The sequence below is a fragment of the Ochotona princeps genome, chromosome 24 (genome assembly GCF_030435755.1).
Source record: "Ochotona princeps isolate mOchPri1 chromosome 24, mOchPri1.hap1, whole genome shotgun sequence".
Lineage (NCBI taxonomy): Eukaryota > Metazoa > Chordata > Mammalia > Lagomorpha > Ochotonidae > Ochotona > Ochotona princeps.
This window is the reverse complement of record NC_080855.1, coordinates 5,002,788-5,141,695: the sequence shown is the minus strand read 5'-3', so window position 1 is coordinate 5,141,695 and position 138,908 is coordinate 5,002,788. Positions and strand designations below refer to the sequence as shown.

Sequence of the window (138,908 nt, the reverse complement as noted above, 5' to 3'; positions counted from 1 at the left end):
TGGGTGTTTTATAAAAGCAAGAAAGGGAGAAGAAAGGAAAGGAAAGGCAAGGAAAGGTTACCTTTGACAGACTCGCAGGTGACTCTGTGCAGTGGTTTTCAGGCTGTCCCGGGGGTATTATTTCTGTCACTGCTGTGTTACGAGTCACAAAAGCAGGAGCAGGGAGCGAGAAACCAAGCCACTCAGAGACAGTAGGACTTGGGCTGCAGGGGACAGCAACAGCCAGCAGAACCAGGAGCATGGGGAGCAGCAGAGACGGTCCCCACCTTCGGGGAGCCCCAAGGAGCTGGGACGGCAGAGAGGGGATGTCCCACTTGCACAGGCGTAGACTGCGGGCGTTGCAGAACGCTGAGTCGAGCTGGGCGAACACTCTAGAATGTCGTCACCCCCAGCTAGAGAGCAGCACGGGCCTGGCTCCACGGGAAACGTTGGTCCCAGAGAAGAGTTCTCACTTCCCCTCCACAAAAGGACAAGAGGTAGTGCTAGATTCCAGCTTGTCCAGGAGGCCTCGGGACATCCCCGTGGGCGGGCGAGGGTCAGGCAAGGCAGGAGGAAGGTCTCAGGACCTCACTGGCCCTGGGCTCTGCTTACATGCTGAATGGAGCGGGCAGGACGCAATACCAGCCTTGGATACAAGGCCGAAAAGAAGAGACATTTGCTTCAGTGTACTGCCCAAGCGTGTGCACCTGCCACAAGCTGCCCACCTCTCTCGCCATCTCAGTCCGTCAGCCCTGCCACTGGCTTGCTCAGAGTCACAGTGAGTGTCAAACAGGGCCAACCCCACACACAGAAGGCTGGGTCGCTGCCCTCAGAGACCAAGCAAGCAGAGGCCCGGAAGAGAGTGAAACTGGGAAAGCAGGGTGCACTGAGCAAAAACATCCTTGGGACTTCATAAACACGGGTATCCCATTTGTCTCATTTCCCAAATGCTGATGACAGCCAGGACTCCATCCGGGTCTCTCACCTGGGTGGCAGGGATCCCAGCACTCAAACCAACCTCTGCCACCTCCCAGGAACCCATTAGCAGGGAGCCAGACTGAAAGCAGAGCTGGGACTCGAATCCAGGACCTCTGACATGGGATGTGGGCACCACACCCAATGCCAGTCCTCCTGTCATGCCACCAAGTCAGAAAACTCAGATCTGATTGTTCCATGCGAGTGTCTGCACCCACGATTCCCAGCCCAGATTTCTTTTTTTTTTAAAGATTTATTTATTGATTTTTACAAAGTCAGATATACAGAGAGGAGGAGAGATAGAGAGGAAGATCTTGCGTCCCATGATTCACTCCCCAAGTGACCGCAATGGCATGTGCTGTGCTGATCCGAAGCCGGGAACCAGGAACCTCTTCCGGGTCTCCCACACGGGTGCAGGGTCCCAAAGCTTTGGGCCGTCCTCGACTGCTTTCCCAGGCCACAAGCAGGGAGCTGGATGGGAAGTGGAGCTGCCAGGATTAGAACCGGCGCCCATATGGGATCCCGGGGCATTCAAGGCAAGGACTTTAGCCACTAGGCCACACCGCCGGGCCCTCAGCCCAGATTTCGTTGGGGCGGCCACAAGCTGCCATCCTAGGGACCTTCCTTGCTGCAGCCGGGCACTCCATCACTGCCACCTCCCAGGGTTTGCCTTGGCTGCAAGCGGGAGGCAGGAAGCCAGAGCCTGGACTCCAGGAAGGTCTTAACCACTGGGGCAGACACCTTCTGGACATGCCTGTGGATGGAAGGGCCATCGAGGCCTGCTGGGATTGGGAGTTAGGGATGCGGTCACACTACGGACATTCACGCACACAGGCCTCACCTACACCTCTTTGACAAGACAAGCGGAGAAGAGCCCTTGCCCAGCCAGGACACAGGATAGGTTCCTTGGGGGTTTACACCCAGGGAGACGCGAGCCTGACGCATCCAGCCGGGGAGTCTGAGTCAGCAGGCAGCACCCACAGTGCCCACCTCTCCCCAGCACTTGCCTTGAGGACTTGCAAACAAACAGAATTCCAACTGTTGAACAAAGACTATTTTCATGCCAAACATGCCCTAGGTTGAGCAGTCACATGGCCCTTGGCTGCTGGCTTTCCAGTCCCTCAGGGGTCTGTGTCTCCCATGAACTCAGGGACCTTGCAGCCAGCAGCCTCGGCTGTGAGCTGTGCCCTCAGGGGACAGGTGCCAGCTGCTTCCTGGGCACATGCTGCCCAGCTCCAGGCCAGGGCACTCTCCAGTCGGCCCTGAGTCCCGCAAACTCGGGCTTTGGCTGACTGAATCCAGATGGTTAGCAGGGGAGAAGGAGGAACTATCAGGGCTGCGGACACGGCCAGCTCTGTCCTCACGTGTGACCAAGCTGCCACCCCCGTCTCCTGCCCTCCAGTCTGCAAGGGACAGCTCACTATCCTTGGAGCTGTCCTCGGCACGCCCCAGACAGCGCTCACCCATGGTGCTTAATCTGTGTGTGCTCTGTGCGGTGAAGCTGTGTCTGATCACCAGCCATTTGGTGATGGCCCCCCGGGCTGCGCTTCTGGACAGCTCAGGCAGCGGCTCTGCCTCCTGGTTCAGATGGGTCGTGGTGAGAACAGCAGGCCAGCCCAGGCCACTGCAGCAGCTGAAGCCGGCGAGGAGCTGCAGCTCCTGTCTGTGTTTTCTGCTCGGTGCCCACCCTGCACTGCCATCTCCAGGGCGCTGGGCTCCTCTCCCAGTCAGCAAAGCCACCACAGCCTCCAGCAGGTTAGGCAGTGGCACCGTGGTGACGGCAGGGCTCCTGACCCGGGGCGGGGGTCCACACTGCTGGCAGCAGTGGGGAGGAGGGAGTAGGCGCTCGGTGCTCCAGGAACGGAAGGCCAGCCGGCAGAGGCACGGGGCCAGGACAGCGAGGACTCTGGCCCAGAGTGTAAGGCACAGTGAGGTGCCAGCAGGCATCTGGGTCCTGCACAATGCAGATCCCCAGGCAGCTCAAGAATCTGCATTTCCACCAAGTCCCAGATTCTATTGCTGGTTTTTCTTTTTTCAAAAAATATTCATTTGAAAAGCAGAATCACAAACAGAGGGAGACAAAGAGACTTGCCATGAGCTGGTACGTTTCTCAAAGGGCTGTACCAACCAGGGCTGCACCAGAGCAAGGCCAGGAGCCTGGCAGCCTATGCAGGGCTCCCTCGTGAGTGCACGGCCCCAGGACCGGGCCATCCAGGAGCTGGAACAGCCGAGACTCAAACGGGCTCCTGCATGGGATACGGGCATCACAGCAGGCAGCTTAGCCTGCTACGCCCCAGCGCCAGCCCCTTGCTGCTGTTCTGATGCCGAAGTCGCTCCTAGGCGGCTGGAATGCACAAGCAGCAGTAGCCGCCGTGTTGGCCTCAGGGTGGCCTGGGAGAGTGTGGCCACTAGACAAGCAGGCACCTCGCTTGGGTAACTTGGAAGTGGTGCCAACGTGGGGCTCCAGGCTCACTGAGCGAGCTGCTCTTGGTAAGACACAGGCATGGTGATGTCCAAGAAGCTCTGCACACACAACCCACCCACAGGGCTTTGCACAGTCGGGTGTGGGCGGAGTGCGATGCCACGGCTATGCTGCTGCTGGGATGCCCGCATTTCCATCGGGATTGCTATCTGGCTCCACTGCCGTGTCCAGCTGCCTGCTCAAGCTCACCGGGTGAGGCAGCAGGTACCGGCCCAGCTATGAAGCTCCCTGCTCCCCGCACTGGAGTTCTAAGCTCCTGGCTTTGGCCTGGCTGCTGTGAGCATTTGTGGCATGAACCAGTGGATGCGGGATCTCTTTCTCCTTTTAAGAAGTAGCATCAGGCGCAGCACGATGGCTCCGTGGCTAAATCCTTGTCTTGTACATGCCGGGATCCCATATGGGCGGTGGTTCATGTCCCAGCTGTTCCGCTGCTCATCCAGATTCCTGCTTGTGGCCTGGGAAAGCAGTCAAGGATGGCCCAAGTCCTCAGGACCCTGCACTCATGTGGGAGACCCAGAAGAAGCTCCTGGCTCCTGATCAGCTCAGCTCCGGCTGTTTAAGTCACTTGGGGAGTGAACCAGTGGATGGAAGACCTTTCTCCCTGTGTCTCCTTCTCTCTGTAAATCTATCTTTCCAATAAAAATAAATAAATTAAAAAAAAAAAAAAGAAATAAGATAAATCAGCAAAAATTTCAAAAGAAAACTGACATGGGCACCCCATGCCTTGGGCTTCACCTGCGCATGCGCCTTGGCATGCTGGGCTGTGGGACGCCAGGGTGGCTCTGACTGGAAGCAAAGCTTTCTGAAATGTGTTTAGATTTACTGTTTATCTGTTTGTTTTAAGATCTATTCATCTTTACTGGAAAGGCAGATCAGAATTACAGAGAGGAGAGACAGATCGTCCATCTGCTGGTTCATTCTCCAAACGGCTATGATGGCCAGAGCTGAGCCAATCTGAAGCCAAGAACCAGGAGCTTCTTCCAGGTCTCCCAAGCAGGTCAGGGCCCAAAGGCTCTGGGTCATCCTCTAGGACTTTCCCAGGCCCTCAGCAGTAAGCTGGACAGGATGTAGAGCCCCTGGGACAGGAACCTGAGCCCGTATGGGATCCTGGCACTTGCAAGGTAAGGATTTAGCCACTGAACCATCACATCAAGCCCTAAATATTTATTTTTATTTGAAAGATTTACAGAGTGGGAAGACAGAGGAAAAAAAAATCTTCTATTCAGTGGGACTCCCCCAGTGGTTGCAATGGCCGGAGCTGAGCTAATACAAAGCCAGGAGCCTTCCTCCTGGTCCCTCCTGGAGGCAGCTGGATCAGCAGTGGAACCATCCAGACTCGAAGACTCGAACTGGTGTCCACATGGATGCTGGCCCCGCCGTTGAAGAATTAGTTTGCTATGTGACCATGGGCCCTCTGAATTAATTCTTTATCTGCTTTGATGAGTTTCCTGATTAATATTTAATTTTTCTCCTAGGAATAAGTGCTAACAGCTGACAACATCTTGTCAGCAGTAGGAACATTCGAGAGCACCGCTGTGAGGAACAGCCTCTCACCTCCCAGATGGACACCGGAGATGAGACGTGCCAGGCGGGAGGTGGGGGCGCTGCCTGGGCCCTGGCTGGTGGGAACGCAGCAGGGGCACCTGCTGTGGGACAGCGTTTTTCGCTCAAAAGGTGAAGTACAGAGTTAGGGGATCTCGTCTCTACACCCCCACCCCGCCACATGTTTGTGAGCCACTCTCAGAGATGCATTAGGGGCCCCTGCTGTGGTGCAGCCTGTTAAGACACTGCCATCCCTTACCTGAGTACAGGTTCTAGTCCCAGCTGCTCCACTTCCAATCCAGCTCCCTGTTGGCGCACCTGGTTAGCAGTGGGTGATGGGCCTGGTGTCTGTGCCCCCACACCCAGCTGGAGTTCCTGGCTCCTGGCATGGGCCTGGCCCAGCCCTGGTTGCTCTGAGGGCCAATCAGCGGGTATGGGATCTCAGCCTGCCTCTGTCCTTCCCTTCTCTGTCTCTGTCTTTCAACTAAATAAACATACCTCCTGTCACACCCCGGCCCCAACATGTGCTATGGGTGCTGCACAGCAGGCCCTGGAGGAGCGCCCTGTGGGACCCCACCAGCAGCAGTGGAACGCAGCCATACGCAGCTCAGAGACTAGAGGGTGTCCCCGCTGCCTCCCTGCCATGAACTCTGTGTTCTAAAGCAATCACTGGCCCCGCGGAGAACGGGAGATGCTTTCATAGGGTGCGATCAGCCTCTCCCTACCCCCAGGACGTACTTGGCAGCACCCTAAGTGCCAGGCTCAGAGCTCCAACGCCAGGTAACATCACCATAACTGCCTCTGTCCCCTTACTGGCCCTACACAGCACCGGGCTAGGTGCCCCCCAGCTCAGATCCTGGGACCCGTACTAGCAGAGCCGGGCTTCCTGTCTGCATGGTCAGCTTCCTGGAGCATCCTTGCGTGGCGATAACTCCAAGCAGCAACAGTACTAACGACTGCATGAGTACTCACTCGTGTGGACTTTCCCACTTCCCCTCGTCACGGTTCCCCAGACGATACGCTGGCCCTGTTTACACGGCAGCCAGAGGGCAGGAGGGACAACAAGCCACCTAGAGATAGTTTCAGAGTGCAGGGAGATGTGTGTGGATTTTGTGCAAACCCCCAGTCCCACCCCACAAAGCACCTAGGCAGCCACACACCTCCCCAGCAGACAGGGCGGGACCTCAGGGGCGCCACCCGAAGCTGCTGTGGGAGCTGCCTGGACGGCTGTCCCTGCAGGTGTCCCAGACACAGGAGCCTCCTGGACGGCTGTCCCTGTGGGTGTCCCAGACACAGGAACCGCCTGGACGCCTGTCCCTGTGGGTGTCTCAGACACAATGAGAGGGAGACAGGCACAAGTCAACAAAGAGGCAACAATAAAATGAGATCATGAAACTCTTGGAGGTCCCTGCTACCTCAGAGGGAGCTGGCAGCACAGGGAGGCTAAACTGGGTCACCTGCGCCCACGTGGCATGGGGCAGAGCAGGGTGGGAGAGGTGGTGAGCAAAAGACCGACCCACTTGATGTCCCAAGCGCTAGTCCAGGCCTCGGTTGTCCTATGACCTTGGCCAAGACCTTCTACAGGAGACAGGGGCTTTTATTTTCCATCTATCTGCCAGATTAATTTAAAAATGTGGCTCTACTGGCAGGTGCCAACGACAGCCCCGTCCAGGTCCCAGGTGACAGGCAGAAGTGCATGCCTGCCACAGGAGCGAGTGTCCCACTCTGCCCAACCTACAGATGCCCACAGTCCCCTCCCGCTCCAATGCCAGCAGGAGCCACGCTGCCCAGCCCTAAAGCCCCACTCACAAGGCAGACACAGTCTGTCTCCCCCTGGTAAGCCTTGGGGGCAGCTGGTGACACAGCCTGAGGCATGGGTTGGCATTCCCTCTCTACCCTCCCATCCTACACCTCACAGGCTCCCCTCACCTGGTCGTCTTTCGGTTCCTCAAACTCCCGGAAACGGTCCTGGCTACTGAGACTCGGGGCACCTGCCTACCGTCCTCGTGCCCCTGCAAATTCCCCTTGTCCCACTCTCTCCTGACCACACAGGACTCAAGCCAAAGGGTCACCTTGGACAGTCCTCCCAGAATCAATGATCTGAGTGACCCCAAGCTCAGCGACCATGGGGTCCCCACCACCAACCCCCGTGTTTGGGTTGTGTTTACGCACTGTATACCTGAACCCTCATCTGGGTCACCGGTTCCTTGCACCTGGCGTCTAGGGAGCACGGACACGCGTTGCTACAACAAGCGGGCGCTGCTAGAGAGCCCTGAGATGGGAGGAGGGACGCCAGGGAGCAGCTGCTGGGTGCTGGGCAAGAAAGCTGCCGCTGCCATTACTGTGCTGGTCTGGACTCAAAGACAACATGAGCTAGGAAAAGACAGGAGCGCCGCTCCAGGGGTCACAGGAAGGACCTTGCACGACCCCGCCCCTCCGCCTTCCTCAGGCTGGGAGGGGCACCACTCCATCTTATCTGGGTTTTGTGTGGCAAAACGCACATGGAATTTCGTCTAAACCGTGCGGGGCACAACCCAGTGCACAGTGCTTCGCAAGCACCGGGACCCAGCCTCCTCTAAACCCCGTCATCCTCCCAAACACAACCACCCCAGCATGTGGCACCCCCAGCCCTGCTGCCTGCACGTCCTTGGGGGCCCCCAGCCCTAGCACTCCTGTACGGCTTCCGCGGGGCCCCATTATTCTGGGGGGTCCCCCTCCAGGACCGGAACCACCCAGGGAGTCTTGTGTGTCCCGCTCTGCCTCGGCCCCCTCACTTGCCCTACAAAGCACCTACTGGCCTACTGGTTCACCCCTGCCGCGGCAGCGACCAAAATTTCCTCATTGCTATCTTTCCTAAATCCCCGAGACGCTCCTCAGGCGCTCCGCGGGCGGGTGCCCTCCGCCCAGCCCGGGAAGCCGCGGCCCGCCGGCCCCGCCCAGTGCGCAGGCGCAGGCAGAGCCGCCCCGGCGCGGCCCAGGGCGCCTGCGCGGCCGAGTCCGCTCCCCCTGGCGTGGGAATCCGCCGGTCCGGGCTTTCGGCCCCGCCGGGAGTTCTGTTTATAAACACAGCGCGCGGCCGCCGGCGAGGGGAGCCCGAAAGGTCGGGGGGTGGGGGCCGGAGGTCAGGGGGCAGCGGGCGTGGGCAGCGCGGCCGAGCCGCCCCCTCGGAGCCGCGGGCCGCGCGGCGTGACCGGCCCGAACATTCCCCGCCGCGCCGCCCGCGGCCCGCCGGGCGCCACGTGGTGCGCACGTGGTGCGGCGCCGCCCCTCCCCCACGGCGCCGGCACGCCGCGCCTGCGCACTCCGCGGCGCGCGCCGCCTTCCGGTGCCCTGAGCGGCCGGCGTGGTCGGTTGGCGGCCGGGCGGCGGGCGGCGGCTCGGGGGTCGTTCGCGTGGCTCGGGGCTCCGGGCGGGGCCGGGCCGGGCTCGCGCCCTCCGTGCCGCCACCGCTGGCTGGCTCACCACCCTCGCCCCCTCCTCCCGGCGCCTCTGGGTCCCTGAGGAAGTGCCCCCGCCCCGCAACGAACGGCCTAGAAGTTTCCATCCCCAGGGGTCCTGTCACCTGATGCGATGCTGTGTGAAAAGCCCATCGGGGCTTTTCCAAAGCTGTTCATTGTGACGGGGAGGTTATGTTTTCTGTTCTCAAAACTAGACTTGAGGAAGCTCCAGAGATGTGAAAATGAAGCAGAGGGCTCCCTGGGGCACACCTGGGGAAGAGGAAAGTTCTAGAAGTGTTGTCCAGGAAGCCTTGATCCCTGAAGGTCAGGCTCTTGGCACCTGCTGAGGAAGGGGTGCCTCGGTGCACACGCCCTTCGATCGGTCATGCCAGACTGACGGCGCTGGCACAAGCCCCCAGCCCTGGGCCCGCTGTTTCCCCCAGCAAACTTGTGCCGGGAGCGCAATTCGTAATATGAAATTTGCTTGATATTTTCTTGGCAGGATAAGACAAAAGGGAAGCCACACACCACCTCAGGGATCAGAACTGAATGTGTTCTGCCGTGTGAGCAACTTCTTTCCCATCTTGGGTCAAAGTTTTTTTTTTTCCTGGACACATGTTTCCTCAGCAGTATAAGGGCAACACTTGCGACAGTGGTTTTCTGTGTAACCACATGTTTCTGTCTTCCGCTTTGCTTTCTCTAGCCCAATGTGAGAGTTTAGCTGCTGTGTGTGACCGCAGCGTCACGCGTTGGCAAGTTCTGGCTGCTCGGCCTCAGCTGGCCGGGAAGGCAGCCATGGTGGCCCAAGTGCTTCGGGCCTGCCACCCATCTGGGAGTCCTAGAGGGAGTTCCTGGCTTTGGCCTGGGCCAGCCTCGGGGCTGTTTATAGGAAGTGACCCAGTAAATGGAATATCATCTCGGTCACTCTGCCTTTCAAAAAAAGAAGCTTTTTTTTTAGAATGTAAACACCATCTGTAGCTCACGAGATGACCAGCGTGGCTTGCAAGCCCTGAAGTAGAAGGTTTTCAGATCTGCATGGTGGATAGTCCTGCCCTGGCTGACTTGGTGTTGGCAGGTGGAGTAGCGCCTGCAGTACCTGCACCTGGCAGTAGGGGTGCAGTTCTGGGGCAGAGTCAGTAGTGGGGAGAAACCTTGGGGACACAGGGACATGGGGAGGGGTAAAGTCAAGTGTTGTTTCTCAATGGTTGTGGCGTGTCCACTCCAGGAACCGCCCCGAGAGGGCTGCAGGCGCTCCAGCCCATCCTGCCTGCACGTGGAGACAGGCCTTACTGGAAGCAGTCCTGCGCCTAGCCGGCACCTCACTGCCACACACCCCACTATGGCTAGGCTCGTCTCCTGGTTGGAGGCTGTGAGGGCAGGTGTGCCATGTGGGATCAGCTCACGCCAGAGGCGAGGGTGAGGGGCCCTGTTCCCAGCTCACAACAGCATGGCACGGTGCAAAGCTGCAGGGGAGGACTCGAGGCCAGGAAGCCGTGCATGGCCGCCAGGGCCTCGGATGTGCGGTTACAGGAGGCGCTGCCCGCCCGCACCCTGAACAAGCTCTAAGGCAGCTCATTCCAGAATACCACCTGCCCAGCTCCTGGGTCGCGGCCTTGCAAGGCCCCAGGTGAGGACCCTGCTGAGCCAGCACTTACGTGTGTCAACAGAAGCATGTTGCTTTAAGAGGCTCAGTCTGTGGTCATTCAGTGTGCAACAATGTAGCACCACAGGTATGCAGGCGTCTGCTTACGGACACATTCCTTAGTCTGTAAAGGTTGGGAAGGAAATGAAAACATTTGGTGAGTTCAAGACTTAGTTTATGTGTTTGAAAGGCAGAGTCGCAAAGAATTTTCCAGCGGACTATCCAAATGACCACAGCAGCCAGGGCTGGGCCAGTCCAAAGCCAGGAGCTTCTTCCAGGTCTCCCCGTAGGCGCAGGAGCCCAAGCCCTTGGGCCCTGCTCCACTGCTTTCCCATACACGTTAGCAGGGAGCTGGGCTGGAACCAGCGTTCCTAAGGGGTACTACAGTCACAGGTGGAGGCTTTACTGGCTATGCTGCAACAGGATGTTCTGAAGGGGCCTGCCTGTGAGGTAGCGGCAGGAGGTGCTAGCCATCTGTTGCTCTCCTCACCCATGGTCCCAGTACACAGGGCACCAAAGCCCAGCAGCCATAGCTCCATCTCGGCTCCAGTGCTCCTGCCTTCCCCATGTGTCTGTCAGCTTTCAGAGGACACAGCCAGCGGTGCCTGCCTCGTGGGACAGCTGCCAGGATTTGGTGAGTGGACCGTGTTAAGCGGCCAGTGGTCCTCTTAGCGCACACACAGCACAAAGCCATATGCAGGGGTTCCGGGGGCTGGAGAGGACCCCAGCTCTGGGGTAGGCATGGGTGGCTCTACGCCGTGGATACCCACCCATGGCCAGGGTCCCTGAGTCTCTCACTTCCACCAGCCCCTGAGCCTCTCGGGGGACCTCAGGCAGCCAATTTACAGGTGCTCATCATGGAAGCTCTGGGAAATAGCTCCTGTTGTTGATGCAGGACCCTGAGCAAGTGATGGGCGGCTGAGCTGTGGCCTCAGAAAGGCCTCACCACAGGCTCCACTCGGGATTGAGTGTGCCCCCAAGAGTCCACGTGGTGGCTCAGCGGTGGGCTCAGGATGCGCGTCTGGCACAGTGGCTTTTTTTTTTTTTTTAAAGATTTACTTATTTTTGTTGGAAAGGCAGATATACAGAGAGGAGGAAAGACAGAGAGGAAGATTTTCTGTCCAATGGTTCACTGCCCAAGCAATGCCAGGAGTTTCTTTCGGGTTTCCCATGCGGGTGCAGGGTCCCAAGGCCTAGGGCCATACTCAACTGCTTTTCCAGGCCACAAGCAGGGAGCTGGATGGGAAGTGGGGCTGCTGGGATTAGAACCGGTGCCCATATGGGATCCCAGCGTGTTGGAGGCGAGGACTTTAACCACTAGTTTACTGTGCCGGGCCTTGGAACAGTGGCTTAGATACCACCTGGGTTGTTGTGAGCTATGTCACCATGCCTGGGTGTGAGTCCCGGTTTCCTGCCAGTGCACACCCAGAGTGGGGCTCCCATACTTGAGCCCCAGGTCAAGTGTAGGAGATGAGGATCTAGTCCCAGGCTTTGGCCTCGTCCCGTCCTGGACATTATGGACACTTGAAGGAGCGAGCCAGTAGGTGGGAGATACACTTATCTTTCCCCCAGAACAGTGCTTTTCAAATAAATAAATAAATGCCACCTTGGGGCCCTTGAGGAGGCAGTTGTGGTGGAAGGACAGGGATGGAACAGTGCCACCCGGTCCCAGGAAGGGGCCCCAGCTGACACCCATCTAGCCCTTCTCATTCTCTTGCTCACTTGCCCCTCTGTCTTCCGTGGGCTGACACGACCCCCAAGGTCGTGCCCATAGGGAGCCCTAGAATCGTGGACCACCCAGCCTCCAGAAACCTAGCCTTTCTTGCGTACCGTGGCAGGCGTTCTGTGCTAGCACGGGATGGACCAGGGCAGGCGCCTCGGCTGCCCCCGGAGAACAGGGCCAGCGTCATCACCCAGCAAAGGAACTGGACCTCGAAATTGTGCCCAGCACCTGCCAGTCAGCACGCAGGCGAAAAGGCTGGCCCCTGGGCCATAGGAGGCCCTCCACGTCGTGTCCAACCCTGCCAAGGCAGCCACACGCAGGGCGCCAAGCTTGGGGCTGGTTTTGTTTTTAAAGATGTATATATTCATCTTGAAGAAAGTTAAAAGAAGCCAAACTGTACCATAAAACAATAAAAAATTTTTAAATAATTTTAAAAAGAGGCCATGGAGTTCCAAAACGTGGTGCCCCTGATTAGGCTTGCCTCAAATTCCTTTTTCCCAAGAAATTACCTCCAGGCTGGGGTTCTTTCCAGGCCCTCCTGGCCCCAAAAGAATAGAAGAAAGGGACCTGAGCTCTTTAACAGCCACCGACGGCCATGCTCTCTGGACAGAAGCAGCAAGGATGCCTCAAGCCTATGACAGGGTTCCTCTGTCCCCGTCCCCTTGCGAAGGCTGGCAGCCCAGGTAGGGGAGAGGGGGTGCTGCTCAGCCTGGCTGGCCGCTCTGCACTGCGCACTCCCCCATGTCACCATTGTCCCGCTCTCAAGGCCCTGATGCCAGAAGCTGAGCCCAGACTGGCAGAGAATGAGGCCCCCTGCCCAAGCCTGCCTGCCAGGGCCTGGGAGCTGCACCGTCTCAGCAGCTTTCCCATGTTTGCCTGGGCCTGCCCTTGAACCTGTGCCCCTGTCTGCAGAGGACAAAGGAGGCCGCAGTCCCGGGGAATTTGGCAGGGAGGTGTGCAGGCAGAGGAGACTCCCCAGGACGTGTCAGGGTGTGAGGCTAGCCTGGCAAAGCCGCTGCAGTGGCAGCAAGGCCTCTGTGGCACACAGCCCCCGGCCGGTGGCCCCTGAGCTCGCGGCGGCTGCATTGAAAGCCAGGCGCAGGGGTTCACTATTCATCACGCCCCTCAGCGTAAAAGGAAGCCTCTCTTAGCAGCAGAAAGAGCTTGGCAGGGGCCCCTGACAGGGGATGTCACCATGGCACTGATAAGACCCCGCAGGCCGGGAGTGGGGGGCCCTCCCGTGTGTTCCTGAGGATCCTGGTAGGAGGCAGAGCAGGCAGGCGAGGGCCTCACTGCGCGCAGCCCCTACCTTGAGAAATGCAGTGGGGTTGGGTTTTCTTTTTTTTTTTTTTTAAAGATTTATTTATTTTATTACAAAGTCAGATATACAGAGAGGAGAGACAGAGAGGAAGATCTTCCATCCGATGATTCACTCCCCAAGTGAGCCGCAACGGGCCGGTGCGCCAATCCGAAGCTGGGAACCAGGAACCTCTTCCAGGTCTCCCACGTGGGTGCAGGGTCCCAAAGCCTTGGGCTGTCCTCGACTGCTTTCCCAGGCCACAAGCAGGGAGCTGGATGGGATTAGAACCGGCGCCCATATGGGATCCCGGGGCTTTCAAGGCGAGGACTTTAGCCGCTAGGCCACGCTGCCGGGACGGGGTTGGGTTTTCACTGCATGTGCACCAGGAGCGTGGGAAAGCCAGAGCCCAGGTCCCCGCCCCCTCCTCTGAGCAGAGCCTCTCCCCCTGGGCTGTCCTGCCCTGGCCTAGAACCGAGACTGCACCATTCACTGAGCAGCCTGCGGGAAGCTGGGGCGCACGTGCCAGGCAGGCCTGAGCGCAGGCAGGTGCCTAGTGGCCCCAGTGCGCAGGCCTCTTACCTGAGGTGCAAGTGTGGCCGAGCCCGCTTTTACCCATGAGGCCTCACAGTGACCACGACCCAGCTCTTTTTTTTTTTTTTTTTGAAAGGGAGAGTTAGAGGAGGAGAGACAAAGAGATCTTGCAGCCACTGGTTCACTCCCCGAGCGGCCACAATGACCAGAGCTTGGCCAGCGTGGGAGCCCAAGCACCCGGCTCACCCACCACAGCTGTCCCAGGTACAGGAGCAGAAGCTGCGTCGGAAGCTGAAGCAGCCAGGACCAAACAAGCACCCATGTGGGATGCCAGGACCAAACAAGCACCCATGTGGGATGCCGGAGCCACAGGCAGAGCCCGAACATGGTATGTTACGGGGCCAGCCCCTCATGTAATGATTTTTCTAAGGCGAAATGCTGGCTTTACACACATCAGCGTGGACATCCATCTGAACAGAAGGGTGTAAGATTAGCTTGGGATGGGCTGCACTGAGGCTCAGTGGGTTAAGCACCGCTTGCAGCGTCAGCATCCCTTAGTGCGTGTCTGCTCGAGTCCCAGCTGCTCCACTTCTGATCCAGCCCCCTGCTAATGTGCCGGGGAGGGCAGTGGAACATGGCCCAAGGGTTTGGGCCCTGCCACCCGTTGGGAGACCTGGATGGAGTTCCAGGTTCTTGGCTGCAGCCTGGCCCAGAGCTGTCTCTTGTCACACAGCACCCGCAGCCGTGGCCAACGAGGCCATCACCTACCCTTGGCCAACTGGGCAGAGGCATCTCCGACTTGGCTGTTTGTGCCCAGTCACTGTGGCACATAGCAGGCATTCACTTAAACTTGTTGAATAGGTAGAAACAAGTGACCTCACTTTTACCGGGAAAACTTTGCAGCCCCAGCTCAGGTGAGGAGGTTGGCTGGACAGTGGCTCCTGCCCCCATGGACAGATTGGGCAGTTAAAGAAGTCAGAGTCTCCAGCTCATGCACTCAAGCAGCAGAGAGAACACGTCTGACTCCTGGGAGACCCTCGCTGTGAGGTGTGGCCCTGCCTTGAACCTGTTTCACCTGCCGTGCTCTGCCTTACCGTGCCTGGGTCCCTTCAGCGACAAGGCACCTCTGGTGGGCTGAAGTGTGTTGCAGCTGGGCTCCCCAGAGCGCAAAGGAAGCCTGTGGTCACTACAGAGCCAGTGGGGCGTGCAAGCAAGGAGAGAGGGAACACTAATGACACAGAACTGGCTCTCGCAGTGGCCCCAAGGTTGCCAGCTGCCAGCTGCAGACCCAGGGCTGCCGGTGGGAGACTGCGCGGAAGAGCCAGGTGGGAGTTTCAGCTCCTGGACCAACACTGACAGGTGCATGCATTGAGGCGGTGGGGGGAGCCCGGGGGTGAAGCATGGGACAGAACATTTCTCCCCATCTGTTTGTGTCTGTATGTCTGCCATTCAAATAACATGGCCAAATACTTTTTTTTATATGTGTATTCTTTTTATTGGAAATGCGGAGTTACAGAGAGTAGAGACAGACAGATCCATCCTGTGGTCCACTCCCCAAATGACCACAACAGCCAGAGCCGAGCTGGTCCAAAGCCAGGAGCCTCATCGGGTCTCCCATGCGGGTACAGGGGACCAAGGCATTGGGCCGTCCTCAACTGCTTTCCCAGGCCATAAGCAGGGAGCTGGAAGGGAAGTGGAGCAGCTGGGACTCGGTTTTCTGGGATGCCAGCACTGTAGGTAGAAGATTATCCATTGCACTGGCCCTAAAAAGACACTGAAAAATGTTTTTTGGGTCCCTGGTGCAATAACTTAGTGTCTAAGTCCTCTCCTTGCATCTGCCATAATCCCATACGGAATTCCAGCTCAGGTACTGGCTGCTCCACTTCTCATGTTGCTCCGTGCTCCGGCCTGGGAGAGCAGCAGAGATGGCTCAAGGTCGTGGGACCTTGCACCCACCTGGGAGACCCAGGAGAATCTCCTGGCTCCTGGCTTCAAATCAGCTCAGCTCTGTCTGTTGCAGCAACTTGGGGAGTGAACTAGCAAACAGAAGATCTTTCGCTCTGTCTCCTTCTCTGTGTATCTGCCTTTCCGATAAAAAGAGATAAATCTTTTAAAAATAGTTTAGGGCCCAGCGGCGTGGCCTAGTGGCTAAAGTCCTCGCCTTGAAAGCCCCGGTATCCCATATGGGTGCCGGTTCTAATCCCGGCAGCTCCACTTCCCACCCAGCTCCCTGCTTGTGGCCTGGGAAAGCAGTTGAGGACGGCCCAATGCATTGGGACCCTGCACCCGCGTGGGAGACCCGGAAGAGGTTCCAGGTTCCCGGCTTCGGATCGGCGCGCATCGGCCCGTTGCGGCTCACTTGGGGAGTGAATCATCGGACGGAAGATCTTCCTCTCTGTCTCTCCTCTGTATATATCTGGCTGTAATAAAATGAATAAATCTTTAAAAAAAATAAATAAAAATAGTTTAATAAGTCACAAGATGTTTGTGCATCTTGGGGAGGGTAGATCTCTCCTTCGTCCACGGACTCCGATGCTGATGGCTCTGGAAACACCACAGGGACACACACCAGCCGTCCTCCTCTGGAAGCTCACTGAGCCGCTCCTGCCCGGTCTGACCAATGCGAGCAAGCGGCCAGCACAGTGCAAGGGCAGCCCAGCCAGGTCCCCGCCACGATCCTGCCACAGGAGTCAGTGGACGCCGTGCAGCATGAAGTGGTTTCTGTTGTATGTGTAGCTTCTCCCAATCTCCTGCAGTGAACAGGTGCCACAGTTGGAGAAGTGGAGTGTTAAAGTTGAAATTTAGCAGGAAATAACCCTCCAATATTCTTCTTCTCCCATGTGCTCCATCTGCTTGACAGTCAACTTTTATGGTGTATTGCAGTCCCAGCGATTGAAGTCCAGTCCGGCGACATCATAGAACAAGCTGTGTGATGTGACTGCAGGTTGGTATGATAACAGTGCCACCTGGCCTTCTGAAATTGGGTTCCCGAAACATGCAGTTGGATAAAGTACTAGAAAAAAATAACAGCTTTCAGCGGTTCTGGTCCCAGCTGTGGACCCTCCCGTTCCACAGCCCCTGGTGCCCTGTCAGGCACTGGAGAAAGCCTGTAAGGCTGGCAGGGGGAGGACCTCTCCTTCCAGCTTGTTCCTGTCCCTCTAGGCTTGGTCACAGCTCAGCTTCTCTCTTGGCCTCATCAGTTCCTCCCTGGAGCGGCTGCTGCAGCCCTCCCCTGTCTCCCTCAGCCCGGCGGTCAGCAGCCTGGCGGGCCCCCATCAGCTCCTGCAGGGGCCAGGTCACATGTCCCAGCCCCAGGGGCAGCGCCTTCCCCATCCAGTGGCCACTCCTGGGAGGCATTTCAAAGCCCTTGGATCTTCAGGTGTTTCACAATTCTGTACCCAGTTAACAGGTCTTTGTGATAATTGACTAATTTCTTTTTTTTAAAGCATTCATTGTTGCTGCTAGCGCGGTGGTGTCTTAAGCTAATCCTCTGCCTGTGGCACCAGCATTCCTTAGAGGTGCCAGTTCAAGTCCCAGCTGCTCCACTTCTGATCCATGCTTGTGGCCTGGGAAAACAGCGGAGAAAGATCCCTGCACCCATATGAGGAGACCTGGAGGAAGCTCCTGGCTCCTGGCTTCAGTTTCTTTGGGGCTGGCCATTGTGTGACCATTTGGAGAGTCAACCAGCAAGTGGACATGAAGATCTCCATCCGCTAGTTCACTTCCCAGCTGCCCACAATGGCTAGGGTGGGCCAGACTGAAGCCAGGCGCCAAGAGCCCCCCTGCCCCTTCCGACCCCCGTAGGTGGCAGGGGCCCAAGTATTTGAGTTGTCAGTCACTGCTTTCCAGACGCATTAGCAAGGAGCTGGATCAGACGTGGAGCAGCCACTGGGCCCTGAACTGCTGCCCATGTGGGATGCTGTGTCACAGACAACAGCTCAGCACGCCACCACAGCATCAGCCCCAGTCAGCTGATGTCAGGTGCCTCCTGTCCACAGGCAGCGCTTGGCTTCCCGCGCACTGCTTCGTGGTCTCCCAGAGCAGAAGAGAGACGGCCCTGGTTCCACACGCCCACCCCCCAGCTTGCAGTTAGTTCTCTGCCGTCTCTGAACGTGACGCAGATTTCAGCGACCAGAACCAGCAATGTCTGTGAGCTCAGCTGGGACACGTCCACCATGACTGTGCAAGGTGCCCTCGGCTGCAGGGAGGCCTGCAGCTTGGCCCTCCACCGCCCAGCCTGCCGGGAGCCCCATGGCAGCGCGAGGTGGAGGCAGAGAGCTGCCCGACAGGCATGGCAGGGCTCCCGCGGCCGCCCGGTGAAGCCAGGGCCTCCCTCCCGCACCAGCAGTCAGCCTGTGAACTGGGGCTTTCGGTGCTCCGTCCCAAGAGGCGGTCGGGGATCCTGTGTCTGAGTTGGGTGCTTTTCTGGGACATTGCTGTTTGCTTTTTCCTACAGTCCTCATGCCGGCTCTCCTCTGATCACCACGTTGCTCGCTATCCAGCGGGTAGGAAAATCCTGGAAGATTTCGGATGTGGTAAGCCTGCTGGAGGCTCACCTTCATCTTGGCAACTCGCTGCCCCAAATCACATTCACTGGGGAAGGGGCAAAGGAAGCTGGCAGAGAGGGGATGGAGAGATAAGCTTATTGGGATGCCAGGGAAGTTGGAGGTCTTTGCATAATTCTGTCATAATACATGTTTTCCCATGAGCTTTGAAAAAATCCCTTGTATGCATGGCTACTTTGTGATGAAATCCACCCTTCTTGGGGCTGGGCAGTGGCTTAGCTAGCTAATCCTCCACCTGCAGTGGATCCATGTAGGCACCTGTTCAAGTCCTGGCTGCGCTACTCCCAATCTAGCTCCCTGCCTGGGAAAGCAGAGGAGGATGTGAGAGACCCCAAAGGGACTCCTGGCTCCAGGCTTCAGATCAGCTCAGCTCCAGGAGTTGTGGCCATCTGAGAGTGAACCAGCAGATGGAAGATCTAGCTCTTTCTCTCTGTAAATCTGGCTCGTAGGTAGATAACCTTTTAAAAACCTCATTTCAACGCTAGATTTCCCTTGGATTTTTTTGAGATGCCTTGTACATAGAGGCAAAGTTGAGCCCGAAGGACACATGTGAGCCGGCTTGTCTCTTTCCCTCCACGCTGTGGAGGAGTGTGTGAGGAGCACCACTCAGCCACGGGCAGTCCACCGTCCTCAGCCCTCACCTCGGTCTGCCTTGGGCAGCGGTCACCTCAGGCTGTGCACCTGCAAGGCCTGCCCCCAGCAGCCAGCGGTGGGGCGTGGCCAGCGTACCCCTGGGTGCTCTTGGGAAGGCAGAGTGTCCTCAAAGTCGAAGCACCAGGTCGCGGGGCTCCACAAAGGTGGCCCAGGGTTCTTCACACGCGGTCCAGAGCTCCTCACACGCATCACGAAGTTACTCACGTGTGGTGGAGTTCTTCAGTAGGGCTCGGGGCTCCCCACACACATAGTGGTGTTCCACACACACACACGGCTCCTCGCACACAGTGCAGGGTTCCTCATGTGTGTGACAGAGCTCCTCACACATTGGGCAGAGCGCCTCAGGTGCACAGCGGGCTCCTCCCACATGTGGCGGGCTTCCTCACACACGTGGCGGGGCTGCTCATGCGCGTGGCAGGCTTCCTCACTCGTGGCGCACAACTCCTCAGCCTCGGCGAGGAAATGGTGGCCTCCGTGGAGGAGCTCCTTACACACAGCGCGGGCTCCCTCACACGCGTGGCACGGCTGCTCGCATGCCTCGCGGGCTTCCACACTCGTTGTGAAAGCTTCCTCACACGTAGTGCAGAGTTCTTCCCGGCAGTGGGGCGCAGCTCATAGCCGTGGGCCGCTGCCTTGGAGTTGTCCTGTTTGTTTTTTTCTTCTGTGGGTTCCCTGTTCCAAATGTCATGCATGCGTATGTGCCAGCGGCCCCAGGCCAAGTGGCTTCATCTGGGGCACCTGGGCCAGGAGATGAGAGGTCTTGAAGGGGCTGGCCTCCTGGAGGGGAATGCTCCCAAAGGGGTGATCCCAGCTCCAGGAGAGGCCGCCAGGACAGGCCTGCCATCTGGAACAGCCCCAAGGAGAGGACAGGGCCATGCAGGTCAGGGCTCCGGGTCTGGGCTCTCCAGCTTTGCCCTGTTGCCATGTTGCCTTGTTGACCGCATCCTGGAACACAGGGCAAGGGAGCCAGTGATGAGTGAAGCGGGTGGGCTGGGGTGGGGGTTGTGCACAACTCTCATAGTCAGATCAAGTTGATGTTAGAAAAAATGACACGGGTTTCCTCCAGCTGCAAACACACACTCAAGCATCTTTCCTGGAATCTGCCGAGTGCCAGGCTCCGACAAACTGCCCTGTTGTGGCCCGTGTGCTGAGGAATCCTTTGCACGTTTCACACTTCCAAGTTGCCCGACACACGGGTGATACTGCAGTCACTCAGTACCTGCTGGGCAGTCCGGCCCTGCAGCAGTGGCATGGTCTGGAGTGAGCGGGGACTCTGGGCACAGCTTGGCAGTTCCATCCACTGCAGAGCACAGCGAGAAAGACAGGTGCAGTAAGGAGTAAGGAAGAGATGACGACGTGCCGATGAACCCTCAGTTCAGAGGACATGGGTGTCCGGAAGCCGGGTGTGCAGGAAGCTCGCTCAGAGCCAGGCCACTGCGTTCCGGGGGAGATCCCGTCTTAGACCCGTGATAAGCTCATGGGATGTGGGCTCCAGGAGCAGGTAGGTGCGTAGCATGGACGCTGCGTGTCACCCCTGCTGGTACTGGCCTGGTCACCACTCTTGAGTGTCTCAAATGCCACAGCTGTCTGTCCCTTGAGAGTAGGAAGGGGATAGGCTGGGGTCTGTCATCTCCCTAGAAGCAGACTGCCCTTACTGCAACACTGCCTGAAACAGACACTGAAACTTGTCGAATTTTATGAAAATCTTTAGCTCAAAAGAAAATTGAAAGCCCTCAGTTTGTCTTAACTGACTTTAACAGAATTCTAGTTCATCTTTTTGTTTGGGAGGCAGACATGGAGCTCCCGCGTGCTTTGCCAACGCCCACGTGGCGAGGAGGCTGACACGAGAGGGAGCTCATTGCAGGTGTTCCACGATGGTGTCAGGAAGCAGCTCCCTGAGCCACCAACACTGCCCCCAGGAGCCAGGAGTCAAAGCTAGGTGCCCAGGGTGGAGTCATTGCGCTAATTGGCACCGTAACAGCTGGCCCAAACACTTGTCCACGGTTAACTTTTTAGTAACTCTTGTGTGCAGTTCACACTAATGACAAATGTCCTGTTTGGTGGCATGTAGTGTCTGCCAAGCTGAATGTCCATTGCTGCAGTATTTTGTTAGAACTTTACAGGGTACGAAAAACAGCCCTGCACCACTCCCAAACACCCCACCGCCCTTTCAACCCTAAGCAAACCAGGAGTCTACTCCCTGGCCCGATGTGTTAACCAAGCTTATCCCTTGCTCATTTACCCATCAGCAGTGGAGGCGTGGGTGGTCAGTATTGTAATTGCTGTTAGGGATAAAGTTGCTGCAAATCCTGTATAAAGGTTCAGTGGATATGCGTTTTTATTTCTGTGGAGCAACACAGTCTCTCTTGGGATAAAAATTTTTATGAGGATTTCTTTTATTTTTATTGGAAAGACAGATATACAGAGAGGAGGAGAGACAGAGAGGAAGATCTTCCATCTGATGATTCACTCCCCAGGTGACCACAACGGCCAGAGCTGTGCTGATCTGAAGCCAGGAGCCTCTTCCAGACTCCCACGTGGGTGCAGGGTCCCAAGGCTTTGGGCCGTCCTCCACTGCTTTCTCAGGCCACAAGCAGGGAGCTGGATGGGAAGCAGGGCTGCCAGGATTAGAACCAGTGCCCATATGGGATCCCACTACATGCAAGACAAGGACTTGAGCCTCTAGGCTACTGCCCCAGGCCCTGGGATAAAAATGTTTTTAAAATGACTCAATTAGGTGTTTGGTTTTTTATTTATCCATTTATGGAGAGGACTTTGTTGTAGCGGACCTGGGAGAGCAGACAGGGTTGTAGGGGCTCGGTTAGGAATCATCTCAGTGTTTCTGTTTTTACAGCTGCTCACTGGGTGATCATAACAAAGAAACATAAACCTCACCCAAGGGCCATATGAGTGCTGCAGCCAAAGCCGCCATCTTGGAGGTGAAACTGCAGTCTGCCTTCTGAGGTCCCAGGGGCGCGGCTTGTGCTGGGCTGTGTCAGCTCAGCTGGAGCTGCTGCTGCTGGCCCAAGAAGGCACTGGGAAGAAGGCTCGGTGGTTTGCTAGAAAACAACAACAAAACCGTTGGTTTCTGTGCTTTTCCAGAGCAAACGGCATTTTAAAAGGAAATGATTGATTTACTTATGAAAAGCAAAGGCACAGAGCGAGATCACCTGGAGGTTCGGTTTCCAAATTCCCGCAACAGCCAGGGCTAGGTCAGGGTGCTGCCCAGAGCCTGGAGCACCGTCTGTGCATTAGGGCCTCAGCTGCTCTCCCAGGAGCATCAGCAGGAAGCCAGGCAGCAAGTGGAGCTGCCAGAACTTGGACTGGGAGGTGCCAGCGCTGCTAGTGGTGCTTAGCCCCTTGTGCCACATGGCATCCCTGCCCCGCTCCACATACACACAGTGTTGTGCGGATAGTGAGTTCTGTAGCCACACACACCTTTTGCTGTCCTGTAGCTTGCGACTAAAGCCAGATCCTTTTCTGCCACCTTCTTTCGATGTGAGGGTTTGCGTTTTGTGTGCTGCCTGTCTCCAGGGCCTAATCCTGTCCAATCACTGTTTCTGTGTAGCCCGGCCTCCTCCTCAGTTCATCTGTGGCTGTTTCCATGGCTGTGTGTATCTGAGTGATCAGAAAAGCGCTTTTTCTCTTTTCCCCTCCTCGCCCCCTTGCAAGTTCAGACACTAAGCAACCACGATGCATCCAGCAAAAGTCAGGCTGTGGGAAACTCAAATGAACAAATGACCCAGTTTTGTTAGTGAATTGCCAGGGGGCAGGGAGGGGGAGAGGAAACGGAGGGGGAACACAGACTACAGGGACGGAGAGAACTTCGTCCATTGTTGGGGATGCTGACGTCGGTGGCCGCTTGGGGAAACAGTCTGGGAGCTGGTAGGACGGGAAACGTATACTTAGTGTGTAACCCCGCAGTTCCACCCACAGGAATGAAAACACACGGCAGAGGCAAGTCCGTGAGCGCTCCCAGCAGCTGCGTCACACAGCCAGACCCTGGCAGCCGTCCGCCCGTCGTCTGCCAGCGGGCTGACTTCCTTCAGAACTGGCTCATCAGCAATCACAAGAGAGAAGTCGGGGCCCGCGTGTGCGGCTTGGCAGGTCAAAGCCGCCCACACCACCAGTATTCCATGTGAACACTGGTTCGAGTCCCAGCTGCTCCACTTCTGGTCCAGTTTCCTGGTAATGCACCTGGAATGACGGCCCAAGTGCTGGGACCCTGCACCCACGTGGGAGACCTGGAAGCAGCTCCTGGTCCCTGATTTGGCTCAGCCCAGCCATTGGGACCGTTCAGGGAGTGAACCAGTGGATGGAAGATCTTTCTCACTCTGTCTGCCTTTGTTGTTACTTGTAACAACAGGCACAGATCCCAAAATCTTGTGCTGCATGGAAGAAGCCAGGCACAGGAGGCCATGGGCTGTCCAGTGCCCTGCTCTTGAAAGTGGCAGACGGGGAATTGGAGTGCCTTCGGAGGCCAAGAACTCTGAGGTCATCCACTACCGCTTGGATCCACCACACGGGATGAAAGAAGTCCAAATCCTTCCTCGCAGGATCCAAGGCCGTCAGAACAACAGCCAGGAGCCCTGAGCAGTGTGCAGAAACAGAAGAACAGTAAACCTCCTTGGGGACTAGGGAGGGGAGCTGTCTGGTCCTGCTTGGTTCCTACTTTGGGTCCCCACCCTGTTTGGCAATGACCATCAGGATCGCTCCGGAGACCCCTCAAAAGAAACAAACACACAAACAAAAACTCAAGAATAGACAGAGAACAACAAGGAAAGCTTAGAATTAGACAGGAAACGGCCAGTGTGGATTCACTTATACCTTACTAGGTAGGACACAAAGATTGGTTACTCCTCACTAGGGTATTGAAGATTTCTCTGCACACCCCTCCTAAAACTGTTCTGCACCTCAACTGTTGACATATGTCCTGTTAGAGTTATAAGCCAGTCTAGGCTACCCGAAAAAAAAGCCAGGTTCAGCAAAATTATGCTTCAATGCTATAAAATGCTAAATACCATAATAAAAATAGACACGAGACAGCTGAATAGCAATCTACAGCCATTTTAAGGTGTATAGAACCTGGTTGTATATAAACTAAAATTGAAATGTCAATGAAGGGGCCCGGCGGCATGGCCTAGCGGCTAAAGTCCTCGCCTTGAACGCCCTGGGATCCCATACGGGTGCCGGTTCTAATCCCGGCAGCTCCACTTCCCATCCAGCTCCCTGCTTGTGGCCTGGGAAAGCAGTGGAGGACGGCCCAAAGCTTTGGGACCCTGCACCCACGTGGGAGACCCGGAAGAGGTTCCTGGTTCCCGGCATCGGATTGGCGCGAACCAGCCCGTTGCGGCTCACTTGGGGAGTGAAACATCGGACAGAAGATCTTCCTCTCTGTCTCTGCTCCTCTCTGTATATCCGGCTTTCCAATAATAATAAAAATCTTAAAAAAAAAAAATGTCAATGAAGAAGTTACAGGATGTGTTAAAGAACTTGCATTTTTTTTTTCAACATGTTGGTTACTCAATACTATATCAATTCCATAACATTATAAATTGTTGCTGATGTTATGCTGGGGCTTTTAATTGATCGGGATGATACTCTGCCAGCTCTACCTTCAGACCAGAGATGGTCTCCCCAACAAGCCGTTGAACTTATCTGGACAATAAGATGCTGGACTCTATGCTTGGTATATGCTTGCAATGAAAGAATCTCATGTGAACTTGGACTGTGGTAATGCAAGAAGGTGGAGGAATCCATCATGGGGGGGGTTTGGGGAGGGATAGAGGGAATCCCAGTACCTATAAAACTGTGTCACATAATGCAATGTAGTTAATAATAATAATAATAAAAACAAATCCTATAACACACACACAAAAGAAAGTGGCAGGAAAAGAGGCATGTCTGGAGGAGAAAGACTTGGGCTCGCTGGATGCTGAAGACCTGAGTGAGGAGTGACTGACACTGGGAGGGAGACCTGGGGGTAAAAGAGTTATCCAGGAACAGCCGTTTCAGTCTGCCAAGAACTCCAGAACCTCAGCACGCCGGCAGTGTTGTGCCTCGCCACGTTTGAGCCATATCTGTATGAAAGGAAACGCTGGCCAGAAATCCAATCACATTGCTGCTGTTGTTGCAATTCTTTTAGAGACCATGGGGAACATGGGGCGGTTATGAACCAGTATCTTCCTGAGGGGTACCCTGAATTCTGCGAACTCACCCTGCCTGAGACGGCTCCAGAATGAAACCAGAGGGTGTGGGTGGGCAGGAGCTGGAGGCCGAGGGGCCTTCACCAGCAGGGCTTCCTTTGTGTGCATTTCGAATGCTTCCGCCATTGGTCTGGGCAGATGAATTTAAGCGTCCTCACGGGCCGTCAGGGAGTGCTGGGCTCTGCACAGGTCACTGACAACATCCACCTGGAATGAGGCAGTGGGCAGCCATCGTCTCCCCCGGCAGCCCTCCTCCCCCTCCTCCAGCTCAGCTTGCTGGAGGAACAGGACTCAGAGGACCCCAGCCTCAGTGCCTGGCCACTCCGGCAGACCCAGCCGGCTGCCTCTCCGGGGGTCCGGTGCAAGCAGGAAGAAATGGGATGAGGGCCAGCAGTGGCAGCCCACGGCAGCCCTGTCTGAACCCTGCACCTCGGCCAGCCTCAGATCCCAGAAGGGCCCGGTCTCTGGCTGGTAAACCCCTCCTGCCTGAGTCGGGTCAAGGTTGGTTTCTGTGGCTCCACAACTCCAGGTCCTGAGGCTAGTGCTACAATGAGCTCAGGACCACTGGGCAGTGAAACTGGCCACCCGGTGGCTGATGGGGGCACAGAACAAGAATGACACAGTCCAGGGCACACAGGAGTCCACACCTTGTCATGGAGGCGGTAGGAGAGGTCTCCAGGGTCCCGGCACAGGGGTGGGATGGAAAGACAGCTTGCCTCTCCACATAGGTCAGCCAAGGACTCCATCCCATGGCTGAACAGTCACCTTCACATGCTGCCCGACACATGCTACCCATTAGCCCATCCCGTGTACCACCCCCGATGGACACGGCACAGTGGGACCTTGAAGGCCCCGTGTGGCCCATCAGCCCATCCCACATACCATCCCCCGATGGACACGGCACAGTGGGACCTCGGAGGCCCCGTGTGGCCCATCAGCCCATCCCGTGTACCTCCCCATGGACCTTGGAGGCCCCTCTACTCCCTCTTGTACCCCTTGCCCAGGGGCTGTCAGCTGCCCTTCATACTGCAAGGATGCTTAGGCCATGCTGTGAGGCAGTCACATGACCTCCTGTGGAACACCGTACCAACTCCCAGCTGTGCAGGGGTGGCCCTCAGAGGCAGCCTTGAACCATGTCTTTCTTTTTATTTTAATTGTTTTTATTTATTTTCTATTTCACGTGAAAGACAAACAGACACACAAAGATTTTCCATGCACAGGCTCACTTCTGAATAACTTGCAGCAGCTGGGGCTGGGCTACAAAGCCAGGACCCTGGGACTCCTTCCAGGTGAACATCCCCCGTGTGAATTGCAAGAGCCAGTATCTTTGCCTGAAGCAGTGTTTTTAAAGTGTGTACAAGCTGGAGGAGGGCCAGCACGATGGCTCGGGCTAAAGCCTCACCTTGCATGCGCCAGGATCCCAAATGGGCACCAGTCCTGGCGGCCCCGCTTCCCATCCAGCTCCCTGCCTGTGGCCTGGGAAAGCAGTGGAGGACGGCCCAAGGCCTTGGGGCTCTCTGCACCTGTGTGAGACTGGGAAGAATCTTATGGATCCTGACTTCAAACCAACCTAGTTTTGGCCATTGTGGCCGTTTGTGAAGTCAACCAGCAGATAGAAGATCTCTCTCTCCCTTTTTTTTAAAAAAAGCCTTTCCAATAAAAATAAATACATACTTTTTAAGTCAGATTTATTTATTTGAAAGACAGATTTATAGAGAGACAGGTCTTTCGTGTGCTGGTTTTCTCCTAGGCGGCTGCAGTGGCTGGAGCTGAGCTGACGCAAAGCTGGGAGCCAGGAGCTTCTTCAGGTTTCCCATATGGGTGCAGGGGGCCAAGGACTTGGGGCTACCCTCCACTGCTGTCATTGGCTTTTTGAAGACCTCTGTATGCATGCCTTCCTTTTTTTGCACCAAAGTTCCATTTTGCATGAACTGAAAAAAATTATGTGAGAGGCAGTCCATCTGTGTGTTCACTCTCCAGTGGCTAGGACCAGGCCAGGCTCACACCAGGAGCTGGGGTGTCAGTTCAGGTCTTCCGTGTGGGTGGCAGATACCCTGCTACTTGAGCCATCCCTGCCGCCTCCCAGGGTGTGCCTTGCTTGGCAGGAAGCTGGGGTCAGGAGCAAAGCCAGAGGACGTCCCAGGCACCCCAGTGTGGCATACAGGTCCCCTAACCATAGGCTGAACACCCAGCCCCGCACACACGGGTGGCAAAGTGCACTCCTGTGTGTAGTGCCGACCCCACTGTGGCTTTAAGTCACTCCGTAATAACAAGCAGAGCCAAGCTCAGTGCAGCCCGCCTCTTCGTCACTGTCTCCGTCAGTGAAGCACCTGCCCATTTCCTTGGCCTAGTTTTTAAAATGGGTCATTTCTCTTGATTTTTTTTCTCCTGCCTCTTCAAGGTCACTGCCAATACAGGGGCACATTCTCACCGCTGGCTTAGTGCCCTGGAGTTAGCTCCACTCCTTTGTTGCTCTCTGCACCAGCGCGACGGGCTTGGAACAAGGGGAGAGCCCTGCTGTTGCAGGCCTTGAAAAGACTGGCTCCATCTTTAACCGACTGCAGGCTCGTTCCCTTATTTTATGTAAGAGAGAGAGATTGAGACAGAGACCCAACACTTTTGTGGAATAGCTTAAGCCTGCCCTCTAGGCACACAGGGAGTGAGAGAAAAAAATCATTTTCTCATTTTGTGATTGCTAAATGGTTTCTTTTTGCCCTCTTCTTGCCTTCCCTATGGGAGCTGTCAGTCTATCCGATGACTGACCTTTAGGAAAAAGCCGTTGGAAACAATTTACTCGGTGTCTAGACCTGCCAGGGTCACGGTGAGCTGGCCCCATAAGCCCCTGGCACTCTTGTCATGCGGCTCCTCACTCCTTTCACAGAATGCTCTGTCAACATGCTTGTAATACGTTTAATGCTAAAGTAGGCATGGAGCGCAGGCGGCCCTAGTCACCACTGCAGCTGGTCATCAGCCAGAATTGTCAGGAAAAAGGGAGATGTCTCCTCAGATGAGCTGGAAGAAGGAGCCTTGGAGGTGGTGGTTGAGGTGGTAGATGGGGCCAGCTTGGCAGCACAGGGAGGGGGTTAGGCCGTGATGCCAGCAGCCGCAGAGTGCAGGCTGGGGCCCTGGCTGCTCTGTTTCCCATCCAGCTCCCTGCTGAGGAACCTACGAACCCAGCAGATGGCGACCCAGGCGCTTGGGCCCCTGCCTCCCACATGAGCAACCTGCAAGGAGTTCCTGGCTCCTGGCTGCAGCCTGGCCCAGCCTCAGCAGTCAGGGCATTTGGCGAGCAAGTGAAGCAGCAGAATGAAGAGCTAGCTGGTGCACTGTCGTCTCTCTGCCTTCCAGATCAAGTCTCTAAACTGTGGTATATAACCAAAGCGTGCCATCTCCGCTCAGGCACGACACATCCAGTGGCTCCACAGCCATGCTTGCCACCATCTCCAGCTGAAACTGCCCCTCAGCCCCTGGCTCCCACCACCCCACTATTTGTGGGGTCCCTGGGGAAGTCAGTCACCCCACTTTGCTCCTTTGTGCCTGGCATTGCATACGACCCCCATGGCAGCAGCTGGCCCGATAGTGCACCCCTCAAGCCCCACCAGTTTTGGGCTGATGGAAGTTCTGGGGTGAACCAGCCTTGCCCCGTGCCACACCCCCTTTCTCTTCCTATCAGACCAATATTTTTATTATTTAAAACAAGATTATTGGAGCTGGTGTGGTGGTATAACAGATCAACCTTCTGCCTGCAGCGCCAGCATCCCATATGGGTAACAGTTCATGTCCTGGCTGCTCCACTTCTGATCCAGCTTCCTGTTAACGTACCTGGCCCGAGTCCCCAGGTCGGAGAAGAGAAGCTTCCGGCCTCCAGATTTGGCTGGACCTGCCCAGCACTGGCTGTGGTGGTCATTTGTGGACTGAACCAGCAGATGGCAATTCTCTTTTTCTGTCTCTTTATAACTCTGCCTTTTAAGTAAAAATAGATCAATGTTTAAACTTTTTTTTTAAAGATTATTTACTTACTTGGAAGGCAAAGTGACAGGGAGAGAGACACACACAGAGAGACAGAGAGATCTCTTCTGGCTCACTCCCCAAATGTGTACAGCAGCCACGAAGCCACGAACTGGGCCAGGGGCCAGGAGTCACTTCCACATGGGTGGCTGGGGGCCAAGGACACGGGCTGTCCTGTGCTGCTGTCCTGGGCACATTCCTAGGGACTGGGTGGGAAGCCCAGCCGCTTGGCGAGGGGATGCCTTGGTTGTAAGCAGTGGCGTGCCCACCGTGCCACGGGGCAGGCCTCAGAGGTCAGCAGTGGGTGCCATGCCCCGCTCCCCTTCCTCCCAGCTGCCCCCACCACGGGCAGTGGGTGGGTCCCTCCATGCCCCAGCCCTGCCCAGCTCCCTCTGTGGCGTCTCGGTCTTATGGTTCCGTCGGGAGCGGCCTTGGGTCCAGCCTGCAAGGCACCAGGTGTTTCTTCTCGGCACCTGCGGTTCCTGGCCGGATCGCAGTTCCTCCCAGCTCAGGGGTCCTCACCGAGGGAAGGAAGCATCCTTGCCCCAGCTTGTCTGTTCTGTCCTCCCAGCAAGGTCTCCGTCCGGCTTGTTACCCATCCACCGCCATGTCCTCTTACGTGTAACTGGGTTCTGGTCAGCTGCACCCTAGCCTGCAGGGTGGGTGGGTGGGCAGGTGCCCAGCTCCAAGGTCCTGGCAGCCACAGGCTCCCACCGAAGAGGTCTCCTGGTCTGTGCCACTCAACAATCACTAAACGGGGGGACTATGTCCCCCACCCCGCCCCGTTCCCCCTGGGGGGACTTGGATCAATCAACAAGGCACAGCCTTGGGCTAGGGACGGAGAGGGGCTCCGAGTCGCCCTTTCTACAAGCCTCCCTCATGGACAAGTGCGGCTCCGGGCCTTGCGCGTTCGCGCAGGGAATGAATGAATGCGGAAAGGCAGGGAGGGTGAAGGGGTCGGAGGTGCTGGGCGAGCATCTTGGGCCACCGACTTGGACATCTTGGCTGAAGCCCTCTGCCCCTGGCCGCCGGCGCGAGGCGCGGGCACAGGGAGGGACGGCCGGTCCCAGCGGGCCGGGCGCGCGCGCAAGGCCCCGGCCGGCTCGGCTCCGCTCCGCTCCGCTCGGCGCGATCCGGCCCGGGTTTCCGCGGCCGCCACGCCGGCCTCCCCGCCCCCCGCGCCTCCTCCCCGCCGCGGAGCCGCTGGCGCTGCGCGAACATGGCCGAAGTCGGCGAGGACAGCGGCGCCCGCGCCCTGCTGGCGCTGCGCTCGGCGCCCTGCAGCCCCGTGCTGTGCGCCGCGGCCGCCGCCGCCGCCTTCCCCGCGGCCGCCGCCGCCCCGCCGCCCGGGCCGCCCGCCGCGCCGCCGCCGCCGCCGCCCGGGCCGCCGCCCGCCGCGCCCCCGCCGCCCGGGCCGCCGCCGCCGCTGCCGCTGCCGCTGCCGCCGGGCGCGATCGCGGGCCCGGGCTCGGACGCGGGCGCGGGCGCGGGCGCGGCGCCGGCGCTGGTGGCCGCGGCGGCCGCGTCGGTGCGCCAGAGCCCGGGGCCGGCGCTGGCGCGGCTCGAGGGCCGCGAGTTCGAGTTCCTCATGCGGCAGCCGAGCGTCACCATCGGCCGCAACTCGTCGCAGGGCTCGGTGGACCTCAGCATGGGCCTGTCGAGCTTCATCTCGCGGCGCCACCTGCAGCTCACCTTCCAGGAGCCGCACTTCTACCTGCGCTGCCTGGGCAAGAACGGCGTCTTCGTGGACGGTGCCTTCCAGCGGCGCGGCGCGCCCGCCCTGCAGCTGCCCAAGCAGTGAGTGCCACCCCCGCCCCTTGCCCGTCACTCCCATCCCCGCTGGCGACGTCCGAGCGCGACTTCCGTCGCCCACCCCCGCCGGCCCAGACCCCGGGGTCACCGTGGTCCTGCCCTCCTGTGCCTCCTACCCTGCCCAGTCCTCAGCTCCCTCCGGGGACAGCCCTGACCCCCTTCCTCAACCAGCCTCAATCCCTGGGGTGGAACTCCAGGCCCTGCCTGCCTTAACCTACAGAACCGCCCCCAGCTGGGCCTGCCACCCTATGGGCTTGGACCCCTGACTCTGGGCACCCAGAAGGATGGCTGGGAAGCGTTAGGGTTCGAGTCCGATGAGGGTGTGGGGGCCCTGGGCGCAGGTCTGCCCACTCAGCAGGCGGGACCAGCTGCCCCAGGTGAGGGGATGACGAGCCCCTTCAGCCGGCTGGACCCTCCTGGACGGTCAGCCGTAGTTAGGCCTGCGAGGCATCGCAGCTGCCCCTGCCTTAGGCCCGGTTCGTACTGCAGGGCCCAGCCGGCCTACCGGGGGAGCAGCCCTGGCTTCGCTCACTTCCTCCGCGGCCGCACTTTCTTTTTCTGTTTCATCCTGCTGCCTCTCTGGGCGCGCTGTGGTGCCGTCCCGCGCCTGTCTAATCACTCTTTCCTGAGCTGGGCCAGCTGCAGGTGGCTCCCTGGCCTACCTGGTCATAAAACCCGTGGTGAACAGTTTTCAAGTGCGGCCTGGGCGTGACTCACTCCTCCTTGGGGTGTGCGAGGGAACACTACCCTTCATTTTCCAAACCCTAAAGGTGTGTGCCCTGCTGGTGAGTGAGGGCTTCCGAACACCTCGTGGCGGGGACAGCCTGCCCCTCTGTCCCTGCTGGGCAGGGGCCTGTCTCCTGCTGTGTCTTAGTCTGAGCGCTGCCTTGGAACATTTGGTTTCTGGGGCTTCCTGTGGCAGCCCTGGGACAGGTGCAGCAGGCAGTGGCTTCCGGAGCCATGCTGGTGAAGCTTAGGCAGCACCCTGAGTCCCCAGGCGGTGCCCGCTGACACTCCCAGGAGCTTAGTGGGCCCGGTGGGGTGCAGACACGCGTGCGCACACGCCTGCTAGCTCAGGGGAGAGCTGCTGTGTGAGCTGGCTGTGCCATCTGATTTTGTTGCTGCGTCTGAGCAGGACCCAGGTGGGCAGTGATGGGAGCTGTGAGGGACCAGGGCGGGCAGCAGAAGTGGCCCCCCTGGGGAACGCTGGGCTGCCTGGGCCTGGGCTGTCCTGTTCGTGTTTTGCTCAACGCCGTCTCAGAGCAAGATCAGGGGCTGTGAGCTTATCACCTTGCAGGTAGCCCAGAGCCCTCAGTGAGTCTGAGCCAAGGCTGTCTGGGCTGTACGTTTTCCTTACCCCCAAGTGGGAAACAGCCCCTGGCTTTATGAGAAGCAGCCGGCCGCCCTCCGACTGACCATTCGCGTCGGAAGCTGCACGTTGTCCTGTGGCCTCGAGTGTGCGCAGGTTCTGTGACACACAGTTGCCGGAGGCCTGGTGTGCTTACTCCCCAAAAACCTCATTCCGTCCTCGCCCACTGCCTTCCTCGCCCAAGACTGTCCCCTCCATCCCGACCCTGCAGGCGCTGGTACTGGCTGGCAGGTACCCTAGGCAGCCTCGGTCAGCCCCTGCCAGGAGAGGCCTGGATAGCCCTCCACTGCTCAGTGTTTTGTTTCTAAAACATTTGATCCAAGAAGTGCTGGTCATTCTTTGTTTTTGTTTTTGTTTAAATTTGTAAGGCCAGAGAGGGAGAGATTGACAGAGACCTCCACGTGCTGGTTCACTCCCCAGCTGACCACAGCGGCCAGGGCTGGAGCCTAGAACGCCACCTGAGTGGCCGCGTACGTGAGCTGTCCTCGGCTACTTTCTCAGCCGCATTAGCAGGGAGCCGGATCACAGGTGGAGCCGCCAGGACTTGAACCGTCGGTCTGACGCAGGGTGGGAGCCTGGCTTCAGCACCATGCAGCACGCCGGTCTGGGGGCTGACGCAGAGCTGAGACAGCCGCTGCCTGCTGCCTGCGCTGTCCTGCATGTGGGGAAGCTGAGGGCCCCTCTGAGGGTCTGTCTGCAGGCTGCCTGTGCTGGGTTGGTTGCGGGAACACGTCTTACCCAGCGAGTTTGCAGCTGCCCTGGGGGACCAGTGTATGATACAGCTTGGTTCCTGGGCCAGTGGCTGGCCTGTGCAGGTGTGCCTGCGCGTGTGTGTGTCCCCGAGCATGCGCTCTGGGGCCAGACACGGGCCTTAGGACACCTGCACCCAGACGACAGGACCCTCACAGCTCCTCGTCCCTCCCACCCCACAGTGCCTTGGCTGTGAGTGTGGACCCCCGCGTGAAGACAGCGCCTACGTGTGTCGGTGGCTTCGGGTGCTGAGATGGCGCGGGTGGCCGTTTTCTCCCGCCTGCTGTGGAGTGGGGCTCCTTTCTGTTATGGAGCATCTCCGTGGTGCGGGAGTGGAAACCCACGCCCGCGTACTTAGGAGGTTGTTCCAGCCCCCGTGAATATTTCAGTACAGGCTGCGAGATAAGACTTCCTTGTTGAAAACTTTAAACCGCAGTGTCATTATCATACCTAAAACACGGACAGAGATTTCTGGCCCTGGGCGTGGGCTTTGCCCTGTCTCACCCACTGGCTGCCAGACCCATGCAGTCCCTGCGAGGGGCTGGCCTCCCTGGCTCCACCCCGGCTCGCATGTCGCTGGAGGCACCAGGTGTCAGTCCTGTGTGGATTCTCTGTCCTGTCCCTCCTTTGTTTCCTGTAAACAGGTTGCTGTGTCCAGAGGTTTGATTTGTTGTGGGTGTTTTGCTTTTTTACTGAACCTGCCTGGGAGGTAGCGCCCCGTTCCCATCAGCGAGTAGAGCCCTCTAGCAGCCCGATCCCGTCCTGTGCTGCGTTCTGCTCTGGCTGCGGAGGGTCCCCTGGGACTGGTGGGGGCCCTGAGTCGCTGCCCCCACTGGCAGGAGCCCCCATTCACCCGCTGCCCACGTGGTCCTCAGACCTGGTCAAGTAGGGAGACCCGTGGTGTCAGTTATGAACCATTGTACCGACCAGGCTTAGTGAAGACAGCGGGCCTCGAGGGGTGGCCAGGGCCCCTTCTCCTGTACACTCTCTCCGTCCAAGGAAGCCACGGGGTCACGGCTTGTTGGTGGGCGGGGGATACCTGTGCTCTTCTGGGTTTGCCTTTGGGATGACAGAAGACCGGGTCCATTTGTTTCCAGTGTAGGAAAGACCCAAAGAGAGTTGTGCTGAAGCCTTGCCCCACCCAGGGGGGCTCCCCCTGCCCTGAGAGAGGGTAAGACTGAATTAGATCCAGTCAGTTAGGGACCCTCGCCTGTGCTACCCAGCAGGAGACAAGATGGTCATCCTGCCCTGGGCACCCGGGGGCAGGTGAAGGGCCTGTGCAGGGAGCTTTGAGGCATATGGAGAGCGGATGGGCAGGAGAGGATGCCCGGTGATGCCATGCCCATGGGCAGGTGGGACATGGAGCTCACCCTGCAAGGGAATGCTGTCCTGGCTTCCACCGCCTGGCAGGTTGCGCATCACAGCGTTGGTTCCAGCCCCGGCGGCGTCTTGTTGACTGTGGGAGCGCGGAGGGCTGGAAGCTATCCCTGGGTCTGTGTTAAACAGGAGCCATTGTGTCGTGAGGGTCTGTTCAGGCTGTTTGTGGGCCTCCAGCCCTACATGACGAAGAAAGTGGGCCAGGAGAAGGATTCCTCGTGGTGTCGTCGTGTTGTCCGGGGGCAGGGCTGTGCGTCACGCTGTCTTAGTGCTACTCCTGTTTAACACTTTGGAAAATGCCCCAGTTTTGTTTAAAGGGATTTGCTGAAACGAAGCAGCAGCATTTGCTGTGGAGACAGACTAATTTACTATTTGCTGTTTTTGCATCTTGTCAGGGGATAAACTTGCTAAATTAATGACAGCTCGGCATTGCAGTATGCCTCATTTCCATAATTACTCTACACTTAACACATCTCATATTAAAATGAGAGGACTCTATAAAAGGCTTGTGCTTTGATTTCCTGGAAATGGGCCTTATATTGTGACTCTCTGACAGTCTTGCAGTTAATGTTCACTGCACACTTCTCATGAGGTTCTCGTTTCCTGGTGAGATGTGGCTGGGAAGCCCGAGTGTGAGTGGACAGACAGCAGCTCGCACGTGGCTGGAAGCCCGAGTGTGAGTGGACAGACAGCAGCTCGCACGTGGCTGGGAAGCCCGAGTGTGAGTGGACAGACAGCAGCTCGCACGTGGCTGGGAAGCCCGAGTGTGAGTGGACAGACAGCAGCTCGCACGTGGCTGGGAAGCCCGAGTGTGAGTGGACAGACAGCAGCTCGCACGTGGCTGGGAAGCCCGAGTGTGAGTGGACAGACAGCAGCTCGCACGTGGCTGGGAGCCCGAGTGTGAGTGGACAGACAGCAGCTCGCACGTGGCTGGGAGCCCGAGTGTGAGTGGACAGACAGCAGCTCGCACGTGGCTGGGAGCCCGAGTGTGAGTGGACAGACAGCAGCTCGCACGTGGCTGGGAGCCCGAGTGTGAGTGGACAGACAGCAGCTCGCACGTGGCTGGGAGCCCGAGTGTGAGTGGACAGACAGCAGCTCGCACGTGGCTGGGAAGCCCGAGTGTGAGTGGACAGACAGCAGCTCGCACGTGGCTGGGAGCCCGAGTGTGAGTGGACAGACAGCAGCTCGCACGTGGCTGGGAGCCCGAGTGTGAGTGGACAGACAGCAGCTCGCACGTGGCTGGGAGCCCGAGTGTGAGTGGACAGACAGCAGCTCGCACGTGGCTGGGAAGCCCGAGTGTGAGTGGACAGACAGCAGCTCGCACGTGGCTGGGAGCCCGAGTGTGAGTGGACAGACAGCAGCTCGCACGTGGCTGGGAAGCCCGAGTGTGAGTGGACAGACAGCAGCTCGCACGTGGCTGGGAAGCCCGAGTGTGAGTGGACAGACAGCAGCTCGCACGTGGCTGGGAGCCCGAGTGTGAGTGGACAGACAGCAGCTCGCACGTGGCTGGGAAGCCCGAGTGTGAGTGGACAGACAGCAGCTCGCACGTGGCTGGGAAGCCCGAGTGTGAGTGGACAGACAGCAGCTCGCACGTGGCTGGGAGCCCGAGTGTGAGTGGACAGACAGCAGCTCGCACGTGGCTGGGAGCCCGAGTGTGAGTGGACAGACAGCAGCTCGCACGTGGCTGGGAGCCCGAGTGTGAGTGGACAGACAGCAGCTCGCACGTGGCTGGGAGCCCGAGTGTGAGTGGACAGACAGCAGCTCGCACGTGAATGGGAGCCCGAGTGTGAGTGGACAGACAGCAGCCCGAGTGTGAGTGGACAGACAGCAGCTCGCACGTTCGTGAAGGGAGACGGCAGGAAGACACCGGGAGACAGCGCAGCCCCTCATCCAAGCCGCAGACCGCCTGCAAATGGATGGCCTTTCTGCCTGGGAGTGACTCCCCACAGGAGCGTGGCTCAGTAGACACGCAGAGAGGAGGGGGTGTCTTATCTAAGACTTAAAAGAAAGAATGGTCTGCTTATCTGTTTGAGAGACAGAGTGACAGAGAGAGGTCTTTGATGTGCTGGGTGGCTCCCCAGATGGTCACAGCGGCTGGCCGGCCCAGGGGTCTGGAGCTGCATCTGGGTCTCTCACCTGGCTGCCAGGGACTCAAGCAGTTGGCCAGCTCTGTCACTCTCCCAGACACAGTAGCCGAGGGGTGGGTGGTGAGCAGCACCCGGATGTGGGCGTAACGCACTGTGCCGCGGTGCCCTCCTCTGTCTGTGACTGGACAAGCCATGGTGTCTCAGGCATCGTGTAGTCTCAGGCATTGTAGTGTCTCTTTTATGTTTTTGGGTGTTTTTTTGTTGTTGTTTTGTTTTTTGTAGCTCTTCTGTAGTGTTTCTTAGTTATCATGCACATCTTGGTCACCATGTGTGCATTGATCATCATGTGTGTCTTGGTCACTGTGTGTGCCTTGGTCACCATGCGTGTCTTGTCACCGTGTGTGCCTTGTCACCGTGTGTGCCTTGGTCACCATGCATGTCTTGGTCATTGTACATGTCTTGGTCACTGTGTGTGCCTTGTCACTGTGTGTGTCTTGTTCACCGTGTGTGTCTTGTTCATCATGTGTGTTTTCGTCATTATGTGTGTCTTGGTCACCGTGTGTGTTTTGGTCATCATGTGTGCCTTGGTCACTGTATGTGTCTTGGTCACTTGTGTGTGTTTTGGTCATCATGTGTGTCTTAATCATTTGTGTGTCTTGTTCATTTGTGTGTCTTGTTCACCGTGTGTGCCTTGGTCACCGTGTGTGCCTAAGTCATCATGTGTGCCTTGGTCACCATGTGTGTCTAGTTCACCGTGTGTGTCTTGGTCACTGTGTGTGTCTTGGTCACCGTGAGTGTCTTGTTCACCATGTGTGTCTTGGTCACTTGTGTGTGTTTTGGTTACTGTGTATGTCTTGGTCACTGTGTGTGTCTTGTTCATCATGTGTGTCTTGGTCACCATGTGTGTCTTGGTCACCATGTGTGTTTTGGTCACCGTGTGTGTCTTGTTCACCATGTGTGTCTTGGTCAACACACACATCTTGGTCACCATGTGTGTCTTGTTCACCGTGTGTGTCTTGGTCACGGTGTGTTTCTTGGTCACCGTGTGTGTCTTGGTCAACATGTGTGTCTTGGTCACTGTGTGTGCCTTGGTCACCATGTGTGTCTTGGTCATCGTTATGTCTTTTTTTTTTGTAATTAATGCTTTAATGATACTTAGTAGTATTTCTTCCCAGAGAACAGTACAACCTTCTAGTGCCTAGAAAACCTGGAGAGTGTTATGCTTAGATTTTACATGGCAAGATCAGAAACAGCATGAAACTGGAAAACCCAACATGGCATAGAACCCAAGAAGGATCGTTATGTCTTGATCATTATGTGTGTCTTGGTCACCGTGTGTGTCTTGGTCACTTGTGTGTGTTTTGGTTACTGTGTATATTTTGGTCATTTGTGTGTGTCTTGGTCACCACGTGTGCCTTGGTCACTGCGTGTGTCTTGTTCACCGTGTGTGTCTTGTTCACCATGTGTGTCTTGGTCACCGTGTGTGTTTTCATCATTCTGTGTGTCTTGGTCACAGTGTGTGTTTTCATCATTATGTGTGTCTTGTTCACCGTGTGTGTTTTGGTCACCGTGTGTGTTTTGGTCATCATGTGTGTCTTGGTCACTGTGTATGTCTTGGTCACCATGAGTGTCTTGTTCACCGTGTGTGTTTTCGTCATTATGTGTGTCTTGGTCACTGTGTGTGTCTTGGTCAGCACACACATCTTGGTCACCCTGTGTTTTGGTCACCATGTGTGTCTTGGTCATCATGCATGGCAGCTCTTGATGAGAAATGGGTGACGTGTCAGGCTCTGTGGATCCCGCTCCGTCCTGGTTCCGCCCCACCAGGAACCCTCTCTGTCTCCCCACCCTGCACCCCACCAGGCCCTTGGCTCCTGGGCTCCCCGGGAGCCATCCAGCCTGGTCTGCACACTCTCCCAAGGGCGGGCTCCTCTTGGGGCAGCACTGTGTCTGGGTCACCTGTGTCTACACTGGCAATCGGACCATCTCTGTCTATACTGGCAATCCTCCCATTTGTTTGGTTTTATGTGTCATATAGCTGTTGACTTATCACAGGAGAAGCAAAAACCAAGAAATATATGTATTTTTATATAAATATATATATACACCTTTTTATCAAAAAAAACCCCATACATATTTCAGAAATAATTGGCTTTTTATGAGAAAGAAAAAAAGATTTCCCACCACAAAAATAGCCTAGAATAAGACTATTGTCTGCATGGGCCATTCAGTTCTGTCTTCCGCTGCGGTGGTGGGCGCCTGAGGTGATGTCACAGGCCTGGACAGGGGGTGCTGTGGGACCCGGGACGACCGCAGGCCCTCTGCACTTGGTGGCACTGAAGCCCCTTGGCTCGGTCTTGCTCTGGAGTGACTCTGGCCCTGCTTGTGCTCCTGTGATATCCCACCTTGGTCTTGGGGGACACGGGCTCCGTGGCCATTGAACTGCAGCCCAGAGAGACATCTGTCACTAAAAACAGACTTTCTGATACTGTTTGATTTTTAAAACTTGTTTTAAAAGCTTTTTTAAAAAGTATGTTGTTTAGGGGCGATAGTGCAGTAGCCTGGTGGCTAAAATCCTCTGCTAGAACACGCCGGGATCCCGTGTGGGCACCAGTTCTAATCCCAGCAGCTCCACTTCCCATCCAGCTCCCTGCCTGTGGCCTGGGAAAGCAATCGAGGACGGCCCAAGGCCTTGGGACCCTGCACCCGCGTGGGAGAACCGTAAGAAGCTCCTGGCTCCGGATTGGCTCAGCTCCGGCCGTTGCAGCCACTTGGGGAGTGAATCAACAAACAGAAGATCTTCCTCTCTGTCTCTCCTCCTCTGTATATCTGCCTTTCCGAAAAAAGAAAAAGAAAGAAAGCAAAAGAAAAAGCATGTGTTTATTTGCCTAAAAGAAAGGAAGAGAGAGACCTGTCAGCTGGTTCACTCCCCTCGTGGCCACAGGACCGGAGCCGCACTGGGAGCAGGGCAGCTGGGAGGTTCACTCCCCGCGTGGCCACAGGGCCGGAGCCGCCCTGGGAGCAGGGCAGGGGAGGTTCACTCCCCACGTGGCCACAGGGCTGGGGCCGCACTGGGAGCAGGGCAGCTGGGAGGTTCACTCCCCCCGTGGCCATAGGGCCGGAGCCGCACTGGGAGCAGGGCAGCCGGGACTGGAACCTGACTTGGATTTGGGGACTGGTGTTGTCAGTGCGGCTCAGCTACCATGCCAGAGCACTGGCCCCTGGAATACTTTATACACAGCAAAAGCATATATATGTATTTTAAATATATACAGAGAGAAGGAGAGAAAGGTCTTTCCACCCCTGGTTCTCTCTCCAAATGATCCCAACAGCCAGAGCTGAGCCAATCTGAAGCCAGGAGCCAGGGGCTTCTTCTGGGTCTCCCACGTGGGTGCAGGGTCCCCAGGCCTTGGGCCGTCCTCGACTGTTTTTGCAGGCTCCCAGCAGGAAGCTGGGTGGGAAGTGGAGCAGCTGGGACACGAACCCGTGCACACATGGAACCCCTACACCCATAGAGTAAGGACTTAGCCACTGAGCCACTACCCTGAACCCAAGAGCTCAGAAGACTTGTTGTTCGAAAGGTCAGAGTGACAGAGTGGAAGACACACAGATCTTCCATTCTCTGCTTCACTGCCCCGATGGCCACAGCGGTCAGGAATGGGTCATTCTAAAGCCCGGAGCCCAGAGCCCGGCGCCCAAGTCTGTGAGCCTTGAGACTGAACAAGAGCAGGAAGCTACATCAGCAGTGGAGGCGAGACTGGCTCCCAAATACTCTGATAAGGATGCGATGTCCCAAGTGGCGGCTTCACCGGCGGTACCGCAATACCTGCTCCGTGGTGTTCAGACATTCAGAATTCATCTCACTGAGCGTTGGCCTTCTGAGCACCTTGGGATGTCATCTGGCCAGGCTTGGTGTTTGGGGCATGTGCAGTTCCATCCTGTTTCCCTGACTTCCGGTGACCAGGTTGAGTCCCGTGGGGCTGTTCCTGAGTGACAGCAGCAGGGACAGGCAGGTGCAGGCCCGCCTGGGGGAGATGGGGCTTAAGCAGGGTGAATGTCAGCTATAGCGCGTGTTTGTGGTTATGATGTATTCATTTTGTTTATCTGAAAGAGTGACCAAAAAAAGGGGGGGTGGGAGAAGGAGAGCGAGCGGGGTCTTGCTTCCAGTGAGTCAGTCGGCCAGGTGCGTGCAGCGGCCATTCTGGGCCAGGCCGAAGCCAGGAACTGGGAGCTTCTTCCAGCTCTCCCATGCAGGTCAGTGCCCCGAGGACTTGGTCCATCATTCACTGCTTTCCCAGAGACAGTTAGCAGGAAGGTCTTTCAGGAGTGGGGCAGCCAGGACTGGAGCTGGTACCCATCTGGGATGCAGGTACCTGAGGCGGAAGCTTTACCAGCTGTGCCACCGAGCTGGTCCCAGGCGGTCTTTCAGTGTGGAGATCTTAGAGGATTGCTTGAGTAATTTGAAGGAACAGGAGTAGGAGAGGAGATTGCGGAAGAAAACCGTGAGCATGAACACATATTCTTGGCGATGAAGGTTAGGAAGGAATTGTAGGCTTCGAAGTCTGCTCTCCTAAAAGCTGTGCCTGTGCTGATCAACACAGAAACGCTTTGCTCCCCACTCTTCTGCAAACCCTTGCAAGGCGTTGTCCTGTTGGCCTCCTCCGAGTCAGTCTGGGGGGCGTGCTGAGGCTGTGTGGGCGGGGTGTACCCCAGGCTCACGGACAGCCCTGCCAGGCTGGGAGGGGGTGGCCAGCCGGGGCCTGATGGAAAAGCGAGTCCACATGAAACATGACCATGTAGACCACTACCTGACCACGGGGACGGTCCCCACCAGGAGGACTGCAAGCTTGTGTTCCGTATCGGCCCAGCAGCTGCGCAGCGCGGGGGACCTGGGATCCGAGAACCGGCTGCTGCGGCTAGAGTCCTTGCTCTGAGGGACCCTCCGAGCCTGCCCAGCCCCCCTCTGCAGTGTCCCTCTCTGTACCCTGTGGTGTCGGCAGGTTTTCCCACACGGCCCACCTGCCCTTGCATTGCCCAAGCAAGGGTGTCCTACAGAGTCTAGAACTTCCCACCCGGAGGGCTTGCCCTGGGTCTCCATCGCTCTGTGCCGTGGCCTTGAGCTGCCAGTCATTGATGAGCACCATTGCACTAGCTTTTCAGTTCTGACAGGAAAGTCCTGTCACTTTGTCCAGGGGAAGTTACAGACCTGGGTGTCCCCAGGCTTTAGGAGAGAGGCGTGGCCTGGCTCAGTTTACGCACTCCTCCTACCCTGCTGTGGTCAGTTTCCACCTCTCGGCTTCAGGGATGAGCTGCAGTGGAGGCGCCGTTAGCCCGCCGCTGCCTCCAAGCAGAGCAGGGAAGCTGTGGAGAGCAGAGACAGCTGCTGCCTGGGAGCCCTGGAAGGTGTTGTGTGCGTGTGGGCCGCTGTCAGGGCCTGTTGCGTCCAACTCCGCTGCAGGTGTCAGAAGCCCTTATGAGCTCGTAGCACCACATGTCTGCCAGGCTGTCGCGGCCCGAGCCTGCAGCACGTGGTGGATGGGTGTCCCTAGCACCTGGCCCCAAGCCTGGGGGCGGGCACTTGGGCATGGTCCGGCAGCCCTGGGCGGCTTCCCACCAAGACCTCCCTGTGTCGGTCACAAGAGCAGCACGTTTTCTGCAAAGTCCAGCAGGTGCGTTCCTGACGAGTGGATGGGTCACCCCTCTGGTGATGCCGGCACCTTCCGGAGGCTACCTGGGCTCCACAGGCTGCGGGGACATGTGCGCTGTGACAGGAGGCCGTGCCCTGGGCGAGCCCGGCGTCTTCCTCCTTATCTTTTTACAGCATTGTTTGCATGCCATGTGACTTTGGTAGGAGTCTTAGAATGCCAGATTTTAAGCTGGGCATTTTGAAAGATGTCAGACTTCTGAAAGAGCTGCAAGTGCAGTCCAGGCCCCCGCCTTGATGTGTCTCTGCCAGGCCCCTCCCTGCTCGCCTCAGCCTCTGGCCGTCCAGCCGGCTGCACGTGACAGGGGCCCATTCATCCTCCGAGCTGCGGTTAGAGCGCCCATCATTGTATTGTGTCACGTTGGTGTGACACCAGGGCCTTGCCTCGCCAACGCAGGGTCCAGCCCAGGACACAGCCTCACCCTGTGTCACAGCCCTCCATCCCCTCTCCCTGGCTCCTGGTCTGCCCAACTTTGTCCTCATTGATGGTAATGTTTGTAGGCAAAAATGGTGTCATTTTATAGGAAATCTCACCACTTAGGTTTGCTAGCATCTTTAGCTGAAAGGCCAGGATGGGGATGTGTGCCCTCAGGGTCCCCCTGGAGCCGGGCATCCAGGGCCCGTGTCCTCGGGGTCGCCCTGGAGCCAGGCATCCGGGGCCGTGTCCTCGGGGTCCCCCTGGAGCCGGGCATCCGGGCCGTGTCCTCGGGGTCCCCCTCGAGCCGGGCATCAGGGGGCCCGTGTCCTCGGGGTCCCCCTGGAGCCAGGCATCCGGGGCCGTGTCCTCAGGGTCCCCCTGGAGCCGGGCATCCGGGGCCGTGTCCTCGGGGTCCCCCTGGAGCCGGGCATCCGGGCCCGTGTCCTCGGGGTCCCCCTCGAGCCGGGCATCAGGGGGCCCGTGTCCTCGGGGTCCCCCTCGAGCCTGGCATCCGGGCCCGTGTCCTCGGGGTCCCCCTGGAGCCGGGCATTGGGGCCCGTGTCCTGGGGTCCCCCTCGAGCCGGGCATCGGGGCCCGTGTCCTCGGGGTCCCCCTCGAGCCAGGCATCGGGGCCCTCTGTGTCCTCGGGGTCCCCCTCGAGCCAGGCATCCGGGGCCCTCTGTGTCCTCGGGGTCCCCCTCGAGCCGGGCATCGGGGCCCTCTGTGTCCCCTCACCTTCGTGTTCCTGGCAGTAGTGTTTGCATTGTGGCCTTGCGTCAGTCAGTCACTGTCTTTCTCTCACTACTGTGTATCTCCCTTGCTGTGTTGCTGGATTCCGCTGCACCCTACAAGACCCCAGTGGGCATCTCTGGCTCCGGGGAGGGGTGTTCCTGGAGTGTGCTGGGGACACGGTGCCTCTGCTGGCCACAAGCCTGGAGTGGGTGACTGCTGGCAGTTTTTGTCTTGTTTTTCTTACTCGCTGCTGTAACTGCTCGTGCCAGTGTGCTGGCCACATCATTGGCACCTGAGGCGTAATTGTTAGCAAATAAACAGGAGAGATCTGAGTATAGAAACTGGGCAGAGAAAGGGACCAGGCCTGGTGCAATGGCTTAGTGGAAACCTTACCTTGTAAATGCCAGCATCCCACATGGGTGCCAGTTCATGTCCCAGCTTCCATCCAGCTCCCTGCTTGGGCCTGGGAAAGCAGTGGGGACGGCCCAAAGCCTTGGGACCCTGCACCCGTGTGAGAGACCTGGAGGAAGCTCCTGGCTCCTAACTTCAGATTGGCTCAGCTCTGGCCATTGCAGCCAATTGGGGAGTGAACCAGCAGACAGAAGATCTTTCTCCTTTGTGTAAATCTGCCTTTTCCAATAAAGATAAATAAATCTAAAAGAAAAGGTCTGGAGACACAGCTGTCCCTGGGTTCTCCCGGTGGCTTTACCTGCTGGCTCTTGTCACAGGTGGCGGGGAGACTCGCAGAGGTTAGGGTCAGAAACAGCGACTCAAGGCCCAGAAGGCTCGGGCACCTTCCTTGTTAGTGTGGGCGTGCCCTGCTGGAAATGGGGTGCATTCCGGTGGGGGAAAGCGAGGTGCCCTGAGCCCTCACGATGGGGTGGCCTGGAGCTAACCCCTCACCAGCAGGGGCGTGTGTCCTTGTACTGCCGCGGGCAGGCGTGCGGGCTCCCAGCTCACTGCTGGCGCTACAGGGCGCGAGGTTGGAGCAAACAGGAGCACGGCTGCCTGCTGTTCTGGCTGCTTGCTCAGGGGACGGGGGCCAAAGTCTAGCAGGTTTGAAAAGACAAGATCGGATTTTTGCCTGGTGTAGGTAGGAGGTCGAGGGCAGGGGGCAGACGGGAAGGCTGGGAAGGCAGGGGCCGCCCCACAGAGGCCAGCTCGTCCCCCGCAGGAAGCAGGGTGCCTCATGAATCAAATGGAGCTGTGGAAGTGGTTAGCTAATTCACTTTTTGTAACACATTTTAGAAACGCTGCCAAGGGGTAGGGGTTGAGATGCCCATGTTTGACTTGATTGAGTTGCCGGGGTTTGTGGACTCTGTGAGGCGCAGAGGTGCCTCGAGTCACCGGAGGGAGGCCTGGCCCTGTTTTAGCCCCTGTGCGGTGTGGCCGGCAGCCGTTGCAGGCATTTGAGAAATGAAACAGAATAGGATAGCTCTTCCACGTCCTCTCCCTTCTTGCCTCTCAAAGTTTGTTTTTAAAACTTTTTTTTTTTTTTAAAGATTTTATTATTTTTGGAAAGCCGGATATACAGAGAGGAGGAGAGACAGAGAGGAAGATCTTCCATCCGATGATTCACTCCCCAAGTGAGCCGCAACGGGCTGGTACGCGCCGATCCGAAGCCGGGAACCAGGAACCTCTTCCGGGTCTCCCACGCAGGTGCAGTGTCCCAAAGCTTTGGGGCGACCTCCACTGCTTTCCCAGGCTACAAGCAGGGAGCTGGATGGGAAGTGGAGCTGCCGGGATTAGAACCGGCGCCCATATGGGATCCCGGGGCTTTCAAGGTGAGGACTTTAGCCGCTAGGCCACGCCGCCGGGCCCTGTTTTTAAAACTTTTACTAAAGTACAAAGCAAAACTGCTTGACAAGCCCTGTGGCCTGTTTATCCAGTCCCCTTTTAAATAAGGCAGCAGCAGCAGGCCTTTGTTGATGCTATTTGGGGTGCCTGTGCCCTGAGTTGGGGTGGCCTGGGTCCGAGACTCCCCACGCTGGGTTCCATGCATCCCGGGAGGCAGGGTGAAGGCCTGAGGGCTCGGGTCTGCCGCCCAGCCCTAGCTGTGAGGTGCCCAGAAACTCCATTGAGCTAAGCGAGGTCTGATGGGTGCCTCGTGCTGTGTGCGTTCTCTACCCCTCCTAAAAGGTGGAGCCCCTGGTGGCCTTGCTGCCCCTTGCTGGGGCTCAGCCTCCTGCAGCCAGGCAGCTGCCCGTGCCCTCCTCTGCTCCGCCAACCCCAGCTTTGGTGACCGCTCCTAGGCCGACCACCGGGCTGCGCCCCTGCCCCGCCGCATCCACGCAGGCCCTCTGCTCACCTCCCCTGAGCTCCTGGCCTGCCTGGGAGGAGGCGGAGCCCGGAAGAGCAACCTCGGCTGTACAGCTGCTCCTCCCTCTCCTGCTGGCTTGATTGGCAGGTGAGTGGCTGCCGGGCAGTGGCCAGGCCGGAAAGGCAGTGTGGCTCTTGGTGTGTCCCGGGCTATGGGGGTGGGGTGCTTCCTGAGCAAGTCCCTTGTGGGGGATGCCCACAGAGGTGAGGGAGCCCTCAGCGGGGGATGCCCAGCAAGGATACTGTGTGAAGATCTGGGGAGGCTCATCCAGGAAGGACAAGAACATGAGGACTGCCCAGGCCACTGTGGCGTGGAAGCCAGCCAGGCCATGGCAGGGGCCGGGCCTGTGACCTCAGTGGTGGTCCAGCTTCCAGGGCCAGAGTTCTGGAGCACTCCTGAGTGGCTGCAAGCACCTCCAGCGGGTCTGTCCTTGTATGCAGAAGTGAGGGAGAGTGTGTGAGAGTTACGGTGCCCAGCAGCTAGGTTGGGCCTTGCTCAGCTTAGAGCTGGGGACACAGTGTCACGAAGTCATTGTCATTGATGGCACACTTCAGTTCTTGAGCTTTAAGCCAGGGATGCTGCAGGCAGGGCACCTGCGCTCTGAACCGTACATGCCCAAGCTCCTGCCGCCTTGTGTGGACAAAGCCAGCTGAGCGTGGTCCTGACAACCCCGGGGAGGGGTAAGGCGTGCGCAGTCACTGAACCTGAGTGACTCCACCCCCAAGCTGTGGGGCCACTGCTGGCATGACTGGGACCCCCAGGGGTGCAGGCTTACTGCTGAGGCAGGGTGGGGGTAGCTGGTGGCAGTGTGGAAGGCATCTTGCGGGGAAGACTTGCAGAAAGTTGTTACCTGGTCAGAGGGTAGCGGCTGACACCCAGAGGCAGCAGATGCGAGTGGCCCAAGGGGGCTGCACAGAAATGCCTGGGATCCCAGGAGGACCCCTGCTGTGGCTGAGGTTACTGTGTGGTTGTCTCTCCACGGGATCCTGTTCCTGGATTATAAGATGAGAAAAGCTTCAGTGGTGCTCTTGAGTCCCCAGATGGTGCAGGCAGCCCGGGCTGTGTGACTGCATCCCCTGGGTCTCTGGCGGGGAGGTCAAGGGCGCATGGCCTGGGGTCGCAGGTACAGCAGTGGTACACCTGGAGTCCCTCTGCTCAGGTGCTGCTGTGTGGCCTGGGTGGGAAGCAAGAGCCTGGGGGCCGTCTCTCCTGCCCCCCCCCCGGGCCAGTCCCATCCTCTCCCCTAAGAGGCCCAAGAGCCCTTGGTGTCCCGTGGCAGCTGCCGCCAAAGCCTCCCTTGTCTTTGCCCTCGTCCCACACCGCCCTGCCTCCCCTCCCTGGTCCTGCCCTGCCGCCTTCAGCACAGCCCCCCCTCCTGTCCCCTCCCTGCTCCGCCCTCTGCCTCCAGGGAGATGCTGTTTTCAACACGTCCCTGTCTGGGGCACTGGTGGGAACCTCTGCCCAGCCCCCAGAGCTGTCCTGCTGCCTCCCTGGCACCATGCCCACCCCTACCAGGCCCAGCCCTCCCGCAGCACCCGCCCTGGGCCTCTGAGGGTGCTGAGGATACCATAGGAGGCGGTTTGTTTCACTGATTTTAAACAAGAGCTTCATTTGAAGGTTTTATTACTAGAGAGGCAGAGAGCTACAGGAATCTTCCACCCTCTGGCTTACAAATGCCCGCAACAGCCATGTCTGGGCCAGACGAATACAGGAACTCCAGCTAGGTCTCCCCTGTGGGTGGCAGCAGCCCATGTCCTTGAGCCCCAGGCTGCACCCAGGAGGGAGCTGGGCCAGAAGCTGGGACTCAGGCACGGCGCTCTGCTGGGGAGGTAGTGTCTCCGTGGCATGGTCGCCGTTGTACCCAGCAGCGCCCCAGCTGCGTGGGCAGGTAGTGTCCCCCCCACCGTGGCATGGTTGCCGTTGTACCCAGGAGCCCCCCAGCTGCGTGGGCAGGTAGTGTCCCCCCCCCACCGTGGCATGGTTGCCGTTGTACCCAGGAGCCCCGCAGCTGCGTGGGCAGGTAGTGTCCCCCACCACCGTGGCATGGTCGCCGTTGTACCCAGCAGCCCCCCAGCTGTGTGGGCAGGTAGTGTCCCCCCACCGTGGCATGGTTGCCGTTGTACCAGCAGCCCCCAGCTGCGTGGGCGTTTCCTGTGGTGCGCCTGTCTTCTGCCCCCTCCCCCCTCCGCCTCTGGCCCTGTTAATTGATTGGGAAGATTCTGTGGTACTTCTCAGGGCTTTTCTTCTTTGGAGATTTATTTACTTTTATTTGAAAGACAGTTACCGAGAGAGGAATCTGTCTGCGGGCTCGCTCCTCAAATGGCTGCTGGATCTGGCCATGTTGTAGGTCTCCCCCATGGGAGACCCAAGCCCTTGGCTCATCTTCGCTGTTTTCCCAGGTCAGTAGGAGCTGGATGGGAAGTAGAGCAGCTGAGATTTGAACCAGAGTCCATACAGGATGCAGTGCCGCAGGCAGAGGCTTTACGTGCTGTGCTGTCACTGGCTCCTCTTGGGGTTTTTGGGGTCCCCTTCGCTGCTGCCTGCGCAACAGAAGCAAGTAGGATGAGACCAGGACGCCATGAGCGGCCATACTTGCACCTGCTCCGTGTCAGAGCTGAGTTCACCCTGGGGCAGGCACTGCCCACAGAGCCCGTCCTCACGGCTACAGGCCACACTTGACATCGTGTGTGTCGCCTTTCTACCCTGGTCCTGTGACCACAGACACCCCGATTTTGACCTTGGCATCCCATGCCCATGTCTGTGCCTGCTGTTCTAGCCCGGGCTCCCTGACCGGGGATCTTAACGCTGTCTCCTCCCAAGGAAGCTCGCCCTTGCTTGCTGCTGTCATCTGGGCTGTGGAGGTCATTGTGTCCGTGGGTCCAAGTGCCCACAGTGGCCCCTGGAGAAGTCATCCTTGCCCCATGTCCCAGGTCCCTAACGTGGCAGAGGTCGCAGGGACGTCAGCCCGGTGGGTCGCATCCCCTGCTGCCCTGGATGTGGCCCCTGCTCTTTGGGCCTGGCCTCCCATGGGAGCTGTGCCAGAGTCGCAGGCTTCACAGGCTGCTGGCCCTAGCCTGTCCCTCTCCGTGTGGCAGTGGGGTTGACGCAGAGGCTGAAGATCTGTCTCTCTGCTGCTTGCCTTGCCTGCCCTGTTGGGGAGGGGCCCATGGGGTGCCGGCTCAGGAAGGCGGTGGCTTGAAGGCCGCTGGACCTGCTGGCAGGGGGCTTGGTTCCTGTGGCTCTTTCTCTCCCTGACCTTCCTGCTGGTGTGTCCACCCCACAGCCCCCTTTTGGGTGGAGGCTGGGGCAAGAGCACAGGGGCCTTGTCGCCTGAGTTTGGGGCAGGGATGCAGGTGGCTCAGACCCTGGCTTCGCACACCTTTTCTTGCTGGCCTGGAGCCCAGGGGGTTGTCCTGTGAGAACACAGGGCCTGGTGCAGCCCCCTGCCCACCAGCCCCCACGGGTTCTGCCTGAAGTGGTGAGGTTCTAGAAGGCTCTGACTTTGGCAACCTGTGAGCTGATTTTTGCCACAGTTGCGTTGACTTCACGAGACTTGAAAATGTTAGGGATAGGCACGGGGAGCAGTGGGTAGGAGGCTTGGCTGACTGCATGCCTGAGGACCTGGGTTCGGCTCTCCACAACAGTGGTGGCTCAACTCCTAGGGTCCCTGTCACCCACGTGGGGAACCCAGGCTGAGTTCCAGGCATCGGACTCCACCTGGGTAGGGAGCCAGCAGCTGGAAGTTCTCTCTGTGTGTCTTTTAAGTGCCCTGAACATTTGCTTGGTGGAAAAGCAGCCTGTAGCCCTAAGGGACACACAGTGTCCTGCCGGCTCCTCACTGTCCCTGTGACAGCTCCTCACCCGTGAAATGGGTCCGCCGGGGCTCCCTGCCCACAGGAGGGTGGCTGCCCAGGACGGAGTCCATGCCCGGGAACGGAGCAGGTCAAACCATCTGTGTGGTCTGTGAACTCAGCGGCACCCGTATGCCTTTCCTGTTTATTGTCAAAATAAAATAAAAACTAATGGAACTTAGTAGTTTACTCATCCAAGAAGTTGGATGGGCACGGCCTTTTGGTGCCTTGGTGTCTTCTTGTCAAGAACTTTAGCTTCTCTTCAGCGGGCAAGCCCCCCGCCTGAGCCCCCAGCATCCACGGGGAGCACAGCGCAGACTCACCCTTGGTCTGCCACGTGCTTGGGCCTGACGGGAGAGCAGTGAGGCCCGCTTGGAGCAGTGACGCTTGTGTTGGGGTGGTCTGTGGCCCCCAGGCTGCATCTACAGAAACCCAGCTCAGACCCAACAGTGCCCTCCAGGCAGACACGAGTGCTGAGCTGGCTCTGCTTCCAGCAGGGGTAAGGGGCGGTTAGGGACCATCCCTAGGGGCAGTGGTGGCCCTGGGTTCTGCCTGCCGCTGCCAGCCCTGGAGAGCTGTTGCTGCGTGGGGCTCTGCTGCTCAGCTCGCAGCCCAGCTTCTCTGCTCCGGGCGTGATGCTGGCTGCTTCTCTGTTTGCTTGCCAGTGCAGCCACAGCCATGGTCGCGGGGGAGGAGGGTTACACCCTGCTGGGACAGCCAGGCTGACGGGCGGGATGGGGCTGTTGAGTCACCTCTGCGCCGTTACCAGGTGACAAGAGATGGCTTTTATTTTTAAGTTGTGCTCAGAGCACTGTGACTTCTGCAGAACTACAAACAGGTGGGGGGGGCAGCCATGTGGTGCAGCATTGAAGGCGCTGCTTGGACTGCCCACGTGCTGTTTGAGCGCCAGGGTTCAGGGCCTGACCCTGCTTCCGGGAAGTGGCAGTGATGGCTCAGGGGCTGGAGTGGGGTTGAACTCTGGGTCCTGTCCTTGGCCTGGCCCAGTCCCAGCTCTCGTGGCCGCTGGGAGAGCGAATTTGCAGGTCAAAGAGCTTTGTCTTCCTCCATCGTTCAAGTGAGAAATGGAAGCAAGTGAATATGTGAGCCTGTGTGTGGTCAGGAGGGGCCCAGCCGTCCCAGCCCGGGCCGCTGAGGCTGGTGCCCGGGAGCCAGTGACTGGCCATCACGTCCCTGCCTCATCAGAGCGCGTGCTTGTCCCCACCCATGGTTTGATGCAGTCGTTTCAGCCCGGCCAGTCGTGTGCCGGGCCCAATCTTTGCCCTGGACAGGCCTGGCCAGGGAGGAGGACCCCACACAGCCACGCAGTGCTGTTTGTTAAGGAGGGCAGCTGCTGGGCAGGGGGCAGGGGTGGGGTGCCAGTACCACGGCCCTGCCTCAATGCCACTGGGCCGTGAGGGGCTTTGATGTGTCTATGAGTGTTGGGAGGACTGGCCCGCCTTTTCCTGCTGAGCTTATCCGCTCAGAGCCAGGAAGCTCAGGCCGGAGACCAGGCCTGGTTCTTCCTGCGCTGTTTGCACGGCGCCGCCTCAGCATCCTGATAGATGGGTCGGCCGACCGGTGGAACACTCCCGAGCTTCAAAATCCAGAAGTGTGCCCCCTCCCCCGAAGAGCCATCTCTGAGGCTTCCCTCCCGCTCTGGCTTGGGTTTCCGCAGCCAGGAGAGCCAGGGTGGTGGCCTGGCCTGCATTTCCGGGAGGTGTGGGTGGAGCCATACCCAGGTACCTGTGCTGGGGATCCAGGTCCACTCTGCCCAGGCCCACCAGGGGTGCACATGTTCATGGGCACAGGCCATGTCTGTGGTCGGGGCACTTCTTCTGCAGGTACCCACTGCCAGGAGAGGTGGTGTCTCCTGCTGGCACTCCACGCTGAGCAGCAGGGCCTCAGAGGGAAGCCCCTGCAGCTAGCTCTCGTGTCTGATTGTCCCCGTGGTGGTGGTGGTGTGGTGGTACGGTGCCAGCCCCTCCCTTACTCCAGCGGATTGACTAGGTCGTGGCCATGCCCGGGCCGACTGGAGCAGAGCCAGGGCTGGGATAAATGAGGCATGTTTGGGAAACAAGACACCCTGTAAGTTCTCGTGACGGCCCCGTTTCTCACAGCGCGCTGTCCTGTCGGGGTCGCTGCCAGGCACCTGAGGGTCTTGATGTCTGCCTGGCTAGCAGGATGAGGGACCAACAGGGAAATGAGGCCACTGGTGGTGGCTTCAGTGCCAGCCATGTGGTGCCTGGCTGTTGACCAGTAGCCTGCCCCTGCAGATTGCAAGAGGAGCCGTTAGGGTCCACAGCCCCGTGGAGCTGGAGAGCTGCTGGCTGCACCCGCCTGTGAACACTCCAGCTGGCAGGAGGACGAGGGCCCTGCTCTAATGTGTGCTGGTACGTGGGGGCACTGCATCCCACTTGGGGAAGTTTGTTCGGTGGTCAGGGCACCCAGGCTGGCAGCTCACAAGTAGGCATGGCTAACCAATGTCTCCAAGTTCCTATGGCCAACCTGGCCCTGCCCAGAGGTTGGCCGCCACCTTGGCCTCAAAAAACTAGACTCATGTGAAGTTGCACATACTGAGTGCCACCCGAAGTCCCCTCTGGTGCCCACAGAGCCATTAGCACCAGGAGGCTGGTGGTCACGGCAGGCCTGGGATTCCCCACCATTTCCTGGGGGGAGAGAGTGCCCTGCCCCGGGCAGGGTCTAGCAGCCTGCCGGCCACAGTGCGCTGTTTTGTGAGGGTCGTGGGCATGGACTTCTCGGCCTTTGAAGTGGGCCTCTCACAGGCTCCACAAGCAGACGGGTGCCATGTGTTGGCAGCCAGTGGAGGGTGTGTCCACCTCGTGTGGGTTTCCCCCTCAGCCACCGGGACAGGTGGGTGGCTGCCGCCCCTCACAGACACCCATGGGGTGTGCCCACTGCAGCGCGCCTCGTCCCTGCGCCCTGCGCGTGAGCGACCTTGTGCGTGCCTGGAACTTCTTGCTGGTGCTTCTTGCTGTGTTCTAAGTTCCCACGTGTCATTTTTTTTCCCCCTGGACTGCGTGGGCCTGAGAACTTGCCGCTTGCTGAGTCGAGAGCAGCTTCTCCCTCCAAGTTTTGTCTTTGCCTCGCAGAGCTGGGTACCCATCCCTTGGGTTGACCTCCATGAGTGACTCACTCCTCAATCTGTAGTTTTTCCTATTTGCCAGATTTGGATATTTTCCAGCCGTTACTTCCTAGAGCATTTCTCACTCCACACACTGCCCATCCCCTCCCCGGATTGTGGTAGTGGGAAGGCTGGGCCCCCTTCGCTGAGTCCCACCCCACTCCCCAGGCCCAGGCTTCTGGCCCCTCCCTCGCCGCTGGCTCCACCAGCTCCTGCCCTTAAGAGTTCACTTAGAGTGCAGCCTTGGTGGTGAGGGCAGGAGAAGGTGTGTGTGTGTGTGAGTGTGTGTGTGTGAGGTGGGTGTGGTGAGGGCAGGAGGAGCTCTGTGTGTGTGAGTGTGTGAGGTGGGTGTGGTTAGGGCAGGAGGAGCTCTGTGTGTGTGTGAGATGTGGGTGTGGTTAGGGCAGGAGGAGCTCTGTGTGTGTGTGTGTGTGTGTGAGTGTGTGAGGTGGGTGTGGTTAGGGCAGGAGGAGCTCTGTGTGTGTGTGTGTGTGAGTGTGTGAGTTGGGTGTGGTTAGGGCAGGAGGAGCTCTGTGTGTGAGTGTGTGTGAGGTGGGCATGGTTAGGGCAGGAGGAGCTCTGTGTGTGTGTGTGAGTGTGTGAGGTGGGTGTGGTTAGGGCAGGAGGAGCTCTGTGTGTGTGTGTGAGTGTGTGAGGTGGGTGTGGTTAGGGCAGGAGGAGCTCTGTGTGTGTGAGTGTGTGAGGTGGGTGTGGTTAGGGCAGGAGGAGCTGTGTGTGTGAGTGTGTGAGTTGGGTGTGGTTAGGGCAGGAGGAGCTCTGTGTGAGTGTGAGTGTGTGTGTGAGTGAGGTGGGTGTGGTTAGGACAGGAAGAGCCCCTGTGTGTGTGGGAGTGTGCACACATGAGCACGTGTGGAGGCGGAGGCTGGGCCTGTGTCTGTAATGATCCCGGCCAGACTGCAGCCGCCTCGGGCACCCTGGCCTGCGGTTCTCCCTGAGGTCTCCCTTATCCAGGTGCTTCGTGGCCTAGGCCAGTTGCGGATGCGCTGGTCCGCACACATCCCTTGAAGGCAGGAAGTGGGTGAGGGCTGACAGGCACTTGTCCTCTCCTCGTGGCTGGCTGGCCACCTCGTCCGAAGCTTGCCAAGGGCTGCCTGGCAGGTTCAGTTCACCTTCAGTGCGTCATCCCAGTCATGGGGAAGTGGGGAGGAAATCTTTCAGCTGGGTGGGGCCACCCAGGAAACCGAGGCAGGGCGGGGGGAGGGGGCAGGGCAGTCCGTCCTCCTGACCTTGGCCTGTGCCGCACCCCCGGGGGAGCCAGGTTGGCTACGTGCCACACCCTGCCCCTCTCCTGGAACAAGCGGACCTGCAGGGCGCCCCTTAGGGAGCCCACTGGGGCTGCCTGAGCCGGTGGCGCCCGGTATGGGCAGGCCAGGCCTCTGGGAGCTTGGGGACTGCTTTCTCTCACTTTCCTGGGCCTCTGTAGCAGCGGGAGTGGGGGCTTCCCCCATCAGCCCCGCCCCGACTGTGGGCTGCTTGCAAGTGTTTCTCAATCCCTGTGCCTTGGGCTGTGTCAGGGGGCTTCCTTCTGGGGAGCCCAACCCCTGAGCTGGGGAGACTCTGATACCGCACTCCAGCTCCGGCCCGCCCCCATGCCCAGGCCAGCCAGACTTTCCGCATCAGGAAGGGAGTGGTACTGTGGCCGCCCAGCGAGGAAGTGACGTGGGGGCTTGGCCGGCTGTGTGGGCTGCGCACAGATGGGCAGCTTCTGGAAACGCTGCCTGAGCCATGCTTGAGCTCTGTGTCCAACTGCTATCCCTGAGAGGCGGTCAGAGGATGCCAGGCCCCACCCCTGACGCACCTGAGGTCTTGCTGACTTCTCTCTGGGCAGCAATGCCCACCTGGCACCCCCGTCTCACACTCAGGGTCAGGAACCTGGAGTGGCATTCCTGCTGGTCTGTGGCAACTCTCTGGGGTTCTGTCCTGGAGGATGGCAGGGAGGTGGAGTGGGGAGCCTCTTCTGGAACTTTCCCCAGAAGGACAAGCAATGTGTGGTTCAGTAACACACTTACCTGCCTGACGTGTGGTGGTCGGCATTCACTCCTAACTGTCATCATGTCACTAGTGTAATTTCTTGAGTCCCGTGTCTGTGGCCGGGATGCCGGGATGGGTCAGCTTCCTGGGGACAGGTGGCTTGCAGCATCTGGGTCCCTCCCGCCCAGCCCGTGGACACCTGCAGAGGCCGGAATGGAGGTGACACCTCTGGGAGCTACCCTCCTCTCGGCCTTTCCCTGGGCCCGCTCCCCAGGTGGCCTGAGATGGAGGAGGCTTCAGCGTGTGGTTCCAGACCCAGGTCAGAGCAGAGCCCACGCCTGTGCTGGCAACCACTGTCATCTTGGCACTTACGGGACCTAGAGCTGCAAACGGGGGCCTGGATCAGGGCAGCCCCTGGGACGCGCCCCATCCAATAGGGTCTCTGAGCGTGCAGTGGCAGACATCATAGAGGTGGTATGGGCAGGACCCCTCTAGAGTTGACTTGGGGTCGGAGGGTGTCGGCATGGTGTCCCGAGTGTTGGCCTCTGCTCCTGCACACTGCCGTGATGAGGCTGTGCCGTGTGTGCGTTGGAAAACTGGCTTGTGGGCTCACCTGGCAGGCTTGGTTCCCAGAGGACTTCCTCCCTGCCAGCCCCTGGTGGGTGGACAGCTGCAGGTGTGAGGGTCCCGGAAGTCAGGGAAGCTGCCTGGGAAGGGAGTGCTTTTAGTAAGCAGGAGACCTGGGAGCAAAATCAGAGGGCGAGATGGGCCCTGCAAACCAGCGCTGACCCTGCCCGCCTGCCCTGTGCCTGGCCCAGGGCCACAGGCCAGTGCTGGCCTGCCTGAGCCTGCTCAGCCGCAGCTTGCAACGCCTGGAGCTGAACTCCAGGAAGCCGAGGAAGCCGGGGAAGCCGGGGCCGATCTGGGAGGAGTCTGCTTTCCACACACTGGCGACTTCCTGCCCAAATTGTCCAGTGTGGGAGCTCCACTTGGTGCTCTCTGGTTTGTCTGGAGGGTAGGGGCCTCCCTGGGGGACCTGCCTGTTGGCCTCCGCAGCCTCAGGGCCTGCACCAAGGCGGGGGTGGGTGATGCGGGGGCAGGGCCTGCTCCAGGACCTGCCCTTTGGGTTCGCTGGGATCCTGGGCAGGCTGTCAGCAGAAACCACAGTGCGGGGGAGCCTACGGGAGTGGCTGCCGCGGGCATCTGGAGTAGGGGCTGTGCCTTCGTGTCCCCCAACCCAAGGGAGCCACCTGGCCTCCCTGGCGTGCGCCCCTCTGCCTGCAGCTCTGACAGTAGCCTACAGCCAGTCACTCTTTTATCCAAGTTGGAGGAGCTTGTTTGCCTCATCCCAGAATGCACTCGATTTAAACAACGCTGTGGGAGTCCTTCTAAACAGACTAGCTTCTCCACAGCCTGGTCTCAGCCGCCCGGTGTCTCTAACCAGCTTTGCCCGGCCAGGCAGGGCTCAGCAGGACAGGCCTTGGAAGACTGCCCCGCCCCGCCCCGCTGCAGCCACGTGTGATCCGTGGATGAGGTGGATGAGTGGGGTGGGGTGTGCTAGCAAAATGCACAAATGGGGAGCTTGTCAGAAGCCCTTGCTTTGTGGCTTCTCCATACCGAGTTTCTTCTGTAGCTGTTTGCTGCGCAGACCTTCTGCGTCCAGGCCTCGGAGAGGAAGGCCTGCCTCTATAGGCCATTGCGTGTGCTTCCCAGGCTGCCCGTGCTGTGTGCTAGCTTGCCCTGCTCAGAGCCGACCTCCACAGCCTGGCCCGGCCCAATCCACAGAGCGAGGCCTCAGGTGCCACGTGCGATGGGGTTCCTGGGGGGGCGGGGGGGCAGTGCCATGCCAGGCCCCAGAGCCCCAAGCCTAGCTCATGGCTCCTGGGCGGCAAGTTCATTTACACCATACAGAGTGGCAGAGTGTGAGGGTGGGAGAATTTATTCCTAGCTGGTCTTTAAGAACATGGCAGGCGGTTGGCTGGGAAGGGGGTGGGGTTCGTGGCATGGGATGGAACAGATTAAGGACTTGGAGACCCGAACGGAGCCACCTACAGGTTTGTGTAAACAGAGCTGTGTGTGTGCAGCGTGGACAGAGCTGTGTGTATGTGTAGTGTGGACTTTGCTGTGTGTTTGCAGTGAGGACAGAGCTGTGTGTGTAGTGTGGATGAAGCCATGTGTGTGCAGTGTAGACAGAGCTGTGCGTCTTAGGGGTGTGTGGACAGAGCCGGTGCGTACATACCTCCTTAGCAGGGCTGTGGCCGGGCACAGCCAGCCCATGGATTTAAAATCTGGGTGATTTTCAGCATGTTCCCTGAGCCATGCAGCCGCCTCCACTGTAGGCTTTAGAGCGTTTTCATCCACACAGAGTCTGTCTTGTGGCACCCCTGCCTTCCGCAACCTGCCCTGCCCAACCCCAGGATCCAGTGCCTGGGCTCTGCTAGGGCAAGAGTCCTCCGCCCGGGCAGGTGGGCAGGGTGCCTACTCCCTGACACCCCCCTGGGAGCCCAGTGTCCCCACTCCCTGCTCCCCTGTGTCTCCTCCATGAGATACCTGCCTCAAAGTGGTTTGCAGTAGAGTGAGTCAGGAAATGCTTTTAAAATAACTGTTAAGCGAATGATAGATAAATGTTGATTGTGACAGTAGAACTGGAAAGGGCATTGCAGCCAGCCTCTGCCCTCCCCGCGCCTGGCTGAGTCCGCAGTGTGTGTGTGACTGGGACGCCTGTGCCATCCCCTCCCCTCCTGCATAGTGTCAGCATAGCAGAGGCAGGTGCAAAGTGGTGTCTCGCCCACCCCACTCTGCTGGAGCTGGGTTGCTTTCGCCCACGGCCGGGGGTCCAGCCAGGGTCTGCTTTCTGCTCCCCTGGTGCAGAGTCCTGGGGACCAAGCGTCCCTCCGCATCCTCGTGCCCCAGCCCTGGGGACCCTCAGGCCCAGCACGCCATCTTGTGACTCAGCACGGTGTGAGCCAAGGACTCACTCTGGCTCGGGCTGGTGGCTACAGGGGAGCTCGCCTTGGTCCCGGCCAGGCTCTGGGCCAGGCCACGGGTTCCGTGAACAAGCATCTTAGAGGAGCGGCCAGGACGGCGCCAGTGCGGGGACAGGGACAGGGCACTCACTGTGTGAGTGCAGAGAAGAGAATAGCCAAGTTTGAAAAGATGTATTATCTATTTGAAAAGCAGAGGGAGACACAGATCTTCGTCTGCTGGTTCACAACTCCCCAGATGACAACAATGAGGCCGGGCCAGACCGGAGCCAGGAGCTCCATCCTGGTCTCCCCTGTGGGTACAGAAGCCCAAGCACCTGGGCCACCCTCTGCTGCTGCCCTGGGGTGCATTGGCAGGGAGCTGGATGGGAAGTGAGGCAGCCAGGAGTTGAACCTAAGTACTGTGCAAGACCCAGGCATCCCAAGCAGTACCCTGACCACTGTGTCCCATGCCAAGCCCCGAGTACTGCACGTTACTGTAAGTCGGCTTGGGCGGACCTTTCATCAGGGCCTGAGTGGCATCTGCTAGGTGCTCCCACTTGGAGACGGATTCCAAGTCCCTGGTCCCAGTTTCTTGCTGGGGAGCGTCAACTTGTGTCTGTGGCCAGTAGACACGGTGCGCCCAGCCCTTCTGCTCTGGCTGTGTGTCCTCAGCTGCAGCTGCAGGGCAGCTCCCGGGCAGTCCCTGGGCCCAAGGCTCCAAGGTCCGTCTACTGGCAGGGCCTCCCCTCCTTCCCTGGTGCCGTGAGAGCCATTGCACTGAGAGCAGGAGGTGCTTCCAGTGAAGGGGTGTTGGCTGCCACTGCCGCAGGTGCCTCAGACCTGCGCAGTGACCCTGTGTCCCACTCCTCCAGGGCCGTGTGGGCACAGAGCTGTCTCCACGCCAAGGCTGCTGCTTCCCTGTGTTCTCGCAGTGACTGGCCAGTGTGAGGGGGCAGAGATGGTGTGCTGGCTTAACCATGCCTGGTGGAGAGCAGCGTGGCCTCGGGCTGTCACCCACCTGGTGCTACCCAGGAGGAAGCTGGAGCTGACCGTGGGGTCAGGCTGCTAGTGCTCCCTGCCCCACCCCGGTCATGGACCTCTCGGAGGTGGCTTTGTCAGTGTTTATCTGCGATATTTGTCTCTCTCTGTTCACACATACAAGCAGAGGATAACTCATGTCAGGGGTCATATGCAGACAGCCACAGTGGCCATGAGGGCTGCAGGATGGTTCAGGGAGGCATGGGGGCGCACACGGGTGTGGCTCCAGGGCCCCCGGCTGCTCCCCCTCCTGGCCGCTGCCTGACCCCTGCTCTGCCTCCTGCTGCAGGTGCACCTTCCGGTTCCCCAGCACAGCCATAAAGATCCAGTTCACGTCTCTGTACCACAAGGAAGAGGCCCCGGCATCACCCCTTCGGCCGCTGTACCCCCAGATCTCCCCGCTGAAGATCCAGATCCCGGAGCCGGATCTCCGGAACATGGCCAGCCCCATCCCCTCCCCGACCGGCACAATCAGGTGAGCCGCAGGCGTTATGTTTCAATCTCTTGAGACATTGAAGGTGTTTTGAAGTCATGTTTGCTTTTCAGGACCTGGTGAGGCTTGTTTTCCTAAACTACCTCTGAGCCTGGAAGCCGGGCGGCGTCCTGGGAGCTGCTGCAGGGGGTCAGGGCAGCTCAGCCTCGCACAGCCCTGAAGGGCCTGAAGTGCACAGAGTGTGGGATGCTGAGCCACCTGCTGACCCCGGGGTCACTCCATGGCGGTTAGGCTCACCTGTGAGCGCTGGCTTCTGTGCACAGAGCACTGGGGACGGGGTTCCCCTGCCCTGTGTGGGCCTCTTGTTGCGCAGCCTCAGCCTAGGGGCTGCCTGCTTTGGGAGCAGGGTCTGCCTGCGTGAGCATGGAGTACTCCAAGGGCAGCATGCATGTCTGGACCCTGCGCTGGACCTGTGGCTGGCTGGCGTCTGGGCTGGGTTGCTGCAGCTGCCCACTCTAGTGACTGGAGGGAAGGTGGATGTGTGCCCAGCCCTCAACACAGCGACTGCCCCTTCTGGCTTTAGATGTGAGGCAGTGACCTGGCTGCATGGCCAGGCAGGAGCCTGCGACCCGGCTGGGGTCCTGGACATCTGGCCTGAGGCTAATCCTACATGTGGCCCCCACGTAGCTCACTGCTGACTGCCCCTACCCCAGCTGATGGGGGCATTCCGGTGCACTCTGAGGTCCATGTGGGAAGTGACCCAGAAGGTTCAGCACCCACCCTAGGGCATCACTGACCACCCAGTGGTGCCCTGGTTCCTGGAGGCAGTCCAGAACCCAGCTACCTGTCGAGGGTTAACAGGTGTGGGTCACCACATGGTGGGAGACCCTGGCCCACAGGTGGCCTCAAGGATGACTGGACACCACGTGGGTAGTTGTCCCAGGGGCTGGCCATGAAGGGAGGGGTGAGTGATGAGAATGTACTGTGAGTGAAGTGTCTCAAGGAAGTAAAACCCTTACCCGTGCTTACATCTCTGAGCCCCAAGTCGCCCGGGCAGAGGTTCTGCTCACTGCAGGGCGCACAAGGCCTCACGCTGCTGGACACCAGGACAGGCCCCCGGCACGGGGCCAGGGCCGGCAATGGGCCTCAGGGCCCGGAGCCCAGCCTGCGGCTTACGGAAGGCGACCACGCGGCCCACCTGTAGGAGTGCCCCCTCATGCCCCGCGACAGGGACACACAGGGCTCAGCCCACAGGCCCGTCCTGCTGCCTGAGCAACGTGGTTTGCAGACTGTGTGACTTAGAGCCTTTAATTCAGTGTCTGTTTACATCCGCTTATCTGAGCTCTGTGGAATTCAGGCGAGCTTTGAGGTTTGGCCTCTCGGTTTGAGTTTCTGCGGCTGGGCGGGGTCCACGTGTTTACAAACACCATGGCCTCCAGGGCCAGCTCTGCCCCGCCTTGCAAGGCGGCCCCGCCTCCCGGGTCCTCCCGGGCCTGGCCCCGCCTCCCGGGTCCTCCCGGGCCTGGCCCCGCCTCCCGGGTCCTCCCGGGCCTGGCCCCGCCTCCCGGGTCCTCCCGGGCCTGGCCCCGCCCTCCCTCCCGGGCCTGGCCCCGCCCTCCCTCTGGCCCCGGCCCCGCCCCGTGTCATCCGGGGCCCGCCTTCCACGGCCGGCGCCTGCCTCATTGGGTGTGCCTGCCCTGTAAGCCGGCGCTGTGCTCCCGTGGGCCGGCGCTGTGCTCCCGTGGGCCGGCGCTGTGCTCCCGTGGGCCGGCGCTGTCCTCCCGTGGGCCGGCGCTGTCCTCCCGTGGGCCGGCCCGGAGGCCTCCCGGAGGGGCAGGGAGGCGCAGGAGCCGCGCCCCTGAGATGAATGAGCGCTGGCGGAAGTGCGCTCTGACCTTGTCTCCTTCACAAAGGAGTGTTCCAGGAAGGCGTAAACCGGTTCGTGCCTGAGTGGGGCTGAGACCGAGCCCTGCGAGCCCGCCGCGGTCTGGAAGCTTCTCCGGGAAGGCTTTTCCCGCCGGCGCCCCTCCGCTGCCCGGGGAACACTCGGTGTGCACCCCGGCCCCTCGGCTCTCCCTCGGCAGCTCCCGGGCTGTCGGGGAGGAAGGACGCCGCCTCGCTCTGCGCCCCCGCTGGCAGAATGCCTGCCAGGACCAGTTCACCTCAGTGAAGCTTGAATGATTTACTTTCTCTTGGAAAGGCAGTTAGAGAGGTCTTTCTTTCCTTCTTTGCTGGATTTCATTTTCTTGTCGTTTGAAAGACACAGAGACCCTCCACCCACTGGCTGCCTCCCTCAATGCCACATCAGCCAGGACTGCCAGGCAGGAGCACCCTCGGGTCCCCCACGAGGTGACAGGGGTGGCCCCGGCCGCCTCCCGGGTGCATGGCAGGCAGCTGGTGGGCAGTGGGTGGTGGAGGCCCAGGCATCGCCAACAGCAGCTCTCCCCACGGTGCCACATGCGCCCACCCCTTTTCCTGTTCCCCACACATGCTTTGACTCATCTGCACCGCCTTGCAGCTGGCGACCCCGTTGTCTTGGGGCCTCAGTGTGCCCCACGCTTGAGTACCCCTGCTGGGGGTCCTGAGCGCTGGCCCCCAGAGGTCTCCCTGGGTCCGTACTCCTGGAAGGCACGAGGCAGGAGCTGGGGCTGGCTGCGGCGGGGGACCTGAGAGCCCTGGGCAGGTCCGACTCTGTTTCTGTCTGCTGGCTGTGCACTCCTTCCCAGGGCCCTGGCCCCGTGGTCCCGGAGCCAGTGCTGGGCTGTGCAGTCCCCAGAGGCAGCCTGCCGGCCTGGCTGCAGATGTGACCAAGACTGTCCCGGGCTAGGCAGGTGGTCCTGTGCCACCAGGGACACCTGCCTGCTTGGAGCACCTGGCTTGGGACGCCTCTGTCCAGGGTGGGCGTAAGGGGCCAGTGCTACGCAAGTCCTCTCCCACGCACCCCTGTGTTCTGTGCTGGTTCCACGCGACACTCACAGGCCATATTGTTGCGCCTCCACTTCTTGGCCAGGCCCCAAATCCAGGACCCCACATAATGGGGACAGTGGGGTGCCCTTGGGTGCATCTGTGTGCCAGAGGGTGCAGCTCAGGCCCAGGGTGGACCTTGTATTGCTGGGGCAGTTTTCACATACGCTCCCTCCCCAGACACACACATGCTCCAGTGAGCCCCTTGAGCCCTGGGGCGTAGGGGGCCTATCTCCTGGCCCATACAGGGCATGGCCCTGGCTGCAGGCAACAGTGGGGGTGGCTGAATGGGCTCCCTGGGGAGCTGTGTGAGCAAAGCCATGATGCCCTGGGTTCCCAGCGCCCCGCGGGCGGGCCAGCACAGCTGTTGAGAGCTGGCCCTGGCTGCGCCTCTACCGTCCCTCCATGTGGCACTGTCACTGTGTGGGGATGGCGGCCTCTTCTCTTGGAGCGGCCTCCCCATGCCAGCATGCTGATGCACTCTCACTGGGCGCTAGCCATGAGCTCCGCCCAGCCTGACGCCAGGCGATGGCTGGGGCTCCGAGGGACACGTGGCGTGGCAGCTTAGGGTATGGTCAGGGTGAAGGGAGCCCCGTGCAGGGGCAGACTCAAAGCCATAGTACGCCCTCTGCTCCACTTAGTGCCCAAGTAGGTGTGTTTGGAAAGCCTGGTGCTGTTGAGGGGGCTCCCCGTGCCTGCCTGACCTCACCTAGTAAGTTTGGGCCTTATATTGGGGTACTGAGTGAGACCCAGGAAGGCTCTTGTGTCTGTGGCTCATCAGGCCGGAACAGTTGTGGGTCACAGTCTAGCCAGGTGGGGTCCTGCGGGGGACGGAGGCCGACGCCTGGCCCCTAGTCCCTGTGGTCAGCTGGGGCTGCCGGCTTCCTCCTAGTCAGGCCCTGGTGTCTCACTTGCTGCTTGCTCTGTGCCCAGGTGTTAGGACAGGGAAGGGTGCCTCGGGCCACCTGAGAAGCAAGCTTGAACCAGGGGAGTGAGTTCACACGCGTGCTGGCATGTGCCCACACAGCGGGGGACGCCTCCAGAGTGCTTTCCACCTGGACCCCTGCACTGATCTTCTATGGGTCTCTGGATTAGAAGCTCAGGGGAAAACTTGGATGTGGTTTGATAACCAAAGCCAGTCTCAAGGCCTAGGGCTTAGCAGCCAGCCACTGGAATGCAGCCCTAAGCCCCAGAGGCGTGGTGTGTGTTGGGGGCAGGAGCGGCAGCCCCTCTCAGCTCAAGGGCACGGGACCCGGCTGTGCGCCCCGGCTATGGACCCCAGCTATGGACCCCTGCAGGATAGGCGCAGGCTAGCATCGGGCTGTCTGCAGCAAGCAGCCCTGGATCTGAGCCTTATTCAGAGCACCCCCGTGTGGACGTCTGGGCACCAGCAGCCCAATGGGCGTCTCCCTGCTGCATGGCTGCCACGCTGCAAGAGCGGAACCCTCCTGTCAGTGACCATGAACTTACTCGTGTCCTTTTCCCTCAGTGTCCCCAACTCCTGCCCAGCCAGCCCGCGCGGAGCAGGGTCCTCTGGCTACCGCTTCGTCCAGAATGTTACCTCGGACCTGCAGCTGGCCGCTGAGTTTGCTGCGAAGGCCGCCTCGGAGCAGCAGGCAGACACGTCCGGAGGAGACAGCCCCAAGGTCTGACCGCGTCCAGGCACCGGGGGGAATCCGGGCACGGCCGCTCCTGACGGGGGTGGGAGGGCGAGGTTTCATGTTGGAATTGGAAGAGAACACATTTTCCTTGGAACCTCATGTCTGTCCATCTCCACCGGAAAACTCAAAAAGTTTACCTGCTAAGGAAGTGAGAAATGGCTGCCTTAAGTTGTGGTGACAATCTGGTTCTCGCCTCCCATGAGGCCACAGTGGCCGTTGCTGGCCTTGGCACGAGCCGCTGGCAGGCAGCTGCCTCTGGCGGGGGCTGCTGGCATGAGCCCCTGGGCCGGCCTGAGCCTGGTCCCCATGTCCGCAGGACGAGTCGAAGCCGCCCTACTCGTACGCACAGCTGATCGTGCAGGCCATCTCCTCAGCGCAGGACAGGCAGCTCACGCTGAGCGGCATCTATGCGCACATCACCAAACACTACCCGTACTACCGGACTGCCGACAAGGGCTGGCAGGTGAGCTCGCCCCTGGGCCGGCGGGGCAGGAGCCTGGCAGGAACGCCCCAGGCCGGGCTGGCTGACCCCTGTGTCCCCGCAGAATTCCATCCGCCACAACCTCTCGCTGAACCGCTACTTCATCAAGGTGCCCCGCTCCCAGGAGGAGCCAGGCAAGGGCTCTTTCTGGCGGATCGACCCGGCCTCCGAGGCCAAGCTGGTGGAGCAGGCGTTCCGGAAGCGGCGGCAGCGGGGCGTGTCCTGCTTCCGCACCCCCTTCGGGCCCCTGTCCTCCAGGTATGTGGTCCCCAGTGGAGGTCAGGGCAGGATGGGGCCTACGAATGTCAGTCTGTAGGCCAGCGCAGGGAGCAGGTGAGTGAGCTGCTGGCGGAGAAGTTCCAAGGGCACCCGTGATGTGCCCCCTGCCCTTCCTGCTCACCCAGGGCCCATGCTGGGGAGGGAGTGTGGAGAGGCGGCCCACAGCGCCCTCTGCTGGCAGTGGAGCTGCTGGGGTGATTGCCCAGGACTCCACCAGTACCTAGTCACAGCCACCTGCCTGCCTGGCCCACTTCCCAGTGCCGGGCGAGGCTGCATTTACAGGGGTCTGGATCATAAATCCAGGGGCTGGGCCATTGGTCCCATGACACGCTGGTGATGGCCACGGAGCAGGGCGCCTTGGGGACATGGCTGGCACTGTCCATCACTTCCCCGCATAACCCCGGTGGTCGAATGCTGGGCCGCTCATCGCTCAGCCTGGTGACTCACCTCACTCCCCTCTGCCTCCCTTCCTCTCCAGGAGTGCTCCGGCCTCGCCCACACACCCCGGGCTCATGTCCCCTCGTTCCAGTGGCCTGCAGACGCCAGAGTGCCTGTCTCGGGAGGGCTCACCCGTCCCGCACGACCCTGACCTTGGGTCGAAGTCAGCCTCCGTCCCTGAGTACCGCTATTCCCAGAGCGCACCCGGTAAGGGAGGCCGGGTCCTCCTGGGGTGGTGGCGGGGAGGGCCGGGGGCTGGCCTCACACTCACTCTCTGTCTCCCCCAGGATCCCCCGTCAGCGCCCAGCCAGTGGTCATGGCCGTGCCCCCCCGCCCGTCCAACCTGGTGGCCAAACCTGTGGCCTATATGCCAGCCTCCCTGGTGGCCTCGCAGCAGCCCTCGGGCCACGCAATCCACGTGGTGCAGCAGGCCCCCACGGTCACCATGGTCAGGGTGGTCACCACTGCCGCCAGCTCTGCCAATGGTTACATCCTGGCCAGCCAGGGCTCTACCAGCGGCCCCCACGACACGCCAGGCACCACCGTGCTGGACCTGGGCGGTGAAGCCAGAGGTAACTTGACACGCAGGAATGAAACCCAGGACCCGGCCGGCTGGCGGAAGAGGGGCGGGGGCCTCACCATTCTCCTCTCTGTCCTGCTGGCCCCTGGAGGACGCTGAACTGGGCTGGGGCGTCCTGTGTAAAATTGTTGTGGCCTCTCTGGGTGTGGAAAGATCTGGGGTTCCCCAGGGAGCCCTGAGCCTGGGATGGGCGGGCCCAGCAGCCCTGCCCCCTTGGGGAGGCCGGCACCTGGCCCTATAAGCTGTTGCCATGCTGCCACTGTCCTTGCCCGGTGTCTGGAGTGGCCCAGTCCTGAGGGTTTGTTTTTTTAATTTAGTTATTTGTTAGTTTCCAGAATGCTCTCTCACAGGGCCCTGCTCGCCGCTGTTTCCTCAGAACCCGTCTCCTGTGGGATTTTCCTTTTTCAAAAAGATGTATTCATTTGAAAGGCAGAGTTACAGAGAGAGAGAGAGATCTTCATCTGCTGGGTCACTCCCCACATCACCACAGTGGCTGGCTGGGCCGGCTCAAAGCCAGGAGCGGGCGACTCCGGGTGTCCCACCTGGGTGCAGGGCCCGGGGGCTCGGACCATCTTACACTGCAGAGAGCTGGAGCTGGTGTCGCAGGTGGTGGCTTTACCTGCTACACCACAGCCCAGGCCCCAGACTTCCCTTCTGAGAGCCCGTCTGCCCAGGCCAGGGCGATGGGTGCCCTGACGTGGGGCTCCACTGTGTGGTTCTGACGCACTGGGTCCCCACAGGCTTGGAAGAAAAACCCACCATTGCGTTTGCCACAATCCCTGCGGCTAGCCGGGTCATCCAGACGGTGGCCAGCCAGATGGCGCCCGGGGTTCCTGGACACACGGTCACCATCCTGCAGCCGGCCACCCCCGTGACCATCGGGCAGCACCACCTTCCTGTCCGCGCCGTCACTCAGAATGGGAAGCACGCCGTGCCCAGCAGCTTAGGCAGCAGCGCTTACGGTGAGCCCAGCCACTTCCTGCTGCGCCAGCCCCGCCGAGACTGCGGTCCTGCTGATACGCCTAGGCCAGGGGTGGGGACCACACGGAGGGGCTCAGGGTTGCCTCCCAGGGGCAACGTGTGAAAGGGTGGAAGGTGAGCCCCTGGGTGCCGGGTGGGGCTGCCTGGCAAGGGGTGCAGAGAGGGGGAAGACCCAGGCTGGAGCCAGCCCGCAGCTGGGCCTGGCAGGTGCCAGGCCCCCGGGCTCCTGTGTGGCCACATGGGCCCCTGGAATAACCTCTCCCATCTCCTTGCAGCCCTTACCAGCCCTCTGCAGCTGCTCGCGGCTCAGGCGAGTTCGTCCACGCCAGTGGTGGTGACCCGGGTGTGCGAGGTGGGGCCCGAGGAGCCGGCAGCAGCGGGCACGGCCGCCGGCACGGCCGCCGTCACGGCCACCAGCACCCCGGCCACCAGCACCAGCACCAGCACCTCTGCCTCTCCCACCGGGGAGCCTGAGGTCAAGAGGTCCCGGGTGGAGGAGCCCAGTGGAACTGTGGGCACCCAGGCAGGGGGCAGCACGGCCGCCAGCCCCTCGGGCCCCAGCACTGGCGAGTGACAGCACAGCCCGAGGAGTGGGACTCAGGCCAGCCCGACCCTACGAACGGCTGTACAGGGACGGAGGAGAAGGCTCGGCTGCTGCCCACCTGCGGCCCAGGCCACACCGACAGCTGGCCACCCGGCCCGGCACACCAGCCCTGCCCGCCCCCGCCCGTCCTCCCGTGGTTCCGACAAACACATAAACGCGTTCAGACCTTGACCGTGTGCCCTGGGATTCTTTGCTCTGTCTCCCTCTGCCCTGGCGCCACCTCACTCTGGGCCCGGGCCAGCTGTGGAGAGGGCGGCCGCCTGGACCCTGAGGACAGGATGGAACCGCGCTGTGATGTGGACGAGGAGGAAGACAAGGGGCGGCCCCAGAGGCCGGGACTGTCACACCGCAGGCGGCCCACGTCTCCCCAAGAGCAGCCGAGAAGGCATTGCGTTCGTTGGGGGTGGGGAGAGGTCTGGTTTGGCTTGGACGCGGAATACAGGCTCGATCTAAACCTTGAAGCGACGTCAGGGTCAGGTGTCTGAGGTTTCCTTCTGTAGACGGGTCGGCAGGTGCAGCCACTCGGAATCAACCCTGAGGACACGGGCGGCCTCCCACGTGGCAAGGGAGGTCGGGGCGGCTCCGTGCAGCGGGAAGTGTTGCTCCAGCCTCCAGCGCCAGGGCCCTGGGTTGGTCAGCGGGAAGGAAACCACCTCCGCCGGTGCCCAGCCGGCCGGGTCTGTGTGAAGACATGTGAGAACCGGAAGATGGGAGCTGAGACGTTTGCCCGTGGACAGCAGCTGGAAGGGACGCGGTCTCTGACCCGTGCTGGGAAAGCCGCAGAGATGCCTTGGGGGGCGCCATCCGCACAGCCCTCTCCGCGAGCAGGTGCAGGGAGCTGGGTGGACCGCCCACAGCCCCTGTCCCTGGCGCCTCCAGGACCCTCTTCTGTGTAGCGTGTAGGAATGCACTGTGCTGGCCCATGCAGCCGGGTTAGGCAAAGCCCCGCCTGCTCCCGTCCTTGAGGAGCTGTCCTGGCCGACGTCTAGGTCTTTCCTGGGCTTTGGGGGCGTCCTGGCCTCCACTCTGAGGCTGATGGGAGGGGCTCCCGCCAGGTGCAGGAGTGGAGCAGCAGGGGAACAGCGAGGCCTGGGGCTGCCCAGGGGTGGGGTACAGAGCAGCTTCTGCCCTGGGGCTCGGCTCAGGCTGCCCGCACCTCCCTGGGCAAATGGGCTTCTCGGGGCTTACAGTTCAGCCAGGTTGTGTCTGTCGCACGCCTGCTTGCGCAGGAGCTTGGCCTGGGACTAGCCAGGGGCCCAGCATCCACCAGGGCCCCTCTGGGCACACGGGCATTCAGGGTTGGCGGGCAGTGGGAGAAGAGTTAAGTGTCCGGTGCAGCAGCGTCTCTGCATGGCCTCCTGGGAACATGCCTCCCGGAGCCCTGGAAGGACTTGGCGTAGCCTGCAGGATTGTTTCGCATCCACGTAAACGGACCTTGCAGTTTCACTCTGCACTGCAGCACGAGGACCGAGCACTGCTGACCACCAGGGCGGTGGGGTCAGGTGCCCTGTGCCAGCCCGGGGCCTGGGAGCGCACTTCCTGCTCAGGGGAGGACCCAGCTTTGCAGGTACAGGAAGTGAGGCAGGGCACAACTCCCGCCACCCCTGGCATGTCCCGGGCCCCAGGCAGGACTTGGCATTTTCCTCCAGTACCAAAAGCTGCTACCCCCAGTGACCTGCCGGGCGCCTTGGGGCTGGGTGCATCCGGAGATGCCGTCCTGCCCCCAGCTGCTCGCTGCTCGCCCCCATCCCTGCAGGCCCAGCTGCTGTAAAGCACCAGTTCCTCTGCCGGGACTTACAGATAGACCCTTGCGCAGACTGCAGGGGGAAAGCCTGCGCCAGAAGTCACTGCTCCCTTCCTGAGGGGGCCGAGGGGGCACCGCCTTGGCTGCACTGCTGCACTCCTGGGCACACCTGCTGGGCGGGACAGTAGTCCCCTCTGCCTCCCCACGTGCTGGGCTGGGCGAGTGCTCAGCGTGCTTCCACATGGGGATCCTGCTGTGCCCAGCAGCAGCCTCGCTTTCAGCCACCTCCCCGGAGCCGGAGCCGTGGGAACCTCCAGGTCTTTCACCTCCTGCTGCCCGGCCCCAGTGACAGACTGACAGGTGAGCCTGCTGGCTCAGCAGCCACCGTGCGTGCTGATTCTTCAACCCAGACAGATACAGGCATCCAAAAGGAAACTTGTGTTTTTGGTTGGGTCTTACTCCTGTCCCTGCCGCCCGTGGGCAGCTGGCTTCACTGCGGACAGCCCACGCAGGCTGCAGGGTGGAGGATGGGGAGGGAGCGTTTTCCTTACCTGAGCATCGATTGTGTTGTAAAAATGAATCCCAGGTGTGTGTGGGTGTGTGTGCACACACAAGGAAGTGGGTGAGCATGTCTCTTCTACAGTGACTCAAGTATTTTCGCAATATGTCCAGTACCCAGCGCTTTACATGGTGGGCACCGTGCTGCCAGGCGGGCGCTTTAGTCTGGAGGCTGGCAGCCCGGGGCAGGGCCCACGTGGGCGCCTGAGGATGGGCCGGCCCTGGGGCCGAAGCCTTCTTGTATTCAGTGGGGTATAGTGTTCTGTTTTTATAAGGAGCCATACCTTTTTTTAAACATGTTTGAGATCTGAATATGATTTCTAATTGTATCAGACGTTAATGTTTTAAAGCTATTACAAAGAATTTCTGCCTTTTTGAGTTTTTTTTTTCATTTGTTGTAACTGTTTTATCTGTTGTTGGATGTGGATGGGGAAATTTTGTTTCTCCTCATAGCATTTTTCTCCATAACCAGAAATAAAATGATCTATGAAGTAGCCCCCCTCCCCCGAGGCTCCAGTGGTCCCTTTGGAGTGGGTGGACCTGGTGACCCAGGGCAGGCGACCACTCCTGCCTGCCCCTCCAACATGGCCTCCTGCCCCAAGGCAGCCTGGCCGCGCCAAATGGGTACTGCCTCGCATGGAGTCCCTGCTGTGTGTCTCAGCTTTGCTGCCCCATGGGTGTGCTGGGCGGGCCCTGCGCATGGCTCAGGGCTCCCACAGAGCCACCAACTGCCTGCCTCACCAACCTGGCGTCTGGGTCCTGCGGGTGTGCCCGGCGCTCAGACGTCTGCACCCAGAGCCTGGCTGTGGGCATGGGCAGCGGGACAGCCCATCAAGGCTGCGAGGGATGGAAGATCAGGCGGGCGCGGGCATTGTGGCACAGCAAGCCAATTAAACTTCCCGTGCAAGATTAAAGATTTACTTATTAATTGAAAGGCAAAGAGAAAGACGGTCTCCCATCCACTGGTTCACTCCCCTAATGACTGCCCCGGCCACAGCTGGGTCCTGTCTGAGGTCGGGCCCGCCCCAGACAGGGGTGCGGGGCCCTGGGCCTTGGGCCATGCACTGTTGCCTTCCCGGGCCTTAAGCAGGAGGTTGGATCAGACGTGGAGCAACCCGAGCACAGACCGGCGCTCGAATGGCACGCCTTTAACTGCTCCACCACAGCACCCATCCGGTATGGAACAAGTCGGACAGTGTCCTTGGTAGTACCGCGGGGTGGGGAGGTCTGGTGCCTGGAATTGCTGGCGGCCAGCTTGGCTCTAAGGGAATGTGAGCTATCAGTGAACCCTGGAGAGACAGAGCTGCGAGGGGCCACGCTTACATCCCGCGGAGTTCCTGCACCTGCTGCGTGTCAGGGTTCCGACAGGTGGCGGCCCGGCCGCCTGCCCGGTGGGCGGCCCTCCTCTGGCTGTCCCCGAGCGTGGGATGGCGGGGCCGGGGTTCCTGGAGGACCCTCCTCCGGCGACCAGGCGCACGACCGAGCGGGGCCGAAAACACGGCCACCGGGACGCCGCCGGTTCCCGCCGGAAGATCTGCAAACCCTCCCACCCGGGTCGCGTGCCCAAGGCCCCGCCCCGCGTCCTTGAGGCCACGCCCCGATCCACGCCCACGCCCCTAAGACCCGCCCCGAGCCCTGCCCAGCGTCCTTAAGGCTACGCCCCAGCGGCCACGCCCCCGTCCCTAAGACCCGCCCTAAGGGCACGCCCCGCGTCTCTAATGCCCGTCCCGCCCCCCCAAGACCCCGCCCCGCGTCCCTAAGGCCCGTCCCGCCCCAAGGCCACGCCCCATGTCCCTAAGACCCCGCCCTGCGCCGAAGTCCATTGGCCGGCGGTTCGGCCCGCCCTCCCCGCGTGACGGCGCCCGGGTAGCGGCCCGGAAGCCGCCGTCGGACCCCGGAGGGCCGCTCACGTGACACAGCCCGGAAGCGGCCGGGCGCCGGCGGAGGGATGCTCTCGGCGGCCGCGGAGGGTCTGCTGCAGCAAGCCAGGTGCGGGGAGCGCGGCCCCGCTGGGGAGGGCGAGCGGCTGCCGCACAGCCCGGTCACCGGCCACCGTGGGGGAAGCGGAGACCGGAGGCCAGGCGCGTGGGCCAGGCTGCGGGGCGGGCGCCGAGGTGGGGGCGGCACCAGCCTTCCGGGGCGGCACGGTCCCCACCGGGGCCTCACGGCTGCTTTGTTCCGCTCCGACCGGGGGCTGAGCCCGGGCAGAAGGCGGAGAGGTGGCCCGAGGGCTGGAGAGCAGCGAGGGGCCGTGGCTAGCGGCTGGGCTGCTTCCCGAGTCTGGGACAGGGTCTGCAGGATGGGAGCGTCCCCCAGAGGCTGCGGTGGGCTGGCCTCGTCCTGGGGGATTGGGTGCAGCCGTGGCCGGCTTCAGTGAAGAAGTGAAGGCCAGGGGGGTTTCCTGGGCTGTGCCCAGCGGCCTTTGAAGAAGTGGCAGGAGGCGCCCCCACCCTGGACCCTCCTTAGGCCCCGGGTCTCTGCGTCCAGAAGTCTGGCTCGGGGTTGCCACACTCCTGTGCCCCTTGCGCCCAGCAGAAGTGGGGCCTGGGGAGCTGCCCACTGTGGGTGCACTTGGGCTTTGGACGTGCCTGTGACAAGTGCGGGCAGTGAACTTGGGTTAGGGTGTGCACTGGCCATGGGCTCACGGCGCCAGCACCGGCTCAGCAGCGACTTCATCTTAGCAGAAACTGTGGCCGCCTAAAAGGGGCTGCTTCCCATTGCTTGCTGACACCCGCCCCCCGTGTTTTAGTAGTCCCGTTCCTGCTCTACGCCAGTAAGGATAGTTGACGTGTGTTCCTGGGATAACAGAGCCAGGGCGTGTGAAGTGGGGCAGGGTCACCCGGGGAGGGGAAGCCTAATTGGAGGCTTGCTGCGTGGTGTCAGCGCCCTCCTCTGTGCCCAGGGAGCTCGAGCACAAGGAGCTGGGCCGGTTCTGCTCCCGGGTCACCCAGCTGCTGCAGGCAGAGGACCCGGGGCCTGAGGCCACCGACGCACTGCAGAGGCTCTTTCTCATCACCTCGGCCACCAAGTATGACCGGAGGTGAGTGTGACGGCCCAAACCACGCCGGGGCCGGACTCTGTGTTGGTGACCGCAGAAATGTCACGGCAGCCTGGACCTTCCCTGCAGGCTGGACCAGTCGTGCATGGACCTGCTGCAGGGCACACTGTGCTCGCCCACGGGTCCCGAGCAGATCCAGGTCCTGTGCGCCGCCATCCTGCGCGAGATGTCGCCTTGCGCGAGCCTCAGCCTGTCCTGTGAGCGCGCCCAGAGTCCCCGGCAACTGAGCCTCATGGCTTCTGTCCTCCTGGCGCAGGTAACGTGCTGGGCCTGCGTGGGTGGCTGTCCTGCCCCCGTGCTGCTGGCCGTGCCCGCCCGGCCTCATTGTTGCACACTGCAGTACACCTGGAGTGGCAGAGCCCTGCCAGCCCTCCCCCTGCACCTGGGGGCCCGGGCTGCTTGCATGGTGCAATGACCATAACTGAGCAGCAGCCCTCTCCGTGGGCTTCAAGTGGACGTCCGAGTGGTCAGAGTGGGCTTCGTGCCCTGAGATGCCCGTGGTGCAGTGTGCATCCAGCGGGGACATCCATGATGCACTGTCCTGTCAATGGTGCTGCTCAGAACAGGACGGCCTTGCCATGGCAACCCACGGGGAGGCCTGGGACGCACGTGTCCAAGGCCCTGCCCTGACGCCATGGGCGCCTCACGTTACAACGCTGGGGTCAGAGTCCCAGCTGTGCACCCTGGCTTCCGGGCGTTAGCAGTGACGCCACCACATGAAACCCCAGCTGGAGTTGAGAGGCGTGTGTTTTTTTTTTTTTAATTGGAAAATCAGATATACAGAGAGGAGGAGACAGAAAGATCTTCCGTTCTTTGATTCATTCCCCAGGCGGCCACAGTCGCTGGAGCTGAGCCTGAGCCAGGAGCCAGGAACCTGTTTTGGTTCCACACAGGTGCAGGGTCCCAAGGCTTTGGGCCGTCCCCAACTGCTTTCCCAGGCCACAAGCAGGGAGCTAGAAGGAAAGTGGGGCTGCCGGGATTAGAACCGGTGCCCACATGGGATCCCGGCATGTGCAAGGTGAAGACTTTAGCCACTAGGCTGCCACGTCAGACCCTTAGAAGCCATTTAAGGAGTGAGCCAGCAGGGGGGAGCACTTGCTCTAACTACTGATATTTGCAAATAAAAATATTAGTTTAGGGATTTCTGTTGCTGTTTGTTGTAATATACATTTCCCCTGAACTTAAGTAACTTATTTTTATTGGAAAGGCAGATTTACAGAGAGGAGAGGTGAAGATCCTCCACTGGCTCACTTCCCCAAATGGCCGCGACAGTCAGCTGGGTCGCCCAGTCAGGACCTGCTTCTAAGGCTCCCATATGCTCGCAGTGCCCCAAGCGCTAGGGCCATTTCCTGCTGCTTTCCCAGGTGGGTAAGCAGCTGGTTTGGAAGTGGACAGCCAGGACTTGAACTGACACCCATATGGGATGCCTGAACAATGAGCTGAGGGTTAGCGTGCTACACCACAGCACCAATCCTGAGTTTGATTTTGAATGACAGGAGACCAGGATCTCCTCCACTCAGCCACTCTCCTCTTCGAATGGCTGCAACAGTGGGAGCGGGACCCCGGTCCCGGCTCCCGTGAGTGTCAGGGGCCCCAGTGCTTGAGTCACCACCCGCCACCCCCAGGCACCTTAGCAGGACCGTCAGGCCTGGACCTGGGGCTGGCTCAGGCTGCAGGGGGGTCTAGCCCCAGGCCACCGCTCTGATGTAAGTGCTGTACACACGTGTGGCCCCGTGGGGCTGGGCAGGCTATGCCAGCTCCGTGCTCGGCTGTGGTGTGTGCAGCCCAGGCTTGATGGGACCCTGGGAGCTAGGGGCTCAGGAAGGGCTCGCTGCAGCCCCGCTCCCTCCTGTGCTTGCAGAGGGACAAGGGCAGAATCAGCAGCGTGGGCCGGCACATCTGCGGAGTCCTTGAGAGCCGGCAGCCCGAGGGGCCCGGCCTGCGGCACCTCCTCCCAGTCCTAGCCAGGGCCATCAGCCTCAGCCCTGGCTCTCTCCAGGAAGGTAGGTGCCCACCGAACCAGGGGCTGTGGGGGCTGCCGCCCTCCCCTCCCCCCGGGGCCTGTGGGGCTGGCCTCTCTGCCCTGGCCTTCCTCTGGTCTCCCCCCTGCAGAGCACACCAGCCTGCTCAGCAAGAGGCTGCTCGAGTGGCTGCGCCACGCCAGCGTCCACCAAGGGTTGCCCCGCACCGGGGGCTTCTTCTCCGCGCCCCGGGCTCGGCAGGTGAGCCTGGGAAGCCTCCTGCACCCTGTTCCCCTGCACTGCCCTCACCTAGGCTCCCGGAGGCGGGGGGTCCCAAGCTCACAGCCCACGTTCCCCCTCCCACAGCCAGGCCCCATTACCGAAGTGGACGGGGCAGTGGCTGGAGACTTCTTCACGGTGCTGTCCACAGGCCAGCGCTACACGGAGGATCAGTGGCTGAACATGCAGGCATTTTCCATGCTGCGGGCCTGGCTGCTGCATGGCAGCCCCAGAGGCCGGGGCGGCGCCGACACAGGTGTGCAGCAGGGGCGGGCGGAGCAGCCCGTGGCCACGGTCAGCAATGCGCAGAGATGCAGACCGCATGCGTGCACTTAACGGTGTGCGCAGCCGCCAGGGCCCCGGGCTCCTTCACTCAGCATGCGTGCACGCACCGGGGCTGGGCCAGCTGTCCAGCAGGGCTGGTCTGGGGCCGAGCGCTCTCCCTCCTGCCTACCCGCCTCCCACAGATGACAAGTCGGAGCTGGAGGGCTCCACCCTATCCGTGCTGTCGGCTGCTTCCACGGCCAGCCACCTGCTGCCCCCCCGGGAGCGGCTGAGGGAAGTGGCCTTCGAGTACTGCCAGCGCCTCATCGAGCAGAGCAGCCGGCGTGAGTCCGCGGCCTCCCCTGGGCTGGACTCCTGGCTGTAGCAAGGGGTGGGCCAGGGCCCTGGGGCTCATCTCAGGTGACCCTGTCCCTCCCAGGAGCCCTGAGGAAGGCGGATGCGGAGCTGCAGAGAGCCGTGAGTGGCCGGTGGGGAGGGGATGGGGCCGGGCAGCGACGGCCAGGGCTGGGCTGACCGCCTCGCTGTCCCCGCAGTGCCTGGTGGAGGCTGTGCTGGTGCTGGACCTGCTGTGCCTCCAGGACCCCTCCTTCCTGTACCGCACGCTGGCCTGCCTGAAGACACTGCCTGCGCGCCTGAGCACGGACCCGACCTGCGTGCGGGCACTGCTGCCCCTGGCCCAGTTCTTCCTGAACCACGGTGAGCCCGTGGGTGCCAGAGGATGGCAGGTGGCCTCACTGGCCCCCGGCTCTGACGTGGGTGCTCCACAGGGGAGGCGGCCGCAGTGGACGCCGAGGCTGCCTACCAGCACCTGTTCACCCGTGTCCCTGCGGAGCTCTTCCACAGCCCTGTACTGGCCCTGGAGTTTGTCCAGTTCTGCCGGGACAACCTACACCTGCTGGCCGGCCCACTTGGCATCCTCCCTCGGGGCTTCCCCAACCTCCTCAAGGCAAGTTTGCTGGTCCCAGCCTGAGATGCAGCTTCAGGGGTAGGGGGTCTCCCAGGGCAGCCGCGTGCCATGCCACCCTCGTCCAGCCAGACTGCGGCCCTGTTGTGTGCGCCCCTTGGCATGTGCCCTTTGAAGCCAGGCTGGACACACTGTCCTTGTCCAGAGACGGGCAGGAGGTGGTGCTTTCTGGCTGCTTGGCATGCCAGTGGCTGCCAAAGCAGAATTGGGCCTCAGCCAGCGGCGCATGCAGGGGGCAGTGGGGAGGGACAAGGCAGACGTCACCCGAGGGGCCGGCCAGCCTGTGAGCCTGAGCCACCGTGCTTGTCCCTGCAGTTCCTGGCCTGGAACAGCCCAGCCCTCACCATGGACTTCGTGGCGCTGATCCCGGCACTGGTGGATGCTGGCTCGGCTGTGGAGCTGCTGCACGCACTGCTGGACCTGCCATGCCTCGCCGCAGCCCTGGACCTGCAGCTCCGGTGGGCCCCCTTGCCTCTCCTGCCCTGGCGTCCCTCCGGGCCAGCAGGGCCCGTCAGCGTGGACAGGCCTTGAGCCTCAGGCCTGTGCACAGGTCGCTGCCAGCCCCTCCTGAGAGACCGCCGTGGGACACTTCCTTCAGGAACCCCAGCTGCCTGGAGGCCTTCCAGGACCCACAGCTGCAGCCTCTCTTCCAGTACCTGCTGCGTGCCGAGGCCAGGGGCTCCGTGGAGAGGTAGGCACTTAGCCAGCTGGGCTGCCGTGTGGGTAGCAAGGGGCCGTGGGCAGGGCTTCATGACCAGCATCTGGGCTGTGGGGGTGGAGTGGTTGGAGGGTGGAGTAGATGGGTGGAGTGGGCAGATTTGTCAACTCCTATGGCACCCATGTGGGCAGTGGCTGGACATTTAGTGGCCATATTGCCCTTCCCAGGCTGAGCCCGCTGTACCAGCCACTGCAGCCCATGGCCAGCTGCGCCCGGGTGGTCCAGTGTGCCGAGGCCGTGCCCACCCTGCTTGAAGCCTTCTTCTCGGCTGTGACCCAGGTGAGCCGGTGGCAGTGCTGGGAGCACTACAGGGGCCCTGCTGGCCAGGCCTGAGCCTGTCCCTCCCGACCCCCAGTTCGCTGACGGGGCCCTGGCCAACCAGCTGGCACTGCTACTGCTGGACCGGAGCGACTCGCTGTTCCAGGTGCCAGGGTTTGAGGCCCGTGTGCACAGGTGGGTTCCCTGCCTGCTCTCTGGGGGTGAGGGTCCCTTGCGGGATTATCCCACTTCCTTGAGGGTCTCAGGAGAGCGTCGTGGCCTCACGGCAGGATACTGAGTGTCCAGTTCCTGGCGCTGTGCCGGCTGAAACCCTCCCTGGTGGTGGAGCTGGCCCGGGAACTCCTGGACTTGGTGGGCAGTGTGAGCAGCGTGAGCAGCAAGGCCAGCCTCTTCACCTGCGTGGTAAGGGCCCCCTGCCCCCTACCCGGGGCTGCCCAGATGGCACTGGCCTGGGCTCAGCCGCCTCACTGGCCCTAGGTATGGGCTGTTGGCGAGTACCTGTCGGTGGCCTGTGACCAGCGCTGCACCGTGGAACAGATCAACAGGTTCTTCGAGGCCCTGGAGGCGCTGCTATTCGAGGTCACACAGTTGCGGCCCTCGGCCAGCGACCCCACATGGCCGCCCCAGGTCATCACGTCGCTCATGACCACGCTCACCAAGCTGGCCTCCCGCAGCCAGGACCTGATCCCCAGGTACCACTTGGGAAGGGGAGAGGAAGAGACGTCGGGGTGGCACGCCCGGGCCACGGCTGACGGGGCTGCTGCGCTTTCCAGGGTGTCTCTGTTCCTGTCGAAGCTGAGGAGCTGGGCCCCTGGCCCCGCACACGGGAAGGAAGCGGAGGCAGTGCGCACGCGGGCCATGGAGCTGCTGAACCTGCTGAGGATGCCCAGTGTGGCCCAGTTCGTGCTCACACCCAGTGCAGAGGTGTGCCAGCCGCGCTACCACCGTGACACCCACATGGCCCTGCCTCTGGCCCTGCGCACTGCCAGCCGGCTGGTGGAAAAGCAGGCCAGCCTCCTGCCCGGGTGAGGGGTCCCGTGCCCCATCAGGATAGTCCTACTGGCTAGCCCCACTGCACCCATGGCAAGAGTAGGAAACATGGTTTATTTCCCGAACTTGTGCAATAAAGTCTTTATATATATCTGTGTAGCAGGTGTTGCCAGCCAGTGCTGTCTGCATATAAATACGGTACACACAGGGCGTGCTGTCCACCTGGGGAGGGGGCACTGGCCGAGATACACGATAGGAGTGCTGTCCATCTGGACTGGGGGGACCTCCCAGACCCCTAGGGAGGGGGTGTGCGGAAGCGGATTTTCCTGGCGGTTTCTGCATCTGACTTGGCAACCAGAAACCGCATCTTCTTTCCCCCACGGCGGATCAAGTCCACAGCTCTGAAATCGGTATGGGCGGAGAGGGGCCGGGGTGAGGCGGGCTCCCGGCTGGGCTGGTGAGGGCGGGGGTGGGGAGCCTGTACCTTAGGTAGCTGGGCTGGTGAGGGCAGGGGTGAGGCGGGCTCCCGGCTGGGCTGGTGAGGGCAGGGGTGGGGAGCCTGTACCTTAGGTAGCTGGGCTGGTGAGGGCAGGGGTGAGGCGGGCTCCCGGCTGGGCTGGTGAGGGCAGGGGTGGGGAGCCTGCACCTTAGGTAGCTGGGCTGGTGAGGGCAGGAGTGGGGAGCCTGTACCTTGGGTAGCTGGGCTGGTGAGGGCAGGGTTGAGGCGGGCTCCCGGCTGGGCTGGTGAGGAGCCTGTACCTTAGGTAGCTGGGCTGGTGAGGGCAGGGGTGGGGAGCCTGTACCTTAGGTAGCTGGGCTGGTGAGGGCAGGGGTGAGGCGGGCTCCCGGCTGGGCTGGTGAGGGCAGGGGTGGGGAGCCTGTACCTTAGGTAGCTGGGCTGGTGAGGGCAGGGGTGGGGAGCCTGTACCTTAGGTAGCTGGGCTGGTGAGGGCAGGGGTGGGGAGCCTGTACCTTAGGTAGCTGGGCTGGTGAGGGCAGGAGTGGGGAGCCTGTACCTTAGGTAGCTGGGCTGGTGAGGGCAGGAGTGGGGAGCCTGTACCTTAGGTAGCTGACACCCAGCAGGCTGCTGCCGTCCACCTCCAGGATGCGGTCTCCCAGCGACAGCCGCCCATCGGCCGCTGCGGCGCTGCCAGGGAGCAGCGTCTGGATGTAGAGCCCTGGGGAGCCCAGGGGCGTGTGCTGGGCAGAAGGGGAGGTGGCCTGCAGTAAGGCACTGGGCGCTTCCCGGAGGCCAGCAGGCCCCGGGTAGGAGGTTGCCTGGGAGGGACCCCCTCCCTTGCACCCAGCCTGCCCACTCACCAGGCCGTCGATCAGGCCCATGCCCAGCCCCAATGGGCCTCGCTCCAGCTCAACCGTGAAGAAGTCATCCATGCTAGAACTGCCACAGGAGGGTGCAGCAGGGGCCTCGTCCCCAGGGACCACTGAGCCTCCTGCGGGGCAGAGAGCTGCCGCTGGAGGCCCTATCCCTCTGCCTCCAAGTCCTCCCACTGGACAGGAAGTGCTCCTGGGGCTCCTCCTGTGTGGCCTCTCCTGTCCCCTTGCTCCTACAGCCGCAGTCCTGAGGGCCACTGCTGCTAAGCAGACCCTATGCGCAGTGACACTTGGGACAGGGCCTCAGGTCTTGGGCGGGACTGCAGCCGTGTCCTGGCCCTTCTCTAAGCGGCCGTCAGCACACAGGGAGGGGCCCCCGGCCCTCGGACACAGCTCCTGCCACCTCCCGCCCCCGAGCCACAGCCAAGCTGAGCCATACCTGCCCAGGGCAGCGCTCGCCTCACCTTCTGGAGCTGTTCCCCGGGGGCTGCCCGGTCCGTTCCTCTGTCCCGGCAGTGCTTGGCCACAGGGAAGGCCAGGCTCTGGCCACTCGGAGCCTCTGGGGTCAAGGCCCAGTGGGGTGGTGGGAGGCGTGAGCAGGCACGAGGAGTCCACCTGCAGAGTCCCAGTCTGGGAGCCCCCACGGCCTAGACGGCTAGGCTGCCTGCTCAGGGCACCCTGGGCCTTGACAGCCCCCGCAGAGGAGGAGCTCGTGGGCACAGCGTCCTGGGCTCCCTGGCCCTCGGGAATGGCATGGGACACTCCCTGAGAGAGAGGAGGGAGAGGCTGCCGGGACCAGCAGAGGACACCTCCAAGGCATCCGTCGGGCTTCTGCAGCCCCTGCAGGGCCCGTGGCGCTCTGAGCTGCACTGTCCACCCCACCCCACCCCACCCCACCCCACCCCACCCATGAGGACTGAGGGCAGCCACCTGGTACCTCGGTGTGCACTGGCCATGCAGGCCCACTGCTGGGGCTGGCCTGGCTGCGCAGGTTCCACAGGAAGTGGCGGATATAGAGCAGGTGCTGGTAAATGCCATCGTCCACGCAGTCAGCCTCCAGGTCCACCTGGAAGCCCTCACTGGGCAGCACAATGGGCGGGGGGTGCTCGTAGGACTCCAGGATGTCCTCTGGGGGGGAGGGCAGACAGCTGCGGCTCATGCCCACCAGCAACACAGCAGGTGGTGTCCCAGTCCCAGGTGCCCCGGCAGCTTCCCTAGGTGCCCAGGCCTGTGGGGTCGCTCTGCCCGCACTGCCTGCCCATGGCGTGTGCGTGGGGTGCGGACTCACATCTCCACCAGCTGGCGTGTGCACACGTGGCCACAGACCCCATGAGCAGGCATCCATGCACACGTGGTACACGCCTGGGCTGCACAGCCACCGCTCGCTCCCTGGTCGGCCACCAGAGGCCCCCCTCGAGACTGCCCCACAGACATCAGAGCCTGGATTGGGAACTTAGGTGTACACGGGGATCCTGCCCTGTCCTCCAAGATCACCAGTCCCTGAGGGAGACAAGGTGAGCCTGGCAGGAAGGTGTAGGAAGGGGGTTCCTCACCCACCTCAAGGAGGCCAAAGGAAGCAGGTGCTGGGCCCGGCCCCGAGCCTGCTCCTCACCTGGCTGGAAGGCTTCGGGGCTGTCCTGGGCGCCAGGTTCCCAGGCACTCAGGGGGCCCATGGCGGAGGCCAGTTGGTATTGTGTCAGTAGCCGGTGCAGCTGCGCTGGGCTCAGGGCGGGGAAGGCAGCCCGCAGGGTGGTCCAGTTCATCTGGCAAGCAGGAAGAGCTGAGGTCAAAGGCCTGCTGGTGCACAAGGGAGCCCAAGCCCAGCCCTGTGTGCAGTGAGACCCAGGCAGGGTTCCTGGCCCTGGGCACCAGAGCACCCCACCCACACACCACTGTAATCTGGGGTGGCCTCGGCATCTCATGGAGACCTGCTTCCACCTGTGGCGCTGCTGGGAGGGTGGCCTTCCTGTGTGTGGTCACCAGGGACAGCGGTCTGTGAAATCCACATTGAAGCACTCTACTGGGTAAGGGTCACACCAGAGCGCCCCATGCTGGCCTCCTCAACGTGAGCTGTCCCCATGTCAGCCACCTGGCGGCGCTGTCGGGTTCCCTCCAGCCTTGGTGCTGAGGGGGGCAGGGGGTTCAGGTCAGCTGGAGCCCCCTTTCTGCAGGCACCTGGGCCTTGATGGCGTTACTTTAGGATGAGTCACCGCCAAGTCCCTCTGGCCTTCGGTCTCCACGGGCAGGATTCTAGATGGCGCGCAGTCTCTGTAACCCGTGTGTGCTTCTTGGGTTTGGGGAGTCCCTCCTGTGTTAATTCCCGTGTCAGTGCTGACCCCTGCTGCTCCGGCGCCACCTTGGCTTCCGGCCTTGTCGCCGTGCCTGTCGGCTTTCCTCCCTTGGACTCACACCCTCATTGAGCCTTCGCTGCTCTCTAATTCAGGTTGAGTATGCCTCACCTGAAAATCTGAAATCCAGAAATTCCCCAAAGCCTAAACTTCGCGAGGGCCAACGTGAAGCAAGTGGAAAAAGCTCCATCGCCGCTAGGCGGATGGGTAGCGGTCAGCACACACGTGCATTAAAATAAAACGACCCTCCGCTCCTTGTACAAGGATATACACAGATGTGTTAGACTTGGGCCCCATCTCCAAGGCCCCGCCCTGTGTAGGGGCCGGTGCAGCCGTATGCATCAGGAGGCCAGGGCATGGGACCCAGCAGGGCGTGAACCCAGCAGCGGGCACCGCACAGACCAAGAGGTCAGTCAGCTGGCAGGACCAGGAGACAGGGATAAGCCAGCCAGAGTGCCCTGTCGGCGCAGGCGCTGTGCTGGCCAGGACCCCATAGATGCACGAGTTAGCATCTCAGGGCCCTGAAGTCCTGCAGCCTGCACGGCCCGGTGCCGCACCCAGGCGCAGGCCCCTCCCGCTGCTGCTTGCTTCCGGCACCAGGAGCTGAGCGGAGGCCCCCTCGGCCGCAGCGGTTGGCGGCGAGGCCACGCCACACTCCTACAGGGCATTCTGTCTGCAAGCAGAATGTCCACCCTCCCTTCCGAGGCTCAGAATGCTGGCCATTGTCCAGGGGAGCCAGCGGGGCCTCAGAGCCCCCCCCCCCCACAGCCTGCACCCCACAGCAGCAGGCAGAGCCATGGGGCTCCGGCCTCCAGACCCTCAGCTGCCTGCGAACAGACCTGGCACAGTCCCTGCCAGGGAGGCCTTCCCCAGGGATACGCAGGTCGCAAGCCCAGGCGCCAGTGTGCTCCAAGTGGCCGTCAGCCTCCCGTGCTCAGCCCCACGGGCTGTGGCTCCTGCCCTCTGCCCCGGGGCTTGGGCACTGCCCGCTGCTCCATCGCCACAGCTAGGCACACTTTCCTTGCCCCACCAGCCCTCAGTAAAGCACAGTTGTGAATGTATCGGCGTGTTTGCAGCACAACCAAGGGACACACAGAAGCCCGCCAGGCCTCAGTTCTCTGCCAGCAGGGGGAGCTGTTTGGACCTCAGGTAGTGAGTGGACTCCTCGCGTGATGCGACAGAGAAGGCCCTGGGGTGCTTGGCCCTACGCTGGAGCCTGCTCCACTGAGCATCACCTCCCAAGTCACACTGGCCGTCCCAGACAGCATCGAGGCCGCCAGTGCCACAGCAGCAGCCGAGCATGGCCAGGTTTCCCAGGCAGCAACTGACCCCAGCCACCAGCTCCCCTTCCGTGAACCACCCGCAGGGCAAGGAGGAGTGCGGAGGGTAGAGGGCGGGTGAACCCCGTGGAGCTGGGGGATGTGTGGTCACTCTGAGGGCCATGGCTGCACTGGGGTCAGGGTTTGGCTCTGCTGACCACTGGCTCACAGTTCTTCCCTGCTTCCACTCGTGTCTGAGCCACTCCCTGGACAGCCCAGGCCACTTCCCTTCCCCTCGCAGACGTCGTCATGGGGTCACAGGCCGGAACTTGGCGAGATATTAACAGAAATTTGAGTTTTCTGCATCCTGGACAGGTATGTCAGCTGTGACTCCAATACACTTGCCTCAACTCCCACAGCCACGCGCCCACCTACCTGGACGAGCTGGGCGCTGGGCGTGGCCAGCAGGTGGAGGGTGCAGGACAGCTTCTGGAAGAAGCGCTCCCCAGCTGCCCCGAGGCCAGCGCTCCTCGTCCACTCGAGCAGCTGCTGCAGGCGTGCGCAGGCCTGGACGCCACGAGGCCAGTGGAAGCAGCTCAGAGCCGGGCCTGGAGAGGGAACACGGGTGACCCCGGGCCTCCCAGCACCCACGGGTCCCAGAGCCCATCCTCCCACTCAGCTCAAATGCAAGTCCAGCATCCGTGTCCAAGGCAAGCGGTCCCTCTGGCCAACTTCTGGGACAGGGGACGGGCCATGCAGGTGGTGGGCCCAGGGCAGGGAGGAGAGGGTTTGATGGCCGCAGTAGCAGCAACTCCTGACAGCAGGCCCCAGCCGAGACCTCTGACTTCCACCCACCCCTGCCTACGGCCATGACCTGTCCCCGCTCTGGTCCTCACTGCCCACAGCAGACTCCCTGGCTGGAAGCAGCCAGCGTTGCTGCAGGTGGCCAGGCAGGGTGGAGGCTGGCAGCATCTGGGGGCACCTCGAGCCCGCCCCAGCCCTATGAGAGGGCGTGGCCCTGTGCCATCGGCTGGGGCGGGGCCAGGGACTGGGCACAGCGCTCACCCCGCTCCAGGATCTGGTTGAACAGCAGTGCCCCCGAGAAGAAGAAGAGGTAGGCGAGCATCTGGGAGGCGACCTCGGGATGCACCTGCAGCTGCCTCAGGAGGTCCAGGGCGGCCTGGTACACGGCCACAACGCGGCGCAGCTCCTCCGGCAGCACCGGGGCTGGGCTGTGGCTGTCTCGGGGCTCCGTCTGGAATGGAGGACACTCCAAGAGGGCCGGCAGGCAGACGTACAGGCACTGGGGATGGGGGACAGGAGTGGTAGCCACTGCTAGGCCACCTGTGGCCACAACCTAACAAGCCCCCACCAGGCACACTGCCTGCCCGGCAGGGACTGCTGGGAACACAACAGGTGCAGGGGCTCAGCCAGGGCCATCACAAGCTCCCCGCTGGCTCAGGGCCAAGCGTCCCATGCAGGATCATGGTGCATCACCCACCACAACCCACACAGGCACCAGGTGGCACCAGGCCCCGTGCAGTACCTTGGAGAGGTAGTACACACACTGCTGGAAGGAGTACAGCACCACTTCCTCCAGCACCGCCATGGCCTCCTCGCTGGCCGTCAGCGTGCAGGAGAACAGCGACTCCTTGGAACCTGCGGAAACACCACGGCCCTGACCTGCCGGCCGCACCGCCCGGGCCCTGCCCGCATCCGCCTGGGCTGGGATAAATCCACACCTGCCCACCACCTGGCCAGAGCAAGAAGGCTGGGCGGGCAGCAGAGTGCAGGTGCCCCACCCGGGGGCTGGCTGTGAGTCAGAGGCCCTGAGGCTGGCGTAGTGTGGCTAGGCACATTTTCACCTCTTGCTGTTGATGTTGCGTCTCCTGCAGCGGTCACAGCCAATGGCTCCCTCCCCACAGACCCTCAGGCCAGCAGAGCAGCAGCCTCCCTCATCCCCTGGGGTTCCTTGCTCCCTGGTGCTGGGCTTGGAGGCGGTCGGGGCCATGGGGTCTGTCAGCTCCAAAGCCCATTGCCAGCCTCCTTCTAGAAGGCTCCAAGTCACCATACAGAGGCCCAAGGCTGAGGAGGGCAGACCAAACACACACGCAGCCACAGGGCTGGGAGGTGGGGCTGCAGCCCAACCAACTGCAAGCACCCCTTGGCAAAACTACCATCCTCGCTGAGCCTGGAGGCAGCGGCCAGGGAAGTGGACCAGCACTTCCCAGGAGGCGGTCCCTGAGCAAGCCCCAACCACAGGCTCAACTGGGGGGTGCACAACGACAGCAGCCCAGAGGGCCTGACGGTGGGTTTGTCCCCCAGGCCAAGTGTTGCAGCCAGAACCAGGGGAGTTGCCCATCACCCTAACACACAGAGCCCATGAAGGACAGATGCTGTGACCCCCAGCCCCGTGGCCAGCAGCAGCTCCGGCCATCTCCTGGTCGCAGGCCAGGGTCCTGGAGAGACAACAAAGACTGGGTGCCAGGGCCCCTGCAGGACAGGCTGCCAGGAGGAGGCAACGCTGCTCCAGGGGCCAGGCAGATGCAGACCCTGGGCCCAGGGAGGCGGCCCCCTCTTTGCATCTAGCTGGCTGCCTCCCATGTCCACCGCAGGGACAGGGCCACAAGCCCCAGTCCAAGTGTTCCCAGGGACACAGAAGGCTCCCTGCTCCAGTACTAGGCCTTCTCAGGCGAGGCCCCACGGGTCAGCGAGAGGCAGCTCGGGCCCCTCACTGGGAAGCAGGCGGTGAGAGACAAAAAGCGCAGCTCAAGGCATTGTGTGGGCACGGCTCCCACAGGCTCGACCTCCCCCAGGCCCCTCACAGACGCCCGCACACACACGCACCTGGCCCACGCCCAGCCCGGACCCGCGTGGTCACTGTGTCTGTGCCACAGGCCTCCACGTGGGCCCAGGAAAGCCACCCAAGGCTCTGGGTGCTGCAGCAGAAGCCGGCCCACACCCAATGCCAGCCCTGCCTTCCTGGATTCTTTCTGATGAAGCCACAGCTACCGCTGGGGCACCTCACGGACCCTGGCCCATGGCCTCTCCCCCAGCCTATGCAGGAACTTCAGAGACCACCAAGCACGTCCCCTGGGCCTGCCACAGCTGGAACAGGGCTGAACAGCCCTAGTGCCCAGCACATGAGGGCGTGGGTGGGAAGCCTGAGCGTGCCCAGCAGACCTGAGCTGTGGGGGAAACGGGCAGGCCATCCATAGCCCTGGCCTGAGTCAGGGCAGGACAGTGCCATGAGGCCCTGGCTCCACTCTTGACCCCCCGCACTGTCTCCAGGTCCTGCCCAAACACTCCTATGTCCTGAAGCCCCTAGCCTGGTGAGAACCCCCTCACGTGATGCTGTCTGGGGACTTCCTGCCAGAGCTCCCGCACAACTCCCGCACTCTCCTGTGCGACTCTGCGACGGGCAAAGCTCTCTGTGCAGCTGCAGTGCTGTGAGGCCAGCACAGGAGGCTGTGCCCTGCTCAGGAGGGGCTGCGCCCCGCTCAGGAGGCTGCACCCTGATCAGGAGGGGCTGGGCCCTGCTCAGGAGGAGCTGTACCCTGCTGAGGAGGAGCTGGGCCCTGCTCAGGAGGGGCTGTACCCTGCTGAGGAGGAGCTGGGCCCTGCTCAGGAGGCTGCGCCCTGTTCAGGAGGGGCTGCGCCCTGCTCAGGAGGGGCTGCGCCCTGCTCAGGAGGCTGTACCCTGCTCAGGAGGGGCTGGGCCCTGCTCAGGAGGGGCTGCGCCCTGTCAGGAGGGGCTGGGCCCTGCTCAGGAGGAGGCTGGGCCGGCACTCCCACTCCTGCCCCTCCCCGAGTGGGGCTGCCTTAGTGACTCTCCCAGGAGGCAGCAGAGCACCCAACCAGCAACTCAGACCTCACGGACACCCCTGCACAACTGGCCCCCAGTAGGCCTGGACGCTGAGCAAGCTCCCACACGAGCCCATCCCCGCTCCCGTGGCCCCTCTGGCCCGGGGCCACTGAGGTGCCAGCACACTCGCCCTGTTTGCGACGGGGGCGCCAGCCCTACCTGTGACGTCCAGCTCCTCCTCCATGCTCTGCATGTAGAGTGGACAGTTCTGCTGGGTAAAGTACAGGAGCTCGATGGAGTTAGACATCCAGAACAGAATGTGCTGCAGGTCTGGAGCCAGGTCAGCCATGGGGAAGCTGGCCCAGGACACGGGTTCCTGGCTACCGAGACAGAAAGACTAAGTTACACTGGGTCCCATGACGCCTGTGGCCTCCACCTGCTGCTGGGCCTGCTTGCACCAGCCGTCCATTTTCATGGCAACAAAATTCACCAGTGCGAGCCAGCCGTGCTCCCGAGCCAGCGTGCCAGGTCATGTCCCAGCTGCTCCACTTCACATCCAGCTCCCTGCTGATGGCCTGGGAAAGCAGAGAGGACGGCCCAGATGTTTCGATCCCTGACACCCACGCTGGAGTCCTGGAAGAAGCTCCCGGCCTCTGGCTTTGGAGGAGCCCAGCCCTGGCCACCAAAGCCACCCGAATGAACCACTGCATAGAAGATCTCTTTGCCGCTCTCTCTTTTTCCCTCTAACTTCAATTCTCAAAAATAGACAAGCCTCAAAGAACAAAAAGCTCTCCACTTGGTTGAGCTGGCAGCATGAAGCTGGGAGGCCAGGAGGCAGACGTGCCTGACCCGACAGCCAGGACACCCTACACGCAGCAGGAAAGGGCCCCGGCAGAGAGCTGTTCCCACGGCTTTCTCCCCAAATCACAGAACGTGCAGGTGCACACGTGCGTGTCAGGAGTTGTCACAGGAGTTACACAGGTGACCACGGCACACCAGCCAAGCACATGGGCGAGGCTGGCCAACCCCAGGAGGTCCCAAGAGTCCGTGGGGAGCAGCAGAGTGCCTTCCCCAGCATCTGTGCGGAACCTGCCCTCAGCTGCCCGGCTTCGGGGCAGGGTCGGCTGAGGCATCCTTCCTGCCTCCTTTCCTGGACAGCACGGCTGTCAGGGCCCCTGGTCCCTCCCAGCAGCCTCTAGCATCCGGCTGGCTCCCCGCAAACTCAGAACTGCACACACCAGCACCAGCACCAGCCCGCCTCACCCACCCAGGGGCACGAGGTGTCTGTCCCGCCCGGGCTGAGGGACGGACGGAGACTAGAAGCACAGGTGCACCCCAGCTGCTGCCTCCTCTCTGCGTGCCTTCTCGCAGGAAACCCCATCCCAGTGCCCAGCTCAGCACCAGGCCCAGGAGCCCGGGTCCGAGCACTCAGGACCAGGCACATGACAAGTCCACCAGCGCCCAGGACCACGTCCATCCACGGATCACTCCCTAGATGCAGCTTGGGTTTGTCCAGGATGAGGAGGGCGTCCATGCTGCCTGAGGCCCGCCCAAGGCCCCCGGCTCCGTGCTCCTGACTGCTGGGCTCATTCTCAAGCCAAGCTGGGTGGCTGTGGCTGGTCCGGTCCCAGGCCTCCCAGCCCGCCTGCCCCTCCCAGCCCGCCCATCCGTCCTAGCCTTGCCTGTGCCCCCTTCCCCTTCCCCTGGGAGGAGCCAGGAGTGGCCGGTTCCTGATTCCTGCTCCTGGCCTCCAAGGCAGTTCCACCTCTCCCGCCTGGCCTGGCTTCTCAGCCTGGGCTGCTGTGTTAGAGGCTGTCACCTGCCAGGCGCCCTGACTTCAACTCAGCCTGAACCACCCACGCAGGGCTACGGGTGGGGCAGGCAGGAAGCATTTCAGGGCATTACAGAGGGGCTGATGTGGCTACTCTGATTCCAGTCTCACTGGGTTCCAGCTTTCAGTGCCCCTCCATACCACTCCAAACTCAGACTGAAAAACAGACAGGGGCTCTGCTGCCGGAGCCCGAAGGCCTAAAAAGCAGGCCCCCCGCCAGGTGCCAGCCCTGAGTGGGCAGCCAGGGAATGATGGCCACCCTGCCTGCCTGCGTGGTAGGGGAGGGTCAGGTCGTGCCAGGTCACCCTGACGGAACCCAAGGCTGAAGCGGTCACACAGTGAGCAAGGCCTGCAGGAAGGAGGGGCTGCAGCAGGTGGGCCCGTGCAGGCCACAGGGCACTGACCAGGCATGGCCTGGCGCAAGCCGTGGGCACAGGAACAGCAGACGGCAAGAGCCCAGGTGCTCGAGTCGAAGGAAGCCACGCAGGCACAGGGTCACAGGCCACACTGCACTTGTGTCGGCAGAGCCTGCAGCACGGGAGCGGAGACCGTGTGTCAAGTGGAAGCAGAACAGGTCCCTCACGGCCCTCACCCACGATGCGCACAGAACGGCTCACGCAGTGTGGCCTCAACCAGCCTAAGAGACACCAAGTGCTATGTGGGGGCAGGACAGCCCTTCCCGTAAGCACCTCCTGCAAGGATGGCACAGAGGACACCACAGCCCACAGAGGGGCCCAGCTGCGGAGCCGGGCCCCTGGTCTTCCCCTGCTGTAGGGTGGAGTGGAGATGCCCGGGGCACAGGCTGGATGGCCAGTGCCCAGGGAGTGGAGGGTGTGAGACCAGGACAAGATGCCTAGCCAAGTGCCCTCTGAGGGCTGGAGACAGTGTGGATAAGAGGACAGGCCGAGTCAGGCGAGAAGCACATAGGTCATTGCCAGGGAACAGGGCTCTGGAGGGACAAGGAATTCAGAACATGGGGTCGGTGACATAGGGCAGAGGCGTGATCGGGCCAGGAAGGGAGGCTGGGGGAGGCTGGGGCACGGGGGCAGCTAAGGACAGGTGCTGGGCCTTGCCCACTGCAGGCTCCATCCCACATTCCCAAACTCCGGGATACTTGGCCCCACGGGCCTGGAGTGAAGACAGCAGCCCTGGGGGCTTCACGGATGTAAGGGGACTCAGAACTCTGTCCCCACATGAGAGACACAGATGGAGATGTTGACTCCTGGCTCAGCATGGCTCTGGCCTGGCTCTGGTCTGGCCCAGCATTGGCCACTGGCTCAGCCTGGCCCAGCGCTGACCCCTGGCTCTGGTCTGGCCCAGCACTGGCCCCTGGCTCTGGCCTAGCCTTGGTTTGGCCTGAAGAACCCCAGTATCAAAATCCCAACCATTTGTTCATGGCTCATTGCTACTAAGAAACTGCGTGAGCTTGCAGGCCAAACAGCCTATGTGACCTTTGGCACTGATGGGCCCCAATTCTTCTGAATCAAGGCCCACCTAAGTCTGCTTATCTCACAGGTGGCTCCAAGTAATTCAGCGGGTGCGTCCCTTAGTTGCTGGAGGCATGGGCTGTCCGGCCGAGATAGGTAGGGGATGTGTGCTATTTGCCCTCTCCTTGCAGGCTGTTGGGAATGGCCCCTTTTCAAGCTATTGTGGATTGCCCCTATAAAAACCCTAGGAATGTGCTGTTCAGGGCCACACTCCGGTAAGGGGTGTTAGTCCCAGCTGGCCAGCTGGCCGGCTGGCCGGTTGGTCAGCCAGCTGCCTGCTCTCAACCAAGAACCCAGGCTCAGACGCGCTGAGCTTGAATAAACCATCCTTGTACACTTGGATCGACTTCAGACTCCTGGTGATTTCTGGAGATCTCAAAATCTGGGCACAACAGGCCCAGCACTGGCCCCTGGCTCTGGCCTGGCCTTGGTTTGGCCCAGCACTGTCCAATGCGGCCATTTGGGGAGTGAGTCAGCAGATGGACAAGCTCTAGGTCTCTCCCTCTCTCTTAATTCTTTCAAAATAAACAAAATCTTCTTAAAAATTAGATAAGAAAGTATACAAAAGGGCCCGGCAGCGTGGCCTAGTGGCTAAAGTCCTCACCTTCAATGTGCCAGGATCCCATATGGGCGCCGGTTCTAATTCCGGCAGCCCCGCTTCCCATCCAGCTTCCTGCTTGTGGCCTGGGAAAGCAGTCAAGGACGGCCCAAAGTCTTGGGACCCTGCACCCGTATGGGAGACCTGGAAGAGGCTCCTGGCTCCTGGCTTTGGTTGGGTACAGAACTGGCCGTTGTGGCCACTTTGGGAGTGAATCAGCAGATGGAAGATCTTCCTCTCTGTCTCTCCTCCTCTCTCTACATATCTGACTTTGCAATAAAAATAAATTTTTTAAAAAGTATGCAAAAAAAATCTACTCCAAATAGTGAAATTAAGTAAAAGGACATTGGGGCCCACAACAAACGTGCCTGTGTTAAACTCCTCCCGGAACAGACCTGCCAAGCAGGAGACTTGCAAATGGGAGCGTGGAGCGCTCAGCGGGCCGCCAGCTAGCAGAGGGGCACCCACGCCTGGCTTCCCACGAATCCACTTCGGACCCAGATCCTGCTAACCCACCCGAGAGGCAGCCCAAGAAGGCCCAAGCACCCCCGGCACCCAGCCAGAGACAGACTGCTCCTGGCTGCAGCCTGCCCCAGCCCCTGGGAAAGCAGTGGAGGATGGCCCAAGCGTTTAGACCCCTGCAACCCGGGTGGGAGACCCAGAAGCTACTGGCCGCTGCCTTTGGCCTGGCCTAGCCCCAGCCATAGTGGCCATCTGGGGAGGGCCCAGCGGATGGAAGCTCCATCTCTCTGTCCCCCCACGACCTCACCTCTGCACCGCACACCCCTCACTCTGTCCCTCCCACAGCCTCCATTTCCCTCTCTCTCCCTCCTCCCTGTCACTCTGCCTTTCCAAAAGTGAATAATAAAATCTTTTTAAGACAATAAACAAACTTGATCTAACAGACATGTGCTGAATGCTATGCCAAAAATAAATGAAATACTCTTTCAAGTGCAAATAGAAAGCTTGCAAAATTGACCATAGCTGGCCAGTAAGGGACGAACAGCAAGCAACTAGCCCTTACAGGTCAGACTCCAATCCCTAGGCAACAAACCCAACACGGCAGCACACGGAGACCCACCTCTGTGGGAACCAGGAGACTTCCAGAGCAACCCAGGCACCAAGGCAGAAATCATAACAGACGTTTCACAAGATCCAGGAATGAAGAGGTTAATGGCACACACATGCAAGAAATGACAAACAGGAAGAACAAAGCTGCTTCTCTGAAATTAACCAGGCCCTGGAGGACAGCTCAAGGGCAGGGGAGGGGTGAAGGGACAAGACAGGGGGACGGGAGGACGGAGGACAAAGACAGAGGACGGGAGATGGGAGGATGGGAGGACGGAGGATGGGAGGATGGAGGACAGAGGATGGGAGGATGGAGGGTGGAGGACGGGGCTGGGAGGACAGAGGATGGAGGACGGAGGACAAAGACAGAGGACGGAGGATAGAGGGTGGGAGGATGGGAGGATGGGAAGATGGAGGACGGAGAACGGGAGGATGGAGGACGGGGGATGGGAGGATGGAGGACAGAGGATGGGAGGACGGAGGGTGGAGGACGGGGATGGGAGGACAGAGGATGGAGGACGGAGGATGGGAGGGTGGAGGGTGGAGGACGGGGATGGGAGGACAGAGGATGGAGGACGGAGGATGGGAGGGTGGAGGGTGGGAGGATGGGAGGGTGGAGGATGGAGGACGTGGACAGAAGACGGATGATGGGAGGACAGGAGGGTGGGAGGACGGGGATGGGAGGATGGGAGGATGGAGGGTGGGAGGACTGAGGACGGAGGACGGGAGTGGGGGTTGGGAGCAAAGCTGTTTTACAGGATGAAAAACTCACAAGAGAATGTAATAAACAATTACACCCCAGTAAACTTGGAAAACACAGGTACTGGACAATTTCCTACAAAAGCAAAATGTGCAAAATTAACAAAGAAAATCTAGAGAAATAAACCAGAGTCGCTGAAGAAATGAAGGCAGCAGGGTCTCCGGCCACGGCGGGCACCACCCCAGGGCTGGCGCAGCCCACGTCGTAGATGCTCCGCTGTGCTGCCTGCCATCTGTGCCTCGGCCCTTGCATTCACCTCCAGTCCGCACAGGAAGCCCTGAGTGAATGATCCGCCCCCACCACCAATCACCAGCGAGACGCAGACCCCAACCACACAGGGTCCGGCTCCTGCAGCAGCACAGCTGTTCTGGGCCCAGGGAGCCCTCGCACCTGCTGAGAGGGTGGGCATGAGTCAGCATACCCACGGTGGGAAACAGGACAGGCAGTGGGTTAGAGCGCGGACACAGCTGTGCTCACAGAAACCCCACACACAGCAGCCAGGATGCAAACGGGCACGGAGTCGGAACCATTCATCACTGTGGACTACACACGACCACCTGCCTGTGCATCAGTGTGGGTGGGCCGGGAGGCCGCTGTCATTCAGGGGACAGGCCAGACAGACAGCAAGGAGCAAACCTGTCGGGGGGTGAAGGAAGCTGCAGTGACACGACCAGACAGAACGCAGCTCCCTCGGTCGGCCACCTGGGAGTCCACTGCACAGGAGGGGCTGGGGTCAGCAAGAACGCACCACTCCCAGCTCACAGCAATCTGGCCAAGCAAGGCCACGCACGCCTTCACCAGCTAGACAGGCTCATGCCACTGGTAGTCAACACACATCCGCAAACCCAGTATGCAGACAGCACGCACGTCTGTCAGTACAGCACCAAGAGCCTCGCAGAAGTTAGTCCCAGGAAGGCAAGAAAAGTTCTACAGGGGAAATGTAACAGCTCGCAGTAACAGATGGAAGAACAGATCTGATGCCCAGAGCTGCTCAGAGCAGCATCCGGAGAGGCCCACGGTCCTGCATGAGGAACAAGCAGCGCCAGCAGGGAAGCCTGGCCGCCAAGATACCAGCCAGTACCAGGCCGGTTCCCAACGCCAGCTTCGTACGCACACAGCCCCTGGTGGGCAGCACTGAAGCCCAGCACTCGGTAGCACACTGAGCAAGCTCCTGGCGACCCACTTCAGCCTGCCCTGCCCGGGCTGCTGCGGGCATCTGGGTAATGCCCAGCCCATGCGAGTGCTAGCTCTCTCCCCGTCTCCCAAATAGAAGCAGAATGCAAAGGACAGAAGCAAGCATGACAAGATGTTTAGGTTAAATCCAGGTGTGGATTCGAGGTGACTGACGCTGTGACCGCTCTCCGTCTTGGAAATCATTCACTGTTTTTAAAAGGAAAAAGGAAACAACAACCTCCCCGCCCCACCCAGCATGCAGCAGGGATGGAGACTGGGTGGTGTCTATAACAGCTCTGGAAAACATGACACGCGTGTCCAGCTGCTCAAGGCCAGGGGCGGGGGAGACCTTGGCTCTTCCGGTCCGTGGGCAGCCGCCAGGTGCACACACCAGCCCGGGAGCTGGGGCCTAGCCACCTCACGGGCTGCCCCTGGGAGATCCTGCCACCACACACCTCATCCCCAGCCCCGGAGCAACAGCTGTCCCACAGCCGAGCCGGAGGGGAGCAGCCGGTGTGAGGTCACCACACCCTGGGCCTCCCCCCGCACCAAAGCCACAAGCCCGCGTGCCACCTCTGTGCCACACTTTCTCCTGCTTGTGTTGCTCCCCACTGGAAGCCAGTGCTGCCTCTGAGGCTCCAAGCCAGGAGTCCCCAGCCAGGCCATGCAGCTCCCAGCCCAGGGGGCTGAGGCCACACTCAGCTCATGGCAGGCAGATCTCACAGCAACGGATCTGGGAGCACGGATCTGAGAGCGATCCGTGGCAGGCTTTTGAGGTTAACTGCACGGCCGGTGGCGGGGGAAGGCAACATCCCCAGCCCTAAAGTTCACCTGGGCTCGTCTCCATCCTTGGACAAGAGCATGGCAATAACTCCACTGACCTCCTGGGCGGGAACAGAGGCAGTGAGGCAAGTGCAAAGCAAGAGCGTGTGAGAGTGCTCCTTCTGACTGACAAGGCATGTGTGTGAGTGCTCCCGCTGACTGACAAGGCCTGAGTGTGAGTGCTCCTTCTCTGACAAGGCCTGCATGTGAGTGCTCCCCCTGACTGACAAGGCCTGTGTGTGAGTGCTCCTTCTCTGACTGACAAGGCCTGTGTGTGAGTGCTCCTTCTCTCACAAGGCCAGTGTGTGAGTGCTCCTTCTCTGACAAGGCCTGCGTGTGAGTGCTCCTTCTCTGACTGACAAGGCCTGCGTGTGAGTGCTCCTTCTCTGACAAGGCCTGCGTGTGAGTGCTCCTTCTCTGACTGACAAGGCCTGTGTGTGAGTGCTCCTTCTCCGACTGACAAGGCCTGTGTGTGAGTGCTCCTTCTCTGACTGACAAGGCCTGCGTGTGAGTGCTCCTTCTCTGACTGACAAGGCCTGCGTGTGAGTGCTCCTTCTCTGACTGACAAGGCCTGCGTGTGAGTGCTCCTTCTCTGACTGACAAGGCCTGCGTGTGAGTGCTCCCCCTGACTGACAAGGCCTGTGTGTGAGTGCTCCTTCTCTGACTGACAAGGCCTGTGTGTGAGTGCTCCCTCTGACTGACCAGGCCTGCGTGTAAGTGCTCCTTCTCTGACTGACAAGGCCTGTGTGTGAGTGCTCCTTCTCTGACTGACAAGGCCTGTGTATGAGTGCTCCCCCTGACTGACAAGGCCTGTGTGTGAGTGCTCCTTCTCTGACTGACAAGGCCTGTGTGTGAGTGCTCCTTCTCTGACAAGGCCTGCGTGTGAGTGCTCCATCTCTGACTGACAAGGCCTGTGTGTGAGTGCTCCTTCTCTGACAAGGCCTGCGTGTGAGTGCTCCCCCTGACTGACAAGGCCTGCGTGTGAGTGCTCCTTCTCTGACTGACAAGGCCTGCGTGCGAGTGCTCCTTCTCTGACAAGGCCTGCGTGTGAGTGCTCCTTCTCTGACTGACAAGGCCTGCGTGTGAGTGTTCCTTCTCTGACTGACAAGGCCTGCGTGTGAGTGCTCCTTCTCTGACAAGGCCTGTGTGTGAGTGCTCCTTCTCTGACTGACAAGGCCTGTGTGTGAGTGCTCCCTCTGACTGACAAGGCCTGTGTGTGAGTGCTCCTTCTCTGACAAGGCCTGCGTGTGAGTGCTCCTTCTCTGACTGACAAGGCCTGTGTATGAGTGCTCCTTCTCTGACTGACAAGGCCTGCGTGTGAGTGCTCCTTCTCTGACTGACAAGGCCTGTGTGTGAGTGCTCCTTCTCTGACTGACAAGGCCTGTGTATGAGTGCTCCTTCTCTGACTGACAAGGCCTGTGTGTGAGTGCTCCCTCTGACTGACAAGGCCTGCGTGTGAGTGCTCCTTCTCTGACTGACAAGGCCTGCGTGTGAGTGCTCCTTCTCTGACAAGGCCTGTGTGTGAGTGCTCCTTCTCTGACTCACAAGGCCTGCGTGTGAGTGCTCCCTCTGACTGACAAGGCCTGTGTGTGAGTGCTCCTTCTCTGACAAGGCCTGCGTGTGAGTGCTCCTTCTCTGACTGACAAGGCCTGTGTGTGAGTGCTCCCTCTGACTGACAAGGCCTGTGTGTGAGTGCTCCTTCTCTGACTGACAAGGCCTGTGTGTGAGTGCTCCTTCTCTGACTGACAAGGCCTGTGTGTGAGTGCTCCTTCTCTGACTGACAAGGCCTGCGTGTGAGTGCTCCCTCTGACTGACAAGGCCTGTGTGTGAGTGCTCCCTCTGACTGACAAGGCCTGCTGTGAGTGCTCCCTCTGACTGACAAGGCCTGCGTGTGAGTGCTCCATCTCTGACTGACAAGGCCTGTGTGTGAGTGCTCCTTCTCTGACAAGGCCTGCGTGTGAGTGCTCCCCCTGACTGACAAGGCCTGCGTGTGAGTGCTCCTTCTCTGACTGACAAGGCCTGCGTGCGAGTGCTCCTTCTCTCACAAGGCCTGAGTGTGAGTGCTCCTTCTCTGACTGACAAGGCCTGCGTGTGAGTGCTCCTTCTCTGACTGACAAGGCCTGCGTGTGAGTGCTCCTTCTCTGACTGACAAGGCCTGTGTATGAGTGCTCCTTCTCTGACTGACAAGGCCTGTGTGTGAGTGCTCCCTCTGACTGACAAGGCCTGTGTGTGAGTGCTCCTTCTCTGACAAGGCCTGCGTGTGAGTGCTCCTTCTCTGACTGACAAGGCCTGTGTGTGAGTGCTCCTTCTCTGACTGACAAGGCCTGTGTGTGAGTGCTCCTTCTCTGACTGACAAGGCCTGTGTGTGAGTGCTCCTTCTCTGACTGACAAGGCCTGTGTGTGAGTGCTCCTTCTCTGACTGACAAGGCCTGTGTGTGAGTGCTCCCTCTGACTGACAAGGCCTGTGTGTGAGTGCTCCTTCTCTGACTGACAAGGCCTGTGTGTGAGTGCTCCTTCTCTGACAAGGCCTGTGTGTGAGTGCTCCCTCTGACTGACAAGGCCTGTGTGTGAGTGCTCCTTCTCTCACAAGGCCTGCGTGTGAGTGCTCCTTCTCTGACTGACAAGGCCTGCGTGTGAGTGCTCCTTCTCTGACTGACAAGGCCTGTGTGTGAGTGCTCCGTCTCTGACTGACAAGGCCTGTGAGTGACGCATGAGTGGACCTCGGCGTGTCCTGCCCTCTTCAGGGAAGACACGCTGTCCGAGAAGTGCTCCATCTGATCCCTGTCACAGCCATTCCCTATGGCCCAGTCCTCCCCCAGCACAGACCCCTGTCATGGGTCTGTCCAGCACTGTTTAGATCCGCAGAGCGCTCACAGCCTCAGCCCGCCCACCCTCACCACTGCAGCCTGCATGAGGCTGCCACCAGGGCGGCCCCCAGCACAGACCACTGTACTCTGGCATGGTTGGAGCTGAGGGTACACATCTTCTTGCCAGGCCAAGCACCCACCAGGGAAGTGAGGGGACTCAGCCCGCAAGATTTTCTGGGACACGTGCCCCACAGTGCTGAGGCAGTCGGAGCAGCTGCCCTGTCGAGAACACAGCCAAGAGCCCCAGGGCTGACCCCACGTGGCAGGGAGCCCCCGTGGCCCTGGGCCCCCGCGGGCATTCAGGACCAGTGGTCCCTTGCTGTGACACGGCAGGAGGAGGCTGGCCATACTTACAGCTGCGCCTGCTTCTCTGCCAGCTCTCTGGTTTTCTCCTACAATCACAAAGAGAAAGGAAGTCAGGCCATCGGGGGCTACCGGGGTACACAGAACCCCATATCCCCAGGGCATCCTGTGCTCCTCCCTGTGCCGTGGCAGGAAGAACACTTCCCACCCGACTCGCCTGGGTGCCCCGGTGGGTGCAGGGGCCCAGCACTCGGGCCCCGTCCGCTCTTCCTTAGGGGCATTAGCAGGGAGCTGGGACTGCAGGCGGTGGTGTAATCCCCTGCACCACAACACTGGCCCCATACTTTTTTCTTTTCTGATGCAAAAAACCCCTTCTGTAGTCCTTGCACAGTTAATACCCGTTTTCCAGGCACATTTACAAGATCTCCACATACACAGCCTTCAAAATTCTACTCATGTTCCCAAAGCCCCTCACGCCATGTCACGCGCGTGTGTCAGCACTTGTACACAGGCTGCTTGGTGACACGTGCACGCATGCTCCCCGACACCCTGGGCCGCCCCTGCAGCAGGAATGACTGCTAGCGGATCCTGGGCTCCTGTGAGGCACAGCCAGCTGTGCTGTGCACATCTGCTGCTCAGCGAGTGGGCAGGCAGGGGCATGAAGCACAGGCCAGCACAGGGCTCCAGCCAGGCAAGGAGGCTGTAGGAGGTGCGTGGGGAGCTGGGGAGCCCGGACTGAGATGCCCACGCTGGACTGGAGGTCACAGCGGAGGCACGAGCCTTGGCTTCCGGGGCGCCGTGGGGAGGAATGGGCGGTGCAGCCTCAGGCTGGACCCTGGCTCCCCATCGGCCACGGGACCCCCAGGCCAGGGCCCCAGACCCTGCTGGCCTGCTGCCTCGGCTGTGACGTGCGATACAGTGGCCACGAGGCTCGGCCGGCATGAGAACAAGGCTGAGGAACAAGGCCCGGCAGAGCAACTCTGCAATGATGACATTCCTGTGACTGTCCCCACACCACAGGAACCACACCTAGTCACCAGGCACATGCCTACACAGAGGGGCGAGGCCACGCTGTGCGCGGGAACCCAAGGACACAAGGCCCACAGGACTGCTTGTGGCTTCAGCTTTTAATATACGGTCAAGGGTCCTAGGCCAGTGACCCAGGCCCGGCTGGACCTCAGGGAGACGCATGCCTGCGTCTCGGGCAGCACCTGCCGGCCGGGGAGGTGTCAGGCCCTCCCACAGGACAATGCCCTTGACTCACCCAGACTGTTGCGCGGATGGCTCTGGCGATTCTCAGCAGGAGTTGCCCGAACGTGCCAGGTTCCAAGCGCGTGGCTGAGTGCTGGATGCAGAGGCAGAGCAGGAAGGCGGGGGTCAGCTTGTGGTCGTCGCCCCCGGGCTCCACCAGCGTCAGGATCCTTTGCAGCAGGGGGCCCTCCTCCTCGCGCTCAAACTCCAGGTGCAGCGGCCGCCGGCGTGGCAGTGCGTCAGGTGGTGAGGAGGTGGCGCCTGGGGCCTGCAGCGTGGCACCGCACACCCGGCAGCTCTGTGGCACGGCCCGCAGGCACGCCAGGGCCCGGGTGGGCAGCGGCTGGGCCTGCGCGGGGTCCTTGAACAGCAACAGGTAGTAGAGGCCCAGGGAAAGCAGGTCTCCGTGCCGCAGCACCACCGTCCGCCGCCCCAGCTCGGAGAAGTTGACAGAGACAGGCGCCCCAGGGATGGGCTCCAGCAGCAGCTGGGGGGCTGCCCCGCCTGGGGGCTGGTGCCGGCGGATGGTGCAGTGCAGGGGCAGGATGTCGGGCGCCGAGAGGCTGATGCTGGGCTTGCTGGAGGGCGTCCGCTGGCCCACCGTGTGCCGCTCGCGGCTCAGCACATACACCAGGCTGTCCTGAAACACACATGCGCATGGCGCTTAGGGCCGGGTACCCCCGGCACTTCCAGCAGAAGCAGGGAAATAGCACAGGGCCCTCTCTCTGCGTCTTCCAGCCACGTGGCAGGGACTGCAGGCTTTGGGTGCTGCTTGTGTCCCATACCCACCCTCCTGTGTGTCCAGGAGGCAGTCCACCCCAAATGCCCTGGTGTGTTGAGGAGGAGGCAAGGCAGGCATTGCCCCTTGCCGCCCAGCTTTGGCAGGAAGGACATCTCCTGGGACAGGGCCACCGGGAGCCCCAACAACGTCACCAAGTGCTCCTGGTCTGGAGAGAGAAGGGAACCGAGGAGGCGAGAGGGCGCCGGGCAGGGAGGACAACAGCTGGAGTGGGCCAGAGCAGGCCCTGCAGCAGCTCAGCACCCCGCACCACGGCTGGGACGAGAGAGTGGATGGGCCCACCGCGTGTCCCTGCCCTTGCCTGTGCCCTTCCCTGAGCCAGGCCAGCAGCAGTCCAGGAGAAGACCAAGGAGTGGGGCGGGTTCCCCGGAGGGTCTGGGTGCCAGGGAAAGGCCCCTTGAGGTGCCGTGTGCCAGCTGTCTCGGGCAGCAGGCCAGGCCAGCCTGGCGTTCCCTATCCATCCCGTGCTACAGCCCCATGTGCCTGTAGTTGCCTGGGCTGAGGGGGAGAAGCGGCCCTGCCTTCTCAGGGTCAGGGAGGGCAGGCTCACGTGCTGCTGGCTGTAGCCCTGCAGGAGGAGCAGGTGCGGGCTCTGGAAGAGGGAGTAGCGCATGGCGTCCTGGTCAGGCTCCTCAGTGCCCTGGGACACGTCAGGCAGGGTGGTGGCTGGGCTCAGGCTGGTCTCACTGACTGTGCGGCGTAGTCGGGGCTGGGGGGAGCTCCGGGGAGCCACGGGGGTCAGGGCTGGAGTTCCCTTCGCACGGATCCGCTGCAGCCTCCGGGCCTGCGCATTTATCCCTGAAACACAAGCAGCACAGTGCCAAGTCTCCCAGGAACTCACACACTTGAACCCTGCTAAGCCACTTCCCCAACCCTCGTCACTGCCCTGGCAAGGCAGGGCTGCAGGAAGCTCGGCTAGGTCCAGTGAGCACAGCCCTGGAAAGGCTGGGCAGCACTCTGGCACCACCATGGAACAAGCAGTTGAGCTGTCCACTCCCTGAGGCCCAGAGGGGACTACATCACCTCCAGGAGCCAGGTGACACCCCTGTGCCCGCCCGAGCACCAGCACCGCAGCCCCCAGGTAGCAGACCCATCAGGCTTTGCCCACCATAGCCCTGGCCTCTGCCCCAGCCAGCTCGTCACTGCAAGGGAGCAAGGAGGAACCCCACAAGCCCAAACAAGCAGTCAGCTTGCCACTGCTCCCCAGCCCACAGAGCCACCAGAGCTCAGCCCTGCGACTGCACACCTGCTCCTGCTCAGGCTCCCTCCGCCGGCAGGCACAGCAGGCACGTGCACACAGGCACACACGCCTGCACGTAAAGACACACACCCAGGCAGATGTGCACCGAGTGCACGAGGCACACATGCACACAAACGCAACCGCCTGCGAGAACACCCACCCCACACCAGACTTCCTAAGTTCGGAAACACGGTAGGAAGGCTGCTGGGAATGCTGCGGGCACCCAGGAGCCCGGATCCGCGCTCCTCAGCCCGCCCGAGTTTCCTCCCCTGAGCCCTCCGCTGTCGCCTCCACACAGCCTGCCCCCATCTAGTGTGTCTTTTCCCTCAGCCATTCCAAACAAAAACAGGAGAAAGCCGAGCAGCGGCCAGTGAGGGAGCGGCGAGGGCGCGCCTTACCGGAGCAGCCGCGAGCCCTGCCCCCGCAGGAAGGAGGCCGCAGCGCATCTGCAGCCCGCAGGGGGCCCGGGCCGCGCAGGGAGGGAGGGGGCCCGGGCAGCTCCAGCAGCACTCCTGCTCTGCAGCGCCCAGCTCAGCCCAGCCAGGGAGTGGCAGGTGCTGAGCCAGCAGAGCCCACCCACCACTCCCCCAAGATCAGCAGGGGCTGTTTGGCCTCACTGCAAAACCATGGGGCCAAAGCTGCCGGAAGAAAAACATACATGGTCCCAAATGACATCCCAGTCTCCACGCTCTTCCCAAGGGCAGGAGAGGATGAGTCGACCATGCCCTCCAGCAGGCCTGGGGCTGCAGGCACAGCAAGCCAGAGTCCTTTCGGGTTCCCAGGGGGCCCTGGGAATGGTCAGCAGCACAGGATGGCCCAGACCAGGGTCCCCTGTGGCCACAGTCCCTGCCCCGCACCCCTCCAGGAGGGGTCCCACACACCTCGCAGACACCCCACCTCCAGGGCTCTGGGGTCCCAGGCTGATCCACCAGCAGGTCAGAACCAGAACTGCAACCCCTGGGGTCTACTCCCAGCATTTCCTCCTTTGGCTTCTGGTTGCCTCCAACCTGTGGCCAGGAGCTGGCAACAGCTGGCACTGTAGCCAAGACCACACACATCAGACCAGAGCAGGTGGGGCAGCAGTGTCCACCTCCAACACCCAGAAGCATGCAGGATGATCAGACCACACCCTTGGCACACACATGGACACACACACTCACTGGCACAGACACATACAACAGATGTACCCACACAGGCCTGCACACACTTGAGTACACACACATGCTGACCCCTGTACCAGGATGGTCACAGCAGCACAGTAGGCATCAGCAAAGAGGCTCAAGTCGGGGAGAATCAAGATGGCAGAACAGGGTAAGGACACGTTTAAACGGACAGAGAAACATTTAATCAGGTTGAAGCAGAGAGGACACATTCTGGAAAATAGGAGAAGACAGAACAACAGTAGAGGGGTACCTGGAGACTGTGAGACACAGGAAAGCAGCAGACACAACGGTGTGGTGTTGCAGTGACTGATACTCCAGCCGCATTCAGCTAATGGCGATCCTAACTTCACCAGCAGCTGGAACTCCACCAGCAACCAGGTGGGAAGGGACTTTCACTGGGAGCTTGGGAGGTAATCCCAGACAAAGAACTGTCTGTCCTGCTGGTCTGTTTGATTAGAGCAGGAGCAGAGACAGAGCAGCAGATCCCAGATGGACAGTGCAAGAACAGGGTGGATTTCACAGCCCAGTCAGACCCCTAGAGCCAAATTGGGCGCCATTTTGCTTAAGGAGGCAAAGGCAAGGGAAAGGACTGAGCATACACTGAGCTGGGAGTGAACTCACTTCTGACTCAATGAACTGCATCAACATGGCATTCTACAGGTTCTGCCCAAGACAGGTCTGGGTAGCCCTCAGACCTGACGGCCAGCAGATCAAGAACTCTAGTAGGGGCACGTGAGGCACCATTTTGTACACCATGGCAAAAGTTTAGGACTGCAGGGACAACAGTGAACTGCACATGTGCTGAGCTCGCGAGAACTCACTAAGTTCAGTAGATTGCACTGGTCCCACAGGAAAATAATACCGTCTATGGCATCGTATGAGTCCAAATAGGTCCGTGTGGCACCCAGACCTAACGTCCAACAGGTTCCGGCAAGATCAGCACCACCAACAACCTAGCTACAATAGGACACCTGGTGTCTCTCTAATCCTGGGACCTGCTCCAACAGGAAGAGGGAGAAAGGTTACAGAGACACCGTGCAGCCTCAGCACGGTATCACAGGAGGTGGAGAGTGGTGAGCCAGGAGCTGGGGCTGTGGAGACCACGGTGGAAATCTAAGATAGGAACCCAGACCTGGAACTCGCTGGAGCTAGTGGCATAATTGGCTGCAAGCAAAGAGTTGTCTACCAACTGCAATAAATAAAATTGAACTGTAGACCTGTGGGTGACACAGCTTAGAAACCTGCCCCAAGGAAAAGACTCTGCTAACCAGAAGTACAATGACGAAGAGCAAAAGAAGAGACAAAGACACAATATTACTGAAAACTCCCCTGCAAAGGAGCAAAACTTTATGCCAACCTCAGAGTTAACTGAGGAAGACATCGAGAAAATGGGGCACACAGAATTCAGAAAACTCATTATAAAGCTTCTGATCAACAATGAGAAGCACATACAAGAGTTCAAAGAATTTAAGAAATATGTTACACAAGAAATAGCTACAATAAAACAAATCAAGGATGATATATCAGAAATTAAGAACACAGTAGAGAAAATTAAAATACAGTGGAGAGTCTCCAAAACAGAATGAAGCAAGCAGAAGAAAGAATCTCAGAATTGGAAGATATTTCCTGTCACCAGGGGGAAGCAAACAAAAAGCTGGAAGCAGAGCTGGATCAGGCCAAAAAAAGTATTCAAGAATTGAAAGACACTATTAAGAGGCCAAATATAAGAGTTATGGGAATCCCAGAAGGTGCAGAGGGAGAAACTGGTTTTACAGATATACTTAATGAAATAATAAGGGAAAATTCCCTAATCTAGAGAAAGAATTGGGGAACAGCATCCAGGAGGGGCACAGAACTCCCAACAGGATTGATCAAAAGTGATCTTCACCAAGACACATGATCATCAAGCTCTCTTCAATTGAACATAAGAAAAAAAATCCTTAAATGTGCACATGAAAAAAATCAATTAACATATAAAGGAATGCCAATTAAACTCACAGGAGTCCTCTCACAGGAAACTCCACAGGCAAGAAGAGAATAGAGTGACATATTCCAGATTCTAAAAGAAAAAAATCATCGGCCCAGGATAACATGTCCAGGAAAGCTTTCTTTTGTCTTGCAAAATGAAATAAAATTCTTCCACAGCAAAGAAAAGTTAAGAGAATTTGCCTCTTCCAAACCTGCCCTACAAATGATACTTCAAGATGTTCTCTTGACAGAGAAGAGGAATAGCACCCAACAAAACCAAAGGCAAACAAGAAGAACATCCCAGGAAAATGACAACAGAAGACTAAACCAATGAACAACCAATTCCTAAAATGACAGGACCAGGGCCCGGCGGCATGGCCTAGCAGCTAAAGTCCTCACCTTGAAAGCCCCGGTTCTAATCCCGGCAGCTCCACTTCCCATCCAGCTCCCTGCTTGTGGCCTGGGAAAGCAGTCGAGGACGGCCCGAAAGCTTTGGGACCCTGCACCCACGTGGGAGACCCGGAAGAGGTTCCTGGTTCCCGGCTTCGGATTGGCGCGTACCGGCCCGTTGCGGCTCACTTGGGGAGTGAATCATCGGATGGAAGATCTTCCTCTCTGTCTCTCCTCCTCTCTGTATATCCGGCTTTCCAATAATAATAAAATCTTTAAAAAAAAAAAGTGACAGGACCAAATTACCACCCATACATATTAATCCTGAAAGTAATTGGCTTAAGCTCAATCAGTCATAGATTAGTAGACTGGATTAAAAAACAAAACCCATCTATTTGTTGTCTAGAAGAGACACATTTCACCAACAAAAATCAGCGGAAACTGTATCTCATGGATTTTGATGTTTTTGTTTTTGTTAGTTTCATCTCTTCATAACAGTTTCTTGTAATTAAATTCTTCAATGAGATCATACAGTAGCATCATTCTCTTCAAGAAGGTTCTGATGTTCTTTTTCATTTCTCCAGCTACACGTTAGTCATTCAGTAGCATGTTGTTTAACTTCCTGGTGGTGTTAATTCCTTTTTTATTCCTGATGTTGATTTTTTGTTTTGTAGCTTTCATTTAAGAGGCTGTATAATAGCTGTGTAATGGAGACTGTCATATCTAGTTGTTATTTAACTTCATGGCATTGTAAATTTCTATTTTTCTTTCTATTGTTGATTTTGTATTGTGGCTTTTCATTTAAGGGATGTATAGTAACTGTATAATGGAGACTAACATATCCAGATGTGAGGGTACAATGTAGCATGCATCTCTACTTCAAGACAAAGATGGACTTACAATGAAACTGTTTACAATAGGATGCTGGACTCTCTGCCATTGTCCATGCCCGCTGTGATGGACATATGACTGTGTATGAAGAACTACACTTCAGTAATGTTAAAGAGGAACTAGGTGTGGGGGGGATTGGGGAAGGGATAAGGGAAATCCCAGGAGCCTGTGGAATTGTATCATAAGATGATAATAAATAAATAAATAAATAAATATTTAAAATGATGACTCATGTCTGCCATGAAACAGAGGAGGGAGGAACGCAGATGTGCCGGCCGCAGCAGTAACAGGCTCTGCCACCTGTATCCTGATTTCCTGGTCCTGTTTTTCAAAACCCTCCACAATGTGACAGAACAGTCTTTCCACTCAGCTCTGCAAGGCAGGCACCCATGTGAGAGATTCCCTTCCAATCCCTGCCACAGACGTACAGCTCTGTGGCTTGGTCTCCTGTCCCTGTCCCCAGGCAAGGCTGCAGGAGGCACAGACCCAGGACCTGCGAGGTCAGGCAGACAGCGGCCATCACACCCGTGTCCCCTGGGCACAGCACATCCACCTTAACTCTAACCAGCAGCTTCCCCTCCTGTCCTCTGAGCTACAGGGGGACAACAAGGGCACTGGGTCCTTAAAAAACCCTGTGAAGGAGCCACTGTTGTGGTGCAGCAAGTCTAGCATCCCACATGAACGCAGTGCAAGCCCCAGCTGCTCTACGCTTCGCATCCAGCTTCCTGCTCTTCTGCCCAGGGAAGGGCTTGGGCCCCTGCGCCCACGTAAAAGACCTGACTGGAACTGCACACTGCCCGTTCCAGCCCGGGCCTGGCTGCCATGGTCACTTGGGGAGTGACCCAGCACATGCGACATCTATGTCTCTCTGGAACTCTGACTTTCATATAATAAGCACATCTTTTATAAAAGTCTCAGATGGAGCTGGCAAGATAGTTCAGCTGGCTAGTCTCCCACCTTCAAGTGTCGGGATCCCATATGGGCAACTGTTTGTGTCCTGGCTGCTCCACTTCCCATCCAGCTCCCTGCTTGTGGCCTGGGAAAGCAGTGGAGGACGGCCCAAAGCCTTGGGACCCTGCACCCGTGTGGGAGACCCAGGAGAGGCTCCTGGCTCCTGGCTTCAGATCGGCTCAGGCTATTGCAGTCATCTGGCGAGTGAACGAGCAGGTGGAAGATCTCTCTGACTCTCCTTCTTTCATAAATCTGGCCTTCCAATAAAAATAAACAGATGAAACATAAATAAAAAGTAAAAAATCAAAAATTCTCAGATGGCCATGTCGCGGTACTCAGACAGAACCCCCCTTCGTGGGACTGAGCGAAGGGGCTAGCTTATTGTGTGGGGGTCTCCACCAAGCACACCGTCACTGCAGGGGCCCCTGTACAAAATGAAAGAGACTCATGACAGACACATCTGGGCGAGAAACTCAGCCAAAGACAGAGAGTGAGCGGCAAGATGGGCAAGCCATTTACAACGCAGCTGTCCTGGGAGGAGAGTTACCGTCTTCAGGAGGAGCGCCACGCCCACGAGGCCCACGGGCGACTTCTCTCAGCGCCCTGCTGGTTTTCACCGGGTCAGCTCCAGCCCTGACGTGCTCAGGGATTGGTGGCGTTTTCCCACTCTCCCATGACCGAGCCAGTGGGATCCGAGGTGCTCACGTGGTAGGTCTGATGGAGGCCCAGGAATATGCATTTGTAAATACTGGGCGGAAGCTCCTGGAACATGGCAGCCCAGCAGGGAACCACTGCGAGTAGCAGCCCCATCCTGTCCTTGTCGCAACTGGTCCTTACAAGGAGAAAACGGAAAGCCCACACAGCGCGAGGAACCTGCGGCCCGCATCCAGCCAGGTGTCTGTCAGTCCCTGCAGAAAGTCAGGGGGCCCCTGGTACAGGAATGGGAAAGGGTCTGAGTGGCTGGCACTGGGAGGACGCCACATGCCACCCCCAGAGACCTGCCTTGCACTGCTTACCCCAGTCACTAATACTTAGGGAACCCAGGAGCGACACAGCGCCTTTCCTGCAACCTGAGAAGCTGTGAGGAAGTGGTGGCTTCTACACTGGGGTGGCCAAGGGTGGCAGAGACGGCCAGCACTCACCCCTGGTGGGGGGGAGGCCTGGGGAGCCCCCTCCTCTGGCTGCCCCTGCCAGGGGCCCCCCCGGCTGAGCACACCCTCTGTGGAGAGGGGGCAGTGGAGGAGTGGCTCAGGGTCCCACCAGTTTCTCTCCCCAACCTCCCACGGCCTCGGCCTCGGGCACAGCTGAGGCTGCCACACCCGCCGCTGGCAGACAGGAAGGCTCCCCGTTGGACTCCGCTGCTCCCGGCCCTCAGCGCACACCATGGGCTCCACACAGCTTCAGAATACACTGGAAAAAAACCACGGCCCTTTTCCTGGATGTCCCTGAATCCCTGTGCCAATTCCCCCACAGGGACCACTACACCACACACAGGAGGCTGCACGTGACCACTGCACCGCACACAGGAGACCACACGGAACCACTGCCCCACGCACACACAGGAGGCTGCCACGGGACCACTGCACCACACACGGGAGGCTGCACGGGACCACTGCACTGCACACAGGAGACCACACGGAACCACTGCCCCACGCACACACAGGAGGCCGCACGGCTTAGATGCGGATCTAGCCAAACCTCACCCATGGAGACCCCGTGACGGGATCCCCCCTGCGGGGTCAGGAACCCACCCTGGGCTCACCCGGGCAGCTGCGAGGCACACTCCTTGTGAACAGCGACCAGGGTCTAGAACAATGAACCCTCAGACAGCCCAAAACACAAAATCCCACAGTCTCAAACTCTCACGAGACGTGCATGCCAAGCGTAATTCGCCAAGTTCCACGCAGAACACGAGGTGCCAATGCCACTCCCACAGCATTCAAACACCTGAGGTGAGAAGCCTCATTTACCACCCTCAGTGTCAAACAAAAACCCTCGGAAAGGAACAGGTCAGGCTCCGGTTAGGGCGTGTGAGAGCTGCAGGGAACACGGACCCGCACCACCACCTTCTAGCTGGAGACTGCTCACACGGTGGCGCTGCGTCACCCAGAGGAGGAAAGGCTAAAGAGAAAAATCTACACACACCACAACCATGGCAGAACACACGCCACAACCATGGCAGAACACACACCCAACCATGCAAGACACATACCACAACCATGGCAGAACACACACCACAACCATGGCAGAACACACACCCACAACCATGGCAGAACACACGCCACAACCATGGCAGAACACACACCACAACCATGGCAGAGCACATACCACAACCATGGCAGAACACACGCCACAACCATGGCAGAACACACACCACAACCATGGCAGAACACACACCCAACCATGCAAGACACATACCACAACCATGGCAGAACACACACCACAACCATGGCAGAGCACATACCACAACCATGGCAGAACACACGCCACAACCATGGCAGAACACACACCACAACCATGGCAGAACACACACCCAACCATGCAAGACACATACCACAACCATGGCAGAGCACACACCACAACCATGGCAGAACACACACCCACAACCATGGCAGAACACACACCCACAACCATGGCAGAACACACTCCCACAACCATGGCAGAACACACCCACAACCATGGCAGAACACACACTCAACCATGGCAGAACACACACCCACAACCATGGCAGAACACACTCCCACAACCATGGCAGAGCACACACCACAACCATGGCAGAACACACACCCACAACCATGGCAGAACACACACCTAACCATGGCAGAACACACACCCACAACCATGGCAGAACACACTCCCACAACCATGGCAGAACACACACCCACAACCATGGCAGAACACACACTCAACCATGGCAGAACACACACCCACAACCATGGCAGAACACACTCCCACAACCATGGCAGAACACACACCACAACCATGGCAGAACACACACCCACAACCATGGCAGAACACACCCACAACCATGGCAGAACACACACCCACAACCATGGCAGAGCACACACCCACAACCATGGCAGAACACACACCCACAGCCATGGCAGAACACACACGCCACAACCATGGCAGAACACACACCACAACCATGGCAGAACACACCCACAACCATGGCAGAACACACACCCAACCATGCAAGACACACACCTAACCATGGCAGAACACACGCCACAACCATGGCAGAAAACACACTCAACCATGGCAGAACACACACCCACAACCATGGCAGAACACACACCCAACCATGGCAGAACACACACCCAACCATGCAAGACACACACCTAACCATGGCAGAACACATGCCACAACCATGGCAGAACACACACTCAACCATGGCAGAACACACACCCACAACCATGGCAGAACACACACCCAACCATGGCAGAACACACACCCACAACCATGGCAGAACACACCCACAACCATGGCAGAACACACACCCACAACCATGGCAGAACACACACTCAACCATGGCAGAACACACACCCACAACCATGGCAGAACACACTCCCACAACCATGGCAGAACACACCCACAACCATGGCAGAACACACACTCAACCATGGCAGAACACACACCCACAACCATGGCAGAACACACTCCCACAACCATGGCAGAGCACACACCACAACCATGGCAGAACACACACCCACAACCATGGCAGAACACACACCTAACCATGGCAGAACACACACCCACAACCATGGCAGAACACACTCCCACAACCATGGCAGAACACACACCCACAACCATGGCAGAACACACACTCAACCATGGCAGAACACACACCCACAACCATGGCAGAACACACTCCCACAACCATGGCAGAACACACACCACAACCATGGCAGAACACACACCCACAACCATGGCAGAACACACCCACAACCATGGCAGAACACACACCCACAACCATGGCAGAGCACACACCCACAACCATGGCAGAACACACACCCACAGCCATGGCAGAACACACACGCCACAACCATGGCAGAACACACACCACAACCATGGCAGAACACACCCACAACCATGGCAGAACACACACCCAACCATGCAAGACACACACCTAACCATGGCAGAACACACGCCACAACCATGGCAGAAAACACACTCAACCATGGCAGAACACACACCCACAACCATGGCAGAACACACACCCAACCATGGCAGAACACACACCCAACCATGCAAGACACACACCTAACCATGGCAGAACACATGCCACAACCATGGCAGAACACACACTCAACCATGGCAGAACACACACCCACAACCATGGCAGAACACACACCCAACCATGGCAGAACACACACCCACAACCATGGCAGAACACACCCACAACCATGGCAGAACACACACCCACAACCATGGCAGAACACACACCCAACCATGGCAGAACACACACCACAACCATGGCAGAACACACACCACATTCATGGCAGAACACACACCCACAACCATGGCAGAGCACACACCATAACCACGGCAGAGCACACACCCAACCATGGCAGAATACACACTCACAACCAGGGCAGAACACACACCCACAGCCATGGTAGAGCACACACTACAACCATGGCAGAACACACACCCACAGCCATGGTAGAGCACACTCTACAACCATGGCAGAACACACACCCAACCATGGCAGAACACACACCCAACCATGGCAGAACACACACCCAACCATGGCAGAACACACCCACAGCCATGGCAGAACACACACCCACAACCATGGCCAAAACACACATACCAAAAAAAAAAAAAAAAAAAAAACCAAACCATGCCTCTGGACTAAAGCAGCAGCCAGGATGGAATGCACACTCTCTTAAGAACATGGCCTGCCTGCAGACAAGTTCATTATTTAAACACAGGTGGAGTATTTACAAAAATGGGCCATGTCCAGCCACAAGAGCAAATCTCTAAGCAACATCATCTAAAAATGCAGGAATCAACCGTTAGTGTCAAAGGATTAGAAAGCTGCAACATTTTTGCAATTAACAAAGATATCTAAATATTCCAGGGCCACAGAAAATTAGTTATTGGTAATTAGGAAATACTTGCTATTGAGTGGTAACAAAGCTAGTCCACCAATATTACCCAATGTTTCCCAGACATCAGGAAAACAGGAAACATTCCATAGCTTAGCTTATAAGCCTTAGATATGGGGCCCGGCGGCGTGGCCTTGCGGCTAAAGTCCTCGCCTTGAACACGCTGGGATCCCATATGGGCGCCGGTTCTAATCCCGGCAGCTCCACTTCCCATCCAGCTTCCTGCTTGTGGCCTGGGAAAGCAGTTGAGGACGGCCCAAAGCTTTGGGACCCTGCACCTTCATGGGAGACCCGGAAGAGGTTCCAGGTTCCTGGCTTCGGATTGGCACGCACCGGCCCGTTGCGGCTCACTTGGGGAGTGAATCATCGGACAGAAGATCTTCCTTTCGGTCTCTCCTCCTCTCTGTATATCTGACTTTGTAATAAATAAATAAAAATCTTTAAAAAAAATAAGTCTTAGATATGGAAACTAATTGAGTTGATCATGAGAAAGAAAATTTACAGGGCTGGCATCGTGGCACATGGGTTACTGCCACATTGGCAGCTGCCTGCTGCCCTGCTGGAAGCTTGATGGGGAGTATGAGGGTCACCCTCTCCAGGCCAAGGTACCAGCCAGCGAGCACAAAAGCTGAGTTTGGGGGTGGACTGGGCCCGGTGGCAGCACTCTTTAGTATGCCTGAGTCAGGGCTAGGCAGAAAGGCTCTGGCCAAAGCACCCACTGGTGCATGCGAGAACCAGGACTGGGGCTGGGCTGGGCTCGCTCACTGCACCTGCCAGAGCATGCAGAAACAGCTCTGCGGTACAGCCTAGCAAGAGTTCAAGGCATCTCCCCAACTAGACCTCCGCACCTGCCAGCCCCCACATGAGCTGGCCACAGGGCGGTTCCGGACATTTGCCTCAGCCAGGCCAGGGCATCTGCTCACAGGCAGAGTCAGGTCTGGGGGCAGACCAGGTAGGGTGACCTGGGCAGGAGGGGGATCTCCCATCTCAGGGAACACCCCATGGACATGTGGTCCGACTACTGAGCACGTGTTGCGGGACTGGGCCCGTCCCATTGCTGACTCTGGACAGAGGAAGGACATCCACACCCACGAGAAAGCCGGATGGCCGGGTCCTCGGGTCCAGCAGACGACCTCAAGATCCTCCTCAAAGGGTGGAAAGTAAAGCGAGTGGCATCACCTTCAGGCCAAGGGCCCGTGGACACTGAGGTAGACGGTCACCCAACAGACCTCGGAGCTTCTACAGAGAAGGAGGACAAGCCCCTGCAGGGTCAGATGAGCTCTGTCACCTGCTACACCACCACCACTCAAGAAACACCCCTAGGACCCCCCTCCCCCGCACCAACACACCATCTCTGTCTGACCCCAAGAAGCTGTGTACCCTCCTCCCACCAGGGACACACCTCAGCCCTCCTCAGCCCTCCTCACCCCTTCACCTCTGTAACCAACAGCAAAAAATGAATGGTTCTCTTACACAAGTCAGTAACTTAGAGTAACAGCAATCAACACCAATGATCCCTGACACAGGCAACAGCCAGTGCATCACAACTGCACTGAGTACAAAGTCAGTTTGACAAAAAGAGTGCTAATCAGGTACTCGTGTTGTGGCACAGCAGGTTCAGCTGGCAAGGCTGGCTTCTCACCAGAGTGCCTGTTCCATTCCCGGCCATTCCCTGCTTCCTATCCAGCTCCCTGCTAACACACCTGCGCAGGCAGCAGAGGCCGGCCCAAACACCTGGACCCCTGCCACCTGCCTGACAGACCTCACCTCACCCAGCTGTGGCTTGCTGCAGCCTTTGGGGAAGAAGGCATGCATTCATATTCATTCTCTCTCTCTGTTCCCCTCCACCTGCCTTTCAAATACATGTGTTTCAATTATTCTTAAACTTCCTAATCCATGTAATTGACAATAGCTCCATGTCAACAGAATCCCAGGAAAGCTACCCACACCTCTACCGATACATGAATAGCACTTGGCAAATGCGAACACTCTTTAATCACCACCATCATCTAACAGACTCGTGAGATATGGGGGATCTCGGCCTGACGGGTACCTCAGCTTCTCTCCCAAGCCCAGCACCAAGACAAGCTCTTTGTCTTGACACCTCTGAGTGTCTAACTGAGGCAACAAGGCCAGAAAAAGAAAAGAGCATCAAAATCAGAAAAAAAAAAAACCCTGCCTCCATTCACAGATGGCGAGATCTTACAACGGGGAAACTCCCAAATCAAACAAACAAAAGTCCACGGAAAGCTGGCAGTGCTAACAACCACACGAGGGAGGTCACAGGACAGAAGTCTGCCATCGCTGAAGGCAGATCTTGCCGGCTGGGACTCGAGAGCTACAGGGAACACTGCCCACACACACTGGAGGGCGGGTCCCAGCCCTGGCTCTCATCTGACCCAGCACCCTGCCAGCGCACACTGAGCAGGGCAGGTGACAGCAGGGGCGGGTCCCAGCCCTGGCTCTCATCTGACCCAGCACCCTGCCAGCGCACACTGAGCAGGGCAGGTGACAGCAGGGGCGGGTCCCAGCCCTGGCTCTCACCCGACCCAGCACCCTGCCAGCGCACACTGAGCAGGGCAGGTGACAGCAGGGGCGGGTCCCAGCCCTGGCTCTCACCCGACCCAGCACCCTGCCAGCGCACAAAAAACATTTTAGAATACATTTTTAAAAATTAAATATAGATTCATTTTTTGAAAGAAATATTTACAGAGAGAGGAGACACAGACATCTTTTATCCCCTGGTTCACCCCCAAATGGCTCTAATGGCCAGAACTGGGTTGATCTGAAGCCAGGAACCAGGAGCCTCTTCCAGGTCTCCCACATGGGTGCAGGGGCCCAGGCATGTAAGCCTTCCTTGCTGCTTTCCAGGCACCTTCTCAGGGAGCTGGACTGGCAGCGGGGCAGGCAGGATGCGAGCTGACACCCACGGGGAATCCTTCACTTGCCACGTCGCAGTGCTGCCCCTGGTCGGCATCTTTTTTGGAAACAGAAACATACACCCTGCAATTCATGAGGAAAGTAAGGGACACAAACTCCCTACACTGTCTTGAAAAAAAAAAACAAAGTTTCAGGACTTACACGCCCCAACTTCAAAACTTACCATAGGGATCGGCACTCTGGCATGGCAGACTAAACCTCTGCCTGTGGCACCAGCAACCCATACGGATGCTGCTTCCTGTCCTGGCTGCCCCACTTAGGCTCCAACTCCCTGCTCACGCGGTTGGGAAAGCAGCGGAAGGTGGTCCAAGTCCTTAAGCCCTGCACACCAGTGCGAGGCTCAGATAAAACTCCTGGCTTTGGGCCAGCCCAGCCCTGGCCACTGCGGCCATCTGAGGAGTGAACTGCAGAACTCTCAATTCCACACACTCTCTCAGTCCCTTCTCTCTCTTTCTCTCTCTCTGTGTAATTGTGCCTTTCAAATAAAGAAATGATTTTTAAATCCACCCGAAAAACAATCTCCTCCCCCGCGCTGCACTGACCGAGGCCACGTGGCCTGGCCCGCCTGCGGCAGCCCTGGCACTGAGGCCGGCTCTGCCGACAAGGACACCAGCAGTGCCCCCAGGACAGTCCTTCCGCCCAGCAGCCTCCACGGGAAAGCTAACTCAGAGTGCACCGCGGCTACAAGTCTGAGAGCCGCCAGCATCCGACTCCCGGGGGCAGCACAGGTGCGTGACCTGACGACCTTGGACCAGGCAGACTGCTGAATACAGTGTCAGGAAGGCAGGTAACCAGGGACAACATTAGACACACTGGGGCCGAGGGCTGTGGTCCAGCACTTCAGCCTCTGCCTGCAGCGTTATGACAGGCTAAGCTACCACCTACAGCGCTGGACAGTCAGTTCAAGTCTCAGCTGCCCCACTTCCCATCCACTCCCTGACACACACACGGCCCAGGTGCTGGGTCCCTGCCCCTCAAGTGGAGCCAGGAAGGAGTTCCAGGTTCCTGGGCCATCCGGGGAGTGAGCCAACAGATGGACAATCTTACTCATTCTCCCTGCCACTTTTCTTTTTTTTTTTTTTAAGATTTATGTTTATTACAAAGTCAAATATACAAAGAGAGGAGGAGAGACAGAGAAGATGATCTTCCATCCGATGATTCACTCCCCAAGTGAGCCGCAACGGGCCGGTGCGTGCCAATCCGATGCCAGGAGCCAGGAACCTCTTCCAGGTCTCCCATGCGGGTGCAGTGTCCCAACGCATTGGGCCGTCCTCGACTGCTCTCCCAGGCCACAAGCAGGGAGCTGGATGGGAAGTGGAGCTGCCGGGATTAGAACCGGCGCCCATATGGGATCCTGGCGCGTTCAAGGCGAGGACTTTAGCCGCTAGGCCACGCTGCCGGGCCCTCCCTGCCACTTTTCAAACATAAAATCTTTGACAATACTGTAGTACCTCCACACCCCAACTTGTCTTCCTCCATCCAGGGACCCCAGCTTTAAATCGCTGCCCTACCCAGGAAAAAAGTTAACATTTTTGACAAGGATGTTCACTGTCCACAACAAGTGGTGCTGAACTTGCTGCTGTGAGTGGGGCACCTCTGTCCTCCCGGCCACCCTCAGTAGGTGCAGCGATGGAGCCAAGAGGTGTGGGAAGACAGCACCAGGGGGCTTCTCCGGGAGTCTGTTTTCAGTTACCAGGTGGCAGGCACGCTGGAGCAGGTGAAACGTGACGGGAAGCCAGCAGATCGGGCAGCAGAGCTGGAGGCCGCCCAGCACCTGCTGGACAGCACACCCTCCCGGCCCAGCATTGCCGGGGGGAGTCGGCAAGGGCCGCACCACCAAGGCTGCACCCCTCCACGCAGCACCTCTGTACCGTGGACGTGGGATCTCGCAGGGCACGCTCTGGTTGCCGGGTTTCCAGAAGCACACACAGGCAGCACCCATGCCTGCTCGGGCCAACCGAATGACAGGCCCGCCGTCACACCACGGGGCCTGCAAGTCTCTGCCACCAAGGCCCCCATTGGGAGCTGTCCTGCTGCGGAACTCGGGGCCTCACACAGCCCTTCTACTGAGTGGGATTTTTTTTATATTTGTTTTTTATTGGAAATGCAGACTTACAGAGAGAAGGACAGAAAGATCTTCCATCCACTGGTATACTCCCCATCTGGCCACAATGGCCAAAGCTGAGCCGATCCAAAGCCAGAAGCCAGGAGCCTCCTCTGGGTCTCCCATGCAGGTGCAGGGTCCAAAGGCTTTGGGCCCTCCTCCACTGCTTTTCCAGGCCACAAGCAGGGAGCTGGAAGGGAAGTGGAGCAGCCGGGACATGAACCGGCACCCATGTGGGATCCCTGCAGTAGTAAGCGAGGATTTAACCACTAAGCCATCCCACTGGGCCCACGGAGAGGAATCTTGCCTCAGGACTTGGTCAGTGAGGGATTTTTAAGTGTTTTCCTATTTTTACACATCTAGTTTAACAGATTCTTCTAACCTCTTCTAGAAATGCCAAATTCTGGCTGAATGACTTTATGAATGGTGCAGCATTTACAAAAAAGCAGTAACCAAATCCTTTCAAACAGAAATTCTGAGTTTGTCTTACTGAGGACTCAATAAGCAAACCCTGATTGAGGGTTTCTATAGCAGATCCTTTCAAAGAACATTAACATGGAGAGGTCTGTTTTTTCTTTTTAATGTGGGAAAATTACTTTTTTAAAAAAAGACATTTTTATTGGAAAGGCAGATACACAGAAAGAAGGAGACACAGAGAAAGATCTCCTGTCTACTGGTTCACTCCCCAAGTGGTTGCAATGGCCAGAGCTGAGCTGATCCAAAGCCAGGAGCCAGGACCTTCTGAGTCTCCCACGTGAGTACAAGATCCCAAAGCTTTGGGTCGTCCTCCACTGCTTTCCCAGGCCACAGGCAGGGAGCTGGATGGGAAGTGGAGCACCGGGACACAAACCGGTGCCCAAATGGGATCCCAGGCATGCAAAGCGATGATTTAGCCACTAGGCTACCATGCCAGGCCCAAAATTACTGTTTTTAAAAGGATGTAGAGCAGCATTGTTTCCAGGATCAAATTTGGTTTTGTCAGGTTAATTGGAGTTGCCCCCCACAGTTCCACACACCCCAGGAATGGGAGCAGCACGCCCTGAGATGCAACTAGAAGCCTAATTAAGATGATGGATAACTGAGCAGATAAAATGCTTACGGTGTTTATTAGCCAGGCACTGATGGAGGCAGAGCCTTCCAGAATCCAGCCAGAGACGTGGCCGAGACCACAGGCCGCGTCCAATGGCTCTGAGGTGATTCCACAACTTTTCATGGGGAGGAACATGACAGCACACCACATGTTCCTGTTCACATCACAGACCTCACATGCCACACCCACCAGGTGCCACACCCACCATGCACCACACCCAGGGGAGTGCCACACCCACAGGAATGTCACACCCACCAGGGCACCACACCCATGGGAATGTCACACCCAGAGAAGCATCACACCCACGGGAATGCCACATCCACCAGGGTGCCACACCCACAGAAATGCCACACTCACCAGGGTGCAACACCCACCAGGGCGCCACACCCACGGGAATGTCACACCCACCAGGGTGCCACACCCACAGGAATGTCACACCCAGAGAAGCATCACACCAATGGGAATGCCACAGCCACCAGGGCACCACACCACAGGGTGCCACACCCACAGGAATGCCACACCCACCAGGGCACCACACCCACGGGAATGTCACACCCAGAGAAGCATCACACCAATGGGAATGCCACACCCACCAGGGTGCCACACCCACGGGAATGTCACACCCACCAAGGCGCCCCACCCACGGGAATGTCACACCCAGAGAAGCGTCACACCACGGGAATGCCACACTTACCAGGGCACCACACCCACAGGAATGCCACACCCACCAGGACGCCACACCCACAGGAATGCCACACCCACCAGGGCACCACACCCACGGGAATGTCACACCCAGAGAAGCGTTACACTCACCAGAGTGTCACACTGTCACAGAGTCCCTCTGACCCCGGTGGACAGCCCACCCCTCTGCCAGTTACAAAGCATCTTGACTCTGAACACTCGCCTCCTGAAGGCTGACCCCACTCTCTGCCAGCTGTGTCCACTGTGCCAAGTCTGGTACAGCCCGTCTCCACCTGTGGGACCAGCCCAGCCATCTGGGTCACAGCCTTGGTCTTCCTACCCTTTCCTCTTCATTTACCCAGGGGCTCAGAGCCTGCATCTGACCCTGTGACTGCAGTAGCAGGTAGGGAAAAAGGGGTCTGCTGCTAGCTCCGCACCTGTTCCCTAGGGCTATCCTAAGGAAGGAGCCTGGCTGAGACGCCTCAGGCTCTCAGGGCTGGAAGTCCAGGGCCGGCAGGGTTGGCTCCTGCTAAGCCTCTGCTTGCACGTGGCCTCACGCTTGTCCCTGTGTGTGTCTGTGGCACTGGGGACCCCTCTAGCTCCATATTCACTCACATTCCCCGGCTACAGCACACAACCTTCAGGGGGCACAGTTCAACCGTAACAGGCCCCAGCCAGGACTGGAAGCATCACACACAGAGACACCAGGAGCGAACCCCACAACAGTCCAAGACACTTCTGCAACTCTGACCAGCACAGCTGACCTTGCCTGCTGCCCACTCCTGGTCAACCCAGGCACCAGCAGGGAGGCACCACCCAGGAAGGGGGCGTCCCAAACCCAAGGTGGCCTTCCCTTCCCAGTGAAACAGGAGCCACACTTGCACAAGCCAGGCTGCCAGGCTGCCAGGCTGCCGGCCTCGGCTTCCCTCCACAGGGCCAGGGCCTGCTCTTCAGGGCTTGACTCTCATCATTTATTTGATGAGCGCCATCTTCCAGCCACAGCCTTAAGTCAGGCTTTGTACATGCCCAGCACTTGCTTGACAATAACGCGTATTTCCCAGTGTGAGGGTGGGGCTAGCACAACAAATGTCACCATGTTGTTGCTGACGGCAGGTGGCAGGTGGCAGGTGGCAGGTGGGGGCGGGGGAAGGTGACAGATCATGTCCACCATGTTGTTGCTGACGGCAGGTGGCAGGTGGCAGACCAGTCTTGACCATCAGCATCCGCTCCCTAACAGGGTCATGTCATCATGACAAAGACTGCGGGTATCCCACGGCCGCACTCAGCATCCAGGCCTTCAGAGAGAGCTCACCCCCTAGACCGCCTCCCAGAACCAGCTCCCTTCTCTCTCTGGCTTGATACCCACCAGTGGAAGAGCCGTTCTGGAGTTCATGGTCGTGTCCCATGGTGGCCGTTTCCCTCAATCTTAGCTCTGCCACTTCATTCCAGGCTAACTTATCTTGAAATCGTGCCATTTTCCTTCTACCTGTAGTGGCCCTCTGGTCCCTATTTTATTGTGGCTTTGAATGTGTTTGACATAGTCACCAACTCAACCTCCCGCTCTTCCTCTGCCGCCCAGCTGCTGCGTCTACACTGCCCTGGCTCTAGCGTCCCCATCTTCTCCCCGTTTCTTGGGGAAGCTCTTGGCTCCATTTTCACCCCTGTTGGACTCTACACCTTTCTGCTTCTCCCCTAACAGTGGAACCACATTTTCGGCGGCCGCGAGCTTGGCACCTCCACCCGCTCCCAGGACAAGCGCTGAGCTCCCACCGCCAGACTTCACCGTCATGTCAGCCTCTTTGCTGTTCTTTATTGTGTTTTTAATGGAGAAATACATCATCTGTTTTCAAAATAGCGCTTGAAAATACAAGGAGTACAGATACCATTTAACAAAGCAGACTTCAGTCGCAAGACACTACGGACAGCGCGTGAGAAACAGTCTAAAGTTCAAGGAATCAGAACTAGAAGCAAAAGGCCCCAAGTTTCCAGCTTGGGAAAACAGTTACACAGAACGTTTAATAAACTAATGTTTCTTTCCCAAATATGTAAACAAAATGACAAGCCTATATTTGTGCCCGGTGGTTCGGGCCCTGTTCTGCACACAGGACGGCATGCTGTGGTGACGGAGGGCAGGACACGGGCACAGGCGGGGGCGGCGGGGGGGACGCAGGCCAAACGGAGCACGTGTCCATCACGGCGCAGCTATGAGCAAGGACTGCTGCAACCCTGTGAACAACCTAGCATCGCCAGGGAGTTTAAATGAACTGCAGTTTAATGTGGGAAGTGTCCGTGCGGGAGGGAGCGAGGGCTCGCGGCGCACCCGCCAGGCTGGCGGTGGGGGGACTCGGGCCACAGCCGCGATGGCCTTCCAGCTCGTCCCCCGCGTGCCCTACACATGGACCTGCTGCTGCGTAACTGAGGGATCTCTGTTTTTCATCTAAAGAAAGTATTCCTAATCTTTGGCAGGAAAAATCAAAATCGGAGGAAGCTGGCAAGATGGGATGTGCTTGTCAGAGATCATGTTTTGTGTGTTTACATGTAAAATTTACTGGTGAATTTTGGTAAGACTTCAAAAATAAAACTGGTTACAAATTCTTGGAGAAAATGCTTTTTTTTTTTTTTTTTTGCCTCTAGTGTGAGAACTGGAAACCCACTTTCCGGTAAGCAGGTCGCATTCTGTGGAGCAGAGATTCCATCTGCAGAAGCCGAGCAACCACCCGTGGGTGCCAGCATGTCTCCCGGGCATCGAGGCCGTGGAATTCAGGCTTGGTGCCCTGTGCCCTACGGACAGAGGGTTCTGAGCTCCACATCGTGGTTTGAAAATACTAGTTGGATACAAGGGCATCCCTTGGGAACACCAGCAAAGGACAGAGGGGGAGGCAAAAACTTCCCTGTTTTAAGACAAATGATTGAGGATGAAAAAACAAGCTTTGTCAGCCCCAAGAAAATGTCTGATCGCTGATTGTATAGTCTGCACCGTTTTGTGAGCACGTCCCATGAGAGAGGCTCACTAGGTGCTGCTCTGATGTCAACGCCTACCCTAGGACCTGACGTTTCATTGTAAGAGGGTTACACCTAGCGCACGGGGACGGGGCTGGATTTACTTGTACTCTCTCGTGTATGGTACAGCACTATACGATGGGGTCCGAGTTTAAAGGCGGTGGTAGAAACCTCTTCAGGCAAAAACTGAAGCTCTAAAGATCTATAAATAGTTCTAAAGTGCATCACTGGAGTGAGGAATTCGGAAGCGCAGTGCAGGTGTCAGGGACGCAAACACGGCTAGAGGTCTTCCCTTCTTCAGGCAGCGGTCCTCGCCAGAGTTCATGTCACTTGCGCTGAGATGTGAGCGATGGTACTTCTGGCTTCACTTGCCAACCTGGAAATCTGAGCAGGATCAGCCCAGGGAAGGAAGTTCCCTCCCCGGAGTCCCTCCCGGACTGGAAGCCGCGTCCTCCTCGTTGGGATCGTCAGCCGGCAGGCGAGCTGGCGGAGGCTGTTGGTGGGCAGCGGCCTCTGCCCATGGCATCTGTTGGATGGAGCCCATGGTGACAGCCGCGGGGCTCTCTGGGAGGACGGGGGCACTGGGACGGCCTGTGCTGGAGGAAATGATCTGTCATGGTCTCTGGCAGGTGGTTCTGCTTCCGTTCTTGTACTCTACGCCTTCCTTCCCTAGATTCCCACAATAGGGTTAGGGATGCCGGCCGCGGCATTTCCGGAAGGCATGGGTGGATGGCTCAGCAGACACGGTGAGGAAACCACCCGTGTGACTCTGGGCTTTGGTGGAGGAGATCCGGCAGGCTGTGAGGCCACCTGAGGAATGCCTTCCCCCGACACGGCCCCGGAGTCCTCGTCGGGACTCCCCTGGGGCAGGACAACCTCGGGGGTCTGCCCGTTGGCCAGAGACACAGGCAGGATGGGCGGGGCGGGGCTGCTGGTGTCCTGGGAGCTGCCAGTCAAGAGGCCAGTGGGCAAGGGCGTGGACACGCTGTCTTCACTGTCTGTCCCGACACTGCCATCATCACTCGTGGCTGTCAGGGTGACGCCCTCTGCCGGGTGGGTCTTCTTTTTCTGAAATACGTGGTTCGGGAGCAGCTCCTGGAGCTCTTTCTTTCTCAAATGCATGGCAGCAACTTTCATATCCATCTCAAACATCTTGCTGTTGATGGCCTGCCGATACACGGTGTCAGTGAACGACTGGATGTCGTAGGTGAGGTCCACGCTGAGCACCTCGGAGTTCTCGGGCCTCTTCAGCACCAGCCCGATCACCCACATGGTGCAGAACTCCTCCTGCTCGGGCTTCTCTTTGGGTGCCGGGTACGACTGGGGGTTCACGTGCGCCAGGGTGATGAACTCATTCTTCTCCAGGCTCCCGACTAGGATCCGGATCTTGGACTCCACCAGGCCGACCCACTCCAGATGCTGCTTCTCCGTCGGCGCACTTGCTATAAGAACGATGTAGTGCTTGTACTTCTGGAAGAAGCTTGGAGCTTCAAAAAGTTTAGACCACTCTGCCTTGTTGAGCAGGATCTCGTGTGTGATGGCGAGGCCTTGTTTAAACTCCTCCACCATGACCCTCCTGGTGGAGACGGACACGTTGTAGGTGGAGTTCTGCTGCGGGTACGCCGGGGTGATGATTGGCATCAGGTGGTAGCGGTCACTGGGGTTCACTCTCGGGTCCCAGACCGGCAGGTTCAGGTTCCGCTCCTCCGGCTCTTTGAGCAGGACTGGGTTGGGCCACTCCCATTCCGAAAACACCAAGAAAAATTTACGCACCAGAGTGGAGGCTACCGCATTCGGGTAGAGCTGGCAGGTTCTCGCCACCAGCATGGCCCAGGAAACGCCGCCCAGGAAGCCGAGTATGTTGGAGTAGATATTGTGGCACTTGGCCCACAGCTTGATAGCTCTCAGCGTTAACCTGAAGTTGTCCATGTCTGGGACCAGGTGTAATATCTCATCGGTTACCCGGCAACCGTTAAGACTCCTGATGCATCTGATATCTAAGTTCTTGAGCAAACTGTCATCCCTCAAATCCAAGTCTTCTGGAATGGTCTGCAGTGCCAACCTTGCAAACAAAATGTCGATCTCTACCCCATCAAAACACAGCTTTATGACCGGCACGAACGCCTCCTCCACGGCCCGCAGGTCCTTCACCTCCTCCTGCAGCTTCAGCTTGTCGTAGAAGGAGGTGAAGAAGTCGCTGCGGTCCACGTGCCTGGGCGCCACGCACAGCGCGTCGATGTCGGCGCCCTTGGTGTGCACGCCCAGGCGGTAGGAGCCGAAGGTGAAGAGCCGGCCGCCCACGCTCTCCACCAGCACCTCGGGCAGGCTCTTGCTCGCACTGACTTCGCGGATCCACTCCTTCACCAACTTGTTCAACTTCTCCAGGATCAGGCTCCGGCCCTGCAGCTCCTCCTCCTCCTCGAACACGCCGAAGGGCCGCAGGGTCTCGATGAGCTTCTGGGTGAGCGCGCAGTCCGTCTCCTTGGGGGTGGCCAGGCTGATGGGCGAGGAGATGCCGTAGCGCTTGGGCGGCGGCGGCGCCGGCGCTCCCGGGGCCGGCACCGGGAAGGGCATCATGTCTAGCGCGGGCCCCGCCACGGCCCTTCCGCCCCCGCCGCGACCTCCACGGCGGCCGCACGGGGCATGACCCGCCGAGGCGGGAGGGGCGGGCGCTCCACCAGCCCGGGGGACCCCGCTCCGAGCCCGCGGCCTCAAGCGCTTCGCCTCCTTCCCCTGGGGGCCAACATGGCGCCGGGCCTCGGCGGCGGCGCTTGGGGACGATGCGCCCGCGCGCCTGCGCACCGGCCGGCGCACCAGCCCGGGCGGGGGTTCGGATCCGGGCGGTCACCAACCGGCCGCGTTCGGCCGTGCGCCCCGGCTCTGCCCACACACGCCTCGTGCGCACTGGGGCGGCCGCGCTGTGGCATCGCCCCGCCACCGAGGACATCGGTGAAGTCCTCGGCGCGAGCCCCCCCACTGCCCTTGGGCTTCTCCTGGCTTAACGCGGGACGAAGCTCTGGTTCCCTTCCCTGGGTGACCCACGACCCCACGGTACAGCCGCCCTCCGCAGTCGTACTAGGGTACTGTCTAAATGATTCCAAACTCGCGCTTCCAGCGGCGCTGCCCGCAGTGCCCAGTTGGCCTTCCTGCAGCTCGTTCAACACTTACTACACACACATTCAGAGCGTCTAAGCAAACACCACTGCTGACGCCCCTGAATCCACATCCAGAGCCCAATTCCTACGGAATCACTGGGAGTGGCCGCACCGCAAGAGCTGGGTCATTTAGGATCCGTGGTCCTTCTGTGACCCAAAGGACAGTGTCTATACACTGTGTCCTTGCAGAAGGGCAGTGAGCGCCCTGCACACTCTCACACACACACACACACACACACACACACACACACACAGAGACCCTGCACCCCACCAGGAGCCCTGTTCTCTCAGATCACCTCTGCTGGACTCAGTTCTTAGCCAGGGATTATCCAGAAGCAAAGGCAGTACAGTCTTGGACCCCAAACACATTACAGAGAGCTCTGCTTTCCACTGCCAGGAAACAGTAGTTTTCTCCTCCTAGGCTCAAGGCCAGGAATGGTATGTTTCAGGGAGAACCCCTGGCCCCAGCAGCAAGCCCACGTGGCCTACGAGAGTGGCCAGGTTGAGTCCCAATTCCACTTCTGATGCCAGTACTCGCTAACGCAAGACAGTGGTACGGACGAAAGTGCATAGGCCCCTGACACCCGTGCTGCAGGCTCAGTTCCTCACTCAGCTTCAGCCTGGTCCAGCCCCAGTGAGAACAGGAGCTAGAGGCTCGGGTGGGCTCCCACACTCTGCTCACCACCCGTCTCCCCACTCCTCGATCAGCAGCTCTCTCAAATTTTTTTAAAAATTTATTTATTTATTTTATTACTAAGTCAGATACACAGAGACGAGGAGAGACAGAGAGGAAGATCTTCCGTCCGATGATTCACTCCCCAAGTGAGCCGCAACGGCCGGTGCCGCGCTGATCCAAAGCCGGGAACCAGGAACCTCCTCCGGGTCTCCCACGTGGGTGCAGTGTCCCAAGGCTTTGGGCCATCCCCAGCTGCCCTCCCAGGCCACAAACAGGAAGCTGGTTGGGAAGTGGAGCCGTCGGGACCAGAATCGGTGCCCATATGGGATCCCGGCATGCTCAAGGCGAGGACCTTAGCCGCTAGGCCACACTGCCGGGCCCAGCTCTCTCTAATTTTAAAAGGAAGAGTTTTAAATGGAGCTAATTTTGTCATCTCCTCTTAGCAGGCAGCAAGCTCTCCCTGCTCCCCCTTCACTCAGAGTGGAGCCCCACAGGGACTCAGCGGCACTAAGGGAGGCACCTGGGTTCTAACTCCCTGCCTTCTAAGCTTCCCAGGACTGCAGACTGCTTCAGAGCCAGCTGGGACCTGGGGGCCGGTCCTGGAAGCTTCACCCAGGGGCTGCCTTTACATCCTTGGGTGCTCAGGCATTAGATGATGATTTAATGTTTTATGGATTCAAAGTTTCCTGATACTTTATATAGAAGGATTTTCCAAGATAATTAATTCCACCTATTGCCAAGATGTCAGTGTCTGCTTCTCAACTCCTTCCCAGCTGGTCTGCGTGCTCAGCGTCCCCGGAAAGCGATCGCGGAGGTCTTGGATGACTTCCCCACCCCGCAACCCAGTGAGCCCCACTGACCCCAGCAGCCACAGTCACCGGATCCACCGTGACTCCACACTGTGCGTGCTGTGGCCTGGGCCATTCCTCAGCCTAATTTGCACACTGTTCTGGCAATACCCACCCCCCATCAGGGGCAGGAACCTCTCCTCTGCCAGCTCACTTCAACGTGAGCCTGCTGTGGAGTCACTGGATTGTAAGTGCCACACGCTGGCATCCACAGGTGTCCCCACAAGCCTGCATCTCTCCGCGAAGGCGCGTTCAGTGCCTGCATAATCGATCACTTCTTGCTGCTTTCAAAGATCACTTCTCACACAGTGTTTATACAGCCCATCTGTCTGACTGCTCGAGTTTGCCACCTCCTGCCACAGAGCCCAAATATTGGAGGGCGCATGAGCCAGCACATGGCACAGCGTGGGGGGGCTGCCAGTTTTCCGCCATCAGCAACTCCAGCTATACGTGCGACCTGTGACCTGCGACCTGCACCCTGCAACCCGTGACCTGCACCCTGCGACCTGTGACCTGCGACCTGTGACCTACACCCTGCGACCTGTGACCTGCACCCTGCGACCTGCACCCTGCGATCTGTACCCTGCGACCTGCGATCTGTACCCTGCGACCTGTGATCTGCACCCTGCGACCTGTGACCTACACCCTGCGACCTGTGACCTGCACCCTGCGACCTGCACCCTGCGATCTGTACCCTGCGACCTGCGATCTGTACCCTGCGACCCGTGACCTGCACCCTGCGACCTGTGACCTGCGACATGTGACCTGCGACCTACACCCTGCGACCTGTGACCTGCACCCTGCGACCTGTGACCTGCGACATGTGACCTGCACCCTGCGACCTGCACCCTGCACCATGCGACCTGTGACCTGCACTCTGCGACCTACACCCTGCACCATGCGACCTACACCCTGCACCATGCGACCTGTGACCTGCACTCTGCGACCTACACCCTGCACCATGCGACCTACACCCTGCACCATGCGACCTGTGACCTGCACTCTGCGACCTGCGACCTACACCCTGTACCATGCGACCTGACCTGCACCCTGCGACCTGTGACCTGCACCCTGCGACCTGTGACCTGCACCCTGCGATCTGTACCCTGCGACCTGCGACCTGCACCCTGCGACCTGTGACCTGCACCCTGCGACCTGCGACATGTGACCTGCACCCTGCGACCTGTGACCTGCACCCTGGGCTCTGGTGCGCGTTCCTCTTGGGTATCTTGTCCCTTCTCACTGATCTTCAGCCACTCCTGACTTTGTGCGAGCTGTTCAGCAGTACCTCACTTTCAGGCACTGCAAGCACTTGTCCTAGTACGGGCCTTCCAAGCTTACCTAAACAGTGCCCTTGGCTGGACAGAAAGTGGCCATGTAACCCCGCCAAGTCCATCCACCTCCCCCCTTAACCTTTGCATGTCTTTAACCTTCACTTAGGCAACTGTTCTTTTCCTTTGACCTCTGACCTCCAGGTTTTGAATGCATCTGGAGTGAGGGTCCACTTTTATTTTTCTCCATGTATTGAAGCTAGCTGTCCCAACTCTGGACAAACTCCTTGATGCTGCATTTGCGGCACGTTCTCTATTTCAGCCCGCTCTGATCCCGCCTGTAAAACCACGTCGGTCAAGAGCTTCCTAACTCATTGACACCACTGCAAGCGACCTCATGCACCCGACGGGCGCGCTGCAAGCCCACCATGGGTGTGGGAGAACCTGCCACGTCCATGCCAAGGCTGGGCTCAGGCCTGCGCTGGCACCTGGTGGCTCTCCAACACCTCAGGCAGCATCTCCACTCTGAACATCTCAGCATGTTGTCTAAAAGCACGAGACCACTGCATGCAAGTGAGCAACACCAAGACTGCCGGCCAGCGCTGTGGGTCACGTGGGGAGCCGACAGATTCTAACATGGCGGGGATGCAGTGACACCACTAACAACACCCCTGCGCTGGCCGGACGAGGGGCCCGACTTCCACTTCGCCAAATGCAGCAGCTACCAAGTCAGGGGCCACATTTCTGTGCTAGCTAGGAAAAAGACACTGGCAGTGAATATTAATATGTATACACTTCTAATTTGTTCTAAAGATTTTTTTAATTGGAAAGGCAAATCTACAGAGACAAGGAGAGACAGAGAGGAAGATCTTCCATCTGTGGCCACCATGGTTGCAGCTGAGCTGATCCAAAGCCAGGAGCCCAGAGTCTTCCAGGTCTCTCATGCAGCTGCAGGGTCCCAAGGCTTTGGGCCGTCTTCAACCGCCCCCGTCACGTTCACACCATGTCCTGAACCTGGCCCCCACATGGGGTTTCCCTGAAGCCTGGGCTCAGACACTGCGGGGAGGCCGAGCCCTCCACGGCAGCCCACTCTCGCCAGCGAGCAGGCAAGCACTGGCCTGTGAAGAATCACGACGGAGCCTGCTGTGTCAGACCCTGCCACATACCCTCGCTACACAGTCAGGGATTGCTGGACACCTGATAACAAGGTGTAGCCTGAGAGCTTCTGCTGCCATCACGGCCTCATGTGGAAAATACTCCCGTGGGACATCTGCCCATCCACTGCCCAGCCACCCTGCAGCCGGCCCTGCCCTTCTTACAGCTCGTGGTGGCCACGGAAGACATGCAGCCCTCCTCATCCTGCCTGAGTGCGCCTCGTCGTCCCGTCCCCAGCACACACATGACCACAGTACCTGCGCTGTCCGCCTTACCCCGTCGGCCACGGGTTTTACACCAGGGATGGTATGCCATATACTTTTGGCATTAGCGCTGGTCACCTGCCTGCTGGCCTCAGGCTCAGCCCGTTGGCACAGTGGTGCGGTACATCCAACCCACTCCAAGGTGAAAATGAAGATGCTTACGTTTTTAGAACCTGTAGCCAGTGGGCTGCAGGGTGAGCCCACTGTGAGCCATGAGCCGCCCACCCGCACGCTCTGTCTGCTGGCAAGGCCCAGCAGGGACTGGAAAGCTCAGCTGCTTCCCTCTGCAGGGCCAGGACGTGAACCGGCCTATTAGCAGCCAGCACACACAGCCAGCATTTCCCACAGGACACCCTCTGCCAGGATGCTGCCTGGCTTCACTGAAAGTTCTGCGGCAGGCCCAGCACCTTGGCTCACTGGCTAACCTTTCAAGCGCCAGCATCCCATATGGGCGCCGGTTCTAATCCCGGCAGCTCCACTTCCCATCCAGCTCCCTGCCTGTGGCCTGGGAAAGCAGTCGAAGACGGCCCAAAGCCTTGGAACCCTGCACCCCCTGGGAGACCTGGAAGAAACTCCTGGGTTTGGATCAGCTCAACTCTGCCCGGTGCAGTCACTTGGGAAGTGAACCAGCAGACAGAAGATCTTAAGATATCTCTCTCTCTCTCTCTCTCTCTCTCTCTCTCTCTCCTTCTCTCTGTAGATCTGCCTTTCCAATAAAAATTTTAAAATCTTTTTTAAAAAATTAGATTCCTTTCAGAGGAAAAAACAAAGGTCAAAAGACGATGCCCACAGAGACTGAAGGACTGGCCAGGGCAGAAGTCACAGCATGCAATGAGCATGCGCAGGCAGCACGGCGTCCTGTGTGCACCTGCCCGGAAGTGCCCTGAGCTTACAGCTGCCCTCTGCCCATAACAGGGCAGAGGCACAGAACTCAGGAAGAGCAGGGGACTCAGCCGTGACACACTTGCCAACACAGCCACCTCCAGCAGCCACGGGGAGGCGTCACGGCAACCTGTCTGGTGGCCGCCTCGGCAGCCCCAGCCACGCTCCACTCCTGGACGGTGCCCTCCCATCCGGAGGCACCCAGTTCCACACAGAAGAGGGTTCCATGACACAGCCTGTGCACACATGGACGCTCAGACCCTCCCACCAGTCCTCCCACGGGGGTCCGGCAGGCACCCACCGCACAGCAGCCACGGAGCTTCTGACAGGCAGTTTCTCCCCAGCCTCTGTACCGGCACAGGTGACCTTCTCCACCTGGCAGCCTGCCTGAAACGACGGTGCCAGAGCAAAGGATGTGGGCCAGCCTCCTTGTCGGCGGCATGGGAGAGTACCTGAAGACACAGGCCCCCATCAAGATGCTCCGCTTCCAGGGAGCACGGCCCTGCAGGAAGCAAAGCCCAAGACAGGAGCATGCTGCCCCTGCGGGAGGCCTGCTGAGCACGGAGAGCACACAGCCACTTGACCCCAACAGGGCCATCGGGCACATCGGGACGAGGTGCACAAGGCAGCGCCCAGTGGAGGCAGGTGTGCCTCCAGGGGACAGGGTCTGGGCATGTGCTTGGCTGAAACAGCTTGGGGAGGGGACAGGAGGCCAGGGATGGAGCCTGACACTACCGGGAAAGGCAGCCTAAGTCCACACCTGCATGAGGAAGGGGGGACTGAGGAAGGGAGGGGGAGGGAGGGGGAACAGACGCGCCTCCCTAAGCCCCACCCCCACCTCGCCCACCCCAAGCACTGACAAAAACCATATGGCCCTGCAGTCCGCCTCGGCAGAGCCAGGTCTTTATCTCAGCTGGCCGGGGCCCCAGGTCCGCAGCACCAGCCCGATTCGGGGAAGTCCAGCAGCGGCGCCCCCTCCCAGAACCCAGGTGGATCCTGAGATGTGCGGAGTCGGACATGCAGGCGGCTAAGAGACGGCCACGTTTATGGAAAACACACCCCAAACAGCCTTCGTGCATGGCCCGGCTGCCCAGCAATGGCCAGATGACCGAACGGGGTGGACCCACCCATTGGCACACTCACTCTGCCCTTCCTGACTTCTGGGGGAATCGCAGCTCCAGCCAGGGAGCCCAGGCACCAGCCCCAGCTCCACCCAGCTCCGAGAACTCCCGACCCCAGGAGTGCACGGGGCCCACAGAGCAGCCTTGGTGGCTGGGGGCCGACCCACGCCTCCGGCGCGCACTCACACATGTGGCAGGCGGGGCCTTCCTTTCTGCACTTTTTCCACATGAGGTCAGACTGTTCTCACGGAGGGGCAGGGAGGCTCCGCCCTTGTCCTCTGAGGACAGACTGGAGGGGACAGGCCGGGCTGCCCTGCAGCCATGGAGTCCCCCGTCCAGCTGGCCTTCCTCATCCCTACCCCCCACGGGGCCCAGCTCTGCAGCATCTGGCCCCCACAGTGGCATAGTCAGGCACAGGCAAGCACCAGAGGCCACGGCCAAGGACGGCTAGGGGGTACAGCGCCCCCTTCCATTGGGGTCCTGAGGTCCCTCCCCTCTAGGAGACTGGGGAGCAGTGGGATCACCAGGCGCTCCAGTGAAGTAACTCCGCTCCTGACCTACTCAGGGACTCGGCCCTGCTCTCCTACCTGAGCGGGACAGGGCGGGGAGCCCAGTGGCCGAGCACAGGTAGGACCGCCTGCTCCACTCCGCCTAGGGAAAAGTCTGTGCAGGGGCTTGCAGGCCCGTGGACAAGGGCCACCTCCAGGGCCACAGAAAGGCTGCCCGGGCGCCCTTCCATGGGGTCGGGTGACTTGGAATGCGAGGCTGTGTGTATGGACACGCCTGTGCCCTCCTGGCCCTGTGTCACAGCAGCTGCCCGAGGACTCCACCCACCAAGGCTCTGGACCTGCCCGCTGTCAGGCCCCGTGGGGCAGGCCTGTTGGCAGAACCCTCCTCGGTGCCCCCAGACTGCACAGCAAGCAGCCTCAGCCCCTCACATGGCCGGTCCCCACACGGAGGCTCGGGCTGGAGAGGTGGGCAGCGCGGCTGGAGGCACTGGGCCACAGCGGAGAAGGAGGTCAGCAAGGAAAGACAGCTCCCTGGGGCCCAGGGCAGGTAACACAAGCGCCTCTTGCCCCTCCAAGTGGGTCACTGGAACTGGCCAGCTTAATGGACTTTTTATTAGCAAGGTTTTGAGAAACGACCTCCAAGTTAAATGGGCTAGGAACAGCAAAACCTCCTCTGACTTGACTCATGGCAAAAGAGACTCTTCCAAGGGGAGGGTGTTGAGGCCAGCCAAACCAGACCCCAGGGTGGGTGTCTCTCCAACCACATGACGAGGACCAGGAGCTTCTGCAGAGCGGCCAGCAAGAGGGCTCCCAGGCGCACGCACTGGCCATCACTTCCACACGCCCATGGCTGCAGCCACACATGAGAGGAAAGCTGCACATGGCCCAGCATCCCAGGCCCGGGGGCCTCCCCATGCACACACACACACAGCTCAGCATCCCAGGCCCAGGGGCCTCCCCATGCACACACACACACACACACACACAGCCCAGCATCCCAGGCCCGGGGGCCTCCCCATGCACACACACACACACACACACAGCCCAGCATCCCAGGCCCGGGGGCCTTCCCACACACACCACACACACACACACACACACAGCCCAGCATCCCAGGCCTGGGGGCCTCTTCATGCACACACACACACACACACAGCTCAGCATCCCAGGCCCAGGGGCCTCCCCATGCACACACACACACACACACACACACAGCTCAGCATCCCAGGCCCGGGGGCCTCCCCATGCACACACACATACACATACACACACACACAGCCCAGCATCCCAGGCCCGGGGGTCTCCCCATGCACACACACACACACACACACACACAGCCCAGCATCCCAGGCCCGGGGGCCTCCCCATGCACACACACACACAGCTCAGCATCCCAGGCCCAGGGGCCTCCCCATGCACACACACACACACACACACACAGCCCAGCATCCCAGGCCCGGGGGCCTCCCCATGCACACACACACACAGCCCAGCATCCCAGGCCCGGGGGCCTTCCCACACACACCACACACACACACACACACACACACACACACACGGCCCAGCATCCCAGGCCCAGGGGCCTCCCCATGCACCACACACACACACACGGCCCAGCATCCCAGGCCCGGGGGCCTTCCCACGCACACACACACACACACACACACACACACACACACACGGCCCAGCATGCCCCTGCCTCTGCCCCTTGCCGCCCTCCGTGACCACTGGCCCACCTGGCACCCACGCCCATAGCCTTTCCTGAACCTTCCACGTGTCCCCACCTGCCGTGATGGTATCCACCTCCTTGGCTGCCAGCGCTTCCACATCTGTCCTCTTCCTCAGCTCAAACCTCCGGGACAAACCTTCTCGAGGTTTCCACAGTTCCTGGATCAAGAGTGGCTTCTCGTTATCCCCAAACACCCGGAGGCACTGGGCTTGCCATCGCTGCCCGGGGTCCCCGGCACGGCCCACCACATCGCACAGCACGTACTGGCCGGCACTGGCAGGGTCTAGGGCGTAACGCTCCAGGGCCTCTCTCACCAGCTCCTGGGCGCTGGAGGTACCCGTGGCCAGCACACTCTTGTAGTGGGTGCCCGTGCAGACACTGTCCCCAAACACCTTCAGGACGCCAGGGGCCGAGAGCTGTGTGGACAGCTCGGCGGGGTCGTCGCCAGCGCCCAGGCCGGAGAAGGGCGGCTCCAGGTCTCGGTACTTGTGGCTCAGCGTCCGGGACAGCATGCTGGACAGCAAGTGGCTCTGCCGCTTCAGCCTGCTCTTGGTGGGCGGAGACATGATGAAGTGAGTCCCATAGAACATGGTGGATGAGCCTTCGGGACACGGCTGCCGGCTTCAGCCAAAGCGCATGTCACGGCCTGCGACTGGAGGACAAAGTGGGACAGGTCAACACAGGAGACCCCGACACAGCGTCACGGGCGCCACGAGCCTGCACTGTCCCAACCCTGCACGCACACTGCCCTGACCAGCTAAGCTCCAGCCAGCACAACACTGCAGCCTGCAGCGGCCAAGGCTGGCCGCACAACAATGCTGCCAAAGGTGAGACGCTCCCCACCGTGGGGGTCAGGTTTCCGGGGGGCGCAAGGAACGCCGCCGACAGCCACGTGGGCAGAAGCTCGGCAGAGCCAGCTCCCAGTCACCCGGGGCGGATCCAGCCCAACCAAAGCTAACTCCGACGACCTTGCTCCCTCCTGCACACCACACGCTGCGGTGTGGGAAACTGGGCGTGCACACACACAGAGCTAAGGCAACAGGCCCCTCCCAGCCTCCCGCACAGAGGGACCAGCCATCGGACCTGACAAAACATGCGTCGTCAATGGCAGGACCGAGACCGGGCCTGGCTGGAAGGAGATGCTGCCATGGGCCGGCAGCGTTCCCGTGTCCCCACAGCCGCCGGAGACACAAAAGGCTCTTACGGGTCCCGCCGAAGCCTGCCTGGAATGTGTGCATGCCACCCACGGCCAACCTCAGCTCTCCAGACACACATGCAGCCTTGCTGGGGAAATTTGCAAACAGCCCTGGCTAGGCGACAGCAGCGAGTCATCAAATCCAGCTCTAATGCCCGGCTGCTCCGAGGGGCTTAGGGTATAGGATTATTGGCAGCTTGGCAGATGGGAGTGGGGCAGCAGGGTGGGGGAAAGGCAAGCAGACCCCACTCTGGGCTCACCAGGGACAAGGCCATGGACTCAGCAGTTGCTCGGAATGACAGCAGCCATGGGGCCTGCCCCTGGAACGCGGGCCAGCGTCCAGCTCCCTGCAGCCCGTTCATGCCCTGACCCACTCATGGTTCTGCAGGTACCAGAGATGCTCTGGGGCCAGAAGGCAGCACCCAGGATTCCTAAAGAGTCACCACTGCCCTGAGAACCAAATAGTGCCAACACCCACCAGGACTACAGCCTGCTCTGGGGAACGTCTTCCCCGCTCCCACCAGGGCAGTCTGCAAGGGAGCCGCAATCCTGACCCAGCTCCAAGCCCCTAGAATCAGCCCAGCTGTCAACAGCTGTGCGTTGCTCCAGGACGTCATACCCACCAAAACGGCTTCTGACAACATCACACCTCAAGCCTGGTGCCCCAGCACCTGGGGGTGGTAACACCTGCCCCCAGGCCTCAGTGCCCCAGCACCTGGGGGCTGGTAACACCTGCTCCCAGGCCTCAGTGCCCCAGCACCTGGAGGATGGTAACACCTGTCCCCAAGCCTGGCGCCCCAGCACCTGGGGGCTGGTAACACCTGTCCCCAGGCCTCAGTGCCCCAGCACCTGGGGGATGGTAACACCTGCCCCCAGGCCTCAGTGCCCCAGCACCTGGGGGATGGTAACACCTGCCCCCAGGCCTGGCGCCCCAGCACCTGGGGGTTTACCATTTACCATCGCAAAGCCTTCCACAGTGCACGGCTTCCTGAGGACTCAGGCCTGCTTTAGAATATGAAGGGCCAGGCACTGTGGCAGGGCGGGCAAACTGCTTCCACAGTAGAGTGCCAGTGAGTGTGTGCTTGGAGATCTGCCCCCCACCCGGGTCCCTGACAATCATGCCGGAGATGTGCATGGAGTTCCTGGCCCCTGGCTTCAGCCTGGCCCAGCTAGGACTGCTGCAGGCCCTTAGAGAGTGAACCAGTACATGGACTGTGTGTGTGTGTGTGTGTGAGAGAGAGAGAGAGAGAGAGAGAGAGAGAGAGAGAGAGATTCTGCCTCTCAAATAAACTTTAGGGGAACAGAAGCAGGTGTCCCAGCCCTCGGCGCAGCCGGCAGAGTGTGTGCCCGAGGCTCTCCAGGCCCCCATGGTCAGTGCACCAAAGGTTCTGTTTCCCCACTCGTGTGGCAGGTGCGCTCATCCCCTCGCCAGATCCCAGCAGCCCGGAGCTGACCCCTCCTGCTCACAGAACTGTCGTTTAATGTACAACAGGAGTGTCACGAGGCTGTGACAGCGCTCAGATCAGACACGGACCTCGTCCACCCAGGCGGGGACACTATCCAGGAGGACTCGAAACCAGAGACACCCCTGCCCAGCGCCTCTCGGATGGGCACCCTCTGCCGTCCCTGCCAGTCAGGGTACCCTGCTCCCGAATCTCCCATCTGTCTCAGCTCTCCCCTGGGCGGCCCCAGCAGAGCTGCCCAGCCTTACCCTCCGAGCTCAGCCAGGGGTCCCCCAGCCGACCCCACAGGGACAGCCAGTCCGGCCCCGCCCGGCCAGGGGAAGCGGGGGTGGGGGGGCCTCTGCAGATGACGTCTGAACAGATTCCAGCGCGATGCCAAAGGCTGCGGAAACCGTCTCCAGGCGAGACAAGAGCCACGCAGTAAACAAGCGTTTTCAAAGCCCCCAGACACAGGACACCTCAAAAAGCTCATGAAAAACGCGCACAGGGAGACGCCAGGCGTGCATTTCCCGTTCTGCACAGAACTCCTACTCTCTACCAAACTTTCTGGCAGACCTTTGTAAAAGGGAAATGGAGTGACATCTTACACTCAGTGGTGGAGGCAAGTTTTGCAAAGTCTGATCATGACAATTAGGTGCTTCTGTTTTGTCTTAATGTCTTTATATTTACTATGTTTTATTGGAACAACAGAAAGAGAGAGAACTGAAAAGACTCTCTCTCCATCCCCTGGCTCACTCCCTACATGCCGGCAATAGCCGGGAGCCCTCAGCTGCAGCCAGGACTCCCACGCAGGCCAGAGGGCGCAGGCACCTGAGCCATCCCTGCTGCCTTCCAGGGTGCACACAGGAAGCTGGAGGGCGGGGTGCCAGAGAGTCCCCCAACGGACAGCCGAACGCTCTGCTTCTCAGCCCTGGCCCCTGGGGGACAGCCGAACGCTCTGCTGTCATGAGAAAGACATGGAGGTACCGATGCTGGGCCCAGCAGCTAGCGCACAGCCCGGGGGGTGCTGGCCTCGGGATCCAGGTCTGTGGATGGCCACCTGGACGGGAGCCTGGGCACCCAGCCCCAGAAGCACCTGCAGGCACTCAGGGGAGTGAGCCAGGTAACTGGGGGTGGGCGGCCCCCACCGCCATCATCTGCGTTGCTTACCAAGGCACTGCCAGGGAGGGACCCCAAGCTTTGTGCTTGAACTTGGCCAGGGTCCTCCCTGCTCCCCACTTGTCTCTTGTGTCAGACCCGGGGCCGAGGAGGGAACCCCCTCCAAAGCCCCAGGCCTCCCCGCTCCATGAAACCTTATCTATCCAGGGATTCCTGTCTGCATGATCATTTCCATACATGTCCCTGGCCACTCCCCAGGCTGTCCACGCACACAACACCACGGAATACAGACCACAGCTCATCTGTCCAAATGGGACGGATCACTCAAAAAAAAAAAAAAAAGAGGGTAGTTAGAGGAAAACCCTGCCGGTGCGCTCAGGCTGCCAGGAACCCAGTGTGTTTTCTTTGGACATATGTGGCCTGCCTTTCCCTCCCTGTTCTGCCCAGTCCCCCCATTTCCCTGGGCCCCACAAACACTCAGGGGGTTTAGAGGCCCAGGGTGGAGGACACTGGCTGGGACTGCTCTGACGGAATGTTTTTTCTCCCAGGCACTTGAAGGAAGAGTCCAATTCCTGATGAAAAACAAGCCCATGTCCCAGCGGCCCGGTGCAGGTCAGCGCGGGTCAGCGTGGGGCCAGCAGACCGCGGGCATAGGCAGCTGGGCCGTGGGGAGCCCAGCACGGTCCCCCGGGGACAGCCCAGCACGGTACCCCAGGGAGACAGCCCAGCACGGTCCCCCAGGGGCACAAGCCTGGCACGGTCCCCCAGGGGCCCAGCCCAGCACGGACCCACATGGAGACAGCCCAGCACGGTCCCCCAGGGGGACAGCCTCGCATGGACCCACAGAGGGACAGAGCCCAGCATGGACCCAAATGGAGCCCAGCACGGACCCACAGGGGGACAGCCCAGCACGGTCCCCCAGGGGGACAGCCCAGCACAGTCCCCCAGGAAGACAGCCTAGCATGGACCCACAGGGGGAGAGAGCCCAGCATGGTCCCCCAGCACGGTCCCACAGGGGGACAGCCCAGCACGGTCCCCCAGCACGGTCCCACAGGGGGACAGCCCAGCACGGTCCCCCAGCACGGTCCCACATGGAGACAGCCCAGCACGGTCCCACAGGGGGACAGCCCAGCACGGTCCCCCAGGGAGACAGCCTCGCATGGACCCACAGAGGGACAGAGCCCAGCATGGACCCAAATGGAGCCCAGCACGGTCCCCCAGCACCGACCCACAGGGAGACAGCCCAGCACAGTCCCCCAGGAAGACAGCCTAGCATGGACCCACAGGGGGAGAGAGCCCAGCACGGTCCCCCAGCACGGTCCCACAGGGGGACAGCCCAGCACGGTACCCCAGGGAGACAGCCCAGCACGGTACCCCAGGGGGGCAGCCCAGCACGGTCCCACAGGGGGACAGCCCAGCACGGTCCCACAGGGGGACAGCCCAGCACGGACCCACAGGGGGACAGCCCAGCACGGTACCCCAGGGAGACAGCCCAGCACGGTACCCCAGGGGGGCAGCCCAGCACGGTCCCACAGGGGGACAGCCCAGCACGGTCCCACAGGGGGACAGCCCAGCACGGTACCCCAGGGAGACAGCCCAGCACGGTACCCCAGGGGGGCAGCCCAGCACGGTCCCACAGGGGGACAGCCCAGCACGGACCCACAGGGGGACAGCCCAGCACGGACTCACAGGGGGACAGCCCAGCACGGTACCCCAGCACGGTCCCACAGGGGGACAGCCCAGCACGGACCCACAGGGGGACAGCCTAGCATGGACCCACAGGGGGAGAGAGCCCAGCATGGACCCAAATGGAGCCCAGCACGCACCAACAGGGGGACAGCCCAGCTTTGGGGTCGCGGCCAGAGCCACGCGCCACGTGCCAACATCACCCCACCACACTGCGCCCCGTCGCCCAAGCCTCTCGTGGGGACACGCCCCACCCAGCTCCCGTCTGGAATGCACGAGAGGTGACTGGGCGCTGGCATTCCTGTGGGACGACTCGGCGTTAACCAAACACTCCACGCTCCGCGGCCGCCCTGCACCCCCAAAATAGCCGCGCTCGACGCTCGGGGTGGCAGCGCGTGGGGGGGCGTCTGCCGCGCGCCCCGCATCACCTGCGGGCGTGGGCGGGACGCGGCGGGAAGCCGGGGCGGGGACCCCAGGGAGCCCACAGCTCGCCCCGACCCCCGACTCCCGCGCGCCGGCCTCGCGGGGCCGCCCACCGCACCCCCAGCCCCGAGAGCCGCCGGTTCCCATGGCAACCGGACAAGCCGGCCCCTCCGCAGCCCGCCTCGCCACGGCCCGGGAGGCGCCCCCCGCCCACAGCCCCCGAGCCCCCGAGGCCCGCGGCCGCCCACGGCCGCCCCGCGCGCACCCCGCACCCACCTCAGGCCGCCGCCGCGTCCCCGCGCCCCGCGCGCGCCGCGGCGCCTCCTGCCGGCCGCCCAAC

General features: G+C 59.8%; 4 protein-coding genes across 4 annotated transcripts; 2 read left to right on the top strand and 2 right to left on the bottom strand.

Moving 5' to 3' along the window:
* The first annotated feature begins 30,252 nt into the window (after positions 1-30,252).
* On the top strand, positions 30,253-67,194 carry FOXK1 (forkhead box K1). The gene is made up of 9 exons (XM_012930617.2): positions 30,253-30,841; positions 58,892-59,077; positions 63,489-63,645; positions 63,977-64,123; positions 64,206-64,399; positions 64,899-65,065; positions 65,146-65,430; positions 66,179-66,400; positions 66,695-67,194. Exons 1-9 carry the CDS (start codon positions 30,264-30,266, stop codon positions 66,991-66,993), a joined length of 2,235 nt encoding a protein of 744 aa, XP_012786071.2. The 5' UTR covers positions 30,253-30,263; the 3' UTR covers positions 66,994-67,194.
* A 4,026-nt stretch (positions 67,195-71,220) lies between these two features.
* Positions 71,221-77,912, top strand: AP5Z1 (adaptor related protein complex 5 subunit zeta 1). The gene is made up of 17 exons (XM_004598121.2): positions 71,221-71,314; positions 72,228-72,365; positions 72,453-72,639; positions 74,245-74,386; positions 74,496-74,605; positions 74,711-74,879; positions 75,091-75,231; positions 75,327-75,364; positions 75,442-75,604; positions 75,676-75,854; positions 76,188-76,330; positions 76,423-76,563; positions 76,758-76,869; positions 76,946-77,043; positions 77,139-77,271; positions 77,347-77,561; positions 77,643-77,912. The coding sequence occupies exons 1-17, from the start codon at positions 71,274-71,276 to the stop codon at positions 77,896-77,898; spliced, it is 2,406 nt and encodes an 801-aa protein (XP_004598178.2). The 5' UTR covers positions 71,221-71,273; the 3' UTR covers positions 77,899-77,912.
* Positions 77,913-77,991: 79 nt separating this feature from the next.
* On the bottom strand, positions 77,992-138,416 carry RADIL (Rap associating with DIL domain). Its single transcript, XM_004598141.2, has 15 exons — positions 138,400-138,416; positions 132,759-133,355; positions 100,113-100,360; positions 98,777-99,403; positions 97,564-97,601; positions 86,823-86,983; positions 84,345-84,457; positions 83,864-84,101; positions 83,234-83,406; positions 80,804-80,954; positions 80,129-80,319; positions 79,656-79,956; positions 79,180-79,310; positions 78,920-79,059; positions 77,992-78,260 (listed from the first exon to the last, which is right to left on the bottom strand). The coding sequence occupies exons 2-15, from the start codon at positions 133,291-133,293 to the stop codon at positions 78,155-78,157; spliced, it is 3,153 nt and encodes a 1,050-aa protein (XP_004598198.2). The 5' UTR covers positions 133,294-133,355; positions 138,400-138,416; the 3' UTR covers positions 77,992-78,154.
* PAPOLB (poly(A) polymerase beta) lies at positions 121,738-123,887 on the bottom strand. Its single transcript, XM_004598120.2, has one exon. The coding sequence runs from the start codon at positions 123,669-123,671 to the stop codon at positions 121,764-121,766; it is 1,908 nt and encodes a 635-aa protein (XP_004598177.2). The 5' UTR covers positions 123,672-123,887; the 3' UTR covers positions 121,738-121,763.
* Positions 138,417-138,908: the final 492 nt, after the last annotated feature.

Bases quoted from the DNA above. Each gene is read 5' to 3' on its own strand.
- FOXK1 (XM_012930617.2), top strand. From the start codon at position 30,264: ATGGCCGAAGTCGGCGAGGACAGCGGCGCCCGCGCCCTGCTGGCGCTG. The intron at 59,078-63,488 runs GTGAGCCGCAGG...CTTTTCCCTCAG, and splicing joins TCCCCGACCGGCACAATCAG to TGTCCCCAACTCCTGCCCAG. The intron at 65,431-66,178 runs GTAACTTGACAC...GGGTCCCCACAG, and splicing joins CCTGGGCGGTGAAGCCAGAG to GCTTGGAAGAAAAACCCACC.
- AP5Z1 (XM_004598121.2), top strand. From the start codon at position 71,274: ATGCTCTCGGCGGCCGCGGAGGGTCTGCTGCAGCAAGCCAG. The intron at 74,387-74,495 runs GTAGGTGCCCAC...TCCCCCCTGCAG, and splicing joins CCCTGGCTCTCTCCAGGAAG to AGCACACCAGCCTGCTCAGC. The intron at 74,880-75,090 runs GTGTGCAGCAGG...CGCCTCCCACAG, and splicing joins CCGGGGCGGCGCCGACACAG to ATGACAAGTCGGAGCTGGAG.
- PAPOLB (XM_004598120.2), bottom strand. From the start codon at position 123,671: ATGATGCCCTTCCCGGTGCCGGCCCCGGGAGCGCCGGCGCCGCCGCCG.
- RADIL (XM_004598141.2), bottom strand. From the start codon at position 133,293: ATGTTCTATGGGACTCACTTCATCATGTCTCCGCCCACCAAGAGCAGG. The intron at 84,102-84,344 runs GTACTGCACGGG...CCCCATCCCCAG, and splicing joins GTGTGTACTACCTCTCCAAG to TGCCTGTACGTCTGCCTGCC. The intron at 83,407-83,863 runs GTGAGCGCTGTG...TTCCCTCTCCAG, and splicing joins CAACCAGATCCTGGAGCGGG to GCCCGGCTCTGAGCTGCTTC.